This window comes from Labrus bergylta, chromosome 18 (assembly GCF_963930695.1).
Source record: "Labrus bergylta chromosome 18, fLabBer1.1, whole genome shotgun sequence".
In the NCBI taxonomy this organism is placed as follows: domain Eukaryota; kingdom Metazoa; phylum Chordata; class Actinopteri; order Labriformes; family Labridae; genus Labrus; species Labrus bergylta.
In genome coordinates this window covers 15,550,513-15,672,408 of record NC_089212.1, presented here as the reverse complement: position 1 = coordinate 15,672,408, position 121,896 = coordinate 15,550,513, and the positions used below count along the sequence as shown (strand labels likewise).

The 121,896-nt window shown below is 40.3% G+C and overlaps 8 protein-coding genes across 14 annotated transcripts in view; 5 read left to right on the top strand and 3 right to left on the bottom strand.

Moving 5' to 3' along the window:
- The first annotated feature begins 899 nt into the window (after positions 1-899).
- On the top strand, positions 900-8,633 carry LOC109989075 (14-3-3 protein beta/alpha-1). The gene is made up of 6 exons (XM_020640694.3): positions 900-1,056; positions 1,624-2,075; positions 5,250-5,373; positions 6,179-6,342; positions 6,623-6,718; positions 7,571-8,633. Exons 2-6 carry the CDS (start codon positions 1,782-1,784, stop codon positions 7,640-7,642), a joined length of 750 nt encoding a protein of 249 aa, XP_020496350.1. The 5' UTR covers positions 900-1,056; positions 1,624-1,781; the 3' UTR covers positions 7,643-8,633.
- Positions 8,634-9,514: 881 nt separating this feature from the next.
- On the top strand, positions 9,515-24,221 carry adam17a (ADAM metallopeptidase domain 17a). 5 transcript variants are annotated; one of them, XM_065966109.1, is made up of 20 exons: positions 9,515-9,739; positions 10,017-10,149; positions 10,397-10,530; positions 10,826-10,914; positions 12,131-12,290; positions 13,847-13,977; positions 14,257-14,343; positions 14,986-15,111; positions 15,766-15,910; positions 16,568-16,659; positions 17,603-17,755; positions 18,409-18,608; positions 18,724-18,827; positions 18,953-19,087; positions 19,610-19,740; positions 19,877-19,955; positions 20,075-20,163; positions 20,319-20,378; positions 21,450-21,483; positions 22,532-24,221. In XM_065966109.1, exons 1-20 carry the CDS (start codon positions 9,634-9,636, stop codon positions 22,912-22,914), a joined length of 2,571 nt encoding a protein of 856 aa, XP_065822181.1. In that variant the 5' UTR covers positions 9,515-9,633; the 3' UTR covers positions 22,915-24,221. The 5 variants fall into 5 exon arrangements, with proteins under 5 accessions (XP_065822181.1, XP_065822180.1, XP_065822179.1 ...); XM_065966108.1 differs by having other exon boundaries at positions 21,447-21,483; XM_065966107.1 differs by having other exon boundaries at positions 9,516-9,739; positions 12,131-12,320.
- iah1 (isoamyl acetate hydrolyzing esterase 1 (putative)) lies at positions 24,182-26,756 on the bottom strand. The gene is made up of 6 exons (XM_020640703.3): positions 26,601-26,756; positions 26,390-26,442; positions 26,025-26,170; positions 25,568-25,729; positions 25,350-25,471; positions 24,182-24,575 (listed from the first exon to the last, which is right to left on the bottom strand). The coding sequence occupies exons 1-6, from the start codon at positions 26,664-26,666 to the stop codon at positions 24,399-24,401; spliced, it is 726 nt and encodes a 241-aa protein (XP_020496359.2). The 5' UTR covers positions 26,667-26,756; the 3' UTR covers positions 24,182-24,398.
- A 1,606-nt stretch (positions 26,757-28,362) lies between these two features.
- LOC109989081 (uncharacterized) lies at positions 28,363-30,900 on the top strand. Its single transcript, XM_065966110.1, has one exon. The coding sequence runs from the start codon at positions 28,462-28,464 to the stop codon at positions 29,599-29,601; it is 1,140 nt and encodes a 379-aa protein (XP_065822182.1). The 5' UTR covers positions 28,363-28,461; the 3' UTR covers positions 29,602-30,900.
- Positions 30,656-37,305, bottom strand: LOC109989080 (cleavage and polyadenylation specificity factor subunit 3). The gene is made up of 18 exons (XM_029278634.2): positions 37,091-37,305; positions 36,921-36,984; positions 36,509-36,606; positions 36,261-36,389; positions 35,994-36,171; positions 35,799-35,888; positions 35,551-35,701; positions 34,977-35,152; positions 34,733-34,891; positions 34,430-34,576; positions 34,150-34,302; positions 33,848-33,956; positions 33,237-33,335; positions 33,009-33,103; positions 32,814-32,901; positions 31,808-31,874; positions 31,555-31,651; positions 30,656-31,467 (listed from the first exon to the last, which is right to left on the bottom strand). The coding sequence occupies exons 1-18, from the start codon at positions 37,297-37,299 to the stop codon at positions 31,366-31,368; spliced, it is 2,211 nt and encodes a 736-aa protein (XP_029134467.2). The 5' UTR covers positions 37,300-37,305; the 3' UTR covers positions 30,656-31,365.
- Positions 37,306-37,515: 210 nt separating this feature from the next.
- On the top strand, positions 37,516-41,908 carry itgb1bp1 (integrin beta 1 binding protein 1). Of its 2 annotated transcripts, none has more exons than XM_020640706.3 (7): positions 37,516-37,671; positions 38,583-38,697; positions 38,796-38,874; positions 39,294-39,424; positions 39,573-39,665; positions 40,530-40,679; positions 40,774-41,908. In XM_020640706.3, the coding sequence occupies exons 2-7, from the start codon at positions 38,626-38,628 to the stop codon at positions 40,843-40,845; spliced, it is 597 nt and encodes a 198-aa protein (XP_020496362.1). In that variant the 5' UTR covers positions 37,516-37,671; positions 38,583-38,625; the 3' UTR covers positions 40,846-41,908. The 2 variants fall into 2 exon arrangements, with proteins under 2 accessions (XP_020496362.1, XP_065822184.1); XM_065966112.1 differs by lacking the exon at positions 37,516-37,671 and adding an exon at positions 37,673-37,790.
- A 252-nt stretch (positions 41,909-42,160) lies between these two features.
- On the bottom strand, positions 42,161-99,233 carry asap2a (ArfGAP with SH3 domain, ankyrin repeat and PH domain 2a). Of its 2 annotated transcripts, XM_065966104.1 has the most exons (29): positions 98,634-99,233; positions 79,164-79,236; positions 71,645-71,790; positions 70,692-70,766; positions 63,073-63,122; positions 62,647-62,673; positions 59,758-59,887; positions 59,480-59,565; positions 59,252-59,327; positions 59,036-59,122; positions 58,024-58,127; positions 57,340-57,409; positions 56,790-56,877; positions 55,907-55,955; positions 55,567-55,733; positions 53,621-53,754; positions 53,005-53,099; positions 52,246-52,435; positions 52,052-52,137; positions 51,492-51,607; positions 50,214-50,281; positions 49,988-50,095; positions 49,086-49,320; positions 48,098-48,250; positions 46,649-46,754; positions 46,085-46,143; positions 45,846-45,925; positions 45,202-45,321; positions 42,161-43,838 (listed from the first exon to the last, which is right to left on the bottom strand). In XM_065966104.1, the coding sequence occupies exons 1-29, from the start codon at positions 98,757-98,759 to the stop codon at positions 43,764-43,766; spliced, it is 2,979 nt and encodes a 992-aa protein (XP_065822176.1). In that variant the 5' UTR covers positions 98,760-99,233; the 3' UTR covers positions 42,161-43,763. The 2 variants fall into 2 exon arrangements, with proteins under 2 accessions (XP_065822176.1, XP_065822177.1); XM_065966105.1 differs by lacking the exon at positions 62,647-62,673.
- An 11,346-nt stretch (positions 99,234-110,579) lies between these two features.
- mboat2a (membrane bound O-acyltransferase domain containing 2a) overlaps positions 110,580-121,896 on the top strand; it is a 44,613-nt gene continuing 33,296 nt past the window's right edge. Inside the window, exon 1 of the mRNA XM_020640710.3 lies at positions 110,580-110,855. Coding sequence (XP_020496366.3) covers positions 110,595-110,855 — 261 coding nt within the window. The 5' untranslated portion in view covers positions 110,580-110,594. The remainder of the gene's footprint in view (positions 110,856-121,896) is intronic.

The following is a 121,896-nucleotide window of genomic DNA, read 5'->3' as shown; positions in this document are numbered from 1 at the left end:
CACATATTTTAGGTTTTTTTTTTTCGAGAACTCAATTTATATTGTTGGGATAATTAAAAAAATAAAAAAAAACATCATTATTTTTATTAGTCAATTTTATTTCATTCAACAAAAAAAACCCCAATAAAGTTAAGAAAAACAAACATAGAAATCTCAAATTTTGAATGAAAAGGAGCAGAAAGAAGATTAATCTTATAATATCTGCCCCTCTTTTACAAAACATAAATTAAAACGAAACAGAACACTTAATTATCACTGTAAAACCTGCGTTGTTGATATAAGATACACTGAAGAAGTTAGATCTGAGGAAAACATCTGAAAATGTAGCTTAATCTGGAGTCAAATGAAATATACACTGACGTCATGAAGAAACCTGTCACTCAACAACCGCGTGATTTGCTGAAATGTAAGCATAATGTCAAATAGTTTAAGAGCAACCGTGATGTCGCTCACACAAGCTGCACCAAGGCACCAGACTGTGCCTACTCAGACAAAACCTGTACGAGAGATATGGTCGTTGCAAGGTTTGTTATTTGTCATGCGACGTGTTACCATTAAGAAAGTGATTAAAAGATCAACAGATAATCTTTGGTATCAAGTTAAAGAGAGATATCTAGCTAAAGGGAGTGGTTGCCACACCCGCCTACAGTGCTTACAGCTTGTGCAAAAAGGGGGGTGATTGGATGAGCATCATGGTGGCAATGCAATGACGTATTCATTCCTTGCTCTTATTGGAAGAAACCCCGTGGTCTCAACCGCTGCAGTGTTTCGGTCTGTCAAACTATGCTCCTTTGTCCCGCCCCCTTTTTTTTTTTTTTTTTTTTTACCCTCGACACAGATCTAACTGGTTCACACCGCAAGACCCGTCTGTCGATCAAGCGAGCTAACGCGTTGTGATTGGAGAGTCTCACCACCACACGCGAACCCGCCCCCCCGAATAAGCAAGTTTCGTCAGTATCGTCAGTGCTTACTGCTGATATTCGCCTTTTTGGACCAACCTTTCAAATCTGATCAATTTGTGGAAGTAAAAATTGGACGTCAGTAGGTCAGAAAACGGTGAGTGTTTTTTGTTTTTTTTGTGCTGTTTCCTCACACGGATCACGGATTTGTCGCGAGTGTGCCACATCGCGGCTCGTCTTTTCTCGTTTAAAAGGAGAAAAACGGTAGCGTGACATTTTTTCCTTTTATTGAAAAGGAGTGGCCGATTTGTAGCTAGCCGTGCTAACTGCGCTGGGCTAGCTGCTCCAGACGGCTTTGTGGCGGGTTCGCCGTGTGCAGCAGCGGGCTCTCCTGCAAAGATCCTCCGCTTTTTAACGCGGAAAAAAAAAAAAAACACACACACATCCACCATTAACACGAAGGTTGTTCGCATCGTGACGTAGCAGCGTAACCAGCGGATTCGCGTAAATAGTTTAAAAACGCGTATTGTGCATTGTTAAAATCAAATGTGTCGTATCGGTTTTAATTTGTCTGAAACGGATTTTCTTTTGGTTTGGCGTTTGAGTTGTCACTGTTCGGCCTTTTATCAGATGTTCTTTCATGCTGTTGCAAAAAAAAAAAAAAAAAAAAAAAAAAATGAATTGACCTTGAGTTTTTTTTTCTTCCTCTATTATCTGTTCGCAGCTCATTACGTTACTGCTGGGATTTACGTCGCCCATCCCTTGCTACACTTACCAGTCTTTGACTGTCACATCCCCCCTCCCCCGGTAACAGATTTCTGATCTCTCAATCCCCCCCCCTCCCCAACAACAACAACAACAAAAAAACAAACATTCAAAACTATGGAAAGAACGGATCTTATTACTATGGCCAAGCTGGCAGAGCAGGCTGAGCGCTACGACGACATGGCAGAGTTCATGAAGGGAGTTACAGAGATGGGAGTCGAGCTGTCAAACGAGGAGAGGAACCTGCTGTCCGTCGCTTACAAAAACGTGGTTGGGGCGAGGCGGTCCGCATGGAGGGTGATGTCCAGCATCGGACTGAAGGCCGAGGGCTCCGAGAAGAAGCAGGAGACTGTCAAGGAGTATCGGGAGAAGGTGGAGAAGGAGCTGCAAGAGATTTGCGAAAACGTTTTGGTAAAGTCAAGGTTTTTTTTTTTTGACAAATATGTAATATGTATGCCATCAGCCCTTTTTTTTTATAAGCATGTTCAAAGTTGATCTTCATTGTTTGACACTCTCATAATGATTTAATTTAGTCCAATTAATGATGACTACAAATCTAGGGTGGTTTCATTTATAGTCACCCTCTTCTTGCGCCATTAAGTGAAGTGTTTGTAATGCTTTATGCTTTTAGGATTAAAGATGTTAAAGAGTGTAGATTAGCTATGAGAAATACACTTTGAAAATTGGTGACGGAAATCCTATTTGCTCAGTCCTGCATAGTCTTGAAAAGGCAACTGTCTTCATGACATATGTTCTCACCCTGTTTCCTGTGAGTTCTCCTGTTGTATAAATATGGCCTCTCAAACCAGAGAGGACAAGGAAGTATTATGTAGTCCTCCCACTGTTTCTGCCTTTAGGGAATCTGGATATAGAACAATGGGCTTGAGCCGTTTGAGGGGCGTGTGCTGACAAAAAAAAAAAAAAAAAAAAAGGTCACAGTGACTACTACACCAGCAAGGTGTGTCTAAATGGGTTAAGATAGAGTGAGAGGGAGAGCTCAGGACACAGGCAGCATACACTGTTCTATAAAGCTGTGCTATGTTCTGAAACCATGCAGACAGATCTGTCAGACAGAAGTCTAATGTGGTCGGAATTCATGTGGATTAACTAAACTCTCCCTAAAGCGCAGTTTGAATAGATAACCAAAAGTGACACCCTCATTTTCAGAGTTGCTTATTAAAACCATTAAGGCGGTGCTTGGCAATTGATTGAAATGGATTCTCAAATAGTACTTTCCACATTTCAAGACTTGGCTTTTCTTGAAATCTGCTTTTATCTTTTGTTAAATCATAAGCAACAGCACAAATAGATGATGTACTGTATTTCTAGCCTGCCTTGATAATGGATTAGAGGTGATCTGGTTTGAAGCTTAGCTGTATGATTGAGATAATTTCCCTTAATTGCAGTCATTTAAAAGGCAGGGGCCATTCACCATCTGTGCTCCTGAGAATATGCACTTGCATGGCTGTGACTCAGCACTCAGTGTCTCTGCTGGTGAGTGTTGACTGAGGATCTGTCGGCAGAGGAGGGCGTTTCAGTCCTCATGCCTTAACATGTTTGCAGAAGCTAGACAGGTTGGCTATGCGCCCCCACAAAAGCATAGGTGCATGCTGCGTGTGTGCCCCCTCTGTCTTGATTTCCTGCACAGTAAACTGTGAAACCAGACTTGCATCTTAGTTGAAAGAAGATATCAATAGGAAGGCAGCAGAGGCTTGCAACATTTGGGCTCCAGCCTCTACACAGGATGTATATCTAGTAGACAAGACAGGGTTTCAACTGAGCAGATTGAGGCTATTCATCCTTCTTCAGAACATGAAACTATTGATTGTAGTGTACATTAACATGTAAGGCATCAGAATGTCTTCCAGATGAATTTCGAGCATATGTTTCTTTAGTATGCTTGTGGTAGCCATTAGCACATTTCTATATTTAATCTTCTCAGAGGTTGAAAAAATAAAGAAAAAGAACAAGATCAAGTAAATAACAGTATTGCTAATTTAATTGATAATGAGAGACTTACAATTGCTGACATGTAAAGGCACTCACGTACAGTCAGATTTTCATCCAGCAAAACTTGGCTTTCTTGTGAGCACTAGTGACTAAAATCAGAGCTTTGTGTGAACCCAGCGAGAGGGAGGCCACTCTTCTTGTCTACTGTGCAGCGCGTCCAGCTTAAAAGAAATGCATAGCTCTTGAGACGTGTGCATTTTTTGGCTGAGCCCATTTTCATGTCATTTGATTTATTGTAAAGTGGCTGCATGGGTGGGTATTAGTCAGACAAGGACAGCTTCTCTTATCCCAGAGTTGGAAAGGAAAAGCGTTTCTGTCGTTGATGTTTTAAAATAAAATGTATAAATGTATACAAGTTTAAAGGGAACAGAAATTTACACCTAATCCAAACACCATATTACCCACAAATGAGGGTGACCATTAGGATTGAGGGGTTGTTAAACAAGAAATCAGTTAATTTGACTTTAAACTATGTTTCCACTGACAAGGATTAGACCTGAAAACATTAATATTCATTATAAAAAGATGGAAAACTCAGCATTGAGTTCAATCTATAGTATTTCAACTATTTTTTGCTGTTGCGATTTTGAGAACTCCATTAACAGTTTGTATTTATTAGATAGTTACCGAGTTAAACATTTGTCGCCAAGTTTATTGAAATTGTTAACTCATCATTGAACATGTGAGATAAAGTTTAAATCTAAATTTTTTTAACTACATTTTTGCACTTATAGACTAGACTGAGGTAGATCCTGAACTTGCAAAGACATTTTTTTTGATTATATAACAGGGGCACATGCAGGGAACATTGTTTCACATGTAAAGTACAAAGTAGGTTCCATACGTGCACAAGCAATGCTGCAAGCATGGTTCCTGTTGGACTGAATTCAAGTAAAGATTAAGAGTATTATGCAACGCATGCAGGGTTTGTATTGCCCTAGACTTTCATAAAGCCGTTTATTTGTGCGTAAATTTCAGTACGGAAGGAAAAAATGACACTATTGTATTCAAAAAGAAAACAAATAGTGCAGTTCAATACCTGTGAACCACAAAATAGAAAATGAGACATCAAACTTAGCTACACGTTGCTGACAGGAAGAGAGGGCTTATCAAACAAGTGTTGAATCTGGGACAGAAGACAGTTGAGGACACACTAGAGGCCTGGCCTTGTTGTAGACAGTTTTGGACTTTCTTTTGACACGGCGCAGAATATTTCTTCTAAATGGCACTGGGTGAGCACAGGCCCTCGACTCCTGATGGAGCAGAACTGTTCCAATTAATCATTAACCTGGCCAGCTACCTTAAACAAAGGGAGAGGTGCTCTGGACTGGGTTGAGGTTAATGGGACATTTAGGAAGGGTGAGCCTCACTTATGCTTGGTGGTGTACCACACAACCACTTCTTAAAATAGCAAGGAACTACTTTGTAAACAGAGCACGACTGCTGTTTTGTAAATGATTTGAAGTCATCTCTGTAAGATATAAAAGTGTGCTTGTGGTTTCATTGTTCTGCAGATTGTTATTATTCATTCTTTTCACAGTGTTTCTAATTAAACTGATGTTTCTCACTCTACAGAAACTGTTGGATAATCATTTAATTGAAAATGCAACAAACTCTGAGAGCAAAGTCTTCTATCTAAAGATGAAGGGGGACTACTATAGATACCTTGCTGAAGTTGCCTCTGGAGAGGCAAAAACAAGTGAGTTTACAGTTATACCCTGTTTATATATTGTTGAAAGGCATATTTCCTGGAACAAAAATCTCATCGTATAATATTTTCAGTGCATGTTTTTACTCTGCTCTTGCTTCTCTTAGTATGTATGTTTGTATCTTGTATGTATATGGTATTTAAGTGACCTAATGTCCAAAAGCTCATCGTCTTTGAATCTCGGCCTCTTCACACTCCAAATAGGAATGTGTCAGATTTTGTCCTCGGGCTGAAGCTGGAAATGATGTTAAGTAGAGCAATGCGTCATAGTCGTGTGACCACAGGGTCCCATCTCATTGGACGGTATAACTGGAATGTGTGACAACTAATTGTGAGGGCCTCCAGTTTCCCCATAGGGAAAAATCTATAGTGACAGAATATCTTCGCCACCTTCCCTCACTGTCTTCTTATCACCATAGAGTATTACACACCGATTGGCTAAAGGGAATTGCATTACGATACATTTTCTTCAGAAATATAATATGATTTTAAACTTTAACCAGAGTTCTTTGTTTCACTTGATGTCTTAAATGATCTGGATCCTTGAAGCTTTTTAGTCAACCTTACATTTGCTCAAACATTTCAAAGTGAGGAATAATCATCTCACAGCAGCCCATGAAACCATGGATTTGTAGTTCTTGCAACTTTTTTGTGTATTTTTGTTGGTACAACTTATCTACTGCTATAATAAATTCTGTTTGTTCTGATTTAAGTAGTGTTCAATAGGAACTGGTTTAAAGTTGTGTATGTTTCTCGACCTTGACAAGTGCTTATAATTACTGTATTCTGTTTGCAGAGACCATTGACAACTCACAGCAAGCATATGAGGAGGCGTTTAAAATCAGCGAGAAAGACATGGACTCCACACATCCCATCCGCTTAGGATTGGCCCTCAACTTCTCTGTCTTTTACTATGAGATCCTCAACTCCCCAGAAAAGGCCTGTGAATTGGCTAAAAAGGTCTGTAGATTTGAATACAAAAATCTGGCATTTTCAATACTTTTGGCACTAACAAACTACATGTTCTACAGTCCACCCTAAGCTGTCCTCTGGTGTCATTGATCTTAATGATATCCTAATGAATGGAATTGAAAAGCAACTATACATACTAACATCCATATAAACTAATAAAGGTCCAAAAGTTATTTAAATTGTTGTTTTATTTAATAATTTGTTTATTTATCCCCCAGCTGTAGTTGTACTTTGTTGCAAGCTTTAACAATCTCATTTTTGCTTCCAGGCATTTGATGATGCCATTGCTGAGCTCGACCAGCTAAATGAGGAGTCCTACAAAGACAGCACTCTTATCATGCAGCTCCTCAGAGACAACCTGACAGTGAGTTTCCCCTCTCATGTGGTGCAAACATGTTCTTTACAGAGGGAATGATGCATACCATGTTTTCACATATGCACTCCTGAGAATTTAAGGACCACTAGGGGTCTCAGGAGGCAATCCTGACTTATTCAGAGTGGTGTATCAATTCTGATCACATCATTCTGATGACATATTTATATCATATCTGATAGAGGCTTTGGTATCCATATAGGTGAAGTAGGGCAGCCAGATATCCAAAAAGGTGAAGACATTTCTGAAAGTGACTTTTTTTTTAGGTGGAATGAGGCTATTATTTTCTGAGAACCATCAAGCCATGAAGAGATAGGAATCAGATTTCCAAGTAATGGCTATAAACATCCTGGCAATACACAATGCTATTTCTAAGAAGTGTTTTGAACTTTTCTTAAATGTGCCTGAATGGTTGTGAGGTTCCCCCAAAATAAAATTTGCAGGTCCAGTGGGAAGGGGAAACGTACAAGTTTGTCATAGAAGCTAAATTACTGAAGACACTTGGAGAACAAACACATCGGAATTATTGGATACTTGATATCTGACTCAGTCTGACTGGCAGGGTGGAGACATGTTGTAAGAGACAAAACTGTGATCACTGCCAAGTCATAGAGAGCAGCAACAATGTACTGCATTCAATCTTTAAAAAAAAACAGGCTCAGCAAGTTGTTTTGCTCCGGCTACATTTGCACAAGTTGATGATCTTTTAAAGTCATTATGACTTTGTGTAGAAAGTTGGTTTTAAACATCTCTTACATTCTTTAAGATTCCGACTAAGTGAAAAAGTCTGGATACGCTACTGTTATCCACTGCATTTTCAACAACTATCTGTTTTTCTCCCAGTTATGGACATCGGACAACGCTCCCGAGGAAGGCGACGCTGGAGAAGTAGAGGCCGGTGAGAACGAGAACTAAAAGACACAAGCCCTCAACGGTGTGGGTCATCTGGGAAAACAAGAAAAGGAAAAAAAAAAAAACTTTTTACACATCCTTCATTCCTTAATTCTCCACTCAAACATTCTATCAATGAAACCCATTGCTGAAAAGAGTTGTGTAAGGAAATATATATTAAAAAAAATAATCATTTTCACAATGTAGATTTGGACATGTGGTGAAAAGAGAAGCCCTCCATTCCTATTATTTGTGTTTCGTCCTGGCCTTCTCATTTGTGCAGTTTCGGCTGTAGGAAAGTGATTGCTAGCTTGACATGATCTCAGACTCCTAGCTTAATTAAGAGTCAGAAAAATGTATGCCCCACGATTGAACAACTGGAAGCCTAAATCCTATCACTTGAGAAGGTTGTTTTTCCCTAATGAGAAATGTTAGATACAAAAACTAGTCGCCCCATTACCTTTTAGTGTGTTTGTCTCAACAGTTTTGTGGTACGGTTACAGCAGCTGAAGTTAAATTTGAAAAAAAAAACTGATATTCGTACTGCAGGGAAAGCTAGTGCACTTTACATACTGGCAACAAAAACTATAATACAGCCAAGTAGTGCCAATTTGGATAAATTCTCACTTTTCTGCTCTGGTTATGATGCCACTCTTTCACTTAAGCATGTCTGTTTGGGATGGGGGGAATGATGTGGCTTGTCTGACAAAAATGCAGGGATCCTTTTAGTGGGAGTAAGAAAATTCTGTTATGCATGTGTTATGATATTACACTGGAATGGGAACAAATGCTGTAACACACACAAGTCCAAGTGTCAAATTTTAGTCATTTCAATGCAGGTTTGTACACGCCCAACAGGAGGGTGGATATGTTAGTCTGTCGGTGATTGTCATTAGAGATTTGGACCACTATTGTTTTGCTCTTCATTCAATCGTAGTCCCCAAAGCCTTGTGGAACTGTTTGAATCCCTATGTATCAGCTATGTTAACATGAATAAAACATTTTATAAACCAAGCCCACATGTGTCTTTCTCTTAATGAGTGTACTTGGATGTGTTTTCTTTTTGTCTTTTCTTTTGCAGCTCTATAGAAGACCTGGTAGTTAAAACTGCTCTGACAAATATAAGATTTCAAAGGCTACTTGAAATCTAACTCTGCAGGAAGGGAATGTGATTTTATATTTACAAGTAATACGCTATTGGTCATTTCTATTAAGTTTATGCATGGTATTCACTAAATATGCCACTCCCTTTACCAAAAGTCATAACAAATTGTGAGTCCACAGTAAAAAAACCAAACCTAAAAAAAAAAACCTCTTAATCCTCAAATTATTACTCCTAGGAACATTAAATGTAAAATTCAGTATTTTAAGGAAATAAAAGAAAAAAGTCTTTCGGTGCATAAGTTCATCACCTTTGTGTTATAAACAAAGAACTTAATACATAAAAATGTGAAATATTGCATTTGCTTAAACACGGTTAAAGAGATTTTGGAGTAGTAGAGACAGATATGGGATTATATTTTTAAAAAACTGAACAGTACGTGTGGGCAATTTTAGAGCAACTGTAATTGTTTTAATCTTTAATTTACATTATACCTGTAGTTTACTTCATACTCAATCTATAAAACAGCTAAAATGACTAGATGTAACATCACAAGGATGTAAAATATGATGAATGGTCATGATGAAGTCTTATGTAAGAAATGCTCGACGACCATGCATTTGTTCTGCATAACATTTGGTGTAATAATTCTACTTAGACTTGAGTAATGCATTTTTTTTTATCCCCCCCCCTTGTGACAATAAACCACTTAAAATTAATCTTACCTGCGTTGTGTATAACAGGGTTCATGTTTACCTAAAATATCAACTGTGCCTCAGGCGGATGTTTTCCTCTCCACGTACTTCCGTGTTAGCTTCAGTTAGCTTCAGTTAGCGTTCCAGACAAAAAAAAACCGCTAACGTTAAGTTGAGACAATGACAGAGCACGCATAGCTGACAGAGCTGACCGAAAAATGAGGAGCTTAGTTTTATTTGTTTTTCTGGCTCCTTGTTGGGTCAGTGGTGCTGTGAAGTCGAGAGATACCACGGAGCAAAACCATGAAGAAAACCCGGAGTTCGGTAAGTAGCGTTAACTTGGTGAGCTAACGTTAGCTTTCTTTCAGAATAAGGGTGTATGGTTGATTTATGTAAATAGATGCATTTTTTTTTTAGTTTTCCACTGAAATTGACCTTTATTTAGTCATGTCGAGGGATTAAGTCAGTTATAGCGGCTAAATAAAAGCACATAATAAGGGTTAGTGGTTTGTATCGGAGGCTACAGATGAACTCGTCTCTTTATTTTTACTCTGCATAATTAAACCCAGTTGCCCATTTGTCGTCTCCCTTGTCTGTGTAGATGCTCTGAACTCCCTCCTGTCAGATTTTGAGGTTCTGCCGTTGTCAGGCCTCCAGCTTCACTCTGTGAGGAAGAGGGACGTCCACACCCAGTCCCACCTGGAGCGCCTTGTGAGCTTCAGAGCCCTGCACAGGTAGAGCAGAACCCTCCTGTCTACAACATGACTTCCACCATGGACATCCAATGTGGACATCCAATGTGGACAGGTTTTTAGATATCATACTAACAAGTATAATCATGTCAAGAGAGGTTGCCTTCATTGCAGTTCCCCTGTTGCTTATATTTAAAGACCTGACACTAAAGGCAATGTTACTCTGCAGAAGTTAAACCCTGTTATTCTGTTGGTGCATCATGTTTTGTCATTTCTTTCTCAACTTCAGACATTTCAAGCTTTACCTGACCACCAACACGGGCCTTTTCACGGACAACTTCAAAGCTGTCTTTGTCGATAAACATGGGAAGGAGGAGAACTACGATGTTCATCTTCAGAACTATTTCACTGGACATGTTGTTGGTGAGTAAATGGACCAACAATATGCTTCATAAAATGCAATATTCTTATCAATATTATCTGTTTGAATGTGCAAAAGAGCAAATCTTGACAGACAAAACGTTATTTTTAAGTTATTTTTCTAGTTCTTTACTCTCTGATGTAAGTTGCTTTGGAGAAAAGCGTCTGCTAAATGAATTGTAGTGAATATGATTTGACAATCACAAATACTGCTTGGTGATTTGCAGGTGACTTGATTGAATTTGCATCCAGTATGTAAGTCTTTAATAAATGGTATTGATTTGTTATGTGGCTACAGGAGAGGAGAACTCGCGCGTCCAGGCTCACATAGATGGAGATGAGTTTTCTGCTCACATCCTTACTGATGAAGCAGAGTACAACATAGAGGTAAGAAGAAGAAAAAATTTAGTTTTTGTCCAGAATCCCGAAAAAAGGGGGGTATGACTCTTCACAATTGTATTTACTCTCCTTACCATTTAGGCATTTGACTTAAGGTAGAGTCAGTAGAAATGTTCATTGCAGCTTGTAAAAACAACATTCAAACGACTCCCCTCCTCCTCGGCTCATGACCACCAGTGCACGCCCACTGCAGGACTTAGCATGTATGTTTGTTTACTGCCTGTAGCACCACGACAAGCTACCTGAGAATAGGCCTAATACATATGTTGAAATGGAAAAAAAGCCTATAATTAAGCAAGGGCACACGCTAATGGCTGGTGTTTGGCACCTGCCTGTCCAAAGGAAAGCAGACCAACTCCAAAATACTAACTACATGAATAAACATCAAAATACAGGCAGAGGACAGTGTGTCTACAGACACATTCACCACCATACATACTATATGGATGCCCATACTTTATGATTGAGCGTCATTACTTTAGTATAAGTCTATACTTTTTGAGGAAAAAGCTACTGACTCATAGGGTTTATTTAGTAGCTTGAAGTTTTGCTCAGTGATGTGCCACCTCTCTCGGATAAAGACTTTAATTTCCTTATCTGCCTCTCCACAATCACAAGGGGAATCAAGAAGAAACAGTTTGACACTCATTGTCCAAAAATATTAATTGAATACAGTTTAAGAGATCTGTACTCTTAACTGTGGAGGGTTTTTTGGTGTGTGGCTCGCCTTTTTTTGATTATTGCTTCTCAGCGTTACAAACAAAAAGACCTCGCAGGAGATTCTATTCTCTATTTCACTGAGTTGATCTGTTTCTTATTTCATGCTGGCATAGTGAATTGCGTTGATTCTGATTTACCAGTACAACCACCACCTGCTTCTGTTTAAAGTTACAGCATCCATAGGGTTTTTAAGCATATAAAAAACATCATGTTTCAGAGGACCGTTATTCCTGCATTGTCCGTCTTTTAACTAGACGCAAGCACAAAATCAGTAGTTGATTCAGTCTAAACCCCCAAAAATGTTAGCTGCACCGGGTTAAAACAAAGATTATTTCCATGAAAGTACTCTATGACAACACTGTGCTTTAACATCAGAGGATCAGTGAAGAATGAGAAGAAATTAAATGTCAACATTGCAGCATTCTTTCTGTTCAATTCTTTAACAGTTCCCTGCTTTGTTCTCTGATGCCAACTATCTTTCTAGCCCCTTTGGAGATTCACAGATTCCCCAACTGATGGCAGGCTGCTGGTGTATCGCTCGGAAGACATCAAGAATCTGAGCCGTATCGCCTCTCCAAAAGTGTGTGGTTATGTCCAAGCAGAAGCCAAGGACCTGCTGCCACAGACCGCCAGGAGAGACTCAGGTGGGATAAAGGAGGTGGACCGGGAAGAAGGTCAGTCTCCCCCAGGACTCAGGGCAGAGAGTCTTTGTAATCTGTTTGTGTTAAGTTTAGAACCTGTGAAGTGAAATGCGGAAATGCATGTAGCATATATGCGGTTTGAGATCAGAAATGTAGTGAGGCTCTTGTTTGAGGATGATAAAGAGCAGATAAAGAGTAGGAGGCGAACAAATGTTGAAGGTGGAGAGAAGGAAGGAGTAGGCTGTAGAAGTGAGACAAAGGAGGTGGGTGTTAGAACAGTCGCTTTAATGAAAGCCTTTTTATCTGTAAAACCTAGCCCATGTTGTGCGCATACACACTGCTGACGAGTGGGTATTATGTAACAAGCGAATGCCTTTTGATTCTTTGTGCTGCTCTGAAATGTAAAGCATATAGCAGTGATAATGTGCCAGAGGAGCTATCTCAAACACCTCGCACTGGCTGCTGGTTGAAAGCCCTCATTTGGGATATGAGTTGAGGTGAAGGTTCTTTATGGAGGAGGCATTAAAATTCACGGAGGCTGTTCCGCCCAACAAGATGACACTGAGTCGTCACTGGTCTCCCACTGCTTGTTGTGGAAGCCAGGGCAGCACACACCCACACTTCTGAACAGTGCAGAGCTGAGTGTATGATGTAATGCTCATATGGGATGGCTTCCTGTTGTCCTTTTTTGTTATTCAATGATTTCTGTCTCTTAAAGGAGTCTGGGATGTATGAGGTTTTTAGGCATTGCTACAGATTTCCTCCATGCTGATTATGTGTGGCAGTGAGAGAATACTGATTTTTGTTTTCAGTTTTTAAAAAATTGACTGCATAATGTGACATTTTATGGCACCAAGTGGGCTCTTATAAATTTGACGAGGTATTCATTAGACCTTTAGAGCCTTTACTAATGATTCTTAAGGGGGTCTTGTAATAACTCAGGGTTTTATTCATAAGCTGTTTTCTCATGCTGTTGTCACAATACCAGAAAATACAAGTCCTAGGCCCCCCGATGTTACATAACTTCTTGTTTTGAAGAACCAAAAATACAAGCAAATTCCTCGCAGCACAATTAGATTCCATGGCCGATGTGTTTCCTAAGTTCTTTGAAGTGCTTTAGTACCTATGAATCATTGCAATAACGGAGATTGATATTTTCTTTTTAAAAAACACATAGTATTCAAGTATCAAAAATGTGGACAATCTTGTGTCTGTCTCACTGTGTGACAATAACCTTTGAAGATAAAGCATGTAGAATCTTTGCCGTTGCAAGCATAAAATTCCTTCAAGCAATTGAAACTCATATTAATTGTACATAATAATTGCACATTGCATCTGTTATCCTTCTCCACATAGAAGGTTTTGTATAAAATGAGTCAAACTTTGTGTTGTACTGTCATGTATGAAACCTGCTATAGTTTACTGTCGTTGCTTCTTATAGTGTTTTGTCAGCTTATGCTTGACTGTTTATACGTTTAAATGCTGAAAAACCAACTGTGTCTACCTGTGGCTACTTTCTTTGAAACTCTACCTCCTTTCTGCATTTGTTTCTCTCTCAGGACACCACCACAGAGAGAAGAGACAGGCTCACGACCACAAGAAGAATACCTGCCCCCTGCTGCTGGTTGCAGATTATCGATTTTTTAAAAACATGGGCCGAGGACAAGAGAGCGTCACTCTCAACTACCTGGTTGGTTATAAGCACAAAGTTCAGACATAATTCACCATGAAGCTTTAACTGGCAGTCATATAGTGTTAAAGAGAAAAACACAGCTTTATTGTCACCTTGTGATTTCCCTAGTTAGTTTAACACAGTCCAATACACCTATCCGCAATGTCAAATTAGTATGTCCAATTTGTCCGTGGAAAAAGCTGTCTAAATTAAATGTAGGTAGTGCTATTTAAATATCTTTAAATATAACTTTTGTATGTTCTTAAAAAAACAACTGTTTGTTTCTTCTCCTCTTAGATCGAGCTGATTGATCGAGTGGACGACATTTACAGGAACACAACCTGGGACGATGAATTCAAAGGCTATGGTGTCCAGATCCATCAGGTGTGGTGTGTGCTGCTGGCTGGGTGTTCTTAGTCAAATGGTTTAAAGTTCTACATCTGAAACAGTTTGTGGAGTTTAAGCTTTAGACATCTTTCCTAAAAGCATGGTGGGTTTGTTTCGAGTGAATTTAGTTCCGGAAGTGAAGCTGTGAGCAAGTTTGAGAGCAGCATTTTTTAGGAGGAACTGAAACCTTTTGTGTTAGCCTTGTGGGCTAATTTGATTTGTTCCACAGTCTTTTGGAATGAATGGAGACGCTGTTTGTCATACTGCGAGCCCTGGGTTTTCTCACTGAAAAGATATGCATTCATTTAACCGCTCTGAGTTGTTTTCTTCATCTGACACGTCAAGAAGAACTTTGAATGTGCTGCCTCTGTCACCTTCAGAGAAACACTGGGGATTCAACAGAACTTTGTGTATTCAACTGATCCAGACGTACTGTTTACAAACTATCTTGTAGATATATGTCATGATTAATTAAGTTAATATTGAATAGATTTAATGTGTATGGTGGGCAAAACTTGTCACAGTTGAGACTTTACAACGCTCAACATTATGAGACATTATATTGAGATTTGTTTTAAGTGTCCTTAATAAATTGTATTATTCTGATAAAATGTACATAAACAACGACTATTTTTTCAGATCATCATCAACAAGGAGCCTACAAAGCCTCCTGCTGGCCATGTTGGCACCAACTGGGTTCACTACAACATGGAGAACAGCCCTGGAAAGGGTCGGGAGGTCTGGGATGTGAAGAGACTTTTGGAGGTAGGAAACAGGCACAGGGAGAAAGAGTCAAAGATCAACACAACAGATAAATATATGCATAGATACAGAACGTTTACTTAGAGATACAGTCTTTGTGTGAGGATTGGGCAGGGCTGAGAAGTGTTACAGAGAGGGGTCTTTTTTCAGCCAAAACTTTGAGACAAGAGATGATCCAAAAAATAGAAATTGAACTTTCAACCAACTTATGTAACATGTTTTTACACAAATGTATGAAAAGTAAATATGTATGATATCTTGGTTGATAAAGACAAGAAATGCAACTGAAAAAACTGATTGTACCATCAGTCATAAGGAAAACATGTTAGAGAGTTATGTGATTACTCATTCATATTAATTTACATAATATCTACTTATAAAAATATTAGTGCTAGTGGAAATATTATTATCTAATTGCCCTTAAAGAAGATCAGTATTCGTCTTTCTCTGGTGCGGTGCACTTTGTATTTGTTGTTTTAAACTGTGAAATTGCAGTGGCTAAGATCCGCTTCATGAAAAGATATCTTGCCACAACGCTGCAGTTTATCCTCATAGTGTCAAAGTTTAGAGGTCTTTTATTTAAAGGAACAATCTGCAGTGTTTCTGAGTCCTTGTAAATCACTGAGTAAAGTTTAAATGTCTACTTTTGTCTCTCAGCAATTCAGCTCGGACATCGCTGACAACGCCTCCACTGTGTGTCTGGCCCACCTGTTCACTTACCAGGATTTCGATGAGGGCACACTGGGGCTCGCTTATGTGGCCCCCTCCAAACCTCAGGCCCTGGGTGGTCTCTGCCCAAAACGTAAGGAAACACACACACACACACACACACACACACACACACACACACACACACACACACACACACACACCCCTTAAGCAGTACAATGACTTTGTTTTTTGGTTGAGTGAAAGTATAAAACAAACAAGCACACACTTCAGGATTTTGTAGTAATGGTGCATCAAACACCCTAAGTTATTTTAAATTATTGTATTTACAGAGGGAACAACTTTCTGTTTTGATATCACACAACTTCTTGGGAAAGTAAATGTAAATTGAGAGATTGCTGAGACAGATTGAGACAGATCCTGCTGTACTGTTACTTTACAGTAAGATAAAAACAAGAGCCGAATGCTTGACAAGCCTGGATGATAGAATACTTCTGTGGTTAACTCTCTTTTTCAGCGATAATTAGTGGTTAAATATAATTCTGGGCTGAGCATTGGTACTGACCAAGATCTCAGACCACAATGTGACTGTCTTGGGGTGAAATGGGTTCAAATCATTTAAAACGTCTTGCAGTCTGAGCCTGGCTGCTCTTAGATCTGTTCAGCACCTGGACGGACTAACCAATGCAGCCAAAAAAATAATGCTGAAGTGGAGAGAAGGTGTATCGAGCAGTGGGCTTTTAAAGCAAAACAAATACTAACTCCTTTCATGAACTGTGTCATTTTGTAGCATACTACCCATCCCACTCCTCCAAGAAGCCCAGTTACCTCAACACAGGCCTGACCAGCACCAAGAACTACGGCAAAACCATCCTGACAAAGGTCTGCTTCACTATCTGTTTTTCAACCTTCATTTTTGACTCGACTAATCTCTCAGTGCTCTCGGTTATCGCCAGGAAGTTATGAAACATTTCTTGCTGCCAAGTTTGGGCTCTAAGTAGAGCAGACACACCTTGTTGTGTGGGTGTGATGATGAGTAATGACTTTGTATTTTGACTCCTCATGTGTCAGTTTGTTTCTTTTTCCTCTGCAGTTTACACTGATGTTAAAAAATATCTATAAAACCGGGTGGGATTAAAAGAGTAAATCAGCTATAGGCTCTGAGTTTTCAGACCAGAGAAACTTACAGCTAGAGGACTCTGCCCCCTTTTTCTTAGCTTGACACTGAATGAACGGCAACAATCATAGTTCTCATAGTGCTGTTAAAAGTAACTTTAGAGCTCCTGCTTCAGGGAAGGGGCTCTCCCAGCACAAAAGAAACTCGAGTTATGTTTCATACGGTGACTGATTGGTCTAGATAAATGTGGATGTAGGTTTTTCCACACACACAAACATGCATGTGCAGCAATGGCAGCCGCAATCTTTAAAATCTTTGTAGCAGCTTTAAAAAGGTAGCCTTGAAAAGTGGACAAAAATGCTAAAAATGGACCAACAGCGAGTCCAAATCTCTCACTTCTCCTTTCTAACTCTGTTTTATCCTGGCGCCGTGACACAACAGACCCAGACCTCCAACAACTGCATCCCTTTTTTTGTGTGTTGTTGTTTTTCACGTTATTATACAGGATAATTTATGTGTTTTTTTATTGGTGATATTTTTGTATTAATTTTGAGTGTTGTCCACTCACTTATATTATGTAAAAACATACCGTCATTCCACATTTGTTGCGCAATTGTATTTAGTTTTTGTGCATTTTTTTTACATTTGATTTATAGGTATGATGGTTAACTATATTTGTAATACAATTCATTCTGTAAACCCATACAGGAGGCCGATTTGGTGACCACTCATGAGCTGGGCCACAACTTCGGAGCCGAGCACGACCCTGACAACATCCAGTACTGCGCTCCCAGTGACGACAACGGGGGGAAGTTTGTCATGTACCCCATTGCTGTGAGCGGAGACCATGTCAACAACAAGGTACAGTACCAAATATTGAACACGGAACACACACTGTTCATCTTCAATTTATTGTGAGACACAAGAGAAGCATTGATTTGTAGTAAATTGTTAGGTATACAGAACCCTAAGTGAATGATACTGAGTGTAGATTAAGCAGCTCATTTAGAAACAACAGTCACACTTCAATTCACAGAGTGTTGGATAAATGTGAGTCACAGTTCCTGTGAAATATGATGATGACAGACAGTTAATGTACAGTACCTTTTTTCCCCTTGTTTAGCAGCTCATATGAATGTTGCTGCAGCTTAATGTCTGTTACAACTCTATCCAGACTCAAAGCTTTAGAAAAAAAAAAAAGAATTCCAGGGGTCAAAACAGAATCTTGAAATACATCAGAATGCATATATCAAAATGTATACAAAGGCAATGAAACTGCCTGCTTATTCATGGTATGGCTATACCCAATATGGACTCATTGCAGGTAGAAATCCCTTCATTTCATTGCATTTCCTGACTTTTTATTTATGCAGCCATTCATATAAATGATAATCTGTTATCGTTGCAGGATTTTAGCTTCACGGCAGTCCTTGTTATGTGACCTTATACTGAGTGTGATGCATGCCGTTAAAGTTAATATCTAACTTTTGTCATCTTCTCCTTCCGTTCTAAAGCGTTTCTCCAACTGCAGCAAGATCTCTGTCGGAAAGACGTTACGCTTTAAGGCTCCCGTGTGTTTCAAGGAGAGGAACAGTAAAGTATGTGGAAACTCCAGAGTGGAGGAGGGGGAGGAGTGTGACCCCGGGCTGCTTCACATCAATGTCGACCTCTGCTGCACATCCGACTGCAAATTTAAATACAATGCACAGTGCAGGTATAACATGATATACAAAATCAAGCATTGCATGTCATTGATCTTGAGATGGGGAAAATCTTTGTGCCTTTTAGATTGAGTCGCATTGTTTTCACACCATGTTACCCACCCACAGCGACAGAAACAGTCCCTGCTGTATGAACTGCAAGTTCCAGAATGCGGGAACGAAGTGCCAGGAACCAATCAGCGCTACCTGTAAAGGCATATCATCCTGCACAGGTGAGCACCTCCTGCTGGTGAATAAGAAGAACTGCAGCAAACACTCACTGCTGCAGTGATGGGCACCTTTTTGTATATTGATAAAAATTAAAATGACAACTTTCTTCATTCATTGAACATTTTAGGCAACAGCAGTGAGTGTCCACCTCCTGAAAACGCGGAAGACAACACGGTGTGTGTGGACAACGGCCGGTGCCATGATGGAGAATGTAACCCTTTCTGTGAGGCCATGCAGAACCTGCAGTCCTGTGCCTGCAACGGTAAGAGATGTGTCAGTGGAAAAAATAACCTCTTCAAGCAGATTTTGTGACTGGATTTTGTGATTTGAAGCTGTTCATTTGAAGAATCAGTGTTTTTATTGGTGCTTTCACACATACACAAAACTCCCTAGATTTTTCCTGCTTATACCCCCTGGTAAAATTTCTACGTGTGTGCTAAAGGTTCTTGTTTATCACAGACAAGCAAAGTAAAGTAGTGTACATCATACTTGTTTTATTTTATGATGTAATTATACTTCAACTTCTTGTATCTTAAGACCACATCATTTCTGATGAGGACATTTTTATACTTGTGGTTAAGCTAATTGATTGAGAGTCCTATTGGATATGAAAATCCAACAAGCCATAGACTTCTACAACCTGTTGAAACATTCAAACATAACTGAAATACATCATTAAAATGTCTCAATCACTCTTATAAGGTCTTTCTTGTATGGTTATACGTATTACACTTTATTAACCATTTATGAAAACATCTCAGTGTGTTCTCGCTTCTGTTTGCAGAGACGGAGGACTCGTGCAAAGTTTGCTGCAGGGGAAAAGACGGCGCCTGTTCTCCCTTCATCCAGTCCAACGGCAGTTTCCTTTTCCTCCGCAAAGGCAAACCCTGCACTGTGGGCTTCTGTGACGAAGGAGTTAGTCACTAAATCTTCATATCTGTTTGATTTATGTACAGGACTCCAGCGGATCCTATCATGTTGAATCATATTTATTGTATTTTGAGGTTTCTTGGCTGCCTGGAGAGCATTCTACTTTCTCTCATTAAAACAGGGAAAGTGCATGAAGCAGGTGCAGGACGTGATAGAGAGGTTGTGGGATTTTATCGACAAGCTGGACATTAATACATTCGGTAAGCTCAACAGGCCGCTTTTAAATCTTATCGGTCACTGAGAATGTGTGAAATGGTTCCCAATGAACTTTCTGTTTGTTTGTTTGCACTTTCTATCCCCTGCGCCACCTCACTTTCAGGGAAGTTCCTGGCTGATAACATTGTGGGCTCCGTGGTGGTGTTTTCCCTCGTCTTCTGGATTCCTCTCAGTATCCTGGTTCACTGTGTGGTAAGAAACAACGGGACATTGATTAACACTGGTTCCAAGTGTCTTCTTAGTGTCACTTTTACTGTCCTTATCGTAATCTGCAGTATTGGAGGTACATCTTTTCGAAACAAGCTAAAGACTTAATCCTGCTCCGTTTGTTTTTTCTTCTTCTGCAGGACAAGCGACTTGACCAGCAGTACGAGGAGAACACAAAGTGCTTCTACTTCCCCCAAAGTGTAAGTTTCTCTTTTTCCTAGCAGCCCATTTATTGTATGACTTTGCACAAGCCTTGCTGCAATACTAACCAAACTAATACTGATCCACATCCTTTCTTTTAAACCCACTGACATATTTAATAACAAAGGGGGGGGGGGGGGGGGGGGGGGCACGGAGGCTGGTTGTACCGGACACGTTGTAACCTGAGGATTAGTGTTCCACACTACAGAATACAACGTGTTGATTCAGCAAAAGTCCTGTCAAGAGGAGAATAAATTAGAATAAATGACCAACAAAATATCCAAATAAATAATAAATCAATTTAACAGTGTTTGAAACATTAAAGAGATTTAGAAGTTAAATGTGAAAAAAATCAGAATTATCCTTTTTTTTTTCCTCAATCAGCTTTTACTCCAAGGCGTAGAGTAGTACTTGAGCACACAATTAATGTGCTTTACACACATGAAGAATCCTTCTGTGTTGATGTCTGTTCTATTTTTCATTAGTTTCAAAATGTTAAGTTTTTTTTGTGCATCCAATCTGGATTTTCAGGGTCTGACTGTAATTCCTTCGGGGTTTTTAGTTTATGCTTAGTCTGATAAATAACTACAACATAAAATATAATCTTATGCACACAGTTCTGACTACGCAGATAATCTGAGTTACGTACCTGAAGGTGTCACTTTAAAAAAGGGTTTAAGCCCCAGGTATTCAATAGATTTAAAGTATCATGCTAATTAACATTCAAAGGCAGGAATGCCTTATTTTTGCACTTTGATATTATTTATTGTATCTTTTGACACTTCTACTGTATGTCACCCTACTACAGCACATAAATACTCTTAAATCCTTAAAACACTCTCGAGAAAATATTGAGAGATGTTGATGCTACAGTCATGAAAATAAAGACGTGAGAGCAGAAGTGAGACACAGATGGATCTAGAATCTGATACATCTCCTAACCTGAAGCAGTGTTAGCTAGCGGTCTGGTTCTTGGTCAATAAGGGCCTCACTGTCGATGCTGGGCTCCAAATGACCTGTCCATCCCTCTTTGCCTTGGCCCCTCTCCGTTTTCATTGGAACTGCAGCAGATGGTGGAAGTTTGTAGTAGAGCTCCTGCCCTAGGTGAGTGCGTGTGCCATGCTTTGGTGTTGCGATGCATTGCCATTGAGTCCATGATGATGCATGGTCAGTGGCCCACGTTTGGGATACTCCTGCAGTCACTTACTTCTTGACGTAATCACTGATGTGATCGTTTATATCCAACCATCAAACGCAATCCTCTTGCATCCGTGTGAGATGAAGGGAGGAAGAAACGAAATATTGAGTAATAAATTAAAGAACCGGTGCGAGTTTGTTCCTCTGCACAGGTGTTGTCCCTGCAGAGACGCATCTGATCAGAAATTACCTCAAGAAAGCAAGATTGCAGTGTCAGAGTATACAAACAGAGAGAGGACTGAACAGGTTGCACCTTGTTGTCTTTTTGTGAAATCTGAGGCAGTGTGTGTCGACATTTTTAAGTTTGCATCTGCTGCTGTTCAGAGCCCTAACATGAAGAGGGTTTTGTCCTTCAGGTGATTGTGTTTCTTCACCTTGGTGTCTTCTTGTAATGGCTGTCTGCACTGTGTTGAGTCCTATCAAATCTTTGAATGGGAACACGAAGAGACTGAGGGCACATTCCTCTACACCTTTTTTTCTCACAGCAGACATTCTGACCTGTATCAGGTACAGCAGAGGCGTATGACATTAATGATGGCTTGATTCCATTTAGGTGAGAATTTAAGTCCTACAAGTGAGCCAGCATGCACATTATCAGGGCCCTTGAGCTCTAAATGGACGGCAGCCATTTTTCATATTAGTTACACTTCTGTTTGACAAGGAAAAATGTCCACTGTGAGAAATGTTTGTTTTACTCATTCCTAGTTTTTAAGGGAGGGTTAGGGGTTAAAATGAAAAGCAGAAAGTATATAACTATATCCTATTTTCCCTTAAGGTACAAAAGAAAAAAAAATCAGGATTTTGATCAAGTTTGATTGTTAAACTTGAATAACTTTTCGTAGAAATATCTGATGGAGCAAAATGGAGTAAAAGGGGAATGGATCCCACCTCAGTCAGCAACAGTCAGCTTCCATAGGCTTTGGTCTCACGTGTTTGTTTGTTTTTCGCTCCTTAGAGTCAAGAAATGCTGAGCAACCCCGAGTCAACATCCATGCGCATCGTCAAGCCTCTCTCCTCCTCCGGCGGCCGGACCGCGCCCTCCTTCCTGCCCCCTCAGCAGCTGAGCCAGGCCGCCGCACCTCTCGTGGCCAGCAGCAGCAGTACCCTGGACCCCGGTCCGAACTACGTCCCCACCCCGGACAGCGCAGGGGGGCTTCGGATGGCCACCATCCAGGAGGACACCAGCAGCGACTCTCACCAGGGAGAGGAGGGCCTGTCGGACGATTTCACAACCGCAGGAGCCTCCTCGTCGGCTATGAAATCCTCCTACGAGGATCTGACAGAACAGAACCTGTCGGCAAGGGACCGGCGGCGCCTCAAGAGGCAGGATTGCATTGACACTAAAGAGACCGAGTGCTGAGAGCGAAAACAACCAGCACTCATATGTGTTTTAGGGAACATGTTAATTCACGCTGCAACATATACCTTGCTTTTTTTCTCTCATTCTGCACAGCAAGTGTTGAAAGGTTAAAAAAAAAAAATGTCAATGACATTTCGATTTGGTGTTTAACAGAACTAAAGACCTGATTTCAAGGACATTAGATGTGGATATTATTCAGTCAGTTGACTATTTAAACCATTATGCAAATAAATCATGAGCTGTCAAAACTCCCTGACTGCAAACAAATTAGAATGAATTATTGTTTTTGTTTGCCCCTTGTGAAAAAGATGCAGTGCCTTTCTTTTGTACTGTATGGGGCCAGATTAACGATGGAGATTAATCTACCATTGACTTGTTGCCAAAACAAACAGAGAGATAAAATGGCTACCTGTTCTGTGAATATGCAAATTACTGTCCAACAACAACAAAAAGTGACTCACACATTAAGTATCATGTTAACAGCCTCAGCCTTGCCTTTCCCTGCTAAATGCTTGTGCACTACGTACTGTCTTTATAGAAATGCAACCTCACTGGTTTGCTGCACTAACCCTTAAACAGTTAAATGATTACATCATTTTCATGTTGTAGCTGTGATTTATTTTTCTTAAAAGGAAACATTTCAGTGTGATGTATTAAACACTGACCTTAGATAACGTTAATCTTTGTGTCATAACTGAACTTGAAGTATTTTCACATCACTGGGAAGTTGGAATAAAAACGTGTGTATATGTCGTCACTAGTGTGTCATCGATGGTTAATTCTGGAAAAAAAACAAAAAAAAAACAGGCTTGTATGATATTTTGAGGCCTTTGTACTTGAGCTGTATCCTGTTAATACTGAGTGAGAATGAAGTGGTGGTCTGTGTCAGTATTACAACTTATTTATCATGTATTCTCTCTTGTGTGGCTGCTCCCTCGATTGAACAAGGTGCCTTTTTTGATTCTGTGCCTCACTGTTAGGATTTATTTCTGAACTAAAGATGAAAAACATTCACAATAGATGAAAACACAACTTTTGACAATCCTGAATTTCATTTCAGAAGGGAACTGCCCGAGGTGCTCAAATCATTGTGGCTTTGTTTTCTGTCTACATAAAGCTGTGTCGTTAACATTGATTCTACTGGATAGATTGTGAACTGTTACACAAAGAGCAGCTGTCCCGTGTCATGATGATGTGAATGTCATTTGTGTTTCTATGCTTTTTAAAAAGTGTCTAGCTTGTATCTTCAAATAAAAAAAAATCTTTATTGTGCTTTAAACATGAATCAACGTTCTCATATTTTGCATACTGGCATACAAGTAATTAATTTTCTTCATAAGGAATGAAGTCCATCATCAGGCTTTAAGTGCAACATGAGTGCTGGAGAGTATTTTTGTTCACCATAGAAGATGCAGCCCTGTAATATCTTCAACAAAAAATGTTCTCCAGAGCTTCCACTTCATCACAGGTCACAGAGGAGGCTGCTCTCGGGGCTCTTGGCATCGACGTCTCCCCAGTATGGCAGAATGAAAGGCAGGTCAGAAACACGAGACTCCAGCAGCTCCCACAGGTGCTGAGTCACAAACTGATTGCCCTTCTCTGAGAGATGGAGCCCGTCAGACAGGTAGACAGAGTAGTCCTGTCAAGCAGAGGATAAAACAGGAAATATGAGGCCATGACGGGTTTCATTAAAGAGAATTTGTCAAATATTAAGAGAAGAGAACTTCATGTGAACTAAACCGAGACAGAAAAAAGTAACAAAAAGTTCAATACTTTTAGTTTGTCATGTTAAACATTTGAACAGATACATTTTAACACTGAAGGACGCTACACCACCAACAAATAGTTCATTCACTCTAATTACATTCATTTTTAAAAAGATAATTATTTTTATTCATTATTTAAAAAATCTCTTTTTCATGCACATTCAGTTTGTCAGCTGACCCAGAGTTTGTTATTGGATAAAATAAGGATCTAAAAGTCTTTCTGTACTGTCTGAGCATTTGTTTTAGAACTTTAGCTATGCACAGAAAGTTTCGGATAATTTGTAAATAATGTGCATCGATGTCAGAGTAGCTGATGTCTATCTGTTGCCTCGCATAAATGTGATGCTAAAGTATCTAACTGCTGATTCTGAGAAGAAGTGTTTCTTATCGGGCAGAAAAGGTCACCTGTTTGTGACAAACGCTGATTGGTTTACATAGTCAAATGTAAAAGAGCTTTTTTTTTAACATTTCCTCATCAACATTTCATGTGTAAAACATTAGAGTAAAAGTAAAGGAGGAGGGGATTTTTCTTTAGAGAATACTATAAATGTTCCTAAAAGGACTTTTAAAATGGTGCTTTCCCCCTTTAGATGTTAGGGGAGTTTATGTTCTAGAGAATACTAATAACACTTGCAGGTAATACCCACCTGTCCATCTTTCTGCATGAGTGTCCAGAGGTCCAGGACATCTGCACCACACTGACCGGCAGCCTGGACACACGCCTGAGCATACTGCCCTGTTACAGAGTTGTGCCGATTCAGAGGATATCCTGTAAAAAAAAAAAAAAGACACCAGGACAATGTCTTTATAATCATGGAAGTGTCAATATGTGCTTTGTGACACTAAACCTGTGAACTAGCGTTACCTTTCAAAGCGCACTCCTTCTCCCAGGCTGATTCATGAAGAGGTGGAGGGGTGATGAAGATTACTCTGTCTGCTGACACTCCTGCTGAAGCCAGGAACTCAGAGATCTCCTTCAGGTTCTCTGAGTACTCCTGCAAGGGGACATGCTGTTGGGGGGTTTTATCTGCATGACAGGAAGAGGTGGGGGGGGGGAGGAGACAGATCCATAAAAAGAACATTTGGATAAAACACTTCATTAAGAGAGACAATATTAAATGTAAAGCTGTGTTTTCAATTAGACAGTTTAGGTATTCCAAGTATCCAAAGCATTTAAAAGCACAATATGACATCTGCAAAGAGTCTTTTAAGCAACAACAAGCAGATACATCTTATTATGAAACCAGATCAACTTCAAAATAAACGTGATAATTCAACATTTGAATCACTGCAGGTCCAGCTGAATAAACCTGCACGCGTACCTTCCAGTGCACTGTCGTTTGCTCCAAAGAAGACAGTGACAGCAGCGATGTTGTTGATGTTGTTGATGTTGTTGAGGTGAGGAAGAATTATCTTTGCCCACCTGGAGTTGTAGCCCGAAAATCCTCTGTTCACAACATCACACTTTCTGATGGGAGACATGTCAGATACAGGTGTTACTCAACAAGCTGGATCGCTTTCATTACTTGCACTTGGAAAATTCTATCAGTAGCATTAAAAATAATATATATAATATAATAATATAATATATATAACATAATAATATAATATATATAATATAATAACAATATAGTAGTCATAACTCAACTACAGTCAAAGTTGTTTGAATGAGAATAAAATGACCTACCTTACTAGTTTGTTAGCAATTTCTGCCCCCCAGCCATTTGCTTGAAATGAATTCTGAAATAAGCAAAAGCACGGTTATATTACTTAACTTTAACTAGCATTTAGCAGTATATGCTAAATGTTGTTTTTTTTTTTAATTCTAAATAATGAACTGAGTGACAAACAAAATGAGTACTAATTATTTTTGAATTCCGCGTTTTGCCCGAGCTAACCTGTGTGATGGAGTCCCCAAATAAAATCACTTGAGGCCAAACTATAGTTTTGAGCTTGGACATCATGAATCTGTAAGTGGGAACCACAAACAGAGAAAAGCAGGAACCAGGAACAAGGAAAAGGCTGCAAGCAACGATCTTAACTTCCGGTTGGGGGTGGGTTTTGTTGAAATGTACTTCAAAATAAGAGTCTTACCGTCGTTGTTTTTCTCTCTCTACTATTTACAGTCTATGTTTTCTCTACGTTATTGCATTGCTAGACAGAATCAAAAATCACCTGTAAATTGAAATAACGAGATAACAAGTAAAATGTATAAGTTGTCATGATCTCTCGGATCACAAACCGACTGAACAGATTATTGGCTGGGTCACCACATATTGTAAAAAACATTATTTAGACAAGTCGTTTTTTTTTTTGTTCAATTTCTTTCTCCCGTCACATGTTTGGTAGCCTCTGAGGTCCAAAGTGCACAATATCTTTTTAATTAAATCAATTTGATTGGCTGAAAAATATCAGAAATGAAGGTTGCGGTTTCTCATGGAGGAGTTTGAGGTGGGTCCAGGGGCTAGACCATTTGAGACCAACTGCTTTAGACAAAATTGGGAAAAAGTGAAAAATCTGGATAATAATCAACAACCAGGAGTTCAAAGTGCTTCACAGGGGACATTTAAACCACCATAGTGGCATATATCGCAGCAAATGAGTGGCATGTGCTGGTCTGGTCCAATCATGCTGCGGTATGTGCGGCATACGAGTGGCATATGCCAGTCTGGTCCACTCATGTGCCACTCATATGGCACTCATATGTGGCGGTCTGGTCCACTCATGTGCTGCAGCATATGTCGCATATGAGGCCATCACATGCTGCGGCACATGAGAGGCATATGAGTGGCATATGCCGGTCTGGTCCAATCATGTGCCGCGGCATATGCTGGTCTGGTGCACTCGTGCCGCGGCATATGCCGCATATGAGTAGCATATGCCCGGTCTTGTCCACTCGTGCAGTGGCATATGCCGCATATGAGTGGCATGTGCTGCGGCATATGCCGGTCTGGTCCACTCATGTACCGACAAAGGGTGCAAGAGGATTTTAACTAAGTAATAAACAGGTCCTTGGTCAAGTTCGTTCAAAAAGGTAGCGTGTGAATCGTGTGAAACATTTGAAATGTAATTTTGTCTAGTAAAAACGAAATCGCTACTTGTCAGCCAGACTGGTTTAATGTTAAAAGGGCTTGCCATAAGCTGACAAATTGTAATTAAGTTACAGATATCTACAATGAACATTTCCACTACTAAAACATTATTTGTGGATGTCTTTAATTAGAATTGTTACAAGTGAAAATTGCATTGCGGATATGTAGGCTTGGTATCCTTAGATGTCAAACAGCAATTATTGATATCTACAATTGCTATTACCGCTACTCATTTAATGTTAAAAGGACTTGTCATAGCAAGGGAGGCTCAGGGCAGGAAAACAATGGGGAGCAGGATCTGAAAGACAGAGACAAGGGTAAGTACAAAATAAAACAGGAATAGCTAATAATACTAAATAAATGAGTAAAAACTAACATGACACCAGGTAACTTTACGTATCGTGTCACAATAGGGTCCTCACTCCGAGGTTGGTGCTCGGGCCCTAATTAAATAAAATAAATTACAAATTAACTTTTGGATTTTTAACAAAGATAGAGTATATTGTAGGACTAAAACTTTAAGGCAAATGTACCCCCAAAAAAACACAGGTAACTGAACTAATGTTGTATCAGAGGCTATATGCCATGAAGTTCAGTTAGATAGTGAAATTGTAGAGTTTTTAAGTTTCTCAAACAAAGTACATTTCAATCAAACCTTTAGTAAAAAATGTGTGTACAAATGAAGTACAGGAAGAACTCTGATACATGTAATAGTTCATGTTTCATGCCTCCTGTTAGGGGGCGCTGCGAGCAGACTCAATGCTTCCTTCTTCTTCCGCCTCTAAACATGGCGGAGGTCAGGCAGCGATTTGGTAGGGGTGCCTATGACTTGGTACTTAAAATAAGCAACAGACACCGCCTGGAAAGTCAGAAGAAACACAGCAAAACCTTTATGAGTTCTTCGTCTCTTTCGCCGGGATTCCTGCACGAAAAGAATCTAAAAGGCGAGTTGTGTGGAGCCCAAAGTGCCGCTGAGAGAGTGACCGCTGGAGGTTCACAGGACTCTTACACAACAGGGTTTGGTAATGTTGACCATGTTTGTGAAAAGGAAAACAACGCAGAATGCAGCTTTCATCTCGGACTCAAAAGGTGTTCGCTTTCTAACAAGGCCTGTCTTCAAAATATAGAAGGAAATTGTCCTCAACACAAACGCAGTGCCGTGTTTAAGAGGAGCTTCTGCACTTTCGGGACCGCTCCATCAAAGAGAGGAGAGTTTGTGTTTGTCCGAGCATACAGCGGGACCCGCTCCGAGCCCCTTTACAAAACCAAAACAGGCTATTACGAAATCCTGGAGGTGACATCTGACGCCACTCAAGCCCAGATAAAAACAGCCTACTACAAGCAGTCCTTCGTCTACCATCCGGACAGAAACGCCGGCAGCGACGCAGCTACTGTCCGCTTCTCTGAGATCAGCGAGGCCTACACCGTGTTAGGAAACAAGGCTCTGAAGAAGAAGTACGACCGGGGTCTCCTGAGTCAGTCAGACCTCACCGCGTCGGTCAGACCCTCCTCCTCCAGCCGGGACACCTCCGGGAGCGCCGCGAAACAGCAACCCGGGAGCCGGCGGCACTCCGTGTTGGACCGAGACAACCGAGGGGGCGTCTTTGATTTCGACCGGTTTTTCAAGGAGCACTACGGCGAGCAGCTGCAGAGACAGAAGGACGTCAGCGCCCGCAAAGAGGAGCTGCTGAAGAGGAAGCATGAGTCGATTGCGGATAAGAAGTTGATCGGGGTCACGGAGGTGGGACTGATGCTGATGCTGTTGATGGCCGTGACTTTAATCGTCAGTTTGAAACGGGGTCACTGAGTGATGTCAGAGGACGAGGGGTGTTGTTTTGTAGACAGGAACTAGTGTGTGTCCTCTCACCTTCAGGGAAACAACGACCTAAAAATAAAATGTAGTGAACCATGGATGATGGACCATCATCTTTTTTTTGGGGAGGGGGGGTTGTAACTCTGTAACTCTGTAACTGTGCAATTTAAAAAGACCACTCCTCCTCCTCCTGAAGGTGCTTAATGTTTAAATTACTCACTCTGCAGCATCTCAGCACAGGACTGGTGTCCCATTCCTGCAGGAAGAAATGTTCTCATCTAAAAAAAAAAAATGTTTCAGTTCTAGTTCTGAGGTGTTTCGAATGACTTTTGTTGTTGTTGTTGTTGTTGCAATTAACAAAGGAGCCAAGCTTGAAATGTAAAATGACTTTAAAATGTCTTCCTTAAAAACAAGCAGAAATTAAAATACATCTTCAAATGATAATATAATCTGATGAAACAGGATTATGAATCACACCAGGTACTTTTCAGGTTCTGGTAGGGATACACTGTTGAGCACCAAGCGCTACAGAAGTTTAGTTAAACCCTCTGCTGTGCCGTGTCTGCAGTCCTTAAATGCGTCCCACCATCTGGTAGGAACACACTGAAGGAAGAAATATTACTGTTTGATTTACAACCGGGCTGCTAGTACTTGTTGTATGTTTTCGACTTTTATAAAGTCATCTGGGAAAGCGGACGTCTTTATTTTTAACGTTTTATCAAGTACCGATTATGTTTAAATGTATTGCTATTTATTTAAAATATTTGTAGCAGTATAAAAAGGTAAAGAATGTGTCGATGAGCTTTATTTCATTATTGGAACTGTGGTTGTATCTTCACATGGTTACGTTAAAGAATGTGCCTTAAATGATATCTACAATGAAATTCACAGATTTTACTGTCGAAAATCTTAATAAAAGATTTGATGAGCTGTGTTTGTCAGAGCTTTGCTCACTGTTTTCACTTCATTGTCAGTCAAAGCACTTCTTCTGTTTCAATCAAAGCGTCTCTTGACAATATTACTGACCAAGTCACAAAATTACTCAGAATTAAAGACACAACAGGTTTTTATAAAAGTCTTACTTGAACATTATTATTATCAACACAAACATTAAGTGCATTTCACATCACAGTTCAAAGTTTAACACGTTTGTCATATCAGTGCAAATCAGTCACAAACTCAGGTAAAACAGAAGCTACAGTGCATCTAGCCATAAACAGTAAACATATAACACACTTCAAAGAAAGTGCAGGTATGACGAACTAACACTAAAACCTTTTTTTTTTTTTTTTTTTTTAAAAGAATCCTTATCTTCACAGCTTAGTTCCTTTTCTTACATGCCCGCTGTTCTGCTCCTTAATGTTCAAGGAGTTATAAAAAGAAGGCCAACACTTTAAAAGCAACACATGGAGGACTGTGATTGGTTTATTGCGGCCGTCAATTATGCCAACCAGACTGGATGAGAGACAAGAGCCTAATGATGTTAAAAATACCAAAAGCATCATCCAAATTGTAGTAAAATGTAGCTGGGATGAATCAAAGTAAACACTAGATTCTCGCTGTGTTAAAAATATGGATGCCATTCTAATCTCCTGTGCTTGGTGGAGATGCATGTTGTCCAGTTTTTAAGCACACAAATACCTCCAGTTTGATAAACCCCCGACACAGAATTCTTTGCATGTATACCTGTGGTGTCTGAACTTGAGATACTTTGTTCCTCTTTTGTTGAAACTCACATCTGCAGTCCTGGCTCGGCCCTCAGATGACGGGGTTTAGTGCATCATAGAGCCGCTGCACTGCCAGCTCCACCATCTCCCTCAGCGAGTCGTCCTCGGTGCTCTCATCCTCGTAGCACACCGACTATTCAAGGGCAAGAAAGTCAGCGAGAAAGGCTACAAAAACATTCTACACTTAATAAATCACACTGACAAGTTAAAGGCTTCTCACCCTCGTTTCCAAGCAAATGATAACTGTCTTCCCGTCTACTGTCAGAGATATGTTTTTACCGTCACTGAAATCCACAAACTCCTCTCCAAACATGTCCCTAAAGACAAAACAGAGAACCAAGATGTGTTATTATAACTAAAAATGAATGAGGAACTTTCTATTACTGCTCACATTTTACGTTACAGGATACCTATCACACGCTTTTCCACTTGCGTACAATGATTACTTGATTGGTATGAAGTGTTTCACTCACTGCAACATGACTCCCAATCGCGTTTGGAAGACGTCCATGTCCATGATGGCACTCTGGGTCTCCATAACTGTTGAAAGAAACACAGCGTTGAACGACTCAATGAACAAAGAGAATGCATGAGCCTCAAAACAAACCGTGGTGAAGTAGGCCTAAAATGAAACGCGAGACATCACACCTTTATCATTCAACGGAGGAACATAAAACCAGAGGTGTCCTGACTCTCCTCCTGGTGTTTCTGAGACTTTGGCTGTTTTCAAAACCGCATACTACTATCTAAATCAGTATGCAGTATATACTGTACACTGCATACTGAGTTCAACAGTAGTATGTAGTATGACTGCCAGTCGTCAGTTATTTTCCAGTATGCTTGGCCCTGGTTAAACTGGTTTTACTCAGCTGTGAATAACTTGTAGTAATAGAGCAAGCCAAGGACCCTGTAATTGCAGCTGCTTGTCCAGCTGTGGCACATGCACTGTACGTGGTAAGACTTATAAATATATGAACATGTGATATTTGTTATTGGTTCATTATGTGGCAAGATATTCAGTCACCGCCACCGACGAGTTCAAACAGCTGCGCTCCGGCATTTTGATCTCTGACCTGGCACTTTGCATTGTGGGAAACAGTACGCGAGGTAGACTGGTCCGATGCATACTGTACAATTTTCCCCGAATCAGTATGACATCCTGGTATTTTTGGCATACTGCAGATCTCGCAGTTGTTCACATACTGCATACTGCATATTGGCCAAATCAGTATGTACTAGTAGTATAGTATGCGGTTTTCGAAAACAGCCTTTGTGTTCATGACACTTGAGGACACAGTGACCTTGACTTTTGACCTTTTATCACCGAGATCTAGTGAATTTATTCATTGACATATGTCACCGGACCAGCAAGTAAGTAACGGAGTTCAGTGAAGCATGACTCATTTGTTTGATGCTTCCTACAGGTAAAAACTAAAAACACGCATCACACACACACATGTGACAAGCCAACAAACTGACCTTTCTGAGCCTTTGGGTTGGACTGGACCTCCAGCACTACAGTGGTGACTGCATCAGCATACATGTCATTGAGAGGGTTCGCTATCCACTAAAACAGGAGACACAGAGAAAAGACGTGAAGTGTGAAGAAGTGGTGCTATCATGACCGCAGCCGGTTGAAGTGCCCCCCCCTCCCCCTCTCCCCTGACCGCTCACCTCCAGCATCACCATGCCGACCTCGTGGATCAGAGTGATGTTTTTAAAGATCTTCAAAGTGTTCTTCTCGGTTCCATCCAGCTCTTCCACATCACCTGGGACAAGAGGAAAGACCGCCACAGTCAGCACAGATTAAGATGCAAATCAGATCAGAAAAAAAAAAAATAATAATAATATTGCACACATATCAAACTGTTTGGTACACAAACACGAGTGTGGACCTCCTACCTGTGAGGTTTCTCAGGTGGCAGACGAGCAGTGAGTAAGGTCCGGTGAACGGGATGGCCTGGGACTGTTTGACTGTGCTCATGGCCAGCTCTGTGTACGCTGCAGAAACACACATCAGGTCACTCCAACTTGATTTATTACTGCCACGCTCCTCTCTTACTTTCTATAAGTGTGCGAGTAAAACAGAGTAAAACAGAGCAGCAGTGTGCACAACTGAGTAGAAACTCTTGTGTTCACGTGATCCTCGCCCGGAATAACAGATGAACTGATCCTCCTGAGCTTGACAACCCACTCACAAGTAGTCCTCGATGCAGCCTGAAGTTTAAGACCTAAATAATATTCATGCAAAACGCCACACCAGTAATTAAAATACCTCTGCTAAGGCTTAAAACGTGGTATGAGGTATCATTAGGCAGCAATCATAAAGTTGATTTATTTTTCTTCTCCTTAACAGCATCCTTCACAACAATTATATATATATATATATTGTCTACCACTAGCAACTAGTTTCAGAGTGGAAAAGAAAGCTGATTTCAGCTAAGTTACCATGTGATGAAAGCAAAGAACAAACACCAAGGAAATAAGAGGATTGGAGCATATGAGAAACTTACTAGAAAGGTCTGAAGGATTTAGGATGTGGTAGTTGAAGTTCTTCTTCACAAGTATGCCTGAAACCCTCTGTCCCTGAGCACACTTCTTATCAGCCAGAGAGCCCATCACCTGAGAGGAGGAGAGGTGTTTAGGCAACACACGCAGTCTCTAGATTTACTTCAACTATCATCATCATCTAATATAGGCAATACGCACAAGTTAGCACTACAAACCCATGGAGAGCCCATCGTGCCTTCAGATCACAAACATCTGATGGTGAAATATTTTTTTTTTTAGCGAAAGAATAAAGCAGTAAGTGAACCTTGGCCAGTTTCTCTCCTCTGAAGTTGAGGGTGACGGCCTCTGTGTTTCGAGGGTTGTGGACTTCGATGTGAACCTGATCGTTGTCTTCGTACTCCCTGATCAGCGCCGCCTTCAGACGGGCCATCTCATTCTGCTCCCCGTGGACCAGGATCTGAAAAAAAAAAACACACAGCCGAGCGTGGGAGATTTACAACGGATAAAACCGACGGGTAGAACAGACGGCTGAATGTTAAAAAAAACCTGTATAAATGGACTTTGTGTTATTTCTGCTTGCGCACCACATGAGGTGGTTTGAGCGCCCTGATGAACTCGCTGGTCTGCTGGTAGTCCGTGTGGGCAGAGAAGGAGATGTAGTCCACAGACATCTTCAGCTGCAGCTTCTGTCCAGACATGGTGGTGATCTCCTCCGGCTCCGACATGATATGCTGTTGTTCAAAATTCACTGTTATAATACACACATCTGATTTGAGCTAAAGGAACAAAAATTGCTCTACATGATATCACATTGGATTTTTTTTTTTTTTTTGGTCTCCTATTACAAAATGAAATAGCACTTCCTGATTTTCCTGCTATGTTCTGACCTTGGCCAGTGTGCCCTCCACGCAGTATCCAGCAATGATGACTCCGTTCCTCTTATCGGTGCACCAGCTCTCGAAGAGCTCTCTGGAGAGCCCGCTCTGCATCATACCCGGAGACGCCATCACCACGCTGGGACCGATGTCGTCGAAGTGATCCATGCTCTGGAAGGACCCACAGTTACTTTCAGATATCCACGAGTGTTTTTAACATCAAGGGGCAGGTTTCTGTGTCTGTAACACTCCGTACCTTCAGGTTGCTAATGTGCTTGAAGACAAAAGGGTTGTTGATGTTGATTGCTTTGCGGATCTTGTCGTTCATTGCGTTGACGTAGGTCTGATACACGGCCATGCACTTCTTGGCCAGGGATGAGGCGTAGTAGATGGGGATGTCATGGAGCTCTGGGTGGTTCTGCCAGTACTCATCTGCACCGGAATATAAAAGACAATCTTCAAGACAACTCTGATTCATAGTAATAATAAAAATTAGAATAAAGTTGTGCATTTCTATAGCACCTTTCATGCAGAGGCGTAGCCAAATGTGCTAGAAAATCAGGATTAGAAAAAGCACACAATGAAAATAAACTAATAAACATGAATGAAAAAGCAGTATAACAACCAAAACAATCTGATTATGAATCAAAACATGTTATCCGTAATAGCATGATACATAAAAATTAGAAGATTAGTCTTTAATTCTAATTGCATTTTTGATTGAGTTGTTATATAACTGAGATGCAACAAAGACTCTTCATTTTGCTGCGTCGTGGAGAAATTGCCTAATTAGAGGCAAAGTCCAATCAAGGAGTGACAGGACTTCTTACCCAGAATGAGCAGCAGCTCCTGGGCTCGTCCCAAAGCGAACACGGGGATCAAGCAGCGGCCTTCTCTGTTGACGATGTCATGGACGGTGTTACAGAACCGAGCTTCACGCTCCTCCCTCTTCTCATGGATGTGGGTGCCGTAAGTCGACTCCTGCATGACACGATAAAGATCATGCGTGTTTTTTTTTTTTAATAACCGAAAAAAGCCATTCAATGGAGGGAAAAAGTAAATTGTTAATTTAGCTTACTATGATTAGGATGTCAGGTTTGACACTGGGGATCTCTGCTGCCATCAGATGCCTGTCTTCTTGTCGGGAAAAGTCTCCAGTGTACAGCAGCTTAGGAGGAGAAAAACAGAAGTGATTAGTTTTAATGCATCAAAAGCACTTTCTTAAAGACAAAAACATGATCCATTAACAAACACAGATTTTTTTTTTTTTTACCTTGACGCCAGCTATCTCTATCATGAACATGGCAGCTCCCAGCACATGACCGGCATGGTAACACCAGAACTTGATCCCAGCGACCTCCTTGACCTCGTGGAAGTTGATGGTCTCGATCTTGTCCATGCTCTCCTCGAGGTCAGTCTCAGTGTACAGCATGTCATCCGCAGAAATGTTGCTGCAGGAAGTGACAGAAAATATGAATTTTAGGAACAAGAATTCTTATTTTGAAGGATGTTTGATAACGATCACTGCTCCTGCCCCGACCTGACTTTGACGTAGTCTGACAGCAGCCAGCGGTAGATGGCCTTAGTGGCGTGGGTCATGAAGGTCCTGCCTTTAAAGCTGGTCTTCTGGAGGAACCACGGCAGAGCTCCACAGTGATCCAAGTGAAAACTGATGAGAGGACACAACAACATTAAAAGCATATCATCAAAAGAGTTCAAGTTGAAGGGCATAACTTTATAAGGATTCCCAAAATATTCCCAAATATCAGGTGAGGAGGACAGACTTACTGGCTGATGAGCAGCAGGTCTATTTCCGCTGGGTCGATCAAATCTATGTAAGGAAGAGCGTCCATTCCCTCCAAGCCAGGGTGGATACCACAGTCCAGCTGCAAATACACGTGACAAATCTTACTGAATTTATTTTGTCAAAAAAATATTCACTCAGTATCAATGCTCATTTTCCAAGAAGTCCCTGTTACATACATTCAACAAAAAACACAAACAAAGCTGTAATACTTAGATAATCAAATTATAATTTAATAAATATAATTTAAAAGCAGCCTTATGAACTACATGTTGTACTCTTGCAAAAAAAAAAAAAATCCTATAAGAATTTGAGTTATTGTTAGATTTTTTTTTTAAATCTGAATTTGAATTCAATTTAATATTCTGTTTTATAATCAAGAGAAATTATGTTGACCATGATTTTCCTTCCTTTGAACTCCAGTATGATGCATGACCTCCCCACCTCCTGACCAGCACCACTGTGGTCACAAAGGAAAAAAGCACATTAAGCAGGTCGTCACATTATTTTCATACCAAAATGTGATATTGACTTTTCGTATATATCATAATAACAAATGCACTCACAGCGGGCGAATCAGGAGCTGGTCGCTTTCCTCTGCGGGGACGATCACCTCCACTTTGCGTTTCGCAGCCATGTGCGTTACTGCTTCGTTGTTAAATTCCCGAAATATAATAAAATGAATCCTCTCATAACTGTGCCGTTTTGTTTTAAAAAAAAAAGAAAGAAAGAGAAATGAATGGAAGGGGGCGTGGTCTCTCGGAGCGTCACACATCCGGGTGTTGCGCCAAAATAGCGTCGTTAAATAAAAACAAAACCTAGAGAAAAGGTTCCGCAACAGACTTTGACCTTAAACGAATTTCAAAAAAAAAAAAAAAACACATAATATTAAAAATGTCACAGGGGACAGAATATCAATGAATACATATAAAGGCATTTTAATTTTATGTAATATTATGTTAATATTCTCTACCCACAGGTGTCTCGGCTGTAATCCGGCTCTACAAATCCTTACGTCGTTGCGACCCCTTTAAGTGCTGCTGGGTGTAGGCTGTAAAACTCAGAGGGAAGCAAAAGAGTCACACTGGAGGTAAACAGAAAGCTTCTTTGAGGACAACTCACAGCGAGACGGTCACTGGACTGAAAGGTACTTATTTTGTACACTTCCTTTTTTCTTTTTTTTTTAAATACTTTGCTTTTATTTATCCTGACCCCCGGGGGAAAGTCTTCGGTGTTCCGCCTCAGTACTAAAATAAAAGTGGTGGAGTAAGTTTAATATTTAATTTCCCTTATAGTTACGGGTAGGCCCTAATCGTTTTCTACTGGCCATGTCGGTCAGTCATGTAAACACAACATACATGTCATGTAAACATAACTTCAATGTTTCTGTTTCGCATCCTCCTTCCGCTCCATGAAGACCTTCAATAACATATTGCTGTGACGTCATGGAGGTAGAAGATACTGTTACAGTGAACAGGTGTTAACTCGTTTCCGCTTTTTGACGCCAACATCAGCTCATGGTTATTTTTTTTTTCTCCACAAACTACAGCGTTTACAAATCAACACTTCTTTTTCCAGCCACCACAAACATCACCAAAAACATGAGCAAAGTGAAAGAAACACCTGATTACTGGTTTGTGGTAAAATGTATTCTCAGTCAGGGTTATTTCATGTAAGGAGGAGGACAGCTTTGCAATATTTTAAATATTGGTTTTGTTACATGTAACATCTCAGTCCTCATTTTTGTGAAGAACTTGAGCCCGACACCCTGAACTTCACGAGGTCTACTGGAGTTTTTTAATCCTTACTAACTAATACTTCATGAATACTTTACTTTAACTAAACTAACATTATATCTGTTGTATTGAGGATCACTTTCTCATGATGTTTGTGGGACTTGTTTGTTTTATGTTTGTTCTCAGAGAAGTCATCTTAAATAATAACTGGGTTAATTTTACTAATCTGCTTTGCTATTCATCAGTTGAATTGAGCGTTGAGACGTGGGTAGGGCGTCCCTGTCGTTGTGTGTGTATACAATGTGGTCTGTGATTTTTTCAGGGTGCTGAGGCTGGCGGGCTGGATGCAGTCGTCATGGTGAAGGATGTTCCGGAAAGTGAAAAAGCGCCACAGCAGTAGCAGCTCGCAAAGCAGTGAGATCAGCACCAAAAGCAAAGTACAACAATACACAAACACACACACATGTTATCACAGAGACACTTTCTACATGATGGAGTCTAACCAACAACATCTATTGTTACTGACTCTGTGTAGTCGGTGGATTCCAGTTTGGGGGGGCTCTCCAGATCCAGCACCGTCGCCAGCCTTGACACTGACTCCACCAAGAGCTCAGGTCAGACTCTCGTCTTCTTCTTCCAATCCCCCATCTTTTCCTTTCTTCCCTTTTTAATTTAAAATGTGTTTAGAACCACGTCCAAACAGATGTTTAGAAATGTATCATTTATAATCGAACTTCCAGAGTGATTCAACGTTCAGCTTTGTACAATATAACAAAAAAATAGGAAACATTTGGGGTGGGGTGTGGGGGTCTTTTTAAAAGCAAAAGGAGATACATGGTCATATACAAACACACAAAAAAAACATTTTTACAAAAATCATGTTCAGGGAAATACATTTGCTTTACGTATCTCCCAAACAAGTGTCATTTTGGTTTTCTGAAGCCTAATTCAGATGCATGTCTTTTCCATTATAAAGATTTAATAAACTTTTTTTAAATTTTCCAACTGATTCCTCGATATATTCCCTCGATAGGCAACAGCACCTCTGAGACATGCGCTGAGTTCCGGGTCAAATATGTCGGAGCCATTGAGAAGTTAAAGTTTGACATGAGCCGATCCCTGCAGGAGCCTCTGGACCTCATCAACTACATCGATGCAGCTCAGGTGAGAAAGATAGGGACGAGCTTCAGGTAGCAAATCATTTCTTTTCAGGCACTTCAGGCTCACAAAGATCATCATCACATCATCCGTTCATGATACCACAGAAAAGAAGATGCCGTAAGTATTTCTGTTGTTTTTTTTTTATTTACAGCAAGACGGAAAGCTGCCCTTCGTGCCCAGAGACGAGGAGATGATTCTGGGAGTGTCCAAGTACGGAGTGAAAGTGGCCTCTCTGGACCAGTGTGTGAGTAGAAGTGAAACAGTGATATACTGTTCTTCAGATAAAACAGTTATTGATTAGACTATGCAGTTTTGCTGCATCATCAAAACAGCCAGAACAGCAAACTGAAGATTTAAACGTCACTTTATATTTTTGACAGGGTTCCGTACAAAGCTGCTGACTCAAGATATTTATTCTCTTCCACATTACCCATCTTATCTGAACGGCTGCAGGCTGAGCTGAATCTGGTGTACAAAACATTTGAACCACATCCATCTTTCTTTACCACATCCTGCAAATAAAGAAAGTTACCTTTGTATTATTCAAATAAGAAAAAGATGAACACATTTTTAACAGTAGATGAAATCATTTTTTAAATGTTGCTTTTTTTTTAAACAATGATTCATTGAGTTTTTAACATTGTAGCAAAAGTAAAAATAAAAATGTTGGAATAAATGTAGAAGGGAAAAATTAAAATTTATATTAAAGACAAAAATGTTTGATACTGTGAAACAAATTTAAATGAAAAAAATATATATATTGGAATATAACAAATAAGTAAATACTCTGAATACACAAGTGTAGTATTAAAAGCAGTATTAAATGAATTTTAAAAACTTGCTTTTAACTTTAAATAGTTTATTGCTTGGAGTTCAAGTTTTTATCATAGATTTCTTTTTTACAAAGTCTTATCCTTGGTTTTTATATTTTACTCTTTGTTGTTTTATTTTAGTGTCCAAAAGCTTTTATTCATTAATTTCAATTATTGTCTCTATTTTTCATCTGTTCCTATCTGAATCACTTTGGGCTGCATGTTTTTATGACAGGTGCTTTAAGAATGAAGATGAGTCTAAGGAGTCTGTTCTCTGTTGTGTCCCTCTGTCTTAGGACGTGCTGCATCGCCACCCTCTCTACCTGATCGTGCGCATGCTGTGCTACGATGACGGCCTGGGTGCAGGGAAGAACCTCCTCGCTTTGAAAACCACCGACGCAGAGCAGGAGGAGTGCAGCATCTGGGTGTACCAGTGCAGCAGCTCAGTGAGTGTGAACGATTCAGGAACTAAAAACAGTTTAAGGCTGTATCTGCCTTCTCATTTAACGCTCTTTATTTTGTGATCATCTTCTTGAACAGGAGCACGCTCAGTCCATCTGCAAGGTGCTGTCGGCTTCTTTTGACTGTGTTCTGACATCAGAAAAGTCCTGAGGCCAGCGGCGTGGACCCGAGCTGAGTTTCTTTTAAAAGAGGGACAAAAACAACCGCCAGGCAACAACATTTCACCCCTCAACAGTGATAACAAAATGTGCGATCATTTCCTTTTTTCCTAGCTTTGTTTTCCGTTTGGAGAGATTAGCTGCAGGAGAAGTCATGAATGTTTTCCACATTACTTAACAGGAAAAAAAAATCACGATTTGAACCGTAGCAATATCAATGTCCCTTGGTCATCGTTCTCCAGAAACACTGTGAATCTGTCTGAATCATTTCCACGGACTGACTTTGGTTTGTTTTTTTCACTTCTCACTTAAGTCAAGAGCAAAAAAAAAAGAAGTGTTGGAAAAAAGGGAAATTGTTACATTAAGGAGATACGCATTGATATACAGTACATCTACTTTAATTGCTTTTAATGTAAATGATGGTACTGAATATCACCCATGTCCACACAGCTGAGTCAGCATTGATATTCATCAGCAGAAATCAACAAGGTACAGACACGGTCATGGAAAGCTCCAGAGATTTTAGTTTTTACATCCTTGTGTGTTTTGTTGTGTTTCAGGTCAAACAGTATTGGTACAGTAACAGTCACTTTAAACTTGTATTCAAAGGTACATGCTCATTCTTTGGCCCTCATTCTGTATTTTATCACCTGATTGAGCAGTCTTACTTTGACTTCATTTGTGGCATTTACTCACTTTTAATAACTGTTTTTTGTCCTTTTATTGTATTTTTTTTAACGTCGTTATACTGAAAGTTTCTTGGTACCAAACCCTTGAAGTGTTTTCTCATAGGTTTCGTGTTGTAGTGTGTTATAAATGCACTAATTCCATAAGATTCGCTGAGAGTGAAACAAGGTGAATCACAATATGCTGTCAAGAGATTTATGAAGAAAATACTGTTTACAGTCTCGGTACTAACTTGAGTTCATCATGTAAATATGATGTGATGTGAAAATGTGTGACAACAGGGAAAAGAAAGAGTGTGATCTGGTACGTTGAAGGAGTGAAAAGCTTTTTGGTTTTACATAATTTTACTGATTAAAGTGTCAACTTCCCCTTTTTCTTTCAGTGTCTTACTTACATTTGAGTGTTACATTTATTTCTGTTTTTATAATGTGGCTAGTGCAGAGCCCAGTGGGTTCAGACTTTCATTTCTCCCCACCAGAGGGAGCTCCTGTGTCATCAGACTTTTGCTTTTAAAAGACCCATACCCATCTTTCATTTTTTATCGCCACTTTATATAGCAATGTAGGCATGAATGGATGGACGACAATTCTCTTAATGCTCGTAAGAAACAGACCAAAGCCTTGTATTATCTCATATTTTATTGTTCCAGTTTCATTTCCCCCATTTGCTTTCACAATAGAGTTAAAGAGTCAATGCAGAGATCCACAGACACATAATGAGAATGAATTACTTATTTTCCCAGTTATGCGTGCGAGTGTGTCTGTGTTCTCAGCACACACACACACACACACGAAGGTCCAGCCGAGGTCATCTCTACAGATGCCTGTCACCGCAGCACATTAAACATGTAATGAACAGGTTAACGCTGCTTCTTAGCTCCTTTTTTAAACATTTAAATATCAACAAAACAAAACCAGATATTTACACAAATAGATTTTTTTTTAATCTTCCTGTTTCCAGTGAGTTCGTATGAAACACAGTGAAGAGCGCAGATGAGCTACAAACACTCGCTTCTCTTCCTGTCATTCACTAATCAATGGAAGGCTCTTGGTTTCAGGTTAAATGCCTCAATATCAACATTATGAACAGAAAGAGTTGCTCTGCAACCAAAACGAAGTTAATCACATTTATATTTCTTCCAAAACACTTCTGACACTCTTTTTTTCAGACAGTATAGGACCCCAGATAGAGGAGGTTTAAGTTAATGAAGGATGTTCTGTGTAGTCGCAGAGTGTCAAAGATGAAGACTAAACTCAGATCATTTGTGAGGAAAAAAAACAACTGGCCTGTCACAGCCTGTTCATGAGGAAGTTTAAAAAAAACATTCTCACTGTACAATTCTTTTTCATCTCCTCTCGCTTCATTATTTTTTTATTCTCAGCTTATTCTGTGCAGACGCCACATGCGCACACACACAAACACACCTATTCCTCTAATAAGGCGGATGACAGGCGCAGGCAGCCTGAGGTGACACACTCGGCATGAAGGTAATTACTCGCTCCAGTCGGCTTCATCATTTTCTCTTCAACAGCAGAGGAGGAAGCACTGAAGTGTTGACATTCTGTATAACCCTGTACATTATTTTTTGTTCACGTTCCTCCCCTTCTCAATAGCAGTCTGTATTCTGTACAGGGAGATCAAAGTGCTCCCTATTTACAGCTTTTAGCATATATCAGGGTTAACTTAGCACCATTAGGGAAAGCCTCCACACAGGACGCCTATTTTAGGGTTGAACAGTGGAACCTAAAAGCAGGTAGGCATTTAAGATCGCTCATGCACAGAGGTGGATGTAAGCATGTTGACTATGTTCACATTTACAGTTATTAAGTTAAATACATAGCTGAGCAGGAAAATACTAAAACCTTCATTCTGTTGTAACGAGGATTAAGACAAAGAAAGTGCATTAATTGCGAGAGGTCTTCTACAATCATGTTTTTTTTTTTAATCTTACAGTCTTTGTCAGAAACACTAAAACAAGCATTAAACCACATACAGTCCCTGTAACGATTGACCCCCCCGCGGACTTCTCAAAAAAAAAAAAGGCTGCTTTGGTTGCCTCCATGACACCCCATAATAGACACAGCAGAGTCTCTGGAACAAGCATTGCTGAAGATGCCAGTGAGGGTGATGATGGATTAAGCACTGGGACGATGGTGGATGTGTTGCTGGCAGGCCGCAGACAGAGAGGAGGGGGGGGGGGGGGGGGGGATTTTTCCAAACCATTCAGTCAGCGATGAAGTGAACAAAAGTGACGGGGAACGCTCCTCGCCTCATAGGATCGCCTTCGATGTGGCCCAGCTGTGAGAGAGGGAACACAGAGGTCGGGTCATGTTTTTTTTTTTTGTTTTTTTTAAACTGGAAAACTGACTGCTACAGCACAAACACAAAACTTAAACACCACAGGAAACTAAAACTTTGCTCAGAAAAAAACCCCATTTTTTCTGATTAATCACGACTGAAAGATTCAATATGGATTCTTAAAAACCTCAGATTGATTTGCTGTGAATTTTTTCACATTTTCTCTTAATGATAATGAGGTTGAATGTTGTTCAAAGATGTCTAACTAGTGGAAACAAACTAATAACATACAGAAACTGGTTCAACATAGTCCAAAAGTTATGGAAATGACAACTACCTAATTTATTGAATTTGTAACCAAAATGTAAAAAGGATATTTCCAATCAGAAAACTGCTTTATATTTTATTCACCTTCTAACAGACTCTACTTATTGAGCGCGGATGGTGGGATATTGTGGACTCTAATGAGCCGTTCTGCTAAACACAGCCTAATGGAGCACATGGAGAGGACTATGAGGAGCTAAATCACAGTAAATATCTGGGTAATAACTAAGATTTTATTCCACATTATTGTATTACCTGAGCTGATTAAGAAGATAGAATTTTACAAGTCCATTTCAGTCTAAAGGGTACCTACACCTGAAAATAAAAAAGCTAAGACATGTTTGGTTCAACGCCGTTTAAGAGAGGCACAGAAGGAATAAACGTTGTTGATACAATCTAAAGTGGAACCAGTGAAGAGATACACACTGCTGCAACAGCAAACAAAATATAGTTCTGTAGTATTTTTATATTCAGGGGTTAAACATGAAAAATGGTAGCTGGACACATAAAAGGCCAGCGTAAACATCTATTTCACTTTCGGCTACATCCCCTCTTAACTTTGCCTCTTCACTGTGTTTTTTTATTTGGATTATTTCAGACACAAACAGTGATTAGATTCTGACTATAGGACACAGAGGAAGGATGACGGGGACCTCGGGGGACTTCAGGGTCCACACATGGTCCACACAGGGTCACAGAAACAGGGACTGACTAAATACGGTCATATCTGCAGAGGTGGCCTCGCAGGAAAACAAGCTGCAGCTGGTCGAGGTTCACACAAGGGCCTCCACAGAGGAGGAAGCAGCAGCAGGCGGAAAAAAAGAGGAGGAGGGGGAATATCGGCCGGAGTGAGATCATGGCTTTCTGCTTTGGCCACCATGGTTACCTAGTGCACTGACATCCACTCGGGGGAAAATGGGACCCAAGGGGGACTGAGTGGTCTTTGTGCTTACGGAGGAGAATTCATGCGAGTATCTTACATGACTGAAACACTGAAAAAAGAAAAAAAACACACTTCAAAATTCAAACAGATACTGACCCACCACTCCTGGTCCTCCTCTCCGTCCACCACAATCACCTCGCCCTCAGAGAAGGTCAGCTCGTCCGGGTTGTCCGCGGCACAGTTGTAAATGGCTTTAACTCGCTTCGGCCTCTGCTTCTGAGAGACATAACACAAACAGGTTTGAAGAAAATCAAGTGTGTGACTGATAACATACTTTGAAAAACACTGACTGGTGATAACGTGTGATGGTAGAGCAGCAGGCTCATACAATGTCAAAGAATAGAAACAAAGAAAAAGATGCCCTCTTCCTACAACTCTTCACTGACAGAGTAACAACTAATACACAATTTCTGGTTTGAAGGATGCAGATTAATCACTTTATTCCAACTTAAAACCCTTAGTAGAGAGCTAACAGTGCTGCTACAGAAAGTGGGGTAAAAGGTTCTTTGCCTGTGAGAGGACAGGATTGAAATTTAGAGCATGAGTAGATCCTGGAAAAACAGCGCCTACAGATCGAGCTACAGCGTGAAGAACTGAATTTGCTCACTACAAACAGAATAAACCGCCACCTGAGAAATCAGCAGCATGTGACCATGCAACAAAATGAATGAATTAGCACTTTACAATCACCACTATGTCAATAATAATTTGAGGAAGAGAGGGGGGGGGGAGGGACTTACTGGGTAGGCCTTCCTCGGCATGGGGGCCGGAGCCAGAGACTGACCTATGGAGTTCTGGGGGCATCCTGGCACTTCCTTGGCTGAAACAGGAAGGGGAAATTATATCACAACGACAACACAACTTTCCAGACGTGGCAGGCCCGGAAGATAGTGAAAGAATTTCCAGATTACGTCTCTGTACACTGGACACACACAGATTAGGAGAACTGACATTTTGCGTGTCCTATCCGTTTACTCACTTGGTCTCTCGATTGATTGCGTTCGAGTGAGAGGTCCTCTGCTGAAGCTTTTATCATTGCTGAAAAAGCAAACACCACAAAGATTGTAAAAAAAAAAAATCCCTCTCATACAAAGACAAAAATCTAACAGAGAACAGTGCAAACTCTCAGCGGCTCTGTTACAGATTTATTACAGCACCAGCAGCCCGTTGGGAGATAAAACAGACTACAGGGCGTCTGTGGAGAAGAGATTCCCTCGTCTGGCTCGATGCAGAGCTTTAGCCTAGAAGCTAATGAAATGGCTAAGCAATGACCATGTAGACTAATTTATCAGCATTCAAGAGCAGCAGGATACAAAGCCCCGGGGGAGTGAGCGAGGTCTCTCTCTCTGTGTATGTGTGTGTGTGTGTGTGTGTGTGTGTGTGTGTGTGTGTGTGTAGTGAATCATATGAATCTATTGTTTTCCTGTGTGGCTAATGAGGCTGCAAACCCACCACAAAAAAAAAATGACTGCAGACTACAATACTTGGCTTTATACTTTGTTTTCACTGAACTTGTTGTTTCATTGATTGCTGCAGTTCTTACCCTGAGGGAGATTTAGGCGGCACCACTCTGGAGCCCATCGGCCCCTGGCTGGACTTTGACTGGATACTCAAAGACTCCATCTTCGCCACAGGAGCAGGACCCAGACCTGGGACACACAGTAACACACCTGGATCACAAATTGAACACACCACCGGACTGCTAAACAACAACTGATGTAACAACCATAAGCAGATACATCTATAAAACAAAAGAAGGGCACTAGTTTTAAATTGTGAAAACCTCTATGATGATGGCACGTTCATATGGGCCTTTAAAACAAACTCCTGTGTCCTTTTGGACAACAAGAAGAACCAAGAGAGAGGCTAGCAGTACTTAAAAGGGAAGAACATGTGAGGAGGAAGAGAAAGGAGAAGGAATGAGTCAGGACAGGAATTTATAGGGATCCATTTAAGTTTGTCATAAGATTGTTTAGCCAGGAAAAGGGAGGCCAACTCAAGGCCTGAAAGCAAGAGGTAGAGAAACATTTAAAAAAAGAGATACACTCAGATCCAGGGGAACAGAGAAATAGGCCTTCCTCCTAATATAACACAGTTAGGACAGTTAAGAGTTGATGATGGATATTTGGACACCAGGGTTGAAGAAAGCCAAGGCTGTAGTAACAGGAGCAAAGGCTTCTTCAGCACCAGGGCGTCCCAAACCGGCTTCATGAAAGTGCACTTGATGTATTTAGATTATTTTGGAGGTTACCAAGTATAGTATTGGATAAGCAAGTTTCACCAAAAGCTTGGTGTGAAGCAAGGGGAATACCAATTCCCAAGGAGAAAGAGTCCTCAGGTTTAATCCAGTTTTGGACTATATATCCTGAACGTACAAGGTTACACATTTACTGAGCTACCAAACTATTAGAAAGTAATAATTTAGTAGATACCACAATGCAGAAAGCAGGAATCCCTGGTTTTGGAGTGTATCTATTATGATATAGTCCCAGATTCAGACGGCAAAGAAAACTTGGTATCTTTAGATTTAGTGAGTGCATTTGGTTCAGTACCACACGGCCTGATATGGACTTCCTTTGACTTCGTTTGAGCGCCAATGGTGATTGTACACATGGTGAAAGCATACTGCCAAGATATTAGAATGTGTATACGTACTGCAGCTTTCACAACAGATTGGCAGAGATTAGAAAGAGGCAGATAAATATCTTAAACAAATACATATAATTTTGAAAAAAGAATATCGTCAATCGATTTTCAGATTTGGATTGTACCCAAAAAGAAACTCCACTGGATTTAATGTTTACTAAACTATGTGAAAACATTCACATCTAATTCAATTAAAAAATTACGAACAAATACAATAAAATATAAAAGAACTAATCTTCAAGGACATTAACAGTTTTATATGTAAAGCTCAATATTGTTCTGTTACGCTGTCACTGTAGCTGTTGACTAGCTCAAGACAAAGGAATGGGTCTATTAGGGTCCATACCTCCTGTTGAAGTGAGTCTCAGGGGGGGGACAGGAGGGTGCATGTTGGGGGGGTCTGAGGACGATCTCTGCCTGCCGCCCAGGTCCAAAGCACCGGGCTTCCAGCTGCTGGGTGCTGACGACTGAATGATCCCACCCAGACCGGATAACTGGGCTGAGGAAGAGGACGGAGAAAGAGAGACAGGTTGTGAGAAGAACGATGAAAAGACGGTAGAAGTGAGCTGCACTGTGCTTCAGCCACTTTCAATTAGAGCTGTTTTCTGTCGAGTGTTACTGAAAGTGACAGTTAATTGGGAGAATGTAGGAATTTGTAGAATGTCAGGGTTGGGGGCTGCGGTGAGACAAAGTGGACGAAACAGCTGGTCGCCCCACCCCCACCTGCTGGCAGCACTCCAGACAAACACTTAAGTTATTGAAGAGCGACTGTTGGAGACATGTCACGTGCCAGTGGGCCTGATGAAGAATCTTAGCAGCACATGAACAGAGATTCACATGTGGAGCTTATACAATAGATTAAGTAATATTAAGCTATTTTTGCTTGGTAGTATCTAAAATATTTCCAGCATTTAAGACAATCAGATCAAATTGCAATGACATAGTAATGAGATCAAACAACTTTGTAGAAAAGCTGCTCTTCCAGCTGTCTTCAATGTGACTTCTCTGCTCTGGTACTCAGAGACATCGGATGTTGAAACAGGTCAAGAGGTCACAAAGACCTGTAGTAATTAACACAAAGCCCTCGGAAACCACTGGAACAGGGCTAAATCCTCAGGCATATCTTATAAATATCACTTCCCAATGGTACGCAGAGAGGTCAGAGACGTTTAGAGAGGTTATCAGGTTAAGCAGGATTATGATGAACATGTTTCTCATCTTTTCATCCAAAGAAGCTTTACTATTTTATAAGAATAAGCTTTAGATTTACTCTATTTTCTTCTATAAATGCAACAAACCACTTTTGTCTCCAATTTTCAAATTCAAGTGTTTACCCAGGTTCCTTGGGGGCAGGGGTGGAGCAGAGGTAGTGGCGGGCTGAGGCGAGGTGGAGTTGAGGATGGTGCCGTAGGTCTCGTTGTTGACCAGGTTAGGTATATATGTGCGCTGCTTGTCCTTGGTGAGTCCGACAGAGTCCCGGCCTGCAGAGCTCAGACCGGCCTGGAGGTGGGAGTTGGTGCTTGGAGTGTAGCAGCTGACAGGACGCTCATCTCTGCGGTGAGGGCTGGGCTGCAGGGGCAGCAAGAGGTCAGGTCAGGGGGGGGGGGATAATGATAGGGTACAGTGTGTTTGTAAGTAAACTTCATGTCAAATTTACTGTTCAGACAGTTTACTAGATTTCATCTGTTCACTGTATGTTTAGTGTGTAACTTCATTTCACATCTTTTTTTTAATTATTTTGAATCTAGAGATACATTGTCTGTAGAAGAAAGACATAAACACTGTCTTCACTTGTTTAAAAAGGGCTATATATAAATATTTTGCAATCCCCGAGACACCAAACTTTTTATAAATAAAAGTCCAAAGCAGATTTGTCTAGATGTCATCTAAATGTAGACGCTACCTAAAGACATGTATTTTTTTTACACACGTTCAGTCATTTCAGAGAGAAATTATCCCAAAGAAATGAAGCAGCAGGACTAGTTTCAATGCCAAGCAGACGGATTTAACAGTTCTAAAGGAATATTACATTCAGATTTTGTTAAAGGAGGAAACATCTCTCTCTATTAGAACCAAAACAAAGCTTGCTTCAATTGGTTTCATCATCCTCTAAGAGACTCTGATTTTCTTTCTGCTTCTTTAAAATGTTTCCTTGTTGTTTGTTTAATTATTCCTTTTTTGCCGAGCTGTATGGTTCTGTTAAAACTGAACCTGTGCAGACAGAAGCCTCTTTCACCTTCTCATCCAGGTCTTCATCACTTTCATCCAAGTCTTCGTGCTGCAGGCACCACTCATATTCAACGTGGACGTGAGCGTTGAATTTCCCTGCCAGTGCTTGGTTCAACTGCAGACACAAACAAATACAAATACTCAAAACAAACATAAACGACTGACGGCCATTACAATCAGGACGGTATACGTTTAGAGGCAGAAGGCAAAAAGACTAAACATAGTGTCCTCACCAGCTCCTCACACTGCAGGTGTTTAAGCCTCCGAGCGATATCCAGCGGTGTCTCCCCGGCCTCATTAGCTGGAGGAGAAGACAACACAAACATATAATCACCGTTGGATCCACATGAGTACAAACACACAGCCCATTTTCTTTCCTCCCACTCCAGTGTGACATGAGAAATGTGTAATTAGAGCTTTTCCCACAGTGAACAACTCTCTAGTTTCCCTCTGTCCTCCTCCTAACTGGATCTATTATCTGCCTGTTGTGTTGTCAGAGCGGAGCGGAAAGATTTGTGTTGTGAGAGAGAGTTGCCATGGTCTGCTGGCACAGCATTCACCTCTGGGAACCAAATCTGAAAGGCTTGATCCAAAGAGTGTGCTTGTGTGTGTGTGTGTGTGTGTGTGTGTGTGTGTGTGTGTGTGTGTGTGTGTGTGTGTGTGTGTGTGTGAGAGGGAGGATGAGCCAGACATTTTTTTTTTGTGGGAGATGGTGGAAGAGGTATGCAGAGCATTTACACAGTGTAATCAAAACTACAACAAACCTCTTACTAGATACTAGATTACTGATACTCAAACAGTATGAAGATGTGAGTTCTTAGTATATCGAGTGGCCCCAACCATAGTGTTTTATTATCGATTATTATCAATGATGCATGAACATTAAAGCAGTCTCATAAAAGTTGTCGATGTGATTTTAAAAGTGCGTATTGTATTGCCTTTTGAAGTTTTTAATCTGCAAATCCACAAACCTAATAAAAACATTTGTCATCACTGACACATTTTTTTTATAACGGCTCTGATTTGGATTTTATGAACAATATGTGTTATTCACAGTTAGGCACGTATCTGACATGATTGACAGGTGGACGCCATTTAACGGTTTGTCAAGAGGCTTAAAACCGGCCTCAGCTGCAGCTCTCAGCCTGTTGTTAGGTTGACTGAAAGTTAGGGTGAGACAGGATTTCCAGCATGGCGGCTGCTGCCGATGAGCCTCCAGAGCCCTCTGGCCTGCTGTAACAGATGACTGACATCACTCAGGCTTCGTTCATTAATATTTACAGTCTATGATTAAAAGTGGTTGCACAAGAACCTGTTCACTCTTAGTAAGAAAAATATAACTAACGCTTAAAAAATACTTACTTACTAATCCCTGATTTAAATGATTTGATAATTTATTTTTGTATTTCTGAAGATATAATGTGATTAGACTCTGGAATGAGAATAAAGAGAAAAAAAGAAAGGAGATGGACATTGAATGCACCATTCTTGCGGCTACTGTATTTTCTTACCGATCTCTATGGAGGCCTTCCCCCTCAGCAGCAGTTTCAGACACTCACTGTTGTCTGTCAGGCAGCAGTAGTGCAGTGCTGTGCTGCCTTTGACCGTCTGCTTATCCAGATTCAAGCTGCCAGGAAACACAGAGGGAGTTAACTTTTAATCCCAACACTGGAGGAGAAAAATGAAGCATTTGTTTCTCCTGTCTCGCACCAACTCCCCTCTGAAGATCTCCCAACCAAAGACAAAAAGAGATTCTATCTACAGTATTGATAGTTAAGCACTATTTTTATTAAGCATTTGAAAGCTAAAGGAGATAAATATACAATTAAAATATATATGAAGAAAAGGTTGTAAAAGTAGGAAGGAGAAGTACGTGATCCGTGTAAACAATCAAGATGGTGTTGTTAAATATCTTGAATTTGGTCTGGTGTAGTCTTGGTGCTGTATGATCTAACAAGTGATGTGTTTTATAGGTGGGAATTGAATATTTGCTGCTCCGTCATATTGCATTGGGTAAGAGATGAGTAACTGAAAGGATAAATCCTTTGTGCTCCTCCGTGTTTCTTTTTACCTGTTCTGAGTGAGGAAGTCGACGATGTGAAGAGACGTTCGATCCACCAGTCTGACAGCGAGATGAAGAGCCGTCTCTCCTTGTTCCTGTGAGAAAATCAGGAATCATTTGCGGTACATCTGAGGGAGTACGAGGCGTTTTTCTAGAATAATAGAAAGAATAGTAGAAAGTTTCAAAGTTCTTTGTGTACTGACATGTCCGTTAGCCAGAGGTATGGGCTCCATGAGGTCGACTCCCTCAGCGTAGACCTGGACGAGCGAGAAGATGTCTCGGGCTTTCACGGCATCGCACAACGTGTGTAGCCGCGACGTCGCGTCAGGACACTTCTTCCTGGCGAATCGTTTCTCGGTGTATTTGGCCGTGATGAAGTCTTTCCTTGCCTGCCTGGTGGAAGATGTGAAGAGGAAGATGCTCAGTCATTGCTGGACAGTCTTTTTTGAAAACAACAGCTTTATATATGCTGCCACTGTCAAGAATCTCTGCCTGTACATGCAATCTGTTGTTTGAGAGTAAAACTCTCCAGCACAAAGAAGAACAGGCAAATAGAAACTTCTGCAGGAAACTAAAACAAAACAAAACTTTGATACCCTTTAAAGCTCTTTATTATTCTATACTTATAAAAAAAATTATATACTATGTAAATCCTGAGCCTTTCGTATGAATTTGAGCATGTTTGTATTTGTAGGCATCATATATGAAATAAATATGTGAAAATATCTTCACAGATTTTCTGATTGAACTCTGAACACACATTGAAATGCCTTTTCTACTTAGATCACGTGGCATCTTTTAAAAAAACATTATCGATTCATGATGATTATATCATTCCTGATAAGTTGATCCGAGTAAGGATTTGCTAATGTTACAATGAGAAGAGAGAGAGAGAGAGAGAGAGAGAGAGAGAGAGAGTGAGTCAAAGGAAAGAGGATAGATAAGTTGAAGGGCTGCCTTACATGTCACTGGCTGGGTTGGGTTTCACCACGTCTTCAGCGTTTAAACAAGCCTCCATGATTTCATTAAAGCCTGCATTCCCCACATTCTTGGCCAGCTGTGAAGCACATACACATCAACACATGAAGAGCACACTTTTAAATTAAAAACTGGTAAGAACCATTTGCTAAAACCACATGCATAAATTTAAGAGTCATCATTTGACACCTCGTCACCTAGGATGCGGCACAGACCCTAAACTGTGTGTGTGTGTGTGTGTCAGTGTGTGTGTCAGTGTGTGTATGTATGTGAAGCCTTATAAACTGCTCAAGGCCTGTCTGACTGTGGCCAACACAAGTGGCGTCTCAACACAGAGATTGGATGCATTTTATCACAATCGACCCACAGGCAGTAAATCTCTACACCAAACAGTGATTAGAAAAGCCAAAATAATCTAGGCTATTCAGAGGCCTTGGATGAACAGGAGAGCGAGGCCTTGGATGATGCTCTATCACCTCCTACCCCTCCTCTACTCAAAAGGTTATCCTGCCAAACTCTATCCTGTCTGATGTTGAGTTGGAAATCAATACAACGGGAGGTTTTCAAGCAACAAGACGACTGAGGAGGAAGGAGGTTTACCAAGAGCTCTGAGGTGCTGAGCACGTCAAGCGTGAGGGACTGGATCCTGGAGTAGTGGACTCCCAGCTCCCTGTGGATCCCTGAACATTCGATACAGGTGAGGATGCCGAGGTTGGTCGACAGCCATGTCGGGTCTGACAAATAGGAAAAGAGAAAGTCAAGAGGATGCAGAGAACAGGAGGGAAAAGATGAGGAGGAAAATGGGGAATAATGCATGCTGGTGACATGATATCCGCGGGCAAAAAGCACTAAGGCAAAAGTCATTTCTGCAACACAGGAGCTAACTTTGAGGTGTTCTTGTATGTGTGGTGTGTGGAAATTTAATAGAAGCCTGGAGGACTTTCTAAAACCCACTTACATGCAGTATCAGAGCTGAACTGTAACCAAGTCTGACCTAGATACTCAGTGTACATACTGTAAGTGTATGTTATGTACAGTATGACAGATTATCCACATGTCTGCAGGGTAGAACTCATGGGATTGAAGTAAAAATATGGGGGATTGCACGTAGGGGGGGAAAAAAGGATTTGAGAGTCTTGTCAGAACTTTTAGATACAGATACTTTTTTTTCTTCTATATTCTGAGATGAGAACATACCAAAACCATACTAGTGGTTCTGCATGCTTCAGCTCATAAGTATTCATTGACATCACCGCCAACACTCTTCAAAAGCATTCCACACATTTTTAGACTGATTTCATACCTCGAGGCAGAAAATACATTCAGCTAATTTACTCCAGAAATCCTGAAACATGCTTCTAATTGTAGCGTACAATGTTGCAGGGATTATCTTTTGACACAGTCAGGAAGCACAGATGTGGGTTAATGGATTTCCCCCGCAACTTCAAAGTCAATACCTTCCGAGGAAGCTATCACACTTTTTTCTCTGGAATTCCTGGGCGTTGTCATAATAAATTATATATATGACTTCAACGTCAAAGAGGTGCGTAATCAGGGTTAGATTCTGACTGGTCTCGATCTTGCCTTGTGTTTGGAGATTTTAATTTGTAATAAATGGGCACAGCACCTTCTTTAATTTTGGGAATGCACATATTGTAGCAGATGCTGTGTGATGGATACAAGTGTTTGATTAACTCAAAAGGACAGATTCTGGGCGCAGGTAGCCTAGTGGTTATGGCGCGTGCCCAATGCGTGGAGGCAGTGGGTTTGAATCTAACCTCGGCACTTGGCTGCATGTCATCCCCCTCCACTCTCTCCTCCCAACAATCCCTCTCTCTCTTCAACTGTCCTATTCAATAAAGGCAAAAAGGTGCTAAAGTATCATTCAAAAGGGCAGATTATTTTACAAAGAGAACCTGCACTTACATTTCTGAAAAACCTGACATAACATACAGTGACAGTGGAAAAACTCTGAAAGGACACACTGTTCATACATGCAAGGAATCACAGAGTAATGCAGAACAAAATAAATACAAGAAATCTAGGAAATCCAGGGATCTCTATTCTTAACATGGTATGTATGATGTAAACATAACATCATTTTGTGTTCTATTTTTCAAGAACATTTTTACTTACTTCTGAAAAAAAACAAAAACATTCGGTCTGTACTAAAAATCTAAAAGTAAACATAGTTGTTATGAGAAAACAATGTGGATATGGTAATTTATTTTCGTTAAAAACGTACTTGTCACAAACTGTGAAATGTGTGATAAATAGGGCTCTTTTCCTTTTCTCTACAGTCCTCTTGTAATGGTTATAATCATCTTAATTGAAGCTGACCATACAATATAAACCATCATGAAATGGCAAATTAGAAACTACGCCAAGAAGTGAGGGATTTCTTTTGTGTGAAAAGGTCATCAACTTAGAAAACATCACCACCAGCGATACAGTCAGCAAAGCTGCCACATTAAAGTAAAGATCCCGACATGTGATCTCATTCTGTGCGGGGAATAACATATGACGCGTCCATCTTTGCCACTCACTGGACGCTCCGCAGTCGCAGCACACGTCGTTTCCTGTCATTCTCTTCACTTCTCCCAGGATCGCCTTGGTCAGCTCCTGCACGATGTTATTCTCGCCGACATGATGGTCCCCTTTAAACGCCTGATTCAACGCCTCTTCTTTACTGTTCTGCAGCACAGAGATCCAGCTGGAGCAGAGCACAAGGGTTTGAAAATGAAATATAATGACAGAGGGGGGTAAAGACAGGGCCGCACGTGTGACTGGGTGTGAGGCAGGAAGTGTGTAGAAAGTAGTGAACAGGAAGTGTTCCTGCATGAGACTGGACACTCATGCATGGAAAGGAAAGGAACAGGAACTTACATCTGACAGTCCTGGTCGTCCTCGGCCTGAAAGTGATACGTTCTGTCATCTGAAACAAAATAAATGAATGAATGAATGACACAACAGAGAAGAGGGAAGAGACCAGAGCATATATATATATATATATAAAAAACAGTAAATGCTCTGAAAGTTTCCCGACAGAAGACATTAAAGTAGTCTGAGGCTGCACCCCTGCAAAAAAACATCAAAAACAAAAAGCTCTTCTTCTTGTCTGTAGATGTGACTCACTCACTTCAAACCAGAAAGACCGAAGACTATTTTAACTCACTCTATACAAAGCAATTTAAACGCTGCTGTTTTTTCAGTGGCAGAAGCTCCAGCACTCCAGAAGAAAAGGCCCAGATCTAAAAAGGCTCAAATGCCTCTTACAAAATACTCCAAACACATGTTTTTAGCTTCGTCTTACAATCGAGCAAGAAAACCCAAAAAAGGCTAATGTATAATTTATTGATAGATTCTTTAAAAGTGCTGGCACCTAATTTCTTGGACTGAAAAAGCAATGACACACATAATATGTCAATCAATCAATCATGTCTTTTTTCATTGTGATTGACTTTCTTAGGATTGAGACTAAAAGCTAGATTGAGGTATGCTTTATGTGTGGATGTATTCTTCAAATCATTAAAGAGAAGAGAAAGTCATTTGAAATCCACTTTGCTGATGAATAAATCTCGTCCTGCTGCGTAGTGGATGACTGGAGATAATTAAAATGATGCATTCGAGTGCAACATATGCAGATTGGTGACATAAAAGGTTTCAGAAGAAGTTGGCTAGAAGGGAGTAACAACAAAAAGGAAAGCACTGGAGTACACTGAATAATAGAGGAGTTTAGTGGAAGACAAAGAGAGAGGGTTTAACTTACGGGATATGAGGTCAAAGCTTCTCTTCTCCTCGGGGTTGTGTTTCACCTGGCAGGTGAGCAGGTTGAGTTTAGCTGGAGGTCGGTTCGCCTGCAAGAGAGAGAGAGAGAGAGATGAAGAACAGAGAGAGAGAGAGAGAGAGAGAGAGAGAGAGAGAGAGTGAGGGGAATAATAAAAACAGAAACGAGGGGGAGTGTTGTGTTGTGTTTAACTGTATCTGACTGCTGCTGCTGCTGGAGCCAAATTAAACTTCTGATAAGCTGCTACGAGTGAGATGACCTGTGTTAGTGAGAGGAGTTTAATCTTTATATGGGAATGACACAATTCAAGTTTAAAATCTATTATGTGAGGGATATGTCCACATGTGAACTCTGCCGTTTCTTCATATTTATGGTTATTAGACAGTCAGGACACTGTTCATATACTGTGTGCATCAAGTATTAATTAATTACTAAATAAGGTCTACGTGTGTTTTAATTTGTGTGTCTTTCAGTTTTCACAGAATTCAGAGCTAAAAAAAAAAGAAAAGAAAAAGCATGGCTGGTGACTGACTGTGCCGTGTGAGATGGTGAGGTATCCGTTCTTCGCTGTGCATTTTCTCTTCTGCCAGACTTTCCTCAACCTGAGCAGACAGAAGACAGTGTTACTATGTCACATACACAGCAGAAACACACACTGCTGATAAAAATATGAATATGATCACACGTTATAATAGAGAACACACTGAGAAATGTATGTGCATATTACATCCTTAAAAACATGAATATTTTATAAAAGAGCTGAATCGAGATGTAAATCGATCTGCAAGTTGTCAAAAAAGTATTTAGTTTGAAACAAGTTAAATTGAATGAATTAAGTATTTCGTCATTAAAAACACCAGTTATAATTTCTTCATATTCATTCTTTTTCTCATGTTACATCATGCCAGATTAAAAAAAAAAAACAGCAAAGTAGTGCGCTGAAAGATTTCTAAATATAGTACACTTACATCCTTATTGTTTTTTTTTTAAAGGTTGGTAAGTTCGTTTTATGATTAGCTAAATTAGATTCAAATGGCACCGTCTGCATAGCCGTATAGCCTAGCCTTCTTGCTGGCACTCCCTCCAGTTTCTCACTGAAGGGGCCAAGCTGTACGGCATCTCTTGTGGCTTATACACGTACCATTGACATGTACCCTCATACAACCCCACATCAAGAATCCAAACTATCCCTTTAAAGTCGTTCTCGAAAGCTCACCCGTCACTCTTCTTGTACAGGTAGCCGCTGCGCTCTGTGCCGTGCTCCTTGTTACCCTGTGGTTGGTGCAGGCTATAGGTGGTGCTCTGCCGCACCTGTGATTCCTAAGAAAAAATACACACAAACAAAAATACATCACAAATCAGCACATTTACACAAATTCATTTGATGATCCCATGGGAGCTACTGAAACATTAACATGGCTCTGATTTACGCTCTACTTTGTGGTCTCTCTCACTGCTGAGAATGTAGAGATAATGATGGGAAGGCTGCTGCTGTGAGGCTGAATGATTTTGCACACGTGGGGATAAGGGATTGAGAGCTGTACACCTCTTGTGAAACACGAGGGGGAGAAATATTTTGTTTCCTTAGAAATACTGAAAGGTTTAAAAGACAATTGACACTGCAATTTCAAGCATGAATGCAGTTTTAACAACATATTTTTTGTATATTCAGGTTTGATTGTAAATTATTATTCCCTGAAAACAATCAAAAAGGGGATATTTGTAGAAATAATGTCACCTCTTTTATTGAAACAAAACATGAAAGTGGGAGAAAGACTTCTGAAGGCAGGCAATGGGAAGGCCTTTAATGGTAGTATAGGTGTGTGCTGTTATCAGCAGACACATGCAGCACACAGGATAATCTATCAGGAGCTGGAATGAAGCTCCATCTGCAGCTGATTAAAACAAGAATTTACAACTAAAATTCACCAAAGCTGTGGAAAATGGCAAAACATACACTATCGTCTGACATGAAAGCACAGAAAAGAAACTATTTATCCATAACTACAACTGAAACAACACCAAAGTAAAAACTAAATGCAAAAACAACGGAATGTTTTTATTCAAGATGGCCACTTACTCTCCTAGACTTGTTTCACAAAAGACGGAGGCAGTGAGGGAAAGAGAAGACAATCTTCAGGTGATACCGGGAGCAACATGTCTTTTATTTCACTTAGATATGACAGCCACTCGTACCGGTGGGAATTTTTTATTTCATTTTGTGTTACCTCCTTCTGCTCCACCTGCAGCGATGTCTTGAGGACGTCTCTTAACTGCGTCAGCTGTTTCCTCTCCTCGTCCTGCACCTGCTTTATCTGTAGGAAAGAAAACATCAAGGAAACAGAAGAGAAAGAGAAGACGAGAAAGGCAACATAATGCATGTTTAATACAAATGTTTGGTTTAAACAGAGGAAAGAAGATATCAGAGCAGTGGGATTTCTTACCGTGTGCAGATCTGTGGCCAGTTTCTCTATGGAAGGTTTCAGGTTATCAACAGCTTTCAGACCGTCCTGAAAGAAACTGAACAGGAAGAAAAATAAGTCAAAAGCAACAAAACTGAGCCACAATATACTTTAGCTATGTAAAGAGTCTTTGTTGACATTGATTGACTTGTTACCCTTTCTAAAAGACACACAGCAGTTGCAATGTGTACAAGGTTTAGTGAGTCTTACTTGCACTGTGCGTGGAAGTATTTGATGAGGTTCTGCAGCAGATCGACCCCCTTCTTGATTTTGATCTCGTTGACCTTGAGGAGATACTGGGAACATATTGAATAAAGATTCAGTCAGACACAGTGAGGCTGGGTTCAGTCCCAGAGACAGGCAACCTGAGATCCATCTCATACATAAGGACCCTCTCATATCAAAAACCTGACCTCTTCTATTACAGTAAACCTCAAAGGGGTAGACACCTTGAAAAAACCAAACTCCCGCTCTTAGGGCCGTCTCACCTCACACATCTGCAGCTGGAAGAATCTCCTCTCCTTCTCCATCTCTTCAGCGATTTCAGCCCCGCTGATTTCGGTCCTGATCATCCCATGCTGCCTTGCATGCTCCTTCTTCTCCTTCTCTATCTTTGTGCTGCCAGGAAATTACATCACAAGGGTCAAACAGCAGACAGCACTATTATAACAGCAGCTCAACTAAAGTGCAGCTCAGTGTAAAATCAGCCCTTATGCTAACCTGCACACAAGTTTGTTATTGGGGACTTAGGGGGTTTATGGTGTTGATGTATTGTTAGTGTTTCTGGGATATTTTGTCTAGGTCATCCAGGTAGTAAAAAGTCTTTAAAACTTAAAATAAGTTCTGTTTTCCATCAGTCAATTATTGCAAATACCCCTGCAGGATTACTTAATTTCCTTATGATGGATGACAAGCATCATTCATGACTTTTCTTCCACTTACAACACAGCCATAGCAACCTCTTTATAAACCATCCCCATTAAAGGAATGATGTTTATAAAGGTGTCCTTACATCTCTGGTTTCTCCACACAATAACTAAAGAAGCCATTCAAACCGTATTTGCCTATTTTATAATACTGGATTTACAGATGTACCATGAACACGACATTTATGAAGGCGAAACATCTGGCTAATTGCACTGCACTGATTTTTTTTTCTCATTACACTGAAGTAGTTAAAAAAAAATAGTCAGTGTTGGTTGAATTTCCTAAATTTGAATTTCCAACAGAGGTTAAAATGCACAAAACAAATCTGTGATTTGGGAGGACTATGTCATTAGCATGAAGCTTGTTAGCAAAATCAAAAACGTAAAGTTTCTGTTTATTAGATGTCTAACTGATGCAAATTAGGTAATTGTTCTGTGAATACATTATGTAAAGGTTTTAAGTTAGGTATGGGTGTAGGGTTTTGTGGGGTCAGGGATAATGGACCTAGGGGGGGGCGTTGTGACCAAATGGGTTAAGTAGTAAAAGGCTTTGATAACTAGTAATGGAGACACTCTGCCTGACAGTCAGTACTCAGAGCTGATTTTACACTAATACCACATCTCTGCATACAGTATCTCACTCAGGCAATCAGCAAAACACACCCAACACACAAACACACAGGGGAGGAGGAGGCACCAAACCATGCAACAGGGCATTCTTTTCCATATGCTGTTTTTTGGTTTCTAACAGCATATTTCCAAACAAAAAGGATGCAGCACTGTGTTTTCTCTTCGATATATCTACTCTCTCTAGCTGTGAGCACTTTCTTCATGTGCATAAAGACAGATTTTACCCCCTCGTGTTCCCTTATGAGATCTGTCTTACCTGCAGAGAGGCTAGGTTCAACCTATGACAAGAAATGCCTAAAAGCTTTTCCAAATCTCTAGATTAGAGAATCAATATCAAAGTGTTGTGAAAACCATTCTCAGAGGAATAGTTTGATATTGTGGGAAATATGCAAACTGTCAGTGTTAGATTAAATCTACATCTTGATTTGAAAAACAAATAGTACATGAGGAATACACGAGCATGTGAATCTTCAGTAATGCTGGTAGGGAATTTACGGTAGAAGACACTCCTGAATGTGAGCACTGTGACTTTTTATCATGGGTTGTTGGGGTACTTTTTTGAGGCCTTAAGTGTAGCATTTCAGCAGTCTCCATGTTGGACAACAGTATTATGCCTCTATCCTTATTGTAAGATCACCATAGTTGTGCCTTTGTCGATAACAAGGTAGCAAAAACATAGGATTACCCTTTTTTTATGTATTTTTCTCTGAATTTGATGTTATTTGGATGAAAAAAACATCATACTCTATGAGACGACTCTAAGCTATTGATTGAATTCTCACAATAAGCCTTTAAAGTGTGGTGTCAATAACCTTGTCTAACTTTCAGAAAAAAGAAACATGTATTCCACATCATTCCTTTTAAAAGCCCTCTAAAGAACTACTGTATGTTGTTCTGTTTATATAATGACGCAGGGTGATGCTCAACTTTTAAAAGAAAGCAACAAAAGTGTTGTTCCACAATAAATAGTAGTCATGAACATATTTATGTTACAAATAATGCTAAGTTTGAGTTGATTTTTGTTTGTTTGTTTGTGTGATCTATTTGCTCTGGTGTTTCTTTCACTATAAAAGTTATGGCTTTTTGTTTTGGTTGTAAACCTGAATAAACCAGATTTGATGTCATGCAGAGTTCACTGTTGGCCTTTGTCAGCAGATGAATCATCAGCCCTGATAGCATTACAGCATCATCAGAGCTGACATCTTTAAACCAGGCTGTTCAGCAGCCAGACAAACTGAAAGCTGTTCCACTGATGACCGAGCGGTGAATTCATTCACTTTCAACCCTGTCAGTTCAAAAAGTGATTCACAGATCTGCACATTAACACAAAGTAATGAAGTTTCAGTGGATTGTTTTAGCAGCCAAATGTATCTGTCTGATTTAATTACATGTAAGATTATACACTTCCTGAATTAACAGGTTTGAAAGTGAAGCCTAGAGACTGAAAACATGGGTCAAATTCAGGCTTTGGATGCAAAGAGCTTGCAAACACAATTAGGAAATCAGAAATCAGTATTGAAAAGATTCAAGTTGTCTTTCTGCGTCTGTAAATATGAAAACAAGCTTATTACTTATTGACAGCAGAGAGACCAGAGATGACCAGAGGAGAGCAATACATGTTGGTGGGTTTGGGTGGTTTTCCAATCAGGCACAAAAACAGGCCTCTATTGATGGTCTCTTGTTTGCACATCAATAGAGTCAATCATAAAAAAAAGAAGTTTGGACGATCAGAAGAAGTAGCATAGCATCCGGCTGAACTCTTTATGTAAATACAAAGTCCAAACTGTCAGATCGAAATGGTTTGGAGAGGAGAAGTTTTACCCTTTCAGTAAAGAATGTCCTTTGCAGCTTGGAAAATACATGAAAGTGATGTGAAAAGGTGTGTGTTCTTTGCATGCACAGTCACAATGTGTCAGGGTGGAGGTGAGATGAGCTGTCTTTATTCAAATTATCGAAGATGCGTTGACAGGAAATCACAAGTGGAGGTTAGAGGGGGAGAGCGGTTAGTCGAGACACAAACTGCACACTTAATTTTAACATATAAACTGAAACACATGTACCGCTTTAAATCCCCAAAATTCAGTGTGATTTGACCTGCTTAACTAATGCATCAAAACTAATGAAGACTGTGATGTAACAAGGTTTTAAGAACTATAAACTAATCACCAACATACTTTTATACTATAATCTTGTTCTATTTATGAACAATAAATAACAGTTGTTTAGAATACAAATAATATTTCTTACACTTTTGTTTCATAGTCCTTCCAGGCTTTGTCAAAAGGCTTTTTCAGATCCTGTGAAAACAAAACAAAGAAGATAATATTAACTTTAACAGTAGAAAAGTTTTTATTTGAACTTTGAAAAGACACCAAGTACCATGAGTCCTCAAAAGCCTCTGAACTATCAAAAGTATATATTTATTGTTTCCCCTTATAATGCCTTATTACACATATTTATTGGCCTTATTGTGTAGGAGTTCTTAAAAAAAATCAGCCTCTACAGTTTTCACCAATATCTTGGAACTTTAGTGACTAAAAATGTTTTTTGTATCAGGATTTGGACATTTTGATTTCTGCTGTAAAACTGGGCTTTTTATTATGGGCCCTAATGTGGTTTCTTTGTCTTTTGAAGCCGGTCTGAAGTGGACACTCAAAAGAACTGCAGTTTTTTGCATTTCCAAATCATTTCAAATCATCTTCCTCAGAGATGCAGATGAAGTCTTTAACTTTGTGTGCTCGTGGTGTATAAATGTTGAGTCTGAAATATATCTTATAATAAATCATTTAAAATAATATAACAGAGTTAGCTCTAGACCTGCTCATTTCTTCAAGTGTCTTGAGATAGTATTTGTTATGAATAGGCTCTAAAGATTGAGTGATTCATTAAAAGTCCTCAGCTGTCTCAGCAGGGAGCTGGGCTAGGTTACTGTTTTGTTTTTTTGCGGGGGAAAAAGAAGCACTGTGATTGTGTGATTGTTCTTGGCACTCGTAATGGAATTCTTCCGCAAACAACTTTGATTTCTCATTGTCTTCGGTTTTCTTTCAACTTCTGCTTGAGTAAAGTGCTTGATTAGACACCTTCTCTAACACTGCCGTGTTGATTAAACAGTGATGAGAACCAACAGAGACTGGTTTTAGTAGGCGCAATTAGCTATTTAATTCCAACAAAATAGGATTCAACAAAACTAATTGTGCCTGATACCAGAGCCAGAATGTCAGGAAAATCATTTTAACATTCAAAAAGAAAATCAAGGAAAACACGTCACATTTCCCTCATATTGTTCCTTTGTATTTTAGTCCAAAAACATCAGTAAGCACCTGTTGAATCTTGGCAATGAAGCAAGGTCTTCAGCCAGATAAAACTCCTTAGAAACATTAGTGCTCAAACTTAAAGCTGCACTTATACATGTTTGCTGTCCACTTACGTCCATAAAACTGAAAACCAATCATGCTCAGCTCTGCCCAGCTGGATGGACAGATTAGGGCTTCAGCGCATTTTTCAAGCTCCAGAGAGGGCAGTAGTCCCACTATTGACCTCCGCTTGAGCAGCAGGGGAGGGACATGCTCAACCTGTCAACCCTCAGGATCACTGTGTCTGGTTCACTGGGCTGAGTCAAGAGCACTCAGACACTCAGTCGACCAGCTCAAGGGCAGAAACCACAAGAGGAAATAAGACTATAAAAATACAAAAGAAGCCGAAAACCAGGGTGCAAGAATGAGTCTGTGTGGGAATAAAACCAATGCAAAAGAAGGAAACAAACTCTGGGTCAAGAGAGAGCCAGGGAGAAAAGAGCAGGAAGGAAATGTCAGAGCCAGAGAGAGGAGAAAAATGGTAACAATGGCTAAAAATACCAGACAGGCATCACCGGGCAGGGGCAGGCCAGGCAGAAGAGGCCAAAGAATGAGGCAAAATACTCCCTGAGAGAGCTGCGAGTTCTCTGCGTCCTGGTTCCTCGTTTGGCTGACTTCAAAGGACGAAGGAGGAATGTCATGACCTTGAAAAGGCCTCCTTTTCAAACTGAAAAGCACCTAATACCTGCAGCCACACAAGTCCAGGAATAGCACATCCTGTTTCACATTCCTCACACCTTTTCGCAACACTGTATTGAATTTTCAACCTGGCCGTCAGGACTGAAGGAAGAATTTAGTTTGGATCTGTAGTAATGATGCATCCAACATTATCTCCCTTCACCCATTTGCATTAAGCTTTGTATCATCAATGGTCGTGCATCCTGCCCTCATTTTCCCCTGAGGTGGGAAATCTTTGTATTTTTAAGTCTGAAAAGGAGCTTCCAGTGACGCAAAATGACGATTTTTGCGTCACTAGAAGCTGTTGCGGTTAGCGGGGTGAAACTACAACGCTAGTTCCTCATATTTTCGACCACTGAAACTACAGACCAATCACAGATCAGTGGGTGGGAACTCACTCCCAGAATCGAAACTTAACCCACAATTTCCCAGTTTGGGATCAATAAAGTAATTCTATTCTATTCTATTAACGCCAAGAAGGCATCAACTTCAAAATTTATTTCACATTTCTACTACATATATGACCCAATGTCAATACAGATTCATGTTTCAACGGGTGAAGTATCCCTTTAACTCTGGTCATATTTAGTTAAGCAAATTGTTTTTTTTATTTGGCTTAAAAGCTAAGGCCACCATTCAATACAGAGAAATGGAGGGGCTTTACAGTGTTTAAAGGCTGTTGAAAATGTAATTGAAACAGATAAGAATATTCATCCTGTTACACTGAGACCTCACCACACAATACTGCAGTCCCCCGGGATGTCACTGTGTCGGATAAGATAAAGGGTCATTCCGTTTTTGTTATTAATTTGTCAGCCCAACCAATCACAAGTTTGCTGAAATGACGTGGTGATCGAGGACGTTGGACTAAAAATGTTTACTTTTTTTAAACTGACAGGGTCAACATTATTTTGGGGATATATATATATATATATATGTTTGCACAATTTAATGATTTTTGCCAACTGGTTCATCATCAAAAAGCTGATCATAGACATTTTTGAACCACACGAGTATGGTCACAACATAATGAGGCATTCCAATTTGTCGGCTATCACACCAGCACTCAATGCATCACAGCTGTCAGGCTACATGTGTGGAACATTTACAGGCTGATATTGTGAATCCTGATTTCAGAATGGAACAATGTTTTATAAAGAGTCTGCCAGTTACTTTACTCATGATCAATGAATCATTTAAGTCGTACGCGAAGGTGGCTCGGGTGGTTACAACTCACTGAATCACAAAGAGACCGGGTGCAGCTGGATCACAGACCCCTCTGCTCACTATGCACTTCTAAAAACACTTGCAGATTTTACAGCAACTGTCCGGACACTGTAGCTGAATAGTGATGAGCTGATATGACTCACAGTAGGTTAAAAAAATAAAACAGACCAGTCGATAAGCAGAGGACTAGAGGGTCGGCTGCAGGCGTGACATCATCCCAGCGTCCACTCAGAAAGTTGCCTGTTAGCAGAACGGAGTTGTTGTCTCAGCACTTTCCTTTTTTCCACCGAGTGGAGAGCGTCTGTGTTTATCTTCAGTAATAACACTAGTGGGTTCTCCAGGGACCCCCCAACTCATACTTTTTTTTTTTTTGCTTGTACTGCAGTGACTTAGCTGTATCCTGAGTCAAGACTAGTTCAGTGGAATTGTATTGAAAATTCCCAAAACACTTCAGTGCCCCACACAGCTAAACTACAGGAAGTACAGAGATGAGAAAGGGAAGAACTCAAGGCAGCCTTAAAATGATCATCATCTTTTCTTTCTTTTTACACATGAATTATCAAACGCCCTCTTTGATGAAATGTCTATTGAGATATATGAAGTGGAAAATGTTTTTCTAGCTGAGTAACAGCATTGACAGGTTGCTAGGTTGGAGCCCTGTAATTACAGAGCCATAAGCCATTAGCAGCTGCTTCCCTTGGGGTGGGTTCATCGATGCACTCATTGCTAAAGACAGCGCTGGCTGAATATTAACAAGCTCAAACAGCCGACAGAAAGCCATTAAGCCAGGAGTTATACCAAATGAAAGGACTGGTGACTATTAAAGCTGCAACACGGCTGCACTAATATTGGAACATTTCAGGATTTCATATTAAAATGTTCATGCATTGAAAAGAATGAGGAGTGATGTTTTAAAGGTCTTTGTTCTTGGCAATTTCTTTCCTAACTATCTCTAAAAAGTATTTTCCAAACTAAGGCATGCCCTCTCATTGCTCTGCCTACCTGCTGCAGCCTTTCAAGAAAATAAAGACGTCTTCGTTTTTGTATGCATGTCCAATTTTGCTAATGTTAACTACTCAGCAGACACGTGTGCATTTTGTTTTTTGTTTTTTTCTACAGCCTCTGAATCAATAAAGCATGTTACATTTAAGTGCGGATAAAAGACTTGGGCAATGTGAAAGCTTTAAGTGCAATATTCTTGTGTTGTATGATGGCAACTTTAAATTCAGTGACTGTATATCCTTTGTGACATCCCCTTGATATGAAGCCTGCATCATGAAAGAAATAAAATGTGCAATGACATTGTTCAGTATTGCCATGACAATATGAAGTGTGATAAATAAACTAAATTAAAGAGCACATATGTTTAAAGATAACACCTGTGTTTCAAACATGTTTCTCCTGAATCCAAAATCATTCCACAATTTTTTCCACCACTTAATTAACATCAATGAATTCGATGGTGACTCATAGCTAGATTGAGCTTCATTTGACTGTATCATTATTGTATGAAAGCATTATTATTATACCTCCATCCATTTATGTATTGCAATAAATTTAGACTTCAGCTATGAGTTTATTGCAGATGCTTGTGGTAAGAAGGAAGTTGCAGGTAATTGTGCAGCACTACTTGAAATGTATTCAAATTGTAGCCCTCTGAAAACTGATTTGACAAAGAAATATACAAACACATCATATTAATAGATCTAATCTGTATTCTAATATTGGATCATGAAACATACAATTTCCATTAATAATGAGTGTAACTATTGTCCACTTCCCTGGTCTCTACCAAAAAAACCTCTTTTCCTCTTTTTTTGACATCCAACCTACTATGTTATCTTACTCCCTTTTCTTCTCTCCCTGCAGCCTGTAATGCAGGTCTGGACTTCTTCCCCTCTGTCCCCTTTTCTTAACTAACAGGTACTTCCCCTGGGAGAAGAGAAGCAGGTTAATGACAGAGGAGGAGGATGATGATGAAAGGGGGGAGGGGAGGGATGAGGGGACTGCCTCTGGGTGAGGAGGTGAGCAACAGGTCGAGAGAGAGAGAGGTTCATCCGCGGAAAAAGACATTTCTAGATGACATCTGCCCTACTTTCTTTCACCCATTTCTGTATTAAAGCTTAAGTTCTGAGGCTCGCTGACTTTTCAACAGTGCTGACACTTAAGCAAGTGTGTCTGAATGTGTGTGTGCGTGCGTGCGCGTGTGTCCTGAGGTATAAAACATCCAACAGATCATTAGCCCCGTGTCGTAGGGGTAATGAGAATCATCGGAGAGCTAATGAGCAATAAGTGGGTAAGCATTACAGATGTGACTGGCAGAAAAAGACAGACTAATGAGGATGGGGGTTGATGGGGACAGAGTGAGGGAGACGAGGGGGAGGGGGAGAAAGACGGGGAGAGATAATAGTTAAGAGAGAAGGACAAAAAGAGGAAATCATGGAGGAGAAAAGCAGACAGAGACTGAATAGAAAACACTTCAGTCAGGTCAGGTCAGGGGTTGAGTCTGCACCAAGAGGGCTGAGGGTCACAGGGACAACCAACAACCAGTGTTTCTATGGCAACCAGCCTCATTATGGAATTGCCTTAATCACATCATACCTCGGTAGGAACCACAGCCAATCATGTGCCTGGAGAGTGAAAGGTCATAGAGTTGTGCAGACAGTAACAAGAGTTGATTTCATTACAGAGCTGCAGGGCTTGTTCACGAGTTTGTGTCTGGTCTGTCCGGTGGACGCACATGACCGGCCTGCAGACTCACTAATGGGATGCATTAGTGTACAGGATGGGGCTGTTCATTGAACTTCAATACTTTTTAAGTGCAGATGGATATGTGACTGTATCAAGTATTGTAAGTAAGTATTGAAAATGATTATGCGTTAACGTCTGGTTGGATTAGCTCTTCTCTGATCAGAGATTCCATTTTTTTTTTTTTTGACACCCTGTTTGCATACATGTTTTAGGCATCATGCGCTGCAAAGCCACAGATCAAGTCTGAGGTAGTTGCATTAGTGCATCATCTTTCGGTCTTCTGGTTTCCCGTGTCTATTGTTAGGTCAAATGAAAGCTGAAAACACCCAGATAATGACGATGGAATACCTTTTTCAGGACATTTTAGGGCAAAGTTTTTGACTGCCTGCTTGTGTTTTGACAACACTTTGCGTCATATTGTAGGAGTAGTGTCAAGTAGATTGCAAATATAAAGACATGTCCAACTCCTCTTTGGCTAGGCAATGAGTGCATTATCTAAATGGCAAAATAACTCAAACAGTGTAATGTGGATGCAGCATCTTTCCCCTTGATTGAGCTTCATTTAGGCATTTCATGAATTGCTACAAAATGTCATTTTAACTTCTTTCCCTCAAACAGTCTATATCTGGAGAATTGCAATTTAAATGGTATCGCCAACTAGGGAGAGTCAGCAACTTTAGGAAAACCACTTTTTCTGCTGAGGAGAGACATCTGCTCATGCACAGAGGGAAGGCCTGAACAGACTATCTATGGGAGCAGCAAGAATCCACCAAAGCTGAATTAGCTGTGAGCGTGTTCTCATCGTTTGGCTTTATAGGAGGCAGCACAATAGGTAAAGCTGATTTATATAAGGAGTTTCATGCCCGTGTGTGTAACATTGGCGTGTGCAAACTGCAAAAACCTGCCTCTGTAAGCTCATCTTACTATCTGAATATAGAAAGAAAGTGCAATTAGCTTTAGTTAGATGTAACATTCACACCTCATTTTAAAACCATGCCAAAAAGCCCATGTGTGCACAATTGTCTTAGTTTTTTATTTCTTTTGACGTTTTACAATTTCGCTATCTCTAAGTACAACATTTGGGCTTTAAACATGGCATTCCACTGCAGTATTTTCTGATTCTTTGGGAAGCACAAAATTGTTTTGTCAACACACCAATTCATGATTCTGGATCCTGAAATCCTGAATCCTTCATGTGACTGAGGATTCAGTGGTTGACACTAATGCTTCCTGCAAAGTCATTGAAGGCTTCATTCCGGCCTTTTTTTTTGTTGTGTTTTTATTTCTATTTTTTTTTTTATTATTATATGTACTTTATTGATCCCTGAGGGGAAATTCTGATTTACACTATGTTAATACTCACACATATAGGCCCAAAATAGACTCGTGCACAAACAGGACCTTATGCTTATGCATTAGTGGAGAGATTTCAGAGTGAGGGGGCTGCACACAGGGGACAACATGAGCATTTGTGGGTTCTGTGCCTTGCTTAAGGACACCTCTGCAGTACTTTGGGAGTAAACTGGCACCTCTCTCTAGTAACCAGACCAATGTCCATACTTTGGTCTGCAGTAAGACATGAACCGGCCACCCTCAGTTTCCCGACCTACGCCCCTACTTACCGAAATACTGCCTCCCCATACACTACACTGCACTGAACCATAAGCACGCATCGTCATGTTGAGATGTTGCAGACATTATGCTCCTGCTTCAGGTATTGATTGTTGAGATTTTTATGTTTTCTTTGCTGCAGCTCACTGATTATTCAGCAGAGTGCCAAACTACATTTTTCTACTTGTATTACACTTCCTGTTCAGTTGCAGAGTAACATGAGATCATGCTGCGTCGCCGTCTTACCCCTTTGACTCCCTTCAGGTCTCCTTTCAGCAGGCTGTCCAGCGGAAATGTGATGATGTTGTTCATGTTTTGGAACTGGAGGAGGGTGAGGAGAGAGACAGATAAAGAGTTAAAGGTTACATCAGAGGATTTAAAACAAACCTGACGACACTGAGACATAATCCTTCTACAGTTCTGTGTGTCATTTGGGTGTGTGCGAGAGGAGTCAAACCTAGAAAGGGTGGCACTTAGGAAAAAAAGGAACATGTTTTCTTCTCTTTAAAAACAATAGATGCTGGTGAAAAGTGTCTGGATGAGCAATATAAAGTTATGGATATAAGAAAATATATCTTACTGACACAAAGAGTTAAATACATTCTGCAAGGTCTCTCTTAAATCTAGATGTTTTTTTTTTTTTTTTTTACATTTTTAAGTACATTAATTAAATAAACAAATAAAAAACCATCCACGATAACACAATTATCCCCTCTGTTTGAAAGAGGCCAGCCTGGCTTCGTAATGCTGCACTTCATCCAGGAAGCCCGATAAGGTTTTCAGAGATTACATCTTCACATCCAGCTCATATTTCGTTAATAAAAGGTGTCGAGATAACACTAATACAAAATCTCCAGCTCCTGCTCGGGCAGTGAGTCTACACAGCCATGGACCACACATGATGGTGTCAGATTTTTCCAATAATGCTTTGGCCTGGATTCAAAACCTGAGCGGGATGAGGTTGGATTAGATCCAGCAGATATTTGGTGTTTCAGTGACTCTTTGGCCGTCTCAGTGGAAAACTAGAGCTACCTCCTGAGAGCTTCGAGATCCAGGAGGAGCTTAGAGAACACACACACACACAGACTCGAGGGGATTGCGACAATTAGGGACAGGGTGGAATTCTCACTTTGTCCCAGAAGAGTTTTTACCTCCGACACACAACTACACCCATTAACAGTAGCGTAGTGTAGACTCACCAGGTTTTTGAAGAGTGCAGTGAGCTCCTTGGTGAAGACAGAGAACTTGAGGAAAGCTGAACCCAGATCAGGATCATCTCTGTACACACAGTTCTCTCCAAACTTCTCCAGGGCTTGAGTGTACTGCTCCTCGTTCTCTACATGGGCTGGAAAACACACACACACAAATACACACAGAGGTCATCTTTCACGGGTAGAAGTTATCCACCCAAGTTATTTCACACTCCGATTGTTTCCTCTGTCTCTCAAAAAAAAAAATCAATCTCTGTGTATAAATAATGTATAATAGTCTTCAGTGAAAGCTGGTCAATAATTCTGTGACCTGTCAAGGATTTCCTCGCAGAGTTTGTTTGCTGAGGTAGTAGGTGATGTCCTCCACCAGTTAGGTCGTGTGTACTGTTGTCTACTTTATTCCTCGACATTTCATTTCTGCTGAGCTAATTCAGACAAACATATTTGAAGCCCCTATTTCTTTTAATGTAAGGATAAGTAGGGTGAAAGCAGCCGGTTAATAAATGACCTGGCATTTGCTTCCAGATATACCGAAGCCCTGCGTCTTGTTTTTTTTTTTTAAATATGTCGTCATCAACATGTTTCCTTAAAGTGTTCAAAACTCTGCGGGAACTTTAAGGGAACACGTGATTTTATATAAGTAGAGTCATAGACTGCTGCTGGATAGCTGGCAGCTTTTTTAACAGGGACATAAATATTGATATTGACTTGCTTTGCATTTCTGACCAGTGCTACTAGGTCATTTAACCATTCAGTAAATTAAGAAAAGGTTATAAATCAACTTTAGACTGAATTATTATAAAGGACTCAATGCCTTACAGTCTCTGGTACCAGATTCAGTTTCATAAAAGCTCTTTCTGCATTATATATAAGAATATGTCATAGCTTATGACTGAATCAAACCACATTTAAGAATGTTTTTTGTGTAGTCTCAACTTCTTCTTCTTATGTTTAAGATAAGATTAAATAAGTTAAGATTCACATATTCATCCCCATTTGGGTTCATTCCCTAATAACAACTCAAAAAGGGTGAAAAAGGGTGATTAAGCACTGAATACAAACAACAATAATATTGCAATAAGAAAGTCAATAAATAATACTCATATGATAATAATAAGATGTTGACCTAGTTTAGATGGCTGTAATGAAATCTTGATTAGACACATTTATTTATTTTTTAAATGGTAAGTTGACGATGGACAGGAAAAATAAAAGATAAATCCCCCTGAACTAAATAAACGCAGAGTCAGCAGCGTGGTGGGGAAACCTCAAACAAGCCGTGACCAAAGTCTCCATGCGTGTTTAAAGTCATTCTAATCTACCCCGGCGTTAGGCCTGGATGATTCTTCATAATACATTTCACGCTAGACTAGGCAGCTGAAAACAGCTAACTCCACTGGGATGGAGCACGGGGGACTGTTGCTATGACAACAAATGCTAAGCTACAAGATGAGACAGAGGTGGGGTTTAGGGAGGGAATTGGGGGGGGGGGGGGTTAAAAATATAAAATATGTAGACTAAAAGACACCTTCTTTTAGTCTTCACAAATGACTTCACAAATGACTCAGCTTTTTATCTTCTCACAAACACTCAAAAAACTATGCACACGCGCATACACACACACACACACACACACACACACACAGAGAGAGATAACAGTCAAGGCAGGTTCCCAGATGTGTCCGGTTTATAGATGACGCTTGATAAGCTCATGTCTCAGCTGCACAGATATCCATCATGTTATTAAAAAAGGAAAGCTAAAAGCCTCTGAGTCACTACCTGCTGACCCCCTGACATGAAAAAAGAAAATCTAATTTAAGCCTCCGAATATCAACTGACACAGATGCTGAGCTGGATGATAACAGTCTTCTGAGGCTTAGAGCACAAGTGGTAAAAAAAAAAAAAAAGAGTGTTGCTTAGCCTCTAGAAAGGATAAAAAAAAATGTTGATACACTTGAGCATTAGGAGATTATGTACTGGATCCATTCTTTAAAAAACACTGTATTGATGTTTTATTTCATTTTACATTAGAATATTGGATTTTTTTTTATTATACATGGATATGATGTTTTTTTTATTACAAAGAATAGTGCTGCTATTTAAAAGCACAAAACTCTTTTACAGTGAGTTATATTATACTTTAATCGTGTTTTTAAACTTTGTAATATCTCATCTGTGTTCATGTATTTCATAGTATTATGATGTGAATCCGGATCCTTCATTCTTAGAAATCTGCGGCTAAAGCTTTTAGTGTAGAGAAGCTGCAATAACGATTAAAAAAGTAGCTGCATAGCAAAGCTGCTTTTTAAATTAGACCTAACCCTTTTTTTATATTCGGTGATCAATTGGTTAGATTTATAAAAAGGTGAAAAACTTGAATTACAACTCCACAGACACTAAATCAATGCCATAAACTGAATTAAAGATCCAACATGAACAGTGAAATCAGAGAGAAGCACAGAATCCTCTCAACGTAGGCCGATACTATTCCAGAGATCTGAAAATCATTGCTGTTTCGCTGATTCAATTCCCGCGGAGGTACGGGAAAGACTGATTGGTCTTGATTTTCTATTCAAAATGTACAAAAAAAAAAGTTGCAATTTAAAAATGAATCAAAAATGATCAGTGACTAATATAAGAGCTGATAGCTTGAATGTACTTCCAGGCTGATAAACTGTCCTTAGTATATAAAGCATACATAATTCTGGTGTCATTTCTTTTAGTAAAATAAATTAAATTTGGATGGAAGAGAGATGAGACAAAACAAACACCTGGAAACCTGTGGCTCTATTTTCTGACACTGTGATTTACATTTGCTTACACATTACATATGCCCACTGAGGCAGTGAAAGCAGAGAGCAATGTGTCACACAAAGAGAAACTTCAATCATTTTGTGTCACACACTGACCCTGACTACACACCCTCAGTGTATCGTTTACACATCAGCTCCGGGTGTGGGTGGGTGTGTGTGTGTGTGTGTGTGTGTGTGTGTGTGTGTGTCTCTGTCAGGCTCAGAGAAGACAGGGCGGAGGCCTGCCGTTGTTTTTGAAGTGACACATGTGAGCAGTCTGGAACCCCCCCCAGGCTGCTTAGTGTGTACATGTGTATTTGTTACAACATGACTGAAATACACCACACATGCAGCCTAAAGTACAGAGAACCACAAAGAACTGCATGACACGAACAACCAGTTTATGAGTAATATGGAGAGTGAGACAGAGGACAGAGACAGTCCTCTTTGTAGTTTCCTGTGTCAACAAAAACCTGCTAATTCTGTGATGCCTGAACATGAAGCTGCTGTTCAGGATTCCTCTTTAGATAAACATGGGCTTTGTATCCTTCTAAACTGTAATCTTTAAGTTAAGACCTTCTGAAACTTTTTGTCAGTGTCATTATATGCCTTTTTTTTTTTTAATCATTGTTATTAAGACAGAACATCCTCCATTGTTGCATCTGAATGCTGAAAAACATCTGACTGTGGGGGTTACCATCACAGCGCCCCTGGATGGGGCTTCCAGGGAACCTTAGGGCTGTGCGCGACACAGACGGAGCAAACTGTGAGCCTTAAGAGTTGTTGACCCCAGGAAACAATGAGCTTGAGTTTGCAGGATCTCAGAGGCCATACTGTGGTTAAACACAAATGTAAACAAACACAGATTTACAACACACTCATCAGCTTGTGCATAACCAACTCTGTAACACTCGCTTAGGATTCTCTAACATCACATAGGCTTGTCTTGGAGCTTTTTTCTATCTCACTATTTTACACACACACACACACGTACACACAGATAAATATAGTGATACACACACGCAGGGTTTAATCACCAAATACCAGACCGGCCTCTGCTTCCTCTCGCAGTCTCTCCCACACTCGTTCGCTCACACTCAGCTCCATCGGTCCTGCTCTGCTGACGCGCCGACTCTCACTCACACAATGTGAGGCCGACCCCAGATCATCCCACATCTCTCGATGGACTCAATGATAACACGATCAGACTCCACGGACAGTTTGCAATACATGGCCACTGAGGGGAGGGAGTTCAACTTTTACATGCAGTATACATGACAAAGATCTATAGGATGTGACCGAGCATAACAACTGAAAAAGAGGATCATTTTAAAAGGAATAGTTTCACATTTTCAGAGACGTGCTTTTTCACTTCGCACGGATGAGGTATTTTTTATTATCCGTTTCCAAGTTGGTTACTTATCTGAATTCAGAATCAAACGAATGCCTGAACAAATCTTTTGTTATGCTTCCTCTTGTTCCTTGCTAGATGCGCGTTCAAAATAAAACTAAAAAAACACAAAAGGATATTTTTTTCAACTCAACACACTGGTAACTGACTGAATAGGTCTTAATTGAAATGTTTAACACAGTGTTCATCAAGCACATTTCAATATAGCATTTTGCAGCTCGTTTTGATGATGATTTTTTTTAGCTGAATTATTTTGAATATCACTGTTTTCTACTATTTCAAAAACTTTTCAACATTCTCTGACAAGTCTTTTGTAACTTTGTCCTCCTTTATGTCTTTCTCTCTACCCAGAGTAATTACACCAGAGCCTTTGGGAGGCCCATTTTCTTGTGTGTGTGCATGTGTGCATGTGTGCATGTGTGCGTGTGTGTGTGTGTGTGTGTGTGTGTGTACAGCAGGACCAAAAGGACGCAAAAGACATGACCAGATCAGTTTCCACAGATACAGTATATTCAGCATTCTTCTGATAAAACCCGTGACGAGTGCTGCAATATTCAGCAGCTGCAAGAAGCCCTCCTGTCCACACATAGTGCAGGTATAACAGCTGGAATACAGCATTCACTCGTCTTCCTGAGTAGTTTTTTTTTTTTTTTGTTCAGCAGCTCTGCCCTCACGGATCTGGCTCCATCAGCTCCAGGATCTTTAGGGGGCGTTTGAGATGCTGCTGCTGGTTTATTCATCAAAACACACAAGCTGACAACCTGTCAGGTGCCTGCAGCAGCACAGGGGCTGCGTCGCTCTCTGCAGTTTTCCCTCATTCTCGGTTTTTCTTTACTCTCTGCGAAGAGCTCACAGTGCTTGCTCAGCTTCTTTGTCTCTCCATATCTTATTTAACCTTGAAAAGTTGTTTATTTTTTTTTCTGACTTTTGTTTACCAAAACTCCATCGGCCCCCACCTGAACCTCATCATTACTTTTCCTATTGTCATAGCCTAAAATATCTTTGTACAGCTAGTCTTACCAGGCGAATACTCCTGAGGTGTTTTGTGTGTCTCATTATTCGGGCGTTATCCCAGAATCCTCTCTACAGAACATTAATAAAACACTTTTTCACCTTCTGCTTTAGTTCCTGTAACACAACTGCTTTCTTAAATGTCAGCATGTATTGTTACCTGATATGATACTTGATTTTAGTCACTTGATAGGCTTATATTTGCAGAGATTATCGGTCGGGCTCTATTAAAAATAGTTATCTGAGATGCTGAAATCGATTTTTTTAAATCATTTCGTAAAAACAAAATTAGATATTATCACCCTACCAGAACTTTGTATTTGCACATCCAGCAGATACGGCACAACTCAAGATGTTTCTTGAAGTCATTTTCTTGTCATATTATAAATTAATGCTCAATATTATCTCTTAATCTGGCCTTGTTTGATGTTGAAACACTGTACAGCAGAAGAATACAAGATTCAGCTTCCTCTGGTTCTTCAGGAAGAAGGATCTCCTTCATTATAAAAGGCTTATTTTTGGCTTTTGTAGCTTCTACAATAAAAAATAGAATTACTAATCGGTATTACTAGTAAAGGGTTTTTCACCAATGCACATGTCTCTGGCTGATGTTCTAGAGATACTGGATCATGCTGATGCACACAGAGACCAGAGTGCTTCACGGAGTCTTGTTGGTTGCATGTGTGCAAAGCAGATCAGCGTCTGAAGAATCATGGAGGTCAAGGTGACCGGAGTTAAAACTGAAGAACTGTCAACAACAAACATTCCCAGCAGCATTTTTCACAGACAAAACACTGTTTCTGTTGTAAACACAGACAGGAATCAGAACAAGCTTCACGCTTCTGGAGGGAAAAACAGAGGTTGGTTTGCTTTCTCCAAATTTTTCAAACAGTAGATAATCCAGCTCTCAAACCCTGCTGCGCTAACCACAAAGATTCAAAGGAAGGTAATTCATCAACAACAGCTGTATTCACTTTTGGCTGCTGAGCGTTGTTGGGAGAATAATCTTCTAGAAGTACACCTGAACACACCAATACAAAATAAAGACTCCGGCAGAAACAAAAAGCTTACATGTATATGTGTTATACACGTCGTACATGCATGTTTAACAGGGAGGTGAAGTGTGAAGATTAGCGTTTCCATGCCTCAGCACCCACATACAAACACAGCTAGCACCCCTCCCCAGCTGTTCCTCTGGGGGTCTGCATCAGACAGCTGTCCCTCTGGTCTGAACAGAGGCCGCACTGTTCTGAAAAAAAAAAAGACCCGCTCAGCACATTGTTCAGAGGTCTCTCTCTCTGTCTGTATCTCTCTCTCTCTCTCTCTCTCTCTCGCTCTCTCTCTCTCAGCGGGGTCCTGTCAGGCAGGCCAAACAAAAGACACTGGAAACACCCAACACTGGCACACAGCTTCAATGAGCATGGTAGTATCAAACACACACAGAGCGAGAAAAAAAAAAAAAAAAATCCCTGCTCCCGCCCCACAGGAAGTGGAATACAATGAATATCTCAATTTCCAATCTATTGTGTATTATGAATTAAAACAATTCTCCTCTGAATAAATGTTCGCCTTATTTGCATGCCAACCTGCAGCGAAACATCGAACTCTTTGTTTTTAAAACACCAAAGAGAGAGAGAAGTAAATTCAAAAAACGAAAGATTCATGATTTTTTTCTTTAATTGAACTTGGGGTGCCAGATAGCCTAGTGGTTATGTCACATGCCCCTCTTAGCGAGTGGCCTTGGTTCAAATCCAAATCAACTACTGACTGATCAACTGATTGATAGATGGATCTTTATTGTTACACAGTAGTATGATATTTGTCTTGCACCACAGTGGCTCCATTTGCGACATACAAATTAACGACAAGATACAAAGATAACTTCAATGTATTTGAGGTTGATCTCCACATTAAATATAAGGATTGACTGGTGCAAAAAAGAGTGCTTTAGTCTGACCATATTCTACGCAGAACCCTTTATCTCAGGTTGGATGGTTATGGTTTGTTGTATAAATATTTATTTTTTCACTGTTCAGAGTGTGGTTAGGGTAGATATAGACAGATAGACACATAGATGAATAGACAGACTGTGTTACAGAAGGGGGTCATCAGAGCAGAACAACCGTCAGAGAAATAAATGCACATTAAACAAACCCTTACAACAGAAGAAGAAAATGTAGATCCAGAAAATTCTCATCAATAAATTTAGCGTATTTTAAGTTTCAAGGCTAAATGGAAAATGGTTTGAAGAGGACATGAAAGTCCCGAGATCAAGGACAGGCTGAGGACTCACCCAGACCAGACGTGTAGATGGCCTTCACAGACTTCTTCATCTTGTACAGAACGCTGCGGTCCACATCTAGAGCCTGCGCACAAACACACACACACACACACAAAGAGGAAGATGTTGAGAAAGCGCATCACATCTTTAACAAGACTTGTGTTTATTGCTCAGATGTTTGTTTATTGCTCAGATGTTTGTGGGGATGGAAAGATACCATTTAGCCTTTATGAGGTTTGTGTTATTACGTAGAGTACAAACAACATTTAAAAGGACACGACTCCCTAAGCTGGTAAGATGAATATAAACAAGGTACATCAATATATGAAGGCCATATCCAAATTAAGTCAATTCATAGGTCAGTCTTATAGCCTAATAATTGAAAAGGAATTTCCATTTCCTTCGGTCTTTATATTTCATTTCACCTTAATTTAACCAGGAAAGAAACACGTTGGGATCAAAAATCTCTTTTTCAAAAGTGTACTGGCCAAGACACGCAGCAGCACAATTAACAGAGTTTCACACAACGAGCAGCCAAACATAAAAACACAAAAATACATTATTAGCCATTAAAAGACACAGATCACAAATTTTATCAGCAAATGTTCCTCAAAAGATCTTCCACAGACACATCAAGGAGAACATCTACAGCCAGATGTGTCTGCATCCAAGACATTTAACATCCTCTTAAAAAACAAGGTCCTGGGATCGAAGATTAGAAGTCCCTGTTCTCTTCAGATGACCGATGAAGGTCAGAAGGTATAAAGGAAGTAGATCTAGACTTGTAGAGAAGAATACGCCGGTGTTTAAGTCAAGGACGTCCATCCAACACGTGCATACAACAAAGAAAGATGAGTGAGGAATTTTAAATGACAGATAAACCTCACTAATATTTGGTCAATATCCACTCTTGTTAAGAGGGGAGGGTTTTGTGAATGACACGTTTATCGCCTACATTATATAGAGAGCCTGACTGTGACTGATATAGATTTCATAAGTGGGAAAAAGGCTTTATATGTTCCATAAATTAAAAAAAATCAATCTACTGTGCATATCCAATATTTCCATATTGTAGTGTATACAGGACCTACACCATGCAGCAGTCACAGGCCATAAATGTCACCAGCCCCTCCCACTCTCTCTAGGTTCATTCTCCAGATAGAGAAAATACTAGGGGTCTGAAAGGAGAAACTCCGTGTGCCCTGTGTGTGTGTGTGTGTGTGTGTGTGTGTGTGTGTGTGTGTGTGTGTGTGTGTGTGTGTGTGTGTGTGTGTGTGTGTGTGTGTGTGTGCCATTTCCTCTTCTGGCTGTAATGAATTATTCAAACTAAAGCTAACAATAGAACTTTACTCCCTTGTCAGTTAATGTGTTTGTGAGTGTGTGTATTTATCAGTATAATACCGTGTAGGACAAGAGCAGTGAGCATCTGAGGTCTCTTACTTAACGGACAATCTCCCTGAGGAGGGTTTACATGAGCACACAAAGCTCACACAAACTTACACATGAGCCCATGAGTTTCACAGAATAAACAGTGAAAATTCCAGCAGAGACAATGCCTCACTGTAGCAGTGATGAGTTAGTGGGTTCTCTCGGGATGAGGGGGATTTTGGGGATTTTGGGGAAATTAGTTTTTAGGTGCTTTATTAAGTATGTCCACCCGACCGGGCCAGAGCCGGCGCCGCTTTTTCCTGCACTGCCCCCCCCCCCCGTCTGACTGACACATATCAGGTCCTCTGAAAACAAAACACACAATGGCTCCCATTCAGCTGTAACACACACACACACACACACACACACACACACACACACACACACACACACACACACACACACACACACACACACACACACACACACACACACACACACACACACACACACACACACACACACACACACACACACACACACACACACACACACCTTTTCAAAAACCCTGAGATGTGAGGACAAAATGTATTAAAACCATAAATCAGTGTTGTGTTAATATCCAAGTTATGAGCACATCGATGTTGCATAATGCAAGAACCGCTCAGTATTTTGTTCCTTTATGTGTATATGTTTGAAATATGACCCTGATGAAAACTAGGAGACAGAACGACTGAAGTGACTATGAAAAGAAATGACAGATGAATTAAGTGTTGTTGCAGTTGGACGGGGAGAACAAAAGAATAATCAAGAAAACTGATGCTGTGCATTTTCATTTCTCTTACAGTGCTGGGTCATACAGTTGCTCACTTTAAGTCTACTTACAAAGCGTAACCCGTCAGCCTGTTCGCATATACAGTTTCACTTTACTGATAGACACAGAGCTGTCATTTACATATTTTCATTGGAAAGGTCAAGTTGATAATGTTTCAAACACAAACGACTTTAGGGAAATTGTAAGGACACCATGCATCAACAAGGTTCTCTATTGTGTGTTGATGTGGATTGATTGCGCTCCTTTGACATTATTTTATTTTGCAAGTATCGAGCTTCCTGAAAAAGCTGGTATTGCTACATCCCATAGCAATGAACACACACTTAATGACTGAGTGCATTGTTATAGCAGTCATCTGTTAAATGCAGTTATGGATCAAATGTGCAAGTATTTGTTTTCTCAGCAGTTTTATTGAGTTTTGACATGTTGGTTAATAAAGAAACTAATAATTTTATAACTCATAAACAGATACATTTTTTGTGAATGTTCGGGGCAAAATCTGGGCTTTTTTCAAAGTCAAGTAAAAAAAAAAAAAAACTAGGAGAGAAATAGACCTTCAGACATTGCATCAATTTCAATCGCCAATTGCTGTGATTTGAACCAACAGGGGAACAGTGTTCTGTTAAGAGAGCTGTGCGCTGTGAACCTGGTTGATCTACAAGCTGCATCAAATCATTAAAAAAAAAAAAAAAGTGAAAGCCTTACTCACACAAAGCCTTTAAAATTTAGGCTGAAAGTCTTATAATGGATCATGAAGGTAATCATAAACTAAATAACACAAACATAAAGCAGACAGAACGACTAGGAGTAAGTGGGACTCGTCAAGTAAAGTAAAGTATTTTAAAAATAAAATATGATGGGGGGGGCGTGCAGTAAAAAAAGCCGACCAGAAGCTACTTGTTCCTCTGAGTAAAAGCAGGCCTTACAGCACTGCGGTTGAAGCTCCTTCAACTCCTGTTAAATGACTCATCAGTCACATATGCTGTCATCCCTTCAGCTCCGTCTGGCTCAGGGACCCCCTGACCGTAGCTGAGACCCAACACAGCTACACATGTCTGCATAATGTTGGAAAGGTACTTAAAAACAGACACAGATACTAAGGGCGCACTCACACTAGGCAAAGTTGTCCCGTACTGTTTTAAAGCATGGTTTTCTCCCCTCCCCATTCCCCCGCTGGCATGCACTCACACTGCTCCAGGGCAAACCAGGCCTGAGCACAGTTGCCTCTTTTCCATAAGGCAACACCTCGTAACACTAGATAGTCACATATTTTCTCAAAGCCCTCAAAGTTCTTGTGGGTTTTATCCACCTGACTCTGAATTCCACCCAAATTTCAAATAAACATTCGACCTCTGCATCGGACCAACGTGAACCCTTTGCTGCTATTATTTAAAATGACTGACGAGAGGAACGCTCAAATAGATAAAGGTTTAAGGTTGCTTCATGTCCACCTTGCTTACTTGTGCATGAGCAAGTGTACTGTGCCAAGCAAACCTCTTCCAACTGTGCCAGGGCGAAGGAAGTGTACCTTGCTTGAAAAAAGTACAGAGCACTCACGCTAGGTCAAACAAACTGGACTTTGGGGGTCAAAAAGTGTTAGAGCACAGTATGAATTTCCTATATTGAGTGCGCCCTTAGAGTGAGATAAATACAGCAGCAGATATAACTATCTCTGTCTACACCTATGAACAAATCGAACCACACAAAGATACAACATGAGAGGACCAGGCTGTTTTCTTAGCACGTTACATCTTTTCCCATTCAAAGCTTTGAGAGCACTGGAAGAATTTCTGCTGGTTTCCAAACTTCTGTTTAGGGAAAATAAAATAAAAAACATCCAGCTTGAGATGGAAGATACTGTTGCAGTGCTGGAGGAAACAATTTTAAAACTAGATAAGAAAAGACATGAATTATTAATTGATCCAGATGCTGGTAATGTGTTTGGTTTGGTGGATGTGAGGTCAAGTAAGGGTGAGCTCATAAGCTGAGAGCCTGTCAAAGTGTTTAACAGCTGAGTTTTGCACACAATTAGTCTAATGTGCCATGGTTGAGCTGTTTGAGTGTAAAATGTATTTTTTAAATCAGGTGGCATATTTTTTTGCATTAAAACAGATAACAACTAAATAACAAGTTACTAAAGTAAAAATATAGAAATGCCATGCTCTCACAAACTCTGCTGGCCTCCCTCTCTGCAGCATGAAAGATTTTGCGGAAGAAAACAAGCCAAATGGACAAAGAGATTTATAGCAATCTGTTGAGTTTGTGGCTAAAGCTTTTAATGCATACGCTGCATGAACACAGTCAGATGGCAGCTACGTGTTCTGCTCTCTAATGAAACTGCTCTGATATATCTTAGTTATTTTTAAACTGCTAACACCCATAGCATGCTGCAACTGAGAAACGGTTCTTAATTGGTTGTTTAGAAACGTGGTTATGACCTTGGTTTCTGTCTAATCTTATATAAGATCACAAGAAGCCTTGTGACACAAAGCGTTGATTTTCCCAATTAGGTTTTGCAAATCATAATAAATTCAGTTTTTCAGGCAAAGCTTCAAAGTATAAGTGTATTTAACTTTGATTTATGCGGGAGTCTTGTGTTACAAGGGAAGAGCATGTCATAATGTTATTGCTGTATTACCACACTAAATGGCACATTATGTTTTGAAGCTTCAAATGTGATAACCAGTCCACATACTGACTGCAAAATGGTATGAAGTATGTGGTCGTAACACTTGGAAAATGACTAAATTAGGCACACTCAAAAAGAGAAAGAATGCACTTATCATGCTGTACACCATTGTCCCAAAATACAATGCAAAAAGGGAAATAGAGGCACTACTAACAGTAGCATTGTGTGACCTCTGGAGGAACTTTCACAAAAAATATACGTTTTGCTTTAGTATTGTATGATTTGCCATGGCTTGACAAACTTTTATCACTGTAACTACTAGAGCAACCAATATATCTGCTGGCTGATATTGGCTAATCAGTATTGTCATGTATGTGTTACAATACGCATTGATATGAGACTTTTTTTTACGCAACATATTATGCAGAAAATAACGCTTGGGGGGGGGGGGGGGATTTTAAAATGGTGTTGTTTACATCATGCAGTTTACTCAGCTGATTGCATTCTGACTCCAAAATATGCAGCCCGCTCAGCACTGTGTGAAGCATACATGACACAGAATCCCAGCTGAGGAGATGGTGTTTGCATTAGAATAGTTGAGGATGTAAAACCGTGATTAAATATTCTTCAAGTACCTTTTCATTTTTTTTTTTCAGTGCAAAACCAGCACTGAAAAGGTCTGCAGTCTACATCCTATATTGGTCAGGTTTCATAACCATCTTCATCATTCCTGTGAGTATCAGATGTTATTTTAAAATAAACAAAAAGACCCTTGTGCCCTAATGAAAAGGATAAGCACATAGTGTGAAACACCCCCCCCCCCCCCTCCACACACACACACACACACACACATGCATTCATCCCCTGCGTTTTTTTCCACCTACTGATAAGGTACATACCCCAGCCTAAGACACTTAGTCGCCAAAGCAAACAGCATTGCCACCTTCAACAGACCCAAGCTCCAGGCAGTGACAATGCCGTTTCTATCTATGGCCTCTAATGACCCCGTAACCCAACATGAGACTAGATGGACGGCGAGAGCCCACACATCACCGGGGTTATCAAGTAGGCACCTCCCTTCACCCATGTTTTCGTCAAGTTAGGCCCAGGACACACCACGTGAAGGCTCTGGCTGAGGCGCCAGAGTTATGGCTATCTACACTTTGTTATAGTCACTATCACACTCTTGGAAAGATCTAAAACCCCTGGCTGACTTCCACATAGCGTCAGAAATAAGTCCCTGACCAGCCACAAGCCTTATACACACTCACTGACGTAGACATCAAAGCTCAAAACCACTATACACTCAATGACATAGACATCACAGCTCCAAATAACCCAATGTCCTCCTCCCTCTCATACACAAACACACACAGACACACCAACCAATCAGGCAGTATCACGCTCCAGCAGACCCTTTCAATATGCAGAGAAAGGTCTGGCCAGGAAAGGGAGCAAGACAAGTGGGGAACAGACAGGCGGGGTGATAACCAATCCCAGCTGAGCACAACAAAAACACCGCTCTAAATCATTCACACACACACAGTCTCTCTCTCTCTCACACACACACACACACACACTTTCACACTTTTCTCAGAGAGAAGTCACTCCGTTCGTCCCTGAAGAGCTCATCTGAGTACCAAGGCCAGGCTGAACTACATAATGTGTGAGCCTTCTTGTCTGTAGACAATGCCGCTCTTAAAATTGAAAAACTTTTAACCTGAAACCTCTTCACAGCGATAGGGTTGGGTTGGGTTGGGTTGGGGGGGGGGGGGAGAGTCCTCTGTTTATTGAGCACAGGATCAGAGCTGAACCAATCACACAATAGCCTGGTAAGCCACTGAGCCTGGTGCTGCAACACAAGCACACTTTATAAGACATTACTGCAATGTCAGCATTTTCCTCCTCTGATATCAGATAACCCTTTGACTGACTCTGACTGGAGGAGGAAGCCCACCTAAAGAAATGAGTTAATCCTCTTTTTAATGCATGACATCATCATTACAGTCATCGTGATTACAATCGGGCACCATCTGCTGCCAGCCGATCTATAGAGGCTTTAACAAACACGGCAAGGTCATTGAGGTTGTTGCTATGATCATATATCAACTTTTGGTTGTGCATTTCCTGAATGGTAGAGTAACGTGTAATAGGTTACTGATGCTCTGTGAGGAGAGAAATAGATAGTGACAGATAAGGTCACTAAAGGACAGGGCATATAAAGAGGGTACTGTAATCGAAGCTCCTGTTAGGAACTTAGCTTTGTGTTGACAAAGTTGCACCTGATGTATGTTAACAAAAAATCTCATCATGCTTTAACAGTTAATAAGTTAGTTTTTGGCTTTTTAGATCATAAAGAGGCATAACTATGAATTTCTTTCTGTTTCATAACTAGTTAAAAACTCCACACAGGAGCTTTAATGCTGAGAGTCTATATAGAGACAACAATGAGAGTCTACTGCATCTTTTAAAAAGTCCAGTTTAATAAAACGATAGAGATTTCTCTACCCCAGGCTTCATAACCACATCCTGTTGGTGTAGCAGTTATACCACAACCACCTTTGGGAGAAAAAAAACCTGTGTAAGCAGACTATAGACCCAAAATAGGTGACACTTTTCTGTACAAGCTAGCAGTTTACACTGCTGGTCAGCACAAAGTATAACTTCTAGAACCCAGACCAAAGCAAATGAATCTGGTGTGCTTGGTCATGCATTTTCAAGGTCTTCAAAACCAAAACTAGAAAATAAATTTTGTCACTTTATCTTATAGTCATCTTTTTTCCCCAGATCGATTTATTAAAAAGGCTATTCAAATAATATGTTTTGCTTGACTATGATTGACAAAAATAAAAGGGTAGGGTTTTGGTTTTGTAGGTTAGCACCAGAGCAGCATTTTCATTTTTATTCCTAGATAACAAAAAGCTACTTTAAGCTCTTCCATCACTGAGGTAATATGTCATAATAAGCTACATGAACACATGTAAGGAACAGGGAGGATGGCTTACTTAATGAAAAGTGACTCCAGCTAACAGGCCAGTTGTATGTTAGTGGCCTCTTACTTGGTCATCTGAAGAAGAAAAACATTCCTGGATGATTGCATGTTGGAGTGACAGGCAGACAAGACAAAGACCCGGCTCCATTGTTCCTGGAGACTAACTATCTGCTGATGACAGCATGTCTGCCTAGAAAAAAAAACTGCTGCCCTGCTTTCTTTAGAGGCCCCCGTTACTAGACAAGAGCACACACATGTTCAATTTCGACAAACCCAAGCAATCCTCCTCCTCTGTAGTATTGCTTTTGTCATCACCACACACTCAAAAAGCTGACACACGCACACACATCTGGGGTTCTGTCTGTGATCTCTTTATAACTCGTCTACCAACCTCGCCTCACGCTTTAAATCCTCAGCCTGCGACAGTCATCCGAGGAAACTGTCTGCCTTACGCTGTGGAAGCCCGCCAATAAGAAAGCGGCAGTCTGGGATTATCCAATTTAATTACTGCATGTGTGGGTTAAGTGTCTGTGATTGCTGAGATGGGTTGTAAACCATGTTGGATGAAGCTACCAGATGTTACACTACAAACACCAAAGCTCCACTCCTCAGAGAAACCTCCTAAAACATCTAAGAGCGTGTTAAAAAAAGGGCAAGCAATTACGTAACTATTATACACTAACACAGTAGGAACAAAATGATCATTTATGTCGCCACCGTTGTGTGGTCCATGAGGTTTGAAGAAGCAGAAAAACAGTGAAAACTGATCTCTTGGCGAGACAGTTCTAATCCATTTTTCTCCATGATCAATTTTCAGATCAATAACTGCCACTGGCAATGGCACATTTCACAATTTCCGTCCCTTAGACACAAAGCATTACTCTACAATGTTACGGATTAGTTGTGATATGTTACCAGGTCAGACCACCAGCAGTATGTCATGGTATCATAGTTAAGAGTATGAGTTCAGCTCCTTTCTACGTTGGTTTGCTCATGTTAATATTCTTCCTACTAAAAGCTCAATCAAGGTATCTTTTTCTTAATTTTCTGTAAAACGGATGATGTGATAATAATACAATGAGCTTAGAAAGCATGCAGGAAATTTGCCTCACCCTCCAGTGGTCCTTTTTCATTCTTCATAACGTTCATAATTGTTTTGCATTCAATGTAACTGCAACACAACATACACGCTTGATCAGACACTGATTCTCAGTATTGGCCAATACTTAAGTCTAGGTTTTGGACTGGTGAAAATACTATTAGTATATATCTATCTACAACTGCAGGCTTTTTCGGTCCTGTCGTTTATAACAGCCACAAGCACCTTTACTCTTGTTTCAGTCAAACCCTGGCCTTAAACACACACTCCATTATTAGCCCATTCAATGCGGTTGCCAAACCTACCATCGCCCACTTCAGAATACAGCACTTTTGTTCCTTTTTTAAGGCTCTCACAGTTATTTTAGGTCACCTGAAGGCAATCTGGGGAGAGTTTTCCAACAAAAATAAAAAAAAAATCATATATTTAGTAAGCCGTTTTGTCAGCAACACTGCAGAATGAGACACATCAGCTTTTCTGCAGGTGTGCCATCAAAGTGGCTCCCTGACTGGAGCAGCATGCACATATATATATATATATATATATATATATATATATATATATATATATATATATATATATATATATATATATATGTGTGTGTGTGTGTGTGTGTGTGTGTGTGTGTGTGTGTGTGTGTGTGTGTGTGTGTGTGTATGTGCTGCTAACCAGTCTTTAAGCTCTACATGTGGCACAGTCGGCGTAAACACAGGAAGGGCACACTCTCTACCTACAGTAAACATCCAGAGGAAAAGCTGTGACTCATTCAAAACATATGTCAAATATACAGTTCAACCCTGCAGGCATCAAAGAGAAGGCAGATCCCTGAGGAAGAAGAGTAGTGCCAACATCTTCTGCTACATCCCTGTAAGACCGACTCCAAAGTCGAAACCTATTCAATCGACTAAGAACTGTGAATCCAGTGTAAAAAAAAAATAAAAATAAAAAAAAAGTTCAGTCTTTCAAATGTTTCATTCACAACTTTTCTCCATGCTGAGTAAGTAAAGTCAATATTTGGACAGAAGTGGGTTCCATGGAGCCAGTCGTTAACAGGCCATGGTTGCAGAGTTAGTCTGTTCTCTCAAACAGCTGAGATGTGTGTAATCAGGCTGCCCCAAGGGAGGCATGGAAAACTCCAGCATGCAGGTTGAGTGGGAGTTTGTGTGTGGGACAGAATGAAAGGAAGGGGGGGAGGGTGCCTTTTTACGATGTCATAAGACACGACTTATGAACAAAGCTGAGAAAGTTGCACAAGTAATGAAAGTTGAAACTGTGAGTTTGCTGGAGATGCACACTTAACAAAAACAAGCTTTCAAATAGATATTGAAGCTTAACTTGGGGATGACATTTACTTTGTGTGACCTCTGAACACTAATAGAAAGCATTTAGTAACAAAGGGTCATTATTCTCTGCAAGTTTTTTTCTGCCTGACTGAAAGTTATTCAAACTTTCCATAAACTGAAAAAGCCTTCTTGTATTCAAGCACAGGGATACTTGGTAGACACAAAGATCACAGTTGGACCAGGGCCTCGACTGCCAGCTGCCAGAAATCACACTAGGATGACAACACCAACTTGAGTACTTAAAGTGTTAGAGAAAACAAACTTTAATGTTACCTGCTGTTGTTTGACTTGGTAAACGTTTTACAAGGTGAGGCACCTGGGCAGAAAATGTTGGTACAGTTTGGTTTCCACAGACAGCTGTGTGTCTCAGGGAGAGAATACTTTGGTTCATCTTCTATTTAAAACTATCACAAGTTACTAACCAATTTAAAATTTTACTTCAAGCTTAATTTTTTTTTGGAAGCCTGACTATCTTTAATCTGCTCTCAAAAAAGTATGCATATTGTAATGTCTTGTGCATATAAACAGCGCAAAAATGAATAATAAATCCAAAGAGATCTGAAAGCACCGTCTTACAAACCTGTTAAAAAAGTCTACCTGACTTTGAAAGCAGTATTTAATGAAGTCCATAAACTGGCAGGAGACTGATCAAAACCAAGTTGGAAGGAGGAGCTGGGAAATAGGGACCAAATGTGCAGCACTTTGAGGAGAAAATAAACTCCTCTGACTTCATCTTGGAGTTTCTCTTTGGCTCTTTTTCCTTATACGTATGTGTCAACTCCAGGGTGTTTAAGGGCCAGAAGCAAAGTCCTGGACAGTTACTGCACAGTTCTAGTTTGGGAGATGATGTCTGAGAGAGAAGGAAGGAAATTACCTCCTTTTCCCCAAAAACTTTAGCAGTAAAACACTGCAGAAAGCATGACTGCTGCAGGTAACACTTCAGTTTAACAAAAAAAAAAGGCTGTCATTACAAATAAGTTATTTTGGACTCCACAGACGACGTAAGAAGTTAAGAGTTTACCTTGGCATAGTCCATCAATCAAGATAATCAGACTGGTCTGAGAATTCGTGAGAACTTTGTGAAGAGTTCCATCAAATGAAACTTGCATGAGGAACAAATGAGCATGTTTTGCTTGCAATTAGGAAGTATTTTGTCACAACTCTAAAGATACTTCATATTGTGTAACCCACAGATGTGATCTGAGATTACCAGGTTATTTGAGGATATAAAGTGGTTAAAAAATGTTTTTAGAAATGACAATGCAAATGACCTTATTAACAACAATCTTCCTGTAGAATCATAAAAGCACAGCTAACCTAGTTTGAAACCAATTTAGAAAAAAAATGATGCACACTCCATTGAGAGCCTCCAAAGGGTTCATGTTAAAACTTTTCCCCAAAAGAGAAGGTGACAGCAGGATAACACAACTGTGAGGATTCACCCCTCCTAACCCAACCTTGGCCCCAAGCAGAGCCAAGTGGTCACGACTACAAATCAATGGCGGACTTCATTAATAAAGAGGCAAGGGCTGTCAGGGAACAAAAGCCGTCCACAGGAGCCGTCTCAGACAATCTAGGCCAGGACACTGATGAATGAGGTGAGCTTTAAGTTCCCATTTACCCCTTTTGCCCTTTCGACCTCTATCCCCCTACAAAATACTGGACAGAGTTTCTAGGGCATTTTTTTTTTTTTACCACAACCTCCATAACCAAAACTGACAAAGGCCAATCACATCAATCCAATATCCCACCATCCGCGCTCAATAAGGATAGGTGGTGTGCCAGAGTGAGAAAAATCAAATTACATCAAAACAGTGAAATCCCATCAGGGAATGAGGGAGATTGTGACTTTGAATCGATCGGGATAGGACCCTGACATTCGACCCTGTTGGATCCATGGGGAGGGCTGCTGCATCATGAGGGCTGGATCAGAGCCTGTCTTCAGATGATAACACAGACCCTTCTCTCACTAGCGCTGGAGGCAAGAAAAAAAGCCTGTCATCCAATCGCAAAAACGGAGGCCCAATATAAAAGGATTATGAGCCAGTTAAGGATTATGATCCACAGCTGAAACTCAATGAATTCAGAAATATGAGTGCTCAAATTCATGTGGTCCTAAATTGTTGATTATGGGTTTCTCATATGCATAATTTTGATCTATAATGATTCATGGTTTGTAGAATAATAAGAATGGAGTGATTTTGTTTCTGCGGCATAGAATGGTGGGATAGCCACAGGGCTTTCATCTGACAATGACTTAGCTTGTTATTAATTTCTATAAATGGGTATCTTCATGCAAATGTAGACGACCTCTCTACGATTAAACTCCATTCCTGCTTCACACTGCTTGAACTGTTAACTATTCAGATCACAGACAAGGAAGCCATGACTCACCGTCATTTATCGCAAGTGCTTTCTACAACAGAAGCCCCCCCCCCCCAAAAAAAAACTGACCATTGCTTCCATGACTGCATATATGTCAGATGATAGCCAAAGGATTCTGCGACTGTCTAAGACCAAAATACTAACACCAACTTGCTTCATTGAAGGAACTTGTAAAATGTTCTCCTTAAACCAACACATTATCTTTAAAGGACTTTAAAGAATGGATGCAGTTTGCTGTGCTGAATGGGCTCGGCCTACTCTCATGCATAGTTACAGAAAGGCAAACTCAAGGGACAGTGGGGACAGCTTACAAAGACAAAAGCTGAAACAAGGAGACAGGACTGCTGTGATCCTGCCAGAAATCCTATTTCAATTATATAAAGCTTCTTTGGTAGTACGCTGAAGACTGACCACAGTGTCAGGGGGTTTTGCACTGCTCACTCTGGCCAGTCTGCCCATAGAGGCCATGTGTGCGTGACAGCTTGGAGATCCATCCGTGTGTCTCTAAAGCTATTAGATGTAGATTGTCTCTGCATTGATAATCCCACTGTCTGAAGCCTTGTTAAAACTTTCCTCTTGGCCACCTGTTGTAGGGGGCAGCTGTTGCCCCCTGCCATGCTGCAGCCGTTCCCACCAACCCTTGCCTGAAGTGGGGGAAGGATCCCCTACAGTATCAACACAAAACTTGGGGACTAAGTTGAGAGTTACAAGAACATACTTGCCTGTGGCAGTAAACATATCAGCTATAAATTGCTGTGCATTAAAAATTGAGGCAGTAAACATATCAGCTATTAGCAGAGCTGTGAAGCCACCGAGAAAGCTGGGAAAAAACACAAGACCGCATCTCATGTTAGCAGAAGATAGCGGTGCATGACAAGGTAAAGCATGAACATAAACAACCCGTGGTCTAAGATTAAGCTTAGAGGCGCTATAAAAGAGATGAGGTTCTTAGACGCGCACAGCAGGCACTCTTCAACTGTTTTCTTAACACTCAAAAGCTCATCGACTTAGTGTTTCACAAGCCTCATTACCATGTTGTGCACCACATCTAGGGGAGCTAAAAACAGTCTGTGAGAACCAGACTGATGGTTGGTGTGGCCTGGACAGCCAGTGCCAAAAGTTTTCTGTGGATGCTGTGAATACCATCGCCATTCCCAGAGGTACTCCTTAATAATCCTTCAAAAGAAAATCAAGCAGCGAGGAAGCATGCCATAGGACTGCATAACTGGCATGCCATAGTTGGATGAAATAATAGCCAGACTGAAGACTAATGATGTTAGCCTTCAGGACTGGGTTGCCCTCAACCCCCCTTGACAACAGTAAAGGCCCCTGAAAAGCTGACTGCGCTATAAATAACTGTTATTCATTGGCCAAAGAATGAATAAATTGGACAGCAGGAGATGGGGCAGAGGAAGAGACTTGGAGAATGGCATGTATTGTGGCACTTGATAAAGGAGGATATAGAGCATGCAGCAGCTAAGTTTTCTCTTTTAGGCATACTGGCTTTTGGTTCATTAGGCTGATGGTTATTTAGGGTCAAGGTAGTTCGGATGCTATCTGATCACAACAGCTCAAACTAAAATCAAGTTGCTTTAAGAATTGAATTCCACCATATGTGCAAAATATAATTTTGAATAGGAAGCTAAGAATCCAACTAGTCATAGCCTCAAGAAATGAAATGTTGTAAATACTGATGTCATTAATTGACATCTGATAAGGTGGAAGTTATTGAAAAATGTTTTTTATGGTGATTTGGTGCTCACTGACAATGTGAATCTTTATTTCTTGCAGCCAGTTGGGTTACAAAATTAATTGAAAGCAGCGGGAGCAATTTGGGGTGTAGTGTCTTGGACAGTCTTGCTGTAGGAGCAGGGGATCGAACCCACAACTTTCCAGTTGAGAAACGTCAGACTCTACCAACTGATCCACAGCCGCCCACGGGGGTTGGCGATGGACACTTTTTTGGGTGAAAATGAACAATTAATAAGTGTACAGAGTGAGTGCAAAACAGTTTAAGGAGGGTCTAAGTCCACTAGAAGATATTTGTATTCATGAAACAATAGCAGGGAGCAGGTCCAAGACCGCATAGCAAGCAAGCACTCTACCTTATCAAGCAACTATGAATTAAAAACAGCTGTTGAGTAATAAAACAGTGCATCTCTATCTGAGAAACTATATGCAAAGACAAAACAAAGGCATGTTTTCGAATACCATGTAGTGATGGTTGTTTTAAAGCTACAAACGCTCATAATCGGGACTCTTTTGCAGTCTGCTGTACGAGTCTGATCTGTTTAATTCCAGCTGCATGAACTTGAGAACTATTCAAGACGACATCTTTATTGACTGGATCATTTAAGGAGTCACTCTCTTTCTGTTTGCCCAGTAGTATTCAGGAACTGGGGCATTAAAAAAAAGTCCGAGATACAAAAATAGAGTGTGCCAGACAGACATCCTGCATACATCCTCTGAGGTTTCCTTGTGTGAGACAAAAGCACTGGGGCGTTTTCATCAAGATCAATACTTAACACTAAGGTCAGATCAACCCTCGGGGCTGATGCTTCTTGAGAGGTTATTTGTGAGGCCATGCTTTTTTTTTTCTTTTACACAGAAACACTGTTATGAGGCAACTCACAAGAAAAAGGGATGATACGAAAGTAAACAATGCATTTGGCCAGAATAAAGTTGTTTAGTTAACATATGTCACACATTTTACAGTCGGGACAAATAAGAACGTCTCCCATTACAATGCCATGAATACAGCGACACAAGGTTACTTAAATGCACTCAATTCAAAGCTTGTCCCAAAACCACGCTTGTCAGGACTGGATCATCGCATTTTCAGTTTACTAGAGTATTCACAAATTGCCATTCAGTATGTTTCAATGAAAACCAAATCCCAGAGCCCTTTAGTCTGGGCTTGCCAGAGGAAAGTCAAACAAGTGGTTAGCAAGAAAAGAGCACAAAGGGGGGTCATGACACAAATCCCAACATCCTCTTACTGGATAAACAGGTTTTATTGCCTTGGTTTTACAAACATGCAGGCACACATACACGCGTAAGCTCTTTGTATGGCCTCTTAATAGCCAGCAGTTTAAAACTACTTGAGTAATTAAGGTTGAATCAGATGCTGTTCAGTTTAGAAACAAGTAATTATACAACATTTGTGAAACTCATTTCTGTAAAACATGTCTGGCTTGATTCTACTCCTCTCTCGTTAATGTGTTTAAAAGCTTTCTATAAAACAACCAAAATCTAAAAAGGTCACTTTTACAGGTACCTCAAGAAGACGAGGCTGTAGGAGCATCAGCATTTTTGAAGCAGCGCAAGCTTGAGATAGAAATCCAGAGCCCTAGACTCAATCTATAAAGACACATCTGAGGCGAGACAGTCTGTTCAACCCAGAGGAAGAAACATGTTTTTTTGAGGAGAAGAGGACACCCCTGACTAAAAGATCGACAAACAGATCTGGACAATATCCCGACACATTGGGATTGATCATGGAATTTTGAGCATCCTCTGTAGACTGACTTGTACTTGTTTGTGTTTATGTCTACTACATTACTAAGACACAACGCAGCAACTGTTTTTATTATTCAACATACGTGCCATGAATGGGACCTTTTTAGTATGACGTGTGGACTACCTGGCACGCCATTAAAAAAAAAAAGCAAAGTAAAGAGCAGTTAAAGGTTTACACCTGTTTATAAGTCCCTCGAGGAAGTTGGGATTTGGCAATTCAATGAATTGATGCAAATTCAACAAATTACAACACCTTTTTTTTTGCCACCATGCAACTTTGGCCAATCTTTCTACAAATTGGACAATCACCCTAAAAATGTACATCACCAAATTCTCTTCTTGAAATTCAAAAAAAAAAAGCACATAACTCTAAATTCCAAGTAGAAAATCAGAAGTGTGATAGACGTTATTATTCTTTGTACATTAATGGCATTGAAATTGGCACACCATAGTGGGAGTATTGTATTTTATTAGAAGTTTCATTTTATTACACCTTGGCACAATTGACTCGAAGTGATGTCAGAAAAGAAATAGCTTGCTTAGCCAATAAATGGCTTACTTGGGGCGTTTTTTTTTTCCAGGCGCTCCAAAAAGCTTAAAATATTACTAATTTGCATTAGGAAATAAGGAGTTTTAGAATCACAGAACAAGACTGTTAGGAGCACAGGAGCAGCAACACGTCCATGTAATTTGTACAGAGCAGAAAGCAGTATTTAAGCCATCTGGAACAACAGGTTTACACATTAATCACAACGCTCTTCTAACAAATTAATCTTCTCCCTTGTCAATAACTTACACCCACATTAAAGTAAACTGGTGGTGATAAAGAACAAATAAACCAAACAGGAGGTATTAGTGACCTAGAAATGTGAGGCTTTGATTTAACAAGCCAAAGTGTGTTTATAGCTTTTCAGAAGAACTACTGCAAAGACTGTTTTGGAGCTCTATAGCTGGAGTCTGATCAATTGGAGTCACTTGTTATTTTTTTTTCATCTCTCATTCATGTATTTGACTTAAATGACGGCAATGCTAAATTAGTGGAGCACGTATTTAAAGAATACAATGATGCAGAATCCGATTTATTGGCCAGCTATGCTTACACACACACAAGGAATTTAACTTTGGTGAACTGTGCTCTCTTATGTACAGGTACAACATTAAGTATCAACAATAAACATAATAAGAAAAGACTAATATTTACACGACTAAACATGGAACAGTGCAGTGGTGCATAGTGCAAAAGATGCTGAAGTAACATGATAAGTAATAAGTAGTGACCTTTGTTACTAGAGTGTTTTCTTTTCACTTTGACATTTTGAAGTGGTTGTAAAATGCATACTCTCCAACAAAATATGCACATCAAAAAACCCTTAATTCCACTAATAGCATTAAACACTAGCTATGTACTAAAGCAACACTAGGGCCATATGAGATTGTCTCAAGGTTAGCATCCAAACTGCAGCATAACAGAACACTGTGCTGTTCTAATCAGCCTGTCCTCAACTGTCAGTGTAAGGGTAAAAGCTACGAAATGAGTGCTTATACAACAAACTGCAGATTTAGAGGTCAGAATCAGCATGTTTGTTTTTTTTTGTTAATCAGCTCAATGCTGAAAACAGTAACATCTGATATGCAGCTGTATTATCATTCTCAAGGGTGAAGGAATCATCAGTGATGGAGTTTTTTCCCTGGAAAAACTCAAACCAGAAAAAAAGAGAGCTGATTTTTTAATTTACAACACAAGTTACTTTTGGATGCCTTGTCAGTGTGTTTTCTGTTTGCGTGCTTGTGTTTGAGATTCCAGGCAGGCGGGCAGACAATAAGTGGAAGTGTTCCCTGTCCACGACTGTGTTTAATTGGTCAAACAGACCAAAGTGAGCGCGGGGTCCTGTTGGCCCAACAATAAAAAGGCCTTGTGTTTCCGGAGCCTAAGCGTGGGGAGGTCAATGAGAAACAACAACAACGCACTACTCCACGTTCCTGTTACAACTATTCAGAAGCTTCAACAGCACTTTGTGTCTGAAAGGAAAACGCTGAGTTTGAATCTCAGTTCAACATTACAGGGCTAATATAGCTGATTGGCTACAGATTTGTGTAAATGTACAATTTAAAATGACTAAAGTCCACACAATGTTTAGCTTTTAACTAAAAACAGTGGACTAATTGCTGTTTTATATCCAACAGCTGCAGAGGGTTCAGTGCAACAGACCATGACAAGGTGTCTGACTCCCTGTTGCAGCACCTGTCAGCCTGAGCAGGTGTATGTCTGGCTGCCTGGATAAGTCATTCACAAACACAGCTTAAAAACAAAGCAGGGGTAAAGCTGACATAAAACGCAAATTATTGAACTCTGTTCTGCACATATATAACGGGCTGAGACGTCTGTTTTCACAACATAAAAAAAGGGCATATCTGCGAGTCATGGCTCATTTTTTGATGACAACTTTAAGCTATGCATAAAGCATGTCCTTACATCATCCAACATCTGCAAGTGTACCCAAACTTGGAGGGCAGAGACACACTAACACACATAATACACCAAGCTGCTCATGTGGGAAATTCTATTTTTACCATCAGGCAGGGCGAGGCTCTGCCATTCAGCACACAAAGTAGGGAAACTATAACAAGAGAGGGAGGGAGGTGGTGTGGGGCTGTCAGGGAACAAAGCGGAAGTGTCCTTCCTCCTGATGACCTGCAAAGGAAGAACACAAAGTGTTCTCTGTGCGCAGACGATTCTTCGCTCTGTCAATGTAATGCTCAAAAAACACTTTCAAAAAATGCTATGTAAATAAAATTGGAAAAACTTGAATTAAAATGTCTGATGGATTTGATTACTGTCCCTTCTTCACATCATCCACTGTCAAAGTTTCGACTCCTACATCTATGCGGTCTTTAAGTTTTTTTAAGAGTTTCTTTTGTTTTGGTTCCAACAATTCTTGCAAATTACTCAGAAGTGGATGAAGGATCCCTCTTCTCTTGCTCCTCCCAAGATTTCCTCCGCTCTTGCAGGGTAAGCTGATAGTTTAGGGGGACAGAATAAATTCAACTTCCCAATTACAACCACTTTATAGTGGCGCAGTATAGACCTATGACAGTAGTAAAAACCTTATTCATCAAAAGCTGATCTTGTTAGAAATGAATATTAAACATGAAAGGATGAATAGAGCTGCAGTAGGAAGGTGGTTTCTCTTGAACAAAGCCATCTCTATGTTTAGAAATGGGGACATCAATGAGATATCACAAAGAACAGTTATAGTTTTTGCTTCTACTTGTGTTTGTGATGACAACCCCAGTCCCACCAGAGTCACTCACCTCCTCCAGAGCAGTCACTGTGTTCCTGCAGTGGGACATCCTGGTAGTGAAGTTAGAGGCAGTTGGAGATTTATAATCTTCATTCGTCTCTGCAACAAACTCTGACACTGTGATTTGGTCCGGCATAATTAATCCCTTTGCTATTCAAAATAAACACTTTTCCGCTCTCCAAATTCTCGACTGTACAGTTTAATCACTGGAAATATTACAGGAGCGGCCGTAGCAGAGTCTCTAAATGTGCTTGCGGGCAGTAGTAAACCATCTCCGAGTGTGTTTATGTCATTCCCTCGTTTGCTCCCAGTACACTCCTCACACAGCGGTGTGGCACGCGGTGTTTGAGGAGTTGCCGCGCGGAGCAACAACAAGGTGATGGGTAGGTTAAATCCTTTCTGGCTTTAAGCCCACTATTCCGGCTCCATTCACGTTTACAGGTCGTCTCCTGGTAACGGGTGCGAGTAAAGCGTCCTCGATTTTGAGTCTGTTATCGGCTCTCTGTGTTCCCAATCCTCCGACCGAGCGGGTTGAACAACTTCTTCTTCTTCTTCTTCTTCTTCTTCTTCCTCCACGCCACGGGAAACAACAACCGGGCGTTTCAACGGGAGCGCAAGAAATTGACAAAAGGTAGAGGAGGGGATTCAACGGACGCGCATTAGCCAATGGGGAACACCAGCTGGTACTTGAGAGCCAATCAGGATTAATGGAAGGCGTGAACTGCTGCCTTCAAATGCACCTCGGAAACTCAACGTGTTGTGATTGTATGCGGTGTGCTCTAAGTCCTCATCTCCCTTACCAGTCAAGTGAAGTAGCAGTATATTTAGAACTTATTCAGTATAGGATATATCATGTGTTTAATTTCCAAAAACAAACATATCTTCAAATATATGATGCTGTAAAAGTAGACTACCAAATGGCGTTTACAAACATTGTCAGTGAAGTGAAGTAACCGCAGTTTTAGCTGTAGAATCAAAAAAGTGAGTCAGTTTGCCCCTTGTTTTTAAGATCAAAGAAATATTACAATCAATAAAAAGAAAGGCAACACTTGTAAACATATTGAAGACATTTGACATGTATTAGTTGAATACTCCAGTGCGGCAGATGTTTGTTAGTAGTGAAATATTTCCGAGGGCACGTAAATGCAGCATCTTGAATATATAGCGCCACTTGTCGTTCCTTTCGTTGGAGATGGGAGAAGTTCACTACTGTGTTTACTGATGCAATTTTATAGTTGAACTGTGTTAGGCTAAACTTTCTAATGTATTTTCTTCCAAAACGTTTGGATGGAAATAACCAAATAACCACTTAAAGCTTTGCTTAGAATGATTAGTTTTGAAAATGACCCTTAACTTCAATCCTTTAAATCCTTTCATTTCTGACAAAATGTCAAAAATGACATCAGTAAAGTCATCGTAGGATAAAACATTTGGAACAAAAACAATAGATGTTTTGGATTTTTAAAATTAAAAAAAAAAAAAAGAATCAGTGAATCGAAAAAGACCAAGTACTTTGAGTTTTCAGTTGTATCTTTCATCACACTTATTTACACAAGTCTAAAAACATCTATCTAAATTCTGATTTAGTTAAAGGCCTAATTGAAATTCGAAATTGCCCACTGTTTCTGTATAATCCAAACATTCAAGATTTCAGTCATCACCTAAGCTGTTTAGGAAAAGAGTGAAATGATAAAACAAAAATAAAACAGAAACTGCCTCGGCATAAACCATAGTCCACTGTACAGCACCAGGCCTATATGCAATGTAACGCTCTGTCTTGTAAAGTGAATTAACTCAAGATATGTGTTGTGAAACAGCTGATGAAGAAAGGATAGAGACAGGATTTTGCAGGATCAGCACAGATGCAAGTAATGAGCACTGATATTTTGACATAACAACGTATCAGATAAAAAGACAAACTACACCAGTAATGAAGAGTGAAACACCATCGTCCAACATCCAGAGTTTACATTAAAGTAGACACATATAGTAGAGGCATGTTGATTTTCAGAAGAAATATGATTAAAAGAATACTTTCATCCTCCTAAAATCCTGCTGGGAAAATTGCAGGAGAAAAGAAAACATTATTCATTAGGGTGCCGTCTGAGACTTGTATAAACTTTTTTCTCATGCTTGAATTTTTGTGAACGGGAACTTGGAAAAAAAACAACAGCCTCTGATTCCAGAGTGCTTGCAGTTGTTTTGGGGCTTTGGGATGAAAAATCTGCTGATGTTTCCCGGCTCATTCAGCCCCAACAGGACAGTTACCGGTATAAATAGTATCACAGCGGCCGAGGCAAAAACCCTGGGCAGCCTTTAAATCACAAACTGTGCAGTGTTCACACATTCTTTTAGCTCTGCAGCGTCTCCTGGCAAGCTGCTTAATGAAGAGCTTAAAACCCAGGCTGACCCTGACCGGCTACTCAGGCCTCAACTCCCTTATGAAATAAAGACACACACACTCCCAGCGAACATCTGCTATCCAGAGACAGAGCGGCTCAGTCAGTGAGGTCAGTACAACTAAACACCACCAGCCCTCCTCTGTGCTACTCTGCTCTACTGTATGTCCAGTACCATCTGTCTTACTCAATACAGGTTTTATCCTTAAAGACCAAACCAACCCCAAACTGGCCCAACTGTTAGCGCAGGAGGGTATTTCCCCTTTAACTCAATGGAAACATAAAAAGCATAATGTTTCATAATTTATTGAATCTGGACAAGCACAAGCAGGACTAACAACTGGATTGTAAAAAGTGTCATGAATCTAGCCTTTCATATATTGACCATGCTCTACTTTTATTGTATTTCGTAATCATCAAAGCCTCACAAATTTTGATTTCGACATACTTAGTTGCTTCTCCTGCAGCTCTCCTAAAAGAAAAGGTGCCTAAGCAGAAGCTTTCCGCCGCTCCACAAAGTGAACACAAGCCTTATTCAGCAGCAGTGCTTTCCTCAATACAGACCTTGTTTGCATGCAAACAACTTGCAGCTTTGAACAAGTGATAGTTGTTGACCCTGCAGTGGTCACGGCGTCTGAATCTGAACATCCTTAAGGGATTTAGTGAGCTACGAGACTAAATAGACTAAATCCATGTGTTTACTTTTCTTTAAAATAAGCAGTGGGATGATGGGAAATTGAAACTCAAAGCAACCAGGCGATGCACACAGAATATGGCTAATAGAGGTCCCAGCCTTAAGATGCCATTAGAACAACATCATCTTCAAAGAGCAGAGATGAAACTCCTGCCCCCGGCTGCGCGTTGAGATTCTGTCCCCAAAAGGAGAAAAGGGACAGCCCTGGCGGAGGCTAAACATTCACAGGGAACGTGTCTGACTTTGTGCAGAGAAGGCAGACACAGCTCTCACTTTAGTCATTCAGGGACACAATGGTTCCCTGGGACCCCATACTCCTACAGTACCCCCCCACATGACCCCCCGAGTGACACAATCATAGGACTTGTCCAGGTCTACAAAACACATGTAGACCGGATGAGTATACTCCCATGCCCCCCCCCCCCCCCCAAAGGGCTGGTCCACTGTCCCACGGCCAGGACGGAATCCACATTCTTGCTCCTGTATTCGGGGTTCGATAATCGGCCGGAGCCTCCTTTCCAGCACCCTGCCATGAACTTTCCTCGGGAGGCTGAGAAGTGTGATACCCCGATAATTGCAAATGTTAGCATGTCCGGTTAATTAGCTTACCATCAATAGTAACACAAGACTTAGTATTCCATTATAGATCATCTGATTAGCATCTACTTTGAGACTGTAGAGAAATGAAATGAAAAACATATTTTTTTTGCCATTCTGAAACCTACTGTAGTAAAACACATTACTGTGAAAATTGGTGAATAGGTTAATCACTTACTGACTAATATACATACTCTTCAGACCAGGTGAAAACAGTCGGGTCAGAGGTCAGCAATGCGTGTCATTTCACATTGTTCAGTGAACAATGGAAATTCAATTAGCTGGTGGAGATTAAAAATCCTGTGGATGACCATAATATATGACCTGCTCAGCAATGTTTGATTGATTGTGTTTCCTCCTTTAAAAAGAATAACGTACATACTTTAACTTAACCATCAAGTAATTAAAAACCCTTGCTTAACGGAACAAAAGAGCTACATTCAATAGCCATGGATAACTGGATCATAATTTTCCTCTAACCTTGCCACCCTGAAGGACACCCAGGAACTGCCCTGTTGAATAACTGCTTGACATTTCTAGCCCCCACCCCACCCAACATACACGTGAGTGATGATTGCACAGAGCTGGTAGAGGGACACAGCTGCTTCACTATCATCATTAGGAGCAAGTGGCTTTTACAGTAATTATTAGTCCTCAAAGGAGTTGGCACCATGAGCCCGAGCATATTCAATGTCACAGTACTTCATTATATCCTTGCAGGCTGCACATCAACCTGTCCCATCCTCTCTTGGTTTCCCTAGTAACCATAACTGGAGATTTCACTTCCACGAAAGAGCCTTAAAATTCTCCACATACTGTGGCAAGAATAACACATTTTATCTTGCATACTGCAAAGAAGATTGTTCCAATGTTATTTTACTGTTTTTATGTCATCTCATTTATCTAGGTTCTCTTGAGAAAGGATGAGGGCACCTTTAGTGTGCTTTCAACATCTCCTAATAAAAGAGAGGCTGTGAGTTCTCCCTCTCTGTAGTGTTGCTTATTATCTCCTCTGGCCTGCGAGATATGCAAACCACAGGATATTAATTTGTTAAACCGCAGGACAAAACACAAACACTTGATTATGATCTTTGAAACGTTACCAATTCTTTCCCTGTGTGTTGCAAGTAAAGTCATTATAAACGGAGGAAATTCAATTTTGATTTTAATAATACTTATGAGAGCACATGCCTTTGTCTGTAAAAACTTAGTGCATCGAGTGCAAGGTGGCGGTGAAAACCATGCAGAATAAACAGCTGAACGTGTATGTGCCAAATTTAAGTAAGTCTCGCACAGCATCCTGTACACGATCAGCTTCAAGGTCACAAGGTCAATGCAGGTATTTCAATGAGAACTGACCATGCAAAGCTACTCCTTTATCACAGCATCATCGTGTCAATGTGCACAATTAAATATTTATTCCTCATCTTCATTTCAGCTCCACAGTCATAGTGAACACAGTGCCGTTCCACTGGATCAAGGGATTATTGGAGTAAAAAGTGATAAGAGTGAGACTACAGTCGTGACATTGTTTCTCCTGTGAGTCATGTCATGTAGAACCCCCCCCACCCCCCCACCCACCCCCCCATTTTTAGTAGCTGCAACCAGTTGACAGAACAGACGTCACTGCTGGGTGAATCTCTTCAGCTCCCACAATAATTCAATTTAATCTATAGGATGAAGAATTAAGAATGCATTAATGATGAAGAATGTGTGTGTGACTCCTCCTGGTCACACACACACATCTCTCATCCACCTGTATTATTGTATTATAGTATGTTCATATCACCTCAATAAGTTATCGACCTGTACAATATGTCCATATTCTTTATATTATCTGTAAACTAGTATAGCATGCTAGGTGCTAAGGTGCTCACTGCACCTTAATCTGTATATTATATTGTATATTATAATCCTAAGAATACACTTGTATTTATAGCATTTATTTATATTTATAGCATCCCATTAATCCAGCCATCCAGATATACCTAATAATTCACTTTTTTTAGTCTACATCTGTAAATTTTGTAATTACTGTACATAGCACAGACTCTTGCACTTTCTGCTTATTTGCACTTCTGGTGAGATGCCAAACCTCATTTCGTTACTCTATACTTGTATATGTGTAATGACAATAAAGTTGAATCTCATCTCATCTCATCTCATCTCAATTAACTGTACTGTAGCTTCTGAATGAATCAGCCTCATTTACAGTCTGTACTACCTGTGCGACTACCATTACAGTGCAAATTTCTTATCAGTGTTACATCTGTTTCTGACACCACAACAGACATGTTTAAAGCCTGGCTCATGCATTTAATGTAACGCTGTGGAATGATTGGATCATAATGGATATAGAGGGTGAGATTGTGTGCCTCAAGGGTGTTTACATTCTGCTTTATATTCCCTCAATTAGATGATTACCTTCATAATCTTGTGTCCCTTTATTCATATCAACGTAAAGCCCTAGTTGGTTCAAAGAGACGACACAATATGAAAGACTAAAGAGGAACAAGCATCATGTGTGGAGTGAATGTGTTGGTTTTCCCTTTGGAATGCTAATGGAGGAGAAGGGAGTTCATTCCATGTAAGTCGATGATTGTATCTGCTCCTCCCACAGGGAAACGTTCAGACAGACTGTACGCAGAGTGGAGCTTTCAAATCCATCATGTTCATCCATCTTGCTGTCCAGAGAATTTTAGCCATATGGAAAAGCTAATCATGAAACATCAGTAATGCAGCGTGCAGCAAAAAGTACAACAGAAAAAACATTTAAAAAAAAGAAAAGAAAAAGTGTGCAGAATGAATAAAAGTCAGAAAATGAACATGTCATATCTGTATCTGATTAACACTCAAGCCACTGGGAGCGTATAAAACACATATAATTTGGTTATTAAGTAAAATAACATGTAATTCACAATATCATGTCAGCCAAAGGATTAAGCTATTTGACTGACAAAAGCTAAACTGCGATGATAAACTCAAGCATCGTTGGCTGGTAGAATTTATTGCTTAAAGTGACCTTGAACAGAAGCGGTTTCTCCATCATTCATTCATTCATTTGTTGACCTTTTTTTGGAACCAGCAGAAATGAAAACTGGAGCTGTTGTTGGAATAGTTTAACATTATGGAAAACACTTTTCAGAAATATGCTGACACATATCGTTTTCTTTTTTTCTTTCAAGATGCTTATATGCAGAGCAAGGTTAGTTGTTTCTCCATTCTTTTTGCTAAGCTAAGCCTACTGGCTGCTTATGAGGGTTTAATACAAATCACGCACACATTAGAAAGGTATTAGCCATCTAATCAAACCTTTGATTCTAATCAAATAAACATATTTTCCAAAACTGTTTCTTCAACCTAAAAAACCACTAATAAATAAAGTTCTACGCTATTTTATCCCATTTGGCAACAAGTCCCCATCCCTTTGATTATCCATGAAAATACCTTTATCATATACATTTTAAGATGACAAGAAACCTGTGAACTTATACAGGCCTCCTTAAATTCTGCTACACTCCCTCGCTTAACACTCCCTTTCTCTCCTTCCTCTGAAGCCTCTATTGTGCTTCCACTTTGCATGCTGCATTGGCTTGTGCAAAGCTGTCGAACTTCAGTGCACTCACAATAAAGTGATTGTCACAGATTCTGTTGTCTACAATGCAAAAATGTTTTCGTGTATTTTGTGTTTTGAATACTGAACTTTTGAAAAATAAAACACTAAAATTCTATTGAAAAGCTGAATTAAATATAGCTTCAAACCATGTTAGGACATGTTTCTAAAACCTGTTTGGTATTATAAACCCTTTTTTGACCTTGGGAAATATTCTTCTTAAGCAAGATAAGAAAAAGGCAAACATATAGTTTCTGTCAGTTAAGAGAGGTGGGTAGAGACCATATAATGTAAAAAAACAACCAAAATAGAAATATATAAGGTCAGAGGAGAATGATTAATTGCCCCACCTTTCAGTGAACTGTGTCAAACAATAAACTGAGAGATAGCATGCTCTTAACACTGAAATAGACAGGTTACAGATCTGATTATACACTTTCTGAATGTTTTAATGAAAGGATGAGTGTGTGCACCTACAGGAGCAGTCTAGCATGTATCTGATGGAGGCTGTTTCTTCTTTATGCTTTGGTAAAATGAACAGGAAACACTGACCAGGGTACCTGCAGTGCCTCATTTATTATTTATGGAGAGGAAAACAAGTATATTTCTACCTAGATATTCCCAGCATCCTAAACCTATAGGAATTTGTCAGGGAGCATGTGCATATTGATTTGGTAACTTACTGCTTATTGATGGAGAAAATACATTGCCTCGGCCTTAAGCAACAGCTCAGTTACTCCTGCTGTCTGACTATTTTGAGCGATGATGATAATGTTCTCCAATTCCCACTGGGATTGCAGAACCATTCAACTGTTTGACACAGGATAGTTAAGCTTTCGTTGTCTGCAAGCTTTGCTAAAACAGGACAGAGAGGAAGAGAAGGGGATGATTCTTGGACACCGAGGTCAGTAGTGGCAAATAAACAGTGCAAGTCTCTCTCTCTCTCTCTCTCTCTCTCTCTCTCTGGACTTCTATTTCAAGAAGCCTCATCCATTGGGGAAACTCTGGCCTGACCCCCGAACACAAAGACATTTTCTGTCCAATCTGTAAAAAGAAAAGACTGCACATCCGGGAAGGAGCAAGCGGAGTGCAAAACATGAACTTCTGACTATATAAGGAGCTTATGGACTCTGTCACCACAACAGCTTAGGCAGTAAACAAATGTCAGTTACACCATGATGGATGAGAAAATACTGAATGCAAAGTTATCACATCTGCATCCACTTCATTAGAAAATGAGTGGGAACCTCCGGTTAAGTCATCAACCATTCACATGCTGCTTCAGTCTTTGAACTAGATTAGGAGATGCTTTGTCTGCCCTGCTCTTTCTCACCTCCCTCTGAGTGGAGTATCAGTCTGTGAGAGAGGAGACAGAGAATGAGGATGGGGTTGCCATGGCGATGCTAACTTAACGAACTGTGTCTCTTTTTCCTGATTGTGGGTTTAATTGGATGTCACTGAAGAAGAACAAAAGTGCAGTCGAACGGAGTGACATGAATGCGATGAGGCTCTGTCCGTCTCGCTGTCTTAATGTTGTACTCTCTTTCTTTTCGTGTGTTATTTCATTTCATGGGTGTTTATGAATTATTAATGGTGATTATGTAAGAGCTGTAGTACATGAAGAGCAGGCTGAGTGTTCGAGAGCATACTAATGAGGGAGAGAGAGAGATGGGACTTCAAGAGGTGCTTTGAAAGAACATATATAGCCTACAAAAAAACCCCACTTAACATACTTTAAATTAAGAGGAACCTATAAGCAGTTTATCAGTAGAGATGACAAGTTATTATTCTATGTCACATTTGCACTGCACTCTCAAATGTGCTTATGTAAGAAACTTTTCCTCTGCCAGCATTTCTTTAACATTTTACGGAATCCTTTTGCAGTCAGTATGATGTTCACTCTCAAAAAAAAAAAATGCAGCAGTGATTGTTAAATAATTCAATAAGGTTACCCCTTGCAGGCAGACCCACACTTACATACTGTCAAGAAGTGCTGAGTCATTCTTCCACATACAGCCTGACCATGTGAAAGTCGCAAAAATGCACAAGGTTCATACAGAGTGTTGATGCTTATGAGTTCTTTCACAACTAGGACTGCAAGCACACATGTATGCTAGTGAAGGAAACCAAAAACAGTGCTGCTACATGAAGCACATGTTGGCTATGAGAAAACATCATTGACAAGGCAACGCCTAAGAGACACTAAAACCATTTTGATTTAAAACACAAACTATTTAAATCCTTCACAGTCCTCTGTCGCCTTAGGCTTTTTCCATTCTTGCTAATTGACAGCAATGATGTATTGACTGATTTTTTTTTTTTTTTACAAGTTAATTGTAATTTTATTGTAAGGCTTAATCTATACATCAGCCAGATGTCAAAGACTGACTTTCCCTCAGCCTAAGCTATGTGATAGCCTGCCTCGCTGTCCCTCATGTGATGATCCAGATAGTTCCGCTCATTGATCATGTGATGGAGCGCCACTTCCTCTTCATTTCTCTGCTTCCTCCCCACACTTAAAATAAAAAGTCGTAAAAAGTGAAACCTGTCCTCTAGGGCACCTGAAGGTCTTTCCTTGTAAGTGCATCACTGCCTCTGTGCTTCATTCTCCCTCTCCCTCTCCCTCCACTCTGCAGGTGGTCATTGGAGATTGTATACAGCTCAAAAATTCAATGCATATAGTTGAAATGTATTTTATAAATGAGTATGAGGAAAGTCTGCAACCTTGTTGTTTGCATGTTAGTGTATGATATATAAGGTAAAAAGAAATGTATCTGCATTGTCCTTTATGAATATGGAAATACATGTGTGTTTGTTTCTATCAAATGTTTTGTGACAGAGTTTCTTAAACCATTCATATTATGATGTTTACTTTGTGGTCTTTATAAAGACTTTAAAGGACGGCACAAGATTTAGCTAAACAATTTACTTTATTCCTAAACTCCCTGCTCGACATCAATGAAAGTGAAAGGTTGCAAACTTAGACGTCATTGGTGTGTAAATGCTTCCCTCTATTGGTTACTTTGTCTCATTGCAGACTTTCTTTAAATAAAACAACTAGAGGCTGTAAAAAAAAAAAAAAGGATCATTCCAACTTTAGAAGAATAATGTGGCGTTTATGGAGAATATCTAAATATAAAGATAATTGTAAAGAAAAGAAATCCTGCAAAAATTGGATTTTAAAATTGGCCTACTGCAAAAAAAATATAATGTTTGTATATGCCAAATGAAATATAAGGGTTTTAGGACAGAAGATAACTTCTGGAACCACTGGGTGGTGCTGATAGACAGTGAAAGTAAAAAATTCAGCTGACTTCCAGAGGTTAGTGTATAACCACTCGGGCAACAAGCAGCCTATGAAAACTATGTATTTTAAAAAAAATGAAAACTTCTCGAAATGTACTGTAAGATTTGTGTTTTTATTGCATATATAACATCATTATGCAGTGTATGCACTCCATTCAGTATGATATAGTGCAGGTATCTTACTACCCCATATTCTAATGATTCTCTTTGCTTTCTATAGCTTAGAAGCAACACAATGCACAGTAACAAATAAAGCTATCATTCAATTGTTGAGCTGATGTAAATAAAAACATGCAACACTGATGCCCTATTGTCCATTGGCAAAATGCGTGTATTGTGAAGAACCAAAAATATGTATTTTTATGGACAGAAACGTTTTAACACATTGTCAAATTTTAAAAATGTGCATAAGTATGATCTCCATTGACGAATATCTGCTTTTCTGTTTAATGATGCAACTTTAATACTGCAATTTAAAAAAAGAACAGTGCAGCTAGTGCAAATGCAGGACTTTCTGTTCACTTTTAACAACCACTGGTTTCTTTATAGATGCTTTTTTTTCCCTACACAAACCTGCCCCAAATGCCCCTTACGTCACACTTTTCGCCTCCATGTGTGGAAAGCTCTAAATGTGGGAGGGGTAGGGACCACGAGCAAGGCTGTTCAGTTCAAATTCAATTTGCTTTCTAAACTGTAAATCAAGACTTCGTCTCTCATGTACAAATTGGGATTGGCTGTTGGGTTACCTATCTTCCATACGATAGGTCAATATAGACAGTTATGCAGAGAGTTTGCCATCTCTCCACCCACATTAACACCATTTTTTGTTGTCGACAAAGATACAGGCCTACTGCTGGTCAAGATATTTCACCTCCGGGTTTATCAGTTTTTGTAACCACTGCCTACTACGCGGTAAACGTTAAAATAGTGAAATATTAAAAATAAAAAGCGTGGACAAGGGGGAGATAAGCAATAACAACGAAATGTTTGGTAAATATGTTGTTTGTTTTGTTTCAGCCGCTAAGAAAATCTGTTTTTGATACTAGGCCTTACTACGCATGCTCACAACATCCGGTAAGTTCTTCAGACAGTTCTGAAAACGACACATTTTGGTTTCGGCCACGATGGAAGGCTGTCTAACACCTCAAACGTAACCTTTTTATTTTTTTTAATTTTTTTTAATAATAATCCAAATAGAAATATGTAAGCAGTTAAAACGCCGAATGTGAGGCGTTCACGTCGATTTCTAACTAAGATTACGTCGTCTTGAACTGTGGTGCACGTTCTCGAACGGGCGTCGGGCGAAAGAGAAAGTGAGCTTGCAGTGAAACATCTCGTCGTGGTGTTGGTACTCTTTGTCGGATGTGCGCTGTGGGTGACAACCGTCCACAGCCCGTCGCAACAACAGCAGCAGCAGCGGCGGCGGCGGCGGCAGCAGCAGCAGAGTACTTATCATCGCAGGCAGCAGCCGAGGGGAGTGAAGTGAACCGGGGGAAGGAGAGAGAGAGAGAGAAAGGATTTACGGACAAGGGACCAAGCATGGCCACCCAAACGACAGCATCATGCACTGGATCCACTCTGTTGCAGCCAATCAGCGAAATCATCAATCTCCCTCTTGACCAGGTATGTATTTTTATTTTTTTTGGATTGAGAATTGATTTTCAAAAACACCATATTTGTATCGGAGTAAGCTAGCATCTGTGTTCGTAACGTTAGCAGAGGCTGATGATGCACAGCGCCGTTAGCTTAGCTTTTTTTTTTTTTTTTTTACTATGCGGATTTATTAGGAACGAGAAGACAACATCTCAGTTGATCCCTTCTCACTTAAAGCTACTGGACTTTGCAGCTAATACCCTTTGTCTTGTTCCTATGTTGCCCGGTGACTAATCCAGTGGTTCCCAAACTACAGAGATTCTTTCATCAGTCTCCAATTCGATCTTTAGTTTGTTACATTTCACAAACCATTCACAAGTTGTTCTGTAGCCTAAATGTGTGTTTAGGCCGCAGATTTCATCTTCCATATTGCCATATTGCTGAGAACCAAAATTACAATTTCCCAGGAATGCATAGTTATGCAATGGCTTTGGCATTAGCGGGATGAAATCAGTATATGAGTTTGGCGTTCTCCTTTATTGTTTGCTTTTGCCCTTTGTTTCAAAGCTGGCCATTTAACACGAAAAGGTCAATTTGTCCATACGTTATCAAAGCAAAGTCAGTGTATTTGAGGTAGAAATCACAGCTGTGAAACCACAGAGTGTAAAAAAAAACCAAAAAAAAAACCACACCAGGCTATAGGAGGTAAAAAAAAAAAAATCGTGAAGTTCTGTCAGTCAGTCACCAGATTAGTTTGTTGATACAAGAGAGGACAGCTCACCTTCTCTGACAGTCTTTTCACGTTTTGAAACAGCTGCTGAAATGGGTTGGGCAGCAGCAGGCGGTGTTTACTGTGGACTTACTGGATTATATTAGCTAGTGATAGAAAGGTGAAGTAGGATTCTTTTGCAGTTGTGCAAGTGTTTGCATTGTAAACACTTTCCCATTTACAAGCCCCCCCCACCCCCCGGCCTACACCATGGCGCTTGCTTAGACAGATCATTTGCAAAGATAGCCAGAAATGTCAGTTTTATGTCAACAGGCGTGCATCAGTGGCTCATTGTTTAGAGAGTCCTCTGCCAGTTTGTCATCCCAACATTTGAGTTATACTGTGATTTGTGGGTATTCCAAGGAAATTTACAAACGACCCATGTTCTTCGCCACAGTGGTTTCCTCTGTCTTGACTGCACACGTGGACTTAAAACACCAGGGAGTCCGCCGTCATGCCCGTCAGTGCAGCCAAGAAGTTTGACTTAGCCTTTCTCGTACAGAGCAACACTTGATATTTTTGTCACAAATAAACTCCCAAGATTATGCACTGCCTTTTTTTTCCTGTTTTTTTTTTTTTTGGGCAGGCACATGTTTCTTTTTCTTTGAATGGTATCAGCTGCAGAATAACTTATTAGTATGTTTCCTAATGAGGTTGAGTGTGAATGCAGATGAGCCTTTTTTTTCCTCTGGCTGCCAATCACTTGAGCATGCAAGTCTCAAGCTCATGACTCATGCTTCTCTTCCCACTGGACGAAGGTAAACCTTGGTGTATGCACCTGAGATTATATGGGCTGTTTACATTCTCAACTGGGATGAGGTAGACAATTTAATATTTGCAAATGATTCAAAAAAAAGTATGTAAAAAGTGGTACACGTCTTCTTACCACCAGTGGGATTGTAATGTCCCTATATCACAAGACTACTGCTACCTAAATCCTTCTTCTTTGATTGTGCGTCCAACAACAAACACATCCGGGCCATCGTTTCATCCTCAATACCTGCATCTGCAGACTGGAATGTTTTATTTATCTTGCTCCAACCTCTGAGCTCCAGCCTCTGTCAGGAATGTTGCATGGCAGGATTCCTTTCTTTTTCTTTTCCTTTTCCTTTTTTTTAAAAGGGTCTGTTTTTCATCATGAAAATACTTTCTGAACTGGGAAAGATTCTTTTTACTCTCTCTGATTCGTGGATCAATTGGTACAATTGTGAGAGAGCCCACGGAACATTCCACTTAGTGTTTGGTGTTACAACAAATATTAAGAGTAGTATATAGGTAGTATAATTATTATCTAATTTGAAGCTGTTGGGAAGAAACTATTCTTTTAAAAGCAGGGACCAGAAGGGCGAAAAAAACCAAATCTTACTTGGAATGAATTAGTTCTTTCGATTGAAGTTGTTGTAATACCGACAGGTTTAAGTATCAGCCTCCTGTACTGCCTTAAATTCACATATCTGATACTACGATTTGTTAGCCCCAGCAGGTTTTAAAGAATTAGCATGTATTTCACAAAATAATACTCTTGCAGAGAGTTTAAGGATAAGCAAGCAAATGTTAGCAATCAGTGTTCTCCACTTCCATTTTTTTTTTGTTGCTGTTATCAGAGGGATACATCTCTACATCTTGAATATTGTTAACAGCTTGCTTACTCAACAAGGCGACTATCAGCAACTGTTTCCCCACAAATTTGCTTCAATAATTACCCTCTGTGTTGAAAGATTGAATAGAGGTGTGCTACTTCACCGACACGGAAGAGTAAGAGTCATGTATTCCTGGCTATTCTTAGGTGTCTGCCTCTGTTTGAATGTACACTTGCTGAGTAAGACAGAATGGCATTGTACAAATGGGACACATGATCGCAGCAGCCCACATTGCTTTGTTGGACAGGTGTCACCCCGGTGAACAATGCAGTTTGTTTGCTTCCTGCCAACTGGGTGCTCTGTACTGTGCCAGAGAGCAGCTGTCAACACCACAGAAATCAATACAGACACTCAGATGCAAGTATGATCTGTGTGGCCCACAGACATTGACACTCATTTTGATGAAGCCGCCATAGTGTGGCACCCCACTGCATGTCATTAGGACAGTATGCATCCCATGGGAGAGCCATGCCTCTGCACAGGCCTGTGACAGAGCTATAATGGGAGCTGTGAAATCTGAACTGACGCCCCTTGCTTCTCTCTTCTCTCTCTCTCTTTCTTCTTGCTCTATCTCAGGCAGCCTATCCCCTCACAGCGACATGCTGGTACTACTTTGTGGACCCACACAATAATGAGTTCATAATGGTGTTTTTATCATGTGATTTTTAGACTCAGATTTACACATCCACATCCCAAGCTATGTCTGCTCCAGATTCTGTTTTTGTTTATCAGTTCATGTACTTGTCATAAACCTTGTAGGAGGGTGGGGGGGGGGGGGACCATATCCCTAGTGATGCAGCGGATCACATCTGATCAGTAATCTGTTCCGATCACCACGTCTCAGTATCAGCTGGCGGTTGCATACAATATCAGAAACCAACGTCAGTAACGTTACAGCCGGTTTCCTTCTGCAGCTTTAAACTTAGCCCAACAAACTCCATCAAAGAGGGCTGTGGTTGGTCCAGAGACTGGTCCAAATGCATGCTCCCCTGTTTACACACCACACTGAAGGTGCAGCACAGTGGTGCACACCCACTAAATAAACGGTGTGTGTGTGTGTGTGTGTGTGTATGGTACATGTTGTTCAACATTGTCAAAGCTCATACGCGGCTTTGACGGTGTTGACATTGTTTGCTGTTTTTTGCAGATTGCAGCAAACTTGTTATGCACATGAAGGGGGACAAATCAAATCCGACTGTGATTAAAATGATGCAGCCTTTGTCTATTAAAGCCTGTTGTACTCGGATTTTAAAAAGCACTTTCTAAATAAAAAGAGAGTTCAGGTGTATTTAACTGCTTGTGTTTTTGTTATTGGACTTGTATCAGTGTGTATATACTAGTGAAGAACATGTGAGGATGTGATTATTAAGATTCATGGAGACGCATGGCTAGCTGTAGAGTAGATAAGACATGTTAGACATATCCTTTTTTTCTATTTTTTTTAGATTTGTTAAAAAATTCTGTGATCCGCACCGTTGGATTTGTGATCCATTGCAGTATGAAGTGCTGCTCATAGTCTTGAAGACATTGACTTGACAGCGTTCATGAAGAGAATCCCTTGACCTTTTTAATGCGTCTCTTCCAGCCTTCGGCTTAAAGATACATTGTAAAGCTATCAGTATGGACATTTTAAGTGCACTCGACTCAAAGCAATTTCTCTCGTTATCTTTTACCACCGAGCACACATAAACTATTTATCGGGTGCGTAGTACTGATCTCTCTTAATCCATTTAAGACTAAGCGTGGCATTTGATTTTACATTTGAACACTTAAGCAGAGTGGTCTTAAGGTATAGATTGCATTTCCCATAAGCTGTGAGTGCATCTAGTTGAGAGTCATTGGGTATGTCAATGATATGTTAATATATCACCAATTTGCATTTCATCTTTACCCAAAGAAAACCATCATGTTGGTCTCAAAAAACAAATATCGACCTAGCTTTTTGAACATGGCGCAACCCGAGGAGGCCGAAGCCATTGGACTGAAATGTACGACTTCATACCAGAAACCTTACATACTTCATATATTTCTTGGCTCAAAATAACATTAGAAGACATGTCAAAAGAAGGTTTAAACCCCATTTAACCTAAAGGACTTAGTTATTGATCCATATTCAGTCTTTGCAGCTTTATTTTCTCTGGAGGTTTTTTTTATGGTCACACACTTGGTTAAAGCGTTGGGGACTTCCACAGCTGCAGCTGTTTCAATATTAAGCAGCTGGTTCTCCTGATGAATCCTAAACAATCCTTTCACACATATACAATGAACCCCATCAACTCGCCCTGTTGTTTGAACAGCTCTTCATTGTCTTGCATCCTGGAATAACTTTGTCACCTTCCTATTCAAACAGGTCCCTCTTTATTTTGTTTCAAACGTATTCAAACTAAGATAGTTATGTTTCCATCTACTGAATATGTTATACTGACAATTCAAACGTTGTATTGTATCTTTTGTTGGTTGTGTTTTAATACTCTGGGGCTGGTTAAAAATAGTAGTTTAATAAGGGACGCACATCCATCACTCCTGTTTTTACCTGTGAAGGTTTACTGGATGTCTCTCAGGAGAACGGCGGTGTGGACATTTCTGTGTCTGATAGACAAAACAGACATTAATTATAGTTTTTATCTTAAGGTGTAAGGTTTCTTATCTTGTTAGCTCAACTTTTTAACACAATAATACAAAAATAATTGCGTGTAAGATTTGGATCAGTAGAATCTTGGACATCTTTTCAGCGTATTATAGTTTATTGGCCTGTGGTAGAGTAAACTGGCAAGTTACTACATGTGTTTGACAAATGCGTAGTTGTCTTCTTGATACTCAGAAATGATGTGTGTTGGTTCTTCCGTGCGTCCTGTGGTTGAGACAAGCAAAACAGGAAATTCCAATGTGGCATTGCCATTTTATCTTTCTTTAGCAGGATTTTAATGCCCATGCAGAGAAACGCAGTCATCAACATGCTTAACAACAATTTTGAAATGTCTCGACTCTTCCATGCACCATCTTACTGTGAACGGGCGATGCAGTCGAGTGTCCAGTGGTCCCAGAGGCTCCCTCACCCAGCTCCACAATCACTCTTCTGTTTATGTGACATATTGGCTTGTAGTTTGTCACAGTCAGTGAATGGCCACGTCTTTTATCACGATAAAAAGCCTTCTTTTGTGGATGCTGCTACGTTTTCCACCACACTGTTGTCCCATGTACTCTGTCTGAGCCTGCACAGTGTTGAGGGGTTGACTTCTAGCTTGGCTTTTATAATGTCTATGATCAGTGACACGCGTAATGTAAGCAATGTAGGTTAAAATGAGTTTAACTGAAGTTGGGATACGGGCGCTGAAAGTAAAAATGAGGACGCTCATCGTTGCTCATATCTCTGGATTTATTTAGGACAATTGGAGGAGTTTTCTCTTGAGCTCTAATTTAGCTTTGATGACTACATTTTTTAGGTACAGTTGAAGAGCTTTGCCTTCAAACTCCCATTCAGCTTCTCTCGTTGGTCCTTCGGCGCAGACTAAGTCCCTAAAACCCCAGACCTGGGACCGCTGGCCTTACTCTCAAACCCTCGGGTGTTGTCAGAGTCTCTCTACCTCCTCGTGGTTTTTAATTGGCGAACCTCTGGGGAGTCTTATCCCTACAATTGATTTCCTTCTCCCTCGGCTCTCCCTAATGGAGTGCTGCTGGCTGCTGCCATTATTGTTCTTATTATTATTATTATTATGGAGCACAGTCAACACAAGCATGTAGGATTCCTCTTGGGGACTATGGAAAGACTTGGCTCGGTTTTTAACATCGCTGGTTGACTAGACGACAAAGTAGTGGTTACAAACAGGCAATTCTTTTTTTTTAAAATAATTTAATAACACAGAGACGAGTCGCTCCAAAAACACCTGAGCCAATCTGGTGGGTGGGGGGGGGGGGGATGTCATTTAAAGTGGAGGTAGACCATTCTGGACCAGAACCAAAACTTAGGAGGAAAAATTGTGTGCTACATTGTTGTGAGGGAAGCCAGCACTTCAACATAGCATGTTTCCTCAATGTCTGATAATATAGTAAGTTCATTTTATGATTTCATTTAGTAGATATCTTACACTTTATTCATTTTAATTGTTTATAAATGCCCTTTTAATTGTTTTTTTTTTTTTTACGTATTGCATTATAAGAGCAGAGTTCTTACTAACATATGGGATGTTCCACACAACAATCCTGATGTTAAGTATGACATCATTTTAGTTCAAGCTATATGTCAGTTCAAGCTCTCTCAAAATTGGATTTTGAGAGAGCTTTACCTTCTGACTCTTGTGTTTCAAGTTCTTCTCCTGTATTTTCAGGGTTAATTCATGCAAATGACCGCCATGGCCTGTGGGTTCATGTCCTCCCAGCGTTAAAGTCAGTCATGCAAAACAGAGGCAGGCTGTCTTTCTGTAGAGTAGCTAAAGAGGGTAAATCATTGCGTCTGTCATTTCTCTCCTCTCTGAAGCACTTGGCATGGCCGCAAAAGTGGATGTCCACATGACTCAGCTTACTAACTCATTAGTTCTGTTGGTAATGGTGGGCTGTTACGAGGGTGGATTGGGTTTCTTTTTTCTACTAAAAAACTGCACTCTAGGCTTAAAGGACCAATTTAATGGGACAGTCCGCATTCTTCAAACAGGTTCAAATTGCAAGCTAAGTCGTAAGTCGTATCTGTTGCTGAAGATTGCAGATGAATGAAAACATGCGAGGGCAGCTTTGAAGACCCGCCTTAAGCTTGCTAGTTGTTCGTTTGCCTGGAAGGTATTTGCTGATCTGTGTTCTGTTAGCTTTTATACTCAGCTGGAGGCCAGGTTGTCAGAGAGTCTACAGGAACCTGGTACTGAGGCCTGTAATTTCTTTACAAAACGGAGCTATGTGAAACAGCTGTTCCCCCGCTGGTTTGTCCACTGGGCGAGACCAGGGGTGTAACAGGATGAAAAAAAAAAGATGCATCCAATATAAATGAGAGGGCATGAATATTTATCAGTGTGACTTTGCACTGTCACTCGTAATTCAGCTGAGGTAAACCAATACATACAGCTGATTCACCTTCACAGGAACAGATAGACCCTGCCTTACTTTTCAACAGCTCTGCATTCCAATAAATAGAAAATCTGAGTATTGATGATCGCACCGAACTCCAAGTTGTTGCTGTCATCTGAAAAGTTTGGACATTTTTACACATCGGCGCCTTCTGTCATTGATTCCCTTGAATCGGATCACGCATGCTCTACATCAGTGCTTTAAAGGCCACACTATAAAACAGAATGTTGATTTCTCTCTCCAGTTTAATCGATAGAAATGTGCGGTAATATATTTATTTTGCGGGGCCCATCTGTTAGAAAGCGGGGGCCCCTAGCTTTTGTCGAGCGACTAACCATGTGTTGACCAAATCTGCAAGATTCCCCTGCAGTCAATGAAGTTTCAGAAGCTGTCTTTGTCACCTCTGCGTGCATGCCTCGCTCTGCCATCTTTTTGCCATCTCTACTGGGTTTTTTTTTTCCTTTCATAACATTACATTGTTTCAGTTTCTCTTCACTTTCACAGTCACGCTCGTTCTCTCGTATGAGGTGTGAAATAGTGAGAGTGATCAAAAGCTAACTGCACACGGTATGGCGCGAAGCAAATGTACCCACTAACAAACTACACTTTGTAGTGATCAGTTACCTGTGTCCTTCAACTGAATATGACACGTATTCAGACCGAAAAACCTCGCAGTAACAGAAACAGTTTGTCAGTTGAACATCTCTGTGCAGCAGAACAACAGCTTGAAAACTCACCAATCCAGAAAATGCCAGTTACTTAACACACTTATGTAACAAATGCCGAGCATTTACTGACTTCTGTAACATTACAAACAAACCTGCCTTTTGTGCTGTCTTTACTTTTGATTTTTGAGCATTATTGTGGAGTTTGAAGTACTGTGTTTTCTGTGTTTGTATTGATAATTGCATTCTTTTCTAAAGCTGAGAAGAAAAACACTTACAGCTAAAGGTGTGAGTACTTGACTGCAGATTCTTTCATGAGTGCCTTCAGGCGTTTCGTTTTTTTAAGGATGTGCTGTTTAAAGATAGTCTCCCCACTCTTAGCACCCATTGAAGACTTTTGCATATGGTACTGTATCATAGCAACTAAGTGCTTCTTTTTTTTTTATCTCGGTGGTGCCGGCCAAAAATTAGGAATAGTTTTTACTTCTCAGTCAAATGATGGCAGTCGTATTTCCAAGCTCTTTTCTTGTTCAGTCCATTGAGCTTTGAAACATTGGCCAACTTGTACTTGTCGATGATCATAACTGAGTTAGGAGAAGAAGAAAAAAAAACCTTTTTCTAAACTTCTGGTTTTACAGACCTTCTTCAGAGAGTGAGTTTCAATAGAATATGGTATATTGTAGGGATGTGCTCCAAAAATCAACATGGCAATATGTCGTCAAGTTCTCCTCGCAAATACGTGTATCGATTGCGGTTCACAGTAACACCGTAGCCATAGCTCTGGGGTTCAATAGTTTTAATATCTAGGATCATTGAAGACCTGAATTGAAGTGTTTTAAGTCGTAGGATCGTGTTGCCTCCTGTTGCTGTTATTCTCAACAATGAAGAACAGCTGTTATAATGAGTTCTGTGTGGGACATGGTCATAATCCAAAATCAATGCGTCATGATCGCACCGTGGGGTTGTGGGAAATACCCAGCCATAGTATATTGTGTTTTTTATGTTGAAAAGTACCTAAGCTGACTTGAGTTGAGTTAGCTCGGTGAATCCAGGCAGCATGAAACAGAGACTGATGGCAATTCTCCTTTTTACTGTTGATATCCCGTATCAGGCTTTCACTATCGCTCAGACTAGGGCTGGGAAATATATCAAGTTTTTAAGCTATATGGATATATGTTCAGACAAGCTATATAGTAAGATAATATCGTTTTTATCGATATAGTTTCTGTTGCATTAAAATAACGTTATGGTTTCTTCCATAGAGCAGCCAGTTCCACTATTTCTCCTCTCGCTGTCCGTCCCTCGACCATCAGCCCGTCTGAGAGAAACTCAAACACCGCCTGCACCACAAAATACTCAGCTGTTTTTATTTTCATGTACATGTTGACATTGTGCAGCTTGCTGTTAATAAAAGACTGGAGTATATTGTCATTTTCACAGACGTCTGAACCCCATGTGCCTTTGACGATGAAAATTGTCGTATTTTCTAACAGGAGCTGTTTAAAAAAAAATCTCCATCTCCCTGTGTCTTTGTGGTTAGTTGTATTATAAATCAAACAGCTGCACAGCTGGCAGTTGTTTGCTGTTAGTTATTGTGCATATCAAAGAAGCTGTCAAACAATGCACCCTGCTCACATTATTATGCTTTAACATTACTCAGCACTGTGGAAGAGATGTGCATCCACAGGCAGCGTGAATAAATGACATAATTAGTCAGTAGTGATTTCATCACTTCACTCGTTTATCGGCCGTAAAAATACCTTTTTTTCCAAATTGCATCTTTGAAAGAAGACACACTGCAGACTACTTCTCTAAAAAAAATTTCCATTTACATATCTTAGTTTGTCAGCCTCTTCCTCTTTGTAATGATGCCAGTAAATCTCCTGTGTATGGCTGGTAGTTGTTTGCTTTCAGTTGCACTTATTGAGAAGGCTAAGTGAGGTTAAGTGAGGCTCTTTGAGAAATGTAAAGAGACAGTAGAAGAAGAGAAATACACAAGGAACTAGAAGAGAACAAATCATCTGCATTCAGAGGCCCTTTTTTTCCCGATAGAGCAGTGGTTCTAAACTGGTGGGTTGGGACCCAAATGTGGGTCACGGAGTTGTTTTCAGTAGGTTCGCGAATTTGTGCCTGGGGAAAAAATGTGTGTCGCTTTTAAAACGTTTTTTTAGTGTCTGGATTCTGTCAGGTGCTTTGTATTGTCCGAGGTCTGAACTGCACACATTTCCACGACTAAATCCGATTGATTTAAAAAAAAGTGTCAGAAATTTAGGTTGCAATTTTTTTTTTTCCAGGAGGAGTTGGTGGTGGATCCTGAGGCTATGCGAGTTGAGAACCATTGCTATAGAGAATGTTGTTGAACTAGAAACTGTGTTTCTCCTGTCTGCATTTGTTGCCGTGGGTTTGTTTTGGCACTGACATGGTAACACAGGCACGGTATGTACGCTTCGGGAGTGCGCATCAAGCCAGGGTCACCCATTATTCTGCAAATGTATCCCATAGTGATAACATGATTTCATTATTTACACTCTCCCCGTGGGCACAGGGATGACATTTCTGACCAAAAGCCCTGTAGTCTAGGGTCGGGTTCATATGATTCAAGAAAGGATCTAAACACACACACACACACACACACACACACACACACACACACACACACACACATAATGTGTGCATGGTTCTGGCCCAGTGCTGCTGCTGCCTGCCTTGTGGGGAATGGTTGATTGTTTGGCTATTAATAGCTCGGCTGACCGTAGAGCCTGACGGGGGGTCTGTGTGGATCAGCGCAGAGAGGAGGGTGCCAATCTGCAGGCTTTAGCACTCTGCATGCATCTGTGTGTGTATGTCTAAGTGTGTATGTATATGTGTGTATCTGTATCAGAGCATGCTTTAGGACCAACTTGCCCTCATTTTATTTTCTACTTAATATTCATTTTAACATTGAT

Coding starts and splice junctions, on each gene's coding strand:
- asap2a (XM_065966104.1), bottom strand. CDS start 98,759: ATGCCGGACCAAATCACAGTGTCAGAGTTTGTTGCAGAGACGAATGAA. Junction 57,410..58,023: donor CTGTACAAGAAGAGTGACGG/GTGAGCTTTCGA, acceptor CTGTCTGCTCAG/GTTGAGGAAAGTCTGGCAGA. Junction 51,608..52,051: donor GACTTCCTCACTCAGAACAG/GTAAAAAGAAAC, acceptor GTTTCCTGGCAG/CTTGAATCTGGATAAGCAGA.
- LOC109989080 (XM_029278634.2), bottom strand. CDS start 37,299: ATGTGTGACGCTCCGAGAGACCACGCCCCCTTCCATTCATTTCTCTTT. Junction 36,985..37,090: donor CAGCTCCTGATTCGCCCGCT/GTGAGTGCATTT, acceptor TTGTGACCACAG/TGGTGCTGGTCAGGAGGTGG. Junction 31,468..31,554: donor TCATTTGCTTGGAAACGAGG/GTGAGAAGCCTT, acceptor GCCCTTGAATAG/TCGGTGTGCTACGAGGATGA.
- itgb1bp1 (XM_020640706.3), top strand. CDS start 38,626: ATGTTCCGGAAAGTGAAAAAGCGCCACAGCAGTAGCAGCTCGCAAAGC. Junction 38,875..39,293: donor TGACTCCACCAAGAGCTCAG/GTCAGACTCTCG, acceptor TTCCCTCGATAG/GCAACAGCACCTCTGAGACA. Junction 39,425..39,572: donor ACTACATCGATGCAGCTCAG/GTGAGAAAGATA, acceptor TTTTATTTACAG/CAAGACGGAAAGCTGCCCTT.
- adam17a (XM_020640700.3), top strand. CDS start 9,634: ATGAGGAGCTTAGTTTTATTTGTTTTTCTGGCTCCTTGTTGGGTCAGT. Junction 14,344..14,985: donor ATGGTGTCCAGATCCATCAG/GTGTGGTGTGTG, acceptor CTATTTTTTCAG/ATCATCATCAACAAGGAGCC. Junction 19,956..20,074: donor GCTGGACATTAATACATTCG/GTAAGCTCAACA, acceptor CCTCACTTTCAG/GGAAGTTCCTGGCTGATAAC.
- LOC109989081 (XM_065966110.1), top strand. CDS start 28,462: ATGTGTGTACAAATGAAGTACAGGAAGAACTCTGATACATGTAATAGT.
- LOC109989075 (XM_020640694.3), top strand. CDS start 1,782: ATGGAAAGAACGGATCTTATTACTATGGCCAAGCTGGCAGAGCAGGCT. Junction 2,076..5,249: donor AGATTTGCGAAAACGTTTTG/GTAAAGTCAAGG, acceptor CTCACTCTACAG/AAACTGTTGGATAATCATTT. Junction 6,719..7,570: donor TCCTCAGAGACAACCTGACA/GTGAGTTTCCCC, acceptor TTTTTCTCCCAG/TTATGGACATCGGACAACGC.
- iah1 (XM_020640703.3), bottom strand. CDS start 26,666: ATGATGTCCAAGCTCAAAACTATAGTTTGGCCTCAAGTGATTTTATTT. Junction 26,443..26,600: donor TTGGGGACTCCATCACACAG/GTTAGCTCGGGC, acceptor TGCTTATTTCAG/AATTCATTTCAAGCAAATGG. Junction 25,472..25,567: donor GAAGGAGTGCGCTTTGAAAG/GTAACGCTAGTT, acceptor TTTTTTTTACAG/GATATCCTCTGAATCGGCAC.